The following is a 142,477-nucleotide window of genomic DNA, read 5'->3' as shown; positions in this document are numbered from 1 at the left end:
CTCTGCTTTTAACTTTACTTTTCTGCCCTGGCTGACTTCCAACTGCTGTTCTCTGGATTTTAGCTAGAATTATAGGCATAAACCACGGAGCCCAAATAACTTTTTCTTTAAATATTTTTTTTATTGTTATTATAAAGGTGATGTACAGAGGGGTTAGTTACAGTGACATGAGTAAAGAGTACATTTCTTTTTGGACAATGTCACCCTGAGTCCTGTCTTAGTAGGCATGTTGGGAGGGTTCGGGTTCCTGGAGTGCAAACCAGACCTGGAGGGTCTGGAAGGAAGAAGGCCCCATCAGGATGTGGAAGTTGTAGCTTTTAGAGGTTCTGGTTGACAGCAGGGTTGCTGTCGCTGGCCTCCCCACGATCACAGAATGGGGGTGGGGTGGGGACAGCTGGAGGGACGAGAGTGAGAACTGCAGCTGGGAGGGCGGCAACCGAGGGAGGGGAGAACGCGTCCTCATCTCCCGGATCCGCGCGCGCGCCTGCCCCCTTGCTGATTGGAACCCTCCAGGCCTTCGATGCCCGGCGGGGCATATAAAGCGTCTTCGGAGCTAAGCCTCCTCTGGAAAGGGGATCAGAGGGGGATCAGAGAATCATGACCGGACGGGATGCTCTTTGTGACGGGCGCATCAGGAGCAGGGCCCTGGTGCCGGGCAGTTCCTCCACGGGTTCGCGCCCTCGAGGATTTGCCATCACAGACCTGTTGGGCTTGGAGGCGGACCTGCCGGCTCCCGAGGGTCCCGGGCCGGGATCCAGCTGTGAGAACCCGGCGACCTCACCCGGCCCGGGGTCTGGGCTTGGTGGCTCGTGCTTGGCGCGTGGCGCTCTCCCGTTGGGCCTGGGCCTCCTCTGCGGCTTCAGCTCCCAGCCATCCTCCGTTACCCGGGCGCCCTGCCTGCTTCTAGCCGACGTGCCGTTTCTGCCACCCGGGGGACCCGAGCCCACTGCCCCGCAGGTCCCCGGCCGTCCGCCGCCTGCTCTTGGCCTCCAGAAGCGCAGCGAGAGCGTCTCGACGTCCGGTAATCAGGCCCGCGCTTCCGGCCCCTGTCCTTGGTCCTGGTGGTTTGGGACCCTGCAAAGGGGGCTCATGGCTCCCCCTGTACCCCAAGTCTCTAGGAAGTCGGGACCCCAGAGGGATGCCCAATTGAGAGAGGCGTATTTATTTGAGCGGCTCTGCCACCTGCCCCTGGCTGTACCCCAGATCCCTGCCTGTCCTTCGAGATCCCCTTTTCACAGTACTGCGGGGACTCCCATCACCAAGCTCGGGGTACGACCTGGTGCAGCGAGCTAGAGTGAAGTGAGGGAAGGATAGGTGCCCTAGGAGCCATCACCCCCACGATCTTTTCCTCCCCGCTCTTGGCGCGGGTCTGGACCTGGCGGGGAGCCGCTGGGAACCTGGCGGGTTCACCAACCAGCAGGGGGAGTCTGATGATGGGGTCAGGGAGCCGGGCGAAGGTTTGCTAAAGTGATGGAAAGGGGACCGGGTGCGCGCGGAGGATGGAGGATGGAGCAGTGAGTCCTGGAGCTACCAGCCTCTCTGCCTCTGAAAAGGGAGTCCCGGGTGCTGTTCTTCCCAACCCTAGCAGGCCGGAATGAAAAGATGATGGCCCATGTCGCTGGAGTTAGGCTCGCCTATTTTGTGGAGCCTGTTTCTTTCCTCAAAGATGTGGAGGTGTGGATTAAGCGCAAAGAGAAGAAGTCATTTAAATTCCAAGAAGCACCAGGGCAAATCGAGAGGCTGGGGATGTGGGGAAAGAAAAAGGAGAATTACACACACACACACACACACACACACACGCACGCACGCACGCACGCACGCACGCACACACGCAGATATAGTGAATCTATAGGGTAGAACCTAGACTAGAGCATCCAGGCAGCCAAGTCAGAACGAATATATTGTTTTAGTGATAGTATAAGGAAACAGATATACTTGCATGGGGCTCAAGTGGTACAGTGCTTGCCTAGCACTGTCCTAAACTAAGTGCTCAGGACTGCCACAAAATTAAAAGAAATCAATATAAAGTAAAATAAAGCATGGCAGATCATCAGGATAGATAAGCACTAAATAAATATAGTTAAAAATAAAAATAAAGTCCTAATGAGCCTCCCTGAAAGATAAACTAAGTTGTGTCACCAAAAATCCAAAGGCCACCTTCATAGAACGGGTTCTTTCTTCCCTGAGAATAGATAATCAAAGATGAAATGCAGTAAACCCTTTCCTGTGAGTGCATTTCACAAAGACCTAAAGCAGATTCCAACAGATATAGGATAAAGTAGTTGAGAGTTTGACGAAAGCTTTTGTCACTTTGAGAGGAAAAAGAATTGAGGCTCACACCTGTGATGCTAGCTCTGCAGGAGGCTGAGGCCTGAGAATCAGTTTGAAGCCACCCCAGGCATGATACCATCTCCATTTTGAACAAGAAAACAAAACACACAAAAAACCTGGACATAGAGTCATGGCTCAAGTGGTAGGCCAGTGTACTATTCATTTAAGCCTTAATTTTGGTGGTGTGGGGATGAAACCCAGAGCCTTGAGCATGCTAGGCAAAGTTCTCCTATTGAGCTACACTCTCAGTCTAAATACTATTTTTAAATCAATATTGCATCACATATTATTTCCATGTAATCAGTAAACTATTTTACTTTGAAGGGTATTAAACTTTTTAAATCCACTGAGCATTTTATATTTATGGAAGGTCTCAATTTGAATAGCCTCATTCTATGCATCTGATAACCTCATGTGTCTAATGGCTACTAGATTGGACAGCTGATCATAGAATGTTTATAACCCAGGCACACAGTTCTTTGGTGAACTAATTGATGTAGGAGAAAAACCATTATTACTTAAAAATTTTTGCTTGGATTTATTCTGTTTTAAATATTTTGAGGCAGTTGTGTTTTTGAACCATCATGAATCTGAACATAGTTTATTTTTCTAACCTTTCTTTTGATACATGGATATAAAAGGGCCGGGCACAGTAGAGTGATATTGTGTGTGTGTGTGTGTGTGTGTGTGTGTGTGTGTGTGTAGGTACTGGGACTTGAACAGTGCCTGAGCACTGTCTATTAGCTTTTGTTTACTCAAGGCTGATGATCTACCACTTGACTCATGCTTCTACATCTAGCTTTTGGCTGGTTAATTGGAGATAAGAATCTTAGTGGACTTTCCTGTGGAGGCTGGCTTTGAACTGCAATCTTCATAGCTCAGTCTCTTGAGTAGCTAGGATTATAGTCATAAGCAGCCAACATCTTAGTAGAGTGATTCTTAAATTTTCCAATATATCTACACATGGTCGGAACACACTTGGCAAAAATAAGTTTCCTGGGCCCACCTCTAGAGTATGGAATGGGACACCAGAGCAGGGGGAGTTTTGACAAAGATTAGGGTATCACAAGCCTCATCTCTCCCTTTGAGAAATGTTGATATGGAAGTTAAGATGAGGTGGAAGGCAAATGGAAGTAGGTAAATCTATTTGTGGGGTGTAGAAAAAGGGCAAAAAGTGGCCATGTAGCTTTGATTTCACACAATCTGGGATTTGAATCTCAACATCATTATTTACTCCCTGTGTGATTTTAGACAATTTATTTAATCTCTTTTCCTGAGGATGTCTTCTCACCTATAAAAGAAGGGTAATAATAACAATAGCAACTACCTTGGGGTTGTTCGCTGGTTTGTTTGTTTGCAGAATAATTGAGATATGGCATAACAATGTTAAGCATAGTACAGTGCCTAGAATCTGAGACAGCTAAAAATTCTAGCTCTTACAGCTAGATACATTCCTAACAGGCTGGTGGCTTCAACCCTCATGTTGAAATCCAGGAAATAAGGTTAAAAAAAGTGTGATCTTTATAGTTCTCTTTTCCTTGTGCTAACAGATGAGGACAGTCCTTCTGACGACAGGAGTGACCTGAAAGTTTCCCCCACCCTAGGCAAGAGGAAGAAGCGGAGGCACAGGTACTGCAGAAGGGGCTGTGCTGTGCTTTCTGATACTGTTCCTCACACACCATCCTCCTGTCTATGGAGCCAGCATCTGAGCACATATGGCCCTGGGTTATGGCAGGCCCAGTGACTTCCTGATTGGCGGTGAGAAGGCCACAGCAATCATTTGCCAGGAAAACATTGCAATTCCAAGGAGGCTGCAAACTACCTTTGGGTACCACTTTAATGACACAAATTTGTAGTTCTGTAAAATGGGTCTTGTTAGAATGAAGTTGATGGAATTCATTAAGAGCTAAAGGCTGGTGATGTAGCTGAGTATGGCACGAGGTCTTGAGTTCATTCCTCAGCACACATTCATGCACATGTGTGTATGCATACAAGAAAGAGTTAACACTGTCATCTTTGAACCAAACTTCTGAGCTTGACAGAGACTTTATATTTTCTTTTTCAGAGGGGGGGGGGCGTCCAGTGGTTAGGAGAGCTTTGGGGGTAATGATAGCAGTGGAGGGACTTAATGGCCCTTAGGCTTGGCAGCTTGGCTGTCCCTGTGAGCGCATGCCCACACTTGTATTTCTGGCTCCCTGCAGGACAGTTTTCACGGCTCACCAGCTGGAAGAGTTGGAGAAGGCATTCAGTGAGGCCCACTACCCTGATGTGTATGCCCGGGAAATGCTGGCTATGAAAACTGAGCTCCCTGAAGATCGAATACAGGTGTCTGGGATCCCCTTTCTCCTTCCCAAAGACTTTGAATCACATGCCATTCCTACACACATTGAGCCAACCAAAAAAGACTTCTAAATAGCCCAATATATCCCTTTAGCTTAAAAATGGAGGGTCATTTGGCTAAAGATACATAGAGTTCACTCTGCTCCTTATACTTTTAAATCTTTTATTTATTTGTTAATGTATTATTATTATTATTTGTGGGACTTGAACTCAAAGCCTGGCTACTGTCCTGTAGCTTTTTTTTTTTTTAATCTCAAGGCTGATATTCTACTACTTAACCACCTCTCCACTTCTGACTTTTTGGTGTTAAGTTGAAGATAAGGGTCTCAAAGTCTTTCCAGGATGGCTTCAAATTTCCATCCTTAGATCTCAGCCTCCTGAGTAGCTAGGATTACAGGTATGAGCCTGGTGAAAACTTTTATTTGTTATTAAATTATACAATATGTATGCTGCAACTAGAAATTTCAAGAAACTATGTCACTGTAAAACATTATTATATCTGCACTTAAAATCCTCAAAGAAATCATACAGCCTAACATAATCTTTCCACACTCCGGTTTTCTAAGTCCTATGTCTGCTAGCCCTGAAAATTCATATACATATTATATATGAGTATGCACATGTATGGTCACATACAGAGAGAATTTTGTACCTTTTCCCTCTTTGAGTTTGCCACTAACTTTCTCTTCTTATAATAGCTATGCCCATTCAATAATTTTCTTTTTCATATTTATTTAGGTGCTAGTCCTGGGATTTGAACTTAGGGCTGGAACACTGTCCCTAAACATTTTTTCCTCAAGGCTAGTACTTTACTACTTGATGCACAGCTCCAGTTCCAGCTTTGTGGTAGTTAATTGGAGATAAGAGTTTGAGGTACTTTCCTGCCATGGCTGGTTTTGAACCATGATCCTCAGATCTCAGCCTCCTGAGTAGTTAGGATTACAGGCGTGAGCCACCTGTGCCTTGCTCTCAATAGCATTCTTTTATTCATCTAATATTCTTATGGAAAATATCAGCAGTTCAACAACATAGGACTAGAAGAGGCCATTATCTCAGGGGACTCTTTCCACTCAATGGGAACTATCAGGAAATGGTATCTTAAGCCTCTTTACATAATGTGGTGAAAATAAGCTGCTCCTATTTTTTTCATTCCTGACTCATGGAGAAACTTCAGTGAGCTATCTCCTGACCCCATGCTGAATCCCTGTGGCTTTGCCTAGAGCTTGATCTCCCTTCTATGAAGTCCTGGGTGCACTGCCTTTCTGTGGGGTGGACAGTTAGCCCTTCCTAATAACATCCTGAGACTAATCATCTCCTCCAAGTATCCCTCTTCACTGAGTCTTTCCTTGTGTGCCCTTCTGTCTCCTTCCAGGTCTGGTTTCAAAACAGGAGGGCCAAGTGGCGCAAGCGAGAGAAGCGCTGGGGTGGCAGCAGTGTGATGGCTGAGTACGGGCTTTATGGGGCCATGGTGCGCCATTGCATCCCGCTGCCCGACTCAGTACTCAATTCTACCGAAGGCGGTCTGCGAGGCTCCTGTGCACCGTGGCTCCTAGGTAAACTGAGCACCCTGGGATTGAGGATGGGATGGGATGAGCCTTACTTGAGCAGTCGTTTGCAAATCAAATGTATGTATATATATACATATACATACATACATATATACATGTATATATACACACATACATACATACCTCTGTGTGTGTGTGTGTGAGAGAGAGAGAGAGAGAGTGTGTACTCAGATTCAGGCCCTGAATCCCATAACCTAAGTTCTTTTTAACTACAAGGTTCACTGTGTTCAGATGATTGATTTATTTTTCATTGAAAGTTTGGAATTGATGGCTAGAAAGACCCCTATTAGGATATTAATGTTAGTAAACATGTCTTGGAATTTTGGAGTACACTGATATCTTTGATTATATTTAATGTAATGTTTCCCAAATGTGGGATGCAATTAGAAAATTAGAAACCACACAATTTAGGACACAGATAATAAGAAACAAAACAATACTGAACCATGAAAACCTATCACTATCATCTACTTTTGAATCCTTGGTTCTGGTTTTGCCATTAACAACCTGCTCTGAAGTACTTTTCCCCCTCTATCTTTTTTCTTGAGGCTTGAACTCAGAGCCTGGGCACTGACCCTGAGCTCTTTTTGCTCAAGGCTAGCATTCTACCACTTTGAGCCATAGTGCCACTTCCAGTTTTCTGGTGGTTAATTAGAGATGAGTCTCACAGACTTTCCTCCAGGCTGGCTTTGAACCATGGCCCTCAGACCTTAGCCTCTTAAGTAACTGGGATTACAGGTATGAGCCATCGGTGCCCAGCCTCTAAAGTTTTCCTCTTCTTTAGATATTCCCTGCTAAAACAGTCTCTAACCTGTCCAACTTTGGAGCTGGGCATTCTCAGGAAGTCACTCTTCTTGCTCAGTTTGTTGTAGCAGAGACCAGCTGGTCAGGATCACATTTTGGAGGAATGAGTAGCCAGATAAGCAGCTGGAGTCCTTGGTTAGATGGATCCTGGTTGTATTTTTGGCCAGGAAGGAACTGGCTGCTTTGTTCAGCGAGTGATGTTCAAACACTTACTTTTCAGGTACTATGTTGAGAACCAGAGACACCAATAGTTAATACAGTCTTGATTTTGCCCTAAAGACTGAAGGGACTAGAGAGAATTTGGGTTAGGTAGCCAAGCTCAGGCATCTGAAATTATATAAGCATGTGGAGAGGGAAACTAGTTGGCATCCATAGAATGCCAAGAAAGCTAGCTCAATGTTCCACAAACAAAGGCCCAGCAAATCCAAACAAAAGGCACCACTTGGCAGACAGATTTTTCAACCCCTTATGGATAGGAGTCACCTATCTGATGTTCCTGTAGGCCCAAGAAACAGACCCCGATGAGGATAATTCCAGGGGGATTTAATGACCATCACAGGGGATTTAAATTTGAATTCATTTTTATTTTCCTTCTCTCTTTTTTTGTAAGGTATGCATAAAAAATCCACAGGAATGATAAAGAAACCAGGAAGTGGAGACAAGTTAGCAGGACTCTGGGGCTCTGACCATCTGAAAGAAGGTTCTGGTGAGAGCCAGGCTGGATCTCAGAGAGGCTCAGACCAAGGGAACCCTGAGAATGGCTTGGAAGAAGTGGCCATGGATCTCTCCAGTTCTGCTCGGCAGGAGACCAAGAAAGTACACCCAGGGGCTGGTGCTCAAGGATGTCCTCACTCCACTGGGCTGGAGGGGCATCAGTCTGAGAAGGTGGGAGCCTTATGAGATTGCTCCTCCTCCCCCCCACCAGGTCCCACCCACAAAGGTTGAAAATGTGCATGTTTCTCACTGGTATTTTTCAAAAGACAAGAGTGGTCCAAGATAAATATTTCTAGCTCTGTTTTCTTCTTACAGGATCAAGATAAAAGCACTGGTCTGCTTGCTTTAACAGGGTGAATGAATGACTTAGGGAAAATTCCATTTCCATCCCAGAATGGAAAGCATTCCTTAATGGCACTCAAATCATTCATGTGTAAAAATTATTTTTGTAAAACTTCAGCTGGAAGGATCTGAAGTTCAAAAAGCCGTTTTTACTTCTGGACACCATTTGAAATACACAGAGGACAGACCTGACATCCTCACTCTAGATCATAACATACAAACCAAGCACCTGTAATCTTAGCTACTCAGGAGACTGAGATTTGAGGACTGAGGTTTGAAGCCAGCTTGGGCAGAAAAGCCCATGAGGATTTTATCTTCACAATGAACCAGCAAAAAGCTGGAAGCAGAGGTGTGGTTGAAGTGGCTGAGTGCCAGTCTTGAGTAAAAAAGTCAAGTGAAGTTCTGTGTTCAAGCCCTAGTATTGAAACAAAAATACATACATACATACATACCTTATTGTTGTTGTTGCTTTTTATGAGATAGGATCTTACTATAGGGCCCAGGCTGACCTCAAACTCTTGATCTTCCTGCCTCAGCCTCCTAAGTACTGGGATTACAGATATGTGCTAGCATAACCAGCAGAAAATATATATTTCTTTTAATGTCCAGAAGAATCAGATATCTTTACAATGAAAACTCCATACAGACATATGAATGAATTCTATAGTACCTTTTCTTTGAACTTGGCCTTGGGCATTTCAATTTTGATATTAGGCAATGATTTGTGTTCTCAGTGTCTTTTGATAGACTATGCATATTGAAGCTGTCACAAACAGCAAAGAAAGCTATACTCAGTCCCCTTTTGAAGTAACTTTGAGTGCAGTTTATCTGGGACAATGTTTGAAGGGCAGGGCAAGCTTCTTGATCTGTTTGGAATTTATGTTTGAAAGCACTTTAGTGACTTGGATTTGATGAATGTTTCCTTTCCTGTATGTCCTTTGCCATTTATTTATTATTTAAAAATAAACATTGTGTGGTGATTTTGCTTTGCAAGGACCTCCTTCCTAATCTGTGTACATGGCTACACTGCCGCCCATCCCCCTTCACACCCATCTTAAGTCTTAAGGCTCAGTACTTAGCATGTGTTTGTCTATCTGGCTTTCTTTCTTCCTTCCTTCTTTCCTCCTTCCTTTTTTTTCTTTCCTTCTTCCTCCATCTTCTTTCTTTATTTTATGTATTTACTGGTACTGCAGCTCAAATTCATGGCCTCATATTCTTGCTTGCTTTTTTTTTTTTTTTGCTCAAGGCTGGTACACTAACACTTAAGGCATATTTTCAGTTCATTTTTTGCTGGTTAATTGGACCAAAGTCTCAAGATCCTAGATAATAAAGGGATGTTGAAAAAAATTCTATAAATTGAAGATCAATTTCACTTAAAATTACCTTAAGGAGGGAAAAACACTAAGAATTTCTTCACATGAATGATCTTATTTCAAAACAGCAACTTAATATTTTTTTAATTTTTAAAGGCGTGTACATACACATACACATGTGTGATAGATTTACAAGAACAGTCTTGACATGGCTTTACCACCTGTGCCACATCTCCAGCCCTTTGGCATTACTTTTTTTTTTTGTCGGTCGTGGGGCCTGACCTCTGGGCCTGGGGCTGTCCCTCAGCTCTTCAGCTCAAGGCTAGTGCTCACCACTTGAGCCACAGCTCCACTACTGGCTTTTTCTGCTTATGTGGTGTTGAGGAATCGAATCCAGGGCCTCATGCATGAAAGGCAAGCACTCTACCACTGAGCCACCTTCCCAGCCCCTTGGCATTACTTTTATAGAGATAGGATTTAACTTTACACCTCAAGTTGGCCTGGACTGTGATCCTCCTATTTCTGCTTCCCCAACTTGCTTGAATGGCAGCCTCTCCTACCATACCTAGTCTTGTGAACTCTTGTTTACTTTACCCTCGATGGCCTTGAACAGCAATTCTCTGATCTCTGCCTCCCAATAGCTAGGATTACAGACTTGAGTCACCTTGGTTGGCTCAGAACACTTTTTTTCTCTGAAGATCAAATGAGACAATGTAAGTAACAGGCTTGGCACAGTTGTTGGTATAAAACAGAAAGAACAAAATAAATATGAGTTATTGTTGCGGCTAGTATGACCTCTATTCATGCCAAGAATCCGATGAGAAAGCATGGAATTACTTTCTGAATAAATAACTTCAAGATGAGCTGTCGGAACAGAGCAAACTACCTTCTTAAGAGTAGGTCTAGGTGTGTCTAGTCCCTCTTCTCTTTGCTATGGGTGTACTAGGAGCTTCACTAGATACACTCAGCATAAGAAAGCCCTCCTCTGGCTAGTGTAACTTGAATTGAAACACAGAGACTTTGAGCAGCTCAGGAACAATATCTGGGACACAAGTGTTTTCTGTCTGTCTGCCATCCTTAGACCTATCACTGCCAGCTGTTCCTGTAAGGCCCAGTTATCAAAGCGGAGAAGGCTTATCACCACCAGCTCCATCACCGAGTAACCCCACCCCCAGAGGCCTTCTCAAACTCACTGGTCAGAACAACTGCTTGTCATGCTCAGGCCTAAACCAATCACCAGCAAAGTGGGCAGAATTTTTGGTCAAATTTCACCTGTTGGGCTGGGCTGTGACCTTGTTTTTGCTATGCTATTGTTCCCCCCAAAACCAAACATATTTGGGCTCCTTGTAACAAAGAAGCAAGAGGCAATGAATTACAACTAGCCAGCCTACAGCTCTGCTGCATGCAATACATAAAATACTGTGAATTATATGACTAAAGAAAAGAACTCAGTGCAGGTGGCTCATGCCTTGTAATCTTAGCTACTCAGGAGGCTGCAATATGAAGAGGGCCACTGGAAGACACCGTCTTCTTAGTTAATCACTAAAAAGCTAGGAAGTAAAGCTGTGGCTCAGGTGGGAGAGAACTAACCTTGAGCTAAAATGCTAACCTAGAGCACAGTGTCCTGAGTTCAAGCCCCAGTACTGGTGTGCACGTACACCCGTCCCCCCCCCCCCCACACACACACAAGAAAAAAGAAAAGGAAGGAAGAAGAAACGTGGGTACGTTAAAAAAGAAGCCAAGCAATAGGAGACTGAGGCAAGAGTTGAAGGCAAATCTCGAGCCTCAAAAAGAAAAACAAGCATAAAAAAAACCAAAAAAAATCAAAAAACAAGCTAAGTGCTGGTGGCTCATTCCTCTAATCCTAGTGACTCAGGAGGCTGAGATCTGAGGATCAAGGTTCAAAGACAGCTGGGGATAAAATGTCCCCATGAGACTCTTACCTCTAATGAACCATCAGAAAACTAGCTCCAAGTGGTAGAGCCCTAGTCTTGAGCAAAAAAGTTCAAGGACATCACCTAGGCCCTGAGTTCAAGCCCCATGACACAAAAAAAGCAAGAAAGAAAGAAAAAAGAAAAACAAACATAAAATCATTATACACTAGAAATAAATGAAAATCCTTTAAAATATGCATAGCACTGTCGTGCTATATATAAATGGGTATTTTAGGGATTTTAAAAATTAATTTGTTCTGATATTTGTAAAATTAGCAGGTAAAAATAGAAGAAAATAATTAACAGTAGCAATATTGAAATGCCACTTTCTTAATTGAGGATACTTTACATGGGACCAAAAGTAAATGATGACCGAGTATATTAGGGCCTACCTGTAATCATAGCTATCTAGAAGTTAGGACAGGAGGATTGTGAGTTTGAGGTCAGCCTAAACTACATAATGAGACCTTGCCTAAAAATAAAACAAATTAAACTATAAGTGTGCTGGAGCACAGGAAATAGCTTAGTAGTAAAACACATGCAAGGCCCTGGGTTCAATTCCCAGCAGTGAAAGAAAGTACGATGTGAAAAAGTTTTTATGTCAGGCGTTGGTGGCTCATTCTTGTAATCCTAGCTACTTAGGAGGCTGAGAGCTGAGGATTACAGTCAAAGTCAACCCAGGCATAAAAGTCCATGAAACTCTTATCCACCAGAAAACCAGAAGTAGTGCTGTGGCAGAGCACTAGCCTTGAGCAAAAGAGCTCAGGGACAACATACAGGCCCTGAGTTCAAGCTTCATGACCATAAAAAATGTTTTCACAGGAACAAGGCAAGGATGCCCATTCTCTCCATTCCTCTTCAATATAGTTCTGGAATCCTTAGCCTGAGCAATAAGGCAGGAAAAAGATATTACAGGGATCCGCATAGGGAAGGAAGAAGTTAAACTATTCCTTTTTGCAGATGATATGGTTTTATATCTTAACGATCCCAAAAGCTCCATCCACAAACTCTTAGAGCTTATAAACCACTTTGGCAAAGTAGCAAGATGCAAAATTAACCCACAAAAACCAGTTGCCTTTCTGTACACCAACAATGTACAAGCAGAAAGGGAAATCAAGGAAACAACCCCATTCACAATAACATAAAAAAAAAAACCCACCTGGAATTAACCTAACCAAAGATATAAAGGATCTATTTAATGAAAACTATAAAAGCCTAAAAAAAAAATCATGCAGGTCATCAGGAAATGGGAAGATCTCCCATGTTCTTGGATAGGCAGAATTAATATAGTGAAAATGGCCATATTGCCAAAATTGATATATAAATTCAACACAATTCCCATTAAAATCCCAATGATATACTTTTCTGAAATAGAGAAAACAGTCCAAAAATTCATATGGAACAACAAAAGATCTAGAATAGCCAAAGCAATTCTAGAAAAAAGAAAGAATGCGGGAGGGATCACAACACTGGATTTCAAGCTCTACTATAGAGCCATAATAACAAAGACAGCTTGGTATTGGCACAAAAAGAGACCCGAAGACCAATGGAACAGATTAGAAGACCCAGAAATAAAACTGCATACGTAAAGTTGGTATTTGACAAAGGAACCAAAGACATACAGTGGAAGAAGCATAGCCTCTTCAACTATTAGTGATGAGAAAACTGGGCAGCCACTTGCAAAAAACTAAAAGTGGACCCTAGCCTGTCACCATGCACTAACATCAACCCAAAATGGATTAAAAACCTTATCATCAAACCTGATACTCTGAAACTACTGCAGGACAGAGTAGGAGAGACACTTGAACTTATAGGCACAGCCAGGAACTTCCTCAACAGAGTCCCAGGGCCACAAATTGGAGAGAGAATTGATAAATGGGACCACCTTAAAATAAAAAAGTTTCTGCACAGCTCAAGAAATAGCAACCAAACTAGAAAGACAGCTAACTAATTGAGAAAAGATATTTGCCAGCAATATAGCAGGCAAGGGTCTAGGATCCATTTTATACAGGGAACTCAAGAAACTAACCCCTCCCAAATCTAACCAATCATGAATGGGCAAGGGAGCTAAACAGATACTTCTCAGAAGAAGAGATAAAAATGGCAAAGAAACACATGAGAAAATGTTCAACATCCCTGGCTGTAAAGGAAATGCAAATAAAAACAACATTGAGATACCACCTTACCCCAGTCAGAATGGCCCACATCCTAAATTCAGCCAACGACAATTGCTGGAGGGGATGCGGAAAAAAGAGGAACCCTACTGCATTGCTGATGGCAATGTACATTAATAAAACCACTTTGGAAAGCAGTCTGGAGGTACCTCAGAAAGCTAAATATAGCCGGGAGCTGGTGGCTCACGCCTGTAATCCTAGCTACTCTGGAGGCTGAGATCTGAGGATCATGGTTCAAAGCCAGCCCGGGCAGGAAAAGCCTTGAGACTCTGATCTCCAATAAACCACTCAAAAACCGGAAGTGACGCTGTGGCTCCAGTGGTAGAGCGCTCGCTTGCCTTGAGCTGAAAAGTGCAGGGACAGCACCCAGGCCCAGAGTTCAAGCTCCACGACCAACCAAAAGAAAAAAAAAAAAAAGAAAGCTAAATATAGACCTCCCCTATGACCCAGCCATGCTTCTCCTAGGCATCTATCCTGAACAACAGGAACAAGGATCCAAGGACACATGTACCTCCATGTTCATTGCAGCACTATTCACAATAGCCAAGCTGTAGAAACAACCCCACTACAGATGAGTGGATCTAAAATTGTGGTACCTATATATAATGGAATATTATGCACCCAGTAGAAAGGACAAAATAATGGCATTTGCAGGGAAATGGATGGAACTAGAGCAAATCATTTTGAGCAAGGTAAGCCATGAGCAAAAAGACAAATGGCACATGGTCTTTCTAATGTGTGGATGCTAAAACTAAAATACAAGGAGATATGACAAAGTAAACAGGACTCAAGAAACAAAAGACTACTCATTTTGTCGTATCATTGCTAAATGACTCCATGTTCTTGACCAATATATAGTATACATATGTGGGCATCTGAGGGAAGGTAAGAGGAGGACACAGAATTAGAGGGAAATGGGAAAACATACAACAGAGGGGCCCATCAGCTGCACTGAATGTAGATGAAAATGAGCTAAGCAACTCAAAGGCAGCGATGGGAGGGAGGGACTGAGAAGGAAAGAGGGTACAGCTCACACTAAGCAAAAGGAAAGAAATGTACATATCTCCTGAAATAGTTGTGTTGTCAAAGCTCACAGCATTCACAAACTTTATAGACCATGATAATGACAATTTGCCTTGTGAAGGTTAAAATGTGTTTGTGACTTTAAGTATCACTACTCTGCAATACTGTGAAATATGTGCAATTTATGTAATCACCTAATGTCATTAAAAAAAATGTTTTCAGACAAAGGTGTCTCTACATCTTCTGCTGTATTCTACCATTCCTTCCTGGTTCTCACAAGAACTCTTGGGTAAAGGAGCCCAGCAGAAATTTCACACACGGTCCTTCCAGGTCTTTACTCAAATTGTCACACTGGACTCTGGCCACAGGCTGATGGCAGGATTATCCTTTCCAGCATTCCAGATTGGTGTGCCAGCACAAATGTGATGCCAATGCCTGAAAAGAAGATTAAAAAAATTACAATTTCACTAAGGCCAATTTGGAAAACTTCCTAAAGAGAAGTAGGAGGCACTTTTGGCTTCTGGCAGCAACAGGAGGTAGCAAGCAGCCTGAGAGGAATATTCATTAATGAAGGGGATCTTTCTGGAAATATAAGAATAGGTATTGTAATCAATACTTTCTCCTTAGGGCTAGCAGTACACATACAATGAGCTAAAACTCCAGTTGTCCTCCAAGGTCTAAACATTATTTATGATCTATTGCAATTGCCTCAATGGGAGAGAAAAGTCTGTGAAACGCTTATCTCTAATTACCCACCCCCAAACTAGAAGTGGAGCTGTGGCTCAAGTGGGAAAGAAAAGTAGGTGCAGAGAAATGGAATTAACTGGCTAAGTTGATGGTAGAATGCAAAGTAGAGCTAAAATACCCTTGAAGAACAAGCTGGTGGTTCATACCTCTAATACTAGCTATTCAAGAGGCTGAGAGCTGAGGATCTCAGTTCAAAGCCATCTAGGACAGACAAATTCATGAGACTCTTTATTTTCAGTTATGTGGAAAAGTTAGGAAGTAGCGGTGGCTCAAGTGATAGGTTGCCAGCCTAAAATGAGCAAGCTAATCAAGTCCCAGTAATGACATACACATAAAAAGGTGGACAGCTTAGCTTGTTTCAGAGCAATACTTTAATAAAGCTGCAATAATTTAGTATTGACTTGGAGAAAACAAATAGACCAATACATTTAAATAAAGCATGGAGAAGCTCATGCCTGTAATCCTAGCTACTCAGGAGGCTGAGATCTGAGGATTAAGGTTGGAAACCAGCCTGGGCAGAGAAGGCCATGGGACTTTTCAATTTACCACCTAAAAACTGGAAGTGGAGCTGCGGGTCCAACTGATAGAACACTAGCCTTGAGCAAAAAAGCTGAGGGACAGCCCCTTAGGCCCTGAGTTCAGGCCCTACCCCCTCGTCCCCCTCACCCCCAATAAATGGGACATACACTTATTAATCAAGAGAGCTGCCTGCCCACTCCCTTTCATCATAAACGGTCTGTTGGCACCACCTTCTGGCAGGTGTGGTTAATATGCACTCATGTTGACATACTGTCATCTAAATTCACTGCTGACGTAAGAATTTCTGTGCTTTTCTACCCAGAGCCTTTATAACTCACCCTAAACCATTAGCTTTAGTCATCTTTCTCTCTCAGCTCTGATCTCAACCCAGGCTTTGAGATGACTTTGTTCACATGAATTTCCTGTTATCTCCGCTTCTAATCTTTACAAAATTAGTATTTTTTTTTAAAGACTTAGTCTTTTAAGACTCATTTTAAGTTTTTCACACTCTTCCGCCAAAGACCACCTACATTCCTTTTCTCTCTTTAAAATAACTAAAATTGGGGTTGGGAAGATGGCTCGGTGGTAAAGTGCTTGCCTTGCATGCATGAGGCCCTGGGATTTGATTCCTCAGCACCACATAAGCAGAAAAAGCAGGAAGTGGCGCTGTGGCTCAAGTGGTAGAGTGCTAGCCTTGAGCTGAAGAGCTGAGGGACAGCGCCCAGCCCCAGAGTTCAGGCTCTACGACCGGCAAAAACAAAAAACAAAATCCCTGAAACTAAAATTTTAGCTAAAGCTAGCAACTGGTGACTCATACTTAAAATCTTTTTTTGTTAGTTGTGGAGCTTAAACTTGAGGCCTGGGTGCTCTCCCTGAGCCTCTTTGTGCTCAAGGCCAGCACTCAACCACTTGAGCCACAGCACCACTACTGTTCTTGAGTGATTAATTGGAGATAAGAGTCTCACAGGGACCTTTCTGTGCGAGCTGGCTTTGAAGTATGATCCTCAGATCTCAGTCTCCTGAGTAAGATTACAGGTGTGAGCCACCGGCGCCAGCCTAGAATTTTATAATCCTTTAATCCTAGCTATTCAAAGATCTGAGGATCAAGTTTGAAGTCAACCTGGGAAGACAAATCCATGAGACCCTTAACTCCAATTAACTTAGTAAAAAGCAAGAAGTGGACATGTAGCTTAAGTGACTGAATGCTAGCTTTGAGCAAAAAAGGCCAAACGATAGCTGTCTAGCTACCTGACTTTGTTAAAAATCCATTCCTTGAGTTCAGAAGTTCACTGAAGAGATGAAGCTTTCCCAGGAAGTAACTCTGCTATTACGAAAACACTCCTAAAATGGGCGCCAATGGCTCACTCCTGTAATCCTAGCTATTCAGGAGGCTGAGATCTGAGGATTGCAGTTCAAAGCCAGCCTGGGCAGGAAAGTCTGTAAGACTCTTATCGTTAATTAACCACCAGTAAACTGGAAGCAGTACTGTGGCTCAGAGTGATAGAGTGCTAGCCTGGAGCAACTAGAGATCAGGGACAGCTCCCTGAGTTCAAACCCCATGATCGACAAAAAAAAAAAAAAAAAAGAAAGGAAGAAAGAAAGAAAGAAAAGAAAATGCTCCTGAACTTTGACTGGATCATGACCGTTGTATTCTACTAGTTAGCTTGTCCTGGAGAAGATTCTAAACATCAGAATTTCTTAGGCAGGGCAGAAAGTGGCTTGGATTTTAATGCTAGAACTCTACCATGAGGCAGTAATGCAGATCAATTTTACAGTATCTTAAAATCAGATCTCTAAGGAATTTGGATATTAGCTACTGGTCAATGCATCTACACCCCCTTGGGTCCACAGCTGGTATGGTTGTGTCACAAGCCAACTGGCTAGTTTCTTCTGTTCTACCTAGATAGAAGTCCTGAGTAGGTGAGTCCTGAGTTAATTCTGGGCCCTTGATGGGTTTTTGTAGCCAGCAGCAGTGACAGATGGTAGCAGTTGACAGTAGGTGATACTCCCAAAGGCAGTGACATGGATTTTCACCCTGGGGTCCATCAAGACCTTTGATCATTGGAGCTACTGTAGCCTGGTGAAGCTGGAGGCCAGGGCAATCAATAACTCGAGCAGAGGTGTGCACGGTTTGAGTTGAGTTGTGCCCAGAGGGTTTGGGACAGCCTGTGGCTAGACATGTGCTATAGCTCTTGTACCTCCACCGATGTCAGTTTCGGTTGCTGCTTTTGCTTTCACAGCCGTGCCCCTTATTGGTGGCTGAGGCCAGCCTTGTTCTTGTTGCCATGGGCAACTATGCTCAGCTGCTGGCGTTCCCACTGTGGAAGGCCACAGGGGCTTTTCATGGTGTTCTTGCCAAGGGTTCCGCTGCCGTGGGAATGGACTTTTCTTCCATGGCTTCTGCTCTTGATGCTTTGTTCAGGCCACGCCTTCTACTGCCTCCCATAGAGAGAAGTTTGGCCCTAATGTTGCAGCACCCAATGTAGGAGAAGGGCTTTCTCCACTGCATACAATGCGAGGCGAGTAGCCTGCATATATAGCCAGAAGGAACAGCTCGTTTAAGGGAAGGACTCTGTTTGTACATGGCATAGTCCTGTCACCAGTCTTCTGCTGGCCAAAGGAAATGCTCCCCTCTCTGGCCTGAATGGGAATGGTTACTGTGGTGACCAAAGTGTAGTGCTAGGACAATGCCTTCTGGAACAAGAGTTGTGCTTTGGATTTAAAGAGGCCAGGGCTGGCAGGAGGAGTAGTACAGCCGTCTGGCTGGCAAGCCTTTACTCTAGACAATTGGGGTCCTGGGCAAGGGTAGAGCAGCTGTTGATTAGGGAGTTATATTTCTCCAGCCTCCAATATGTCAGCATATTTAAAGGAAAAACATTAAGGTTCAGAAAGGTACTTGCAACAAAGGCTTATCAATAACTGTTTTAACACTGCTCCAACAATGCTTAGCTTCCTCCAGTGTCCCAGGGAAAGGGGATTCCCTAATTATCTGTTTCCCTGGGGCCAAGTTTAATCTCCTGCTGGATCCCACAGGGACTGGCCTCAGAGAATGCAAGATCTGGCTCAGGCAATTGGCACATGCTTGCTGACTAAGTCCTGCTTGTTTTCTGTCTTCAAGTTGTGCTTATAGTATTCTAGATCTTCATACTAGGCTGAGCACTGGCGGCTCACAGCTGTAATCCTAGCTACTCAGGAGGGCTGGGATCTGAGAATCATGGTTTGAAGCCAGCTCAAGTAGACAAATCCATGTGACTCTTTTTTCCAATTAACCAGCAAAAAGCAAGAAGTGGAGGTGTGGCTCAAGTGGTAGAGCTCCAGCCTTGAGCAAAAAAAGTCAAGTGAGAGTACAAGGTCTTGAGTTCAAGCCCCAGTACCAGCACATCAAAATATAAAATACATACATAGATATATACATAGATACGTCCATCCATCCATCCAGCTTCATACTTGAGTTTGAGCTGAGAGGCTGGGGAACCGAGAGAGAAGTTCCTAAGGCTGTAAGCAAAATCGCGATGGCAATTTCAACTGCCTTTGCTGCCTGGAAGACAGAGTGATGAGGCTGACAGCTCACATGTGCCCAAATGCCTTTCTTTGGCCTCCAACTCTTCCTCCCTTTCCTCTCCTCTTCTTCCCCTTCTCCTTCCCTGCCTCCCTTCTTTCTTGCCTTCCTCATATCACAGTATAGCCCAGAAACAAGAAGCCTCTATGGGTTAGAGGCATGGCTCAAGTGGTAGAGTACCAAGCAAGAAGTGAGGCTCTGAGCTTCATCTCCAGTACCACCAAAACAAACAAATAGCCCTTCTTTGATAGGCCAAACTGCACTGGGTTCCCACACCACTGAGGGACAGGTTCAAGTAAAGTAGGCTCAGCGAAAACGGACTGGTTGGACAAGGCACCCACAGGACAAAATCACAAGGGTCTTGAATGAGAGCAAACTGTGTTGCTATCACAGTAAGGAACTCACTAGGGGAGGGGGCTTAGTTATCCAGGAGGGGGCCAAGGGGTAGGTGTAGCTTAGTGGCAATGTGAATGTTAGCATGTTCAGTGCCCTGGGTTCCATCCCCAGTGCTGTCAAGGAAAAGATTTAGCATGATTTGGTGTGGATGGACTTCAAGTAGCTTGTTGCTAAGGCAACAAGGAGAGAGCTGAACAGAACTGGGAGTCTGGCTGCTCTGTACCCTCAGGCTCCCCAAAACATCACAGAACATCCTATGTCTGTGTCCCACAGATAAGGGAAGGATGCTTGGCTGTGGCTTGTATAGGTTCTGGCTTTTACTTCCTATCCCTTCCTGTTCTTGAGAGTGACTTCTCCTGTCCTATTTGTGGGTATGCATTGCTGGGCTAACCCAACAGAGTGGTAGGTGACTTATGTATGTCCACAGGGTTACACAGGGAGACCTGGGACTCCTGCAGCTGTGTAGGGATCATTGGGGGTCCACTGTGGAAGTGGATGTTTAAGCAGATGCTCCGCCCCTGTGGTTACCACTGAGCTCACTGGAAATGGGAAGGATGATGAACCCTCTGGTTACCTTGTGAATCTACAGCACTGCCTACCACCTCCAAGCTCTATTGCATCCTAGTTATATGAACTGGTGTCTGCTCTCCCCCCCCCCCAAGCCCATTTTTGTTGATCTGAAGACCCTCAGGTTTGGGTCACATGCACAGGAGGCCTCAGGGATAGTCCTGGGTGTCACTGGAAAGTTTGTGCCTGAATGAGAGAGGGGAAGGAATGAAGAGAACAGGAGGAAATGCAGGAAGGAGATGAAGGAAGGACGAGGAAGCAGGAACTTCGTTGGTTCTTTAGAGGCCAATGCCTTCACGATGAATGGATTTGGTAAATCCACACTAGGCCTTGCTGGGAGGTGGGGGGATTCTCTGCAAGGGATCTCTATCAACCAATGTTTCTTTTTTTTCTCTCTCTCTCTCCTTTCTTCCTTTCCTTCCTTCCTTCCCCTTCCTTCCTGCTTGCTTGTGTTAACTAATAGCCATTTTCCAATTGTTCTGTGTTCTATCCTTACCTTATAAGGACAGTTCTTGCTTTCTTTGGCCCTTCTCTGTAAAACTACTCCCCTCTGTTAGGCACACCAGAACACCCAGTCTATTTTATAAGATGGTTTGCCTGGTTTTAGATTGAACATGAAGATAATTGAGACCTTTAAATTGCAATTGTGGCTGAGTGCTGGTGGCTCATGCCTGTAATCCTAGCTACTCAGGAGGCAGAGATTGGAAGATCGCAGTTTGAAGCCAACCAGGGCAGGAAAATCTGTGAGATGCTTATCTCTAACTAGCCAGCCAAAAGCTGAAAATAGAGCTGCCGTTCAAGTGGTAGAGCTGTGGTCTTGAGTGAGAAACCTACGGGACAGCACCTAAGTTCTGAGTTCAAGCCCTAGAACTTATACACACACACGAACAAACAAATATATAAATAGTAGTTGAGTTCTTTGATACTTAGGAGCATGAGTATTCCAGCTCTCCAAGTAACAAGAATGGTAGGAACCAGGAAGGCAAAAGGCAAAGTGGAGTTTGTCGGTTACATTGCTAAGCTGCTTAATAAGCTCTGGAGACTGGTAGCTATGGTTCGGCTAGCTGCTTGGGCTGGGGAAGGTGTGTGTATCTTTCTTTGAATTTGTTTGTCCACTGCTAAAGTGAGGAGATGAAAATCCATCTCCCAATATTGTAAGGGTCTAGAATCACCCCTGATAGTAACACTGGTGCTGATATAGAAGAAGATATGGAAAGCTCCATAGCCTGTCCTCCTACAGCCTGGGCCTCATAGCTTCCAGACTGGGACCTCCTGAAGTCAAGGCTAGGGCTTCTTAGGAATAAAGGCAGCCAGCACTGTCCCGAAAGGATGGCAGCATTCTCAAAGCTGTGTGTCCCAGGGAAGCAGCAGTGAGGACACAGGGCCAGGCAGAGCTCACCCTTCCTCTAGTTCATGGATCATTGCTGCCAAGGAAAGGCAACAGGGCGACCTTAGCCTGGGGCTATGACACTTAGAAGGAAGGCCCCACATGGCCTCTTGGGTAAGCTGAGCAGCAGCAGGTGCAAGTCTGCAGTGTCTGGTTGGTTCTGTAATGTGTCATGTGCACATTTTCATTCTCTTTATCCAATCAGAGGAAAAAGGAAGTACGTAGTATTTCTATTTTTTTTATTGTGAAAGTACTGTACAGAGGGGTTACAATTACATGGGCAAGATAATGAGTACATTTCTTATGAAGCATTGTAGCCTCCTCCTTTGTTTCCCCTTCCCATCCTCCCCCCACCCCCATAGTATTTCTATTAAAATAGAGTTAGGGGCTAGAGGTTTGGCTTAGCAACAGACCATGTGCTTAAAATGCAAGAAAGTAAAAAGAGAGAGAGAGACAGAAAGAAGGAAGGAAGGAAAGAGAGGAAGGAAGGCAAAGCATTCACTCTGTTCTTTTAGCACCATAAAAGCATAGACATTTAGAAAACAAGAACAGCAGAAGGAGCAATCACTCAGAACAACTTCATTGTAGCAGAATTTTCTGCTATGTTTCTCTCTGTCTGTCTGTCTGTCTGTCTCTCAATATGAGTATAAGCTGGGTGCCAGTGACTCATGCTTGTAATCCTAGTTACTCGGGAGGCTGAGATCTGAGTATTGCTTGAAGCCAGCCAGGGCATGAGATGCTTATTTCTGATTAACCATAAAAAACTGGAAGTGGTACTGAGGCTCAAGTGGTAGAATGCTAGCTTGAGCACAAAGAGGCTCAGGGCACAAAGAGTGTTCAGGCCCTGAGTTTAAGCCCTATGACTGACAAAAAGGAAAGAAAAAAGAAAGAAAGAAAAAAAGAAAGGGAGAGAGAGAGAGAAAGAGAGAGAGAAAGGATGGAAGGATGGAAGGAAGGAAGGGAGTGAGGGAGGGAGGGGGGAGGGAGGGAGGGAAGAAAGAATGGAAAGAAGAAAGGAAGGAAAAGGAAAGAAGAAAATACATTTTCTATCCTCTGACCTGGATGATCACTGTTTGAAGAATTCCCAGGATATAGTGTGGTTGAGATGTTAATTATACATATGAATATGGGACTGAAATTTGAAGGAAAGATCCATTAGTGCCAACCTGAGAGCCAGAGAATAGAAAGTGGGCCGCAGTTTCCTGGGAGGAAGGAAAAGAAGATAGCTTGGGATGAAGTTGTGGGCCATCCCAAGAAGATTAAAAAAAAAAGATCAGGACAGGACAGCAGTTGAGACAGAGATGTGAGACAGGAGAACCATGCTTGTGTGTGTGTGTGTGTGTGTGTGTGTGTGTGTGTGTGTGTGTGTGTACACGTTGAGTATCTTGAACTCAGAACCTGGGTGCTGTCCCTGAACTTTTTTGTACTCAAGGCTAGTATGCTTCACCACTTAAGCCACAGCTCCACTTCTGGCTTAAAAACAAAATTTTTTTAAATGTAAAGGTACTGTATGGAGGGGTTACAATTACATGAGTAAGGTAATGAGTACATTTCCTATCAAGCATTGTTACCCTCTCCTTTGTTTTTCTCCTACTATTCCTTCCCTCCCCACTTCTGCCTTTTTTTCTATGTACATTTTTTATTGTGAAAATACCGTACAGAGGGGTTACAATTACATGAGCAAGGTAATGAGTACATTTCATCCCTTCCCATCCCACCCCCCTCCCCCCGCCCCTGCCAAAGTTGTAAAGTTCGTTTTTCGACATAACATCGTGTACATCTCATTGTTGCAATGGGTCCACCTGTATCCCTAGTTAAACGATTTGTTTTTTTCCTTCCCCTCCACAAATTATACCAACATCAAATACAGTGAGAGCAGGGGTTATACCGTGGGGGAGGGACATACAAAGCAACAAAGAAATCATCTTAAAATATGTTAGAAAAAATAGCAAGAAAGAAAAACAATTTGAGTCCTTATCTTGGGGTTCATTTCGCCTAACATCAACTTATCTGATCTTTTCTGCTTGACTCAGACATATTCTAGTTATTTCAAATAAGGGAAACCATGGGACCTATGTTTCTTTGGGCCTGGTTTACTTCACTTAATATAATTTTTTCCAAGTCTTTCCATTTCCTAACAAATGGGGCAATGTCATTCTTTCTGATGAAGGCATAGAATTCCATTGTGTATATATATACCACATTTCTTGATCCATTCACGTACTGAGGGACATCACTTCTGGCTTTTTGATGGTTAATTGGAGATAAAAGTCTCATGGACTTTCCTGCATAGGCTGGCTTTGAACAGCAATTCTCATATCTCAACCTCCAGAGGTATTAGTACTAGCTACAATTACAGGTGTGAGACACAGGTGCCCCACACCATGCATTAAAAAAACTTGTAGCTGTTTAATCTCTATGATTGAGAGATAAAACATTCCAACATGACTTAAGATCGGAATTTATAACTTCTCACAATTCTGTGGATTGATGGCGAAGTTCTTTCATACCAAGAGTGAAGGTCCTATGCTTGGGGCTAGAACATCCCAAATGGACTTGCTTGATTAGCAATGGGAATTTATTGATTTAGTTGCAGGTGCCTAGGGGCTAGCTTTCTCTTAGTAAATGTCCTCTTAGTAATTCCTTGTTAGGCTCATTTCTTAATTTGCTCCACTAGGGGGCTTAGGATTAAAAGTGTGATAGCAGGATATAGCTTTGTTTTACTGTTTTTGTTAAGGCTTATAGGTTCTGGCCCTGGCAAGCTTTTGTTTTGTTTTTTTTTTGGCTTTGTTCAAATGGGGCCTTGCTATGCTGTCTAAACTGGTTTCAACTGGGTTCCAGGGATCCTCTCATCTCAGCCTCCCCAGTAGTTATGACTACAAGTGTGCATGGTTTAGATAATTGGTGTGTGTATGTGTGTGTGTGTGTGCATGCACAAGTGCACGTGTGCGCCTATGTGTCTGAGTGTTTGCCGTGACTGGAGTGTGAACTCAAGGTCTTGTACTCTCACTTGACTTTTTCTGACCAAGATAGGTACTCTACCTACTTGAAATATACTTCCACCTCTGGCTCTCTGCTGGTTAATTAAAGATAAGAATTGTTCAAATTTGTCTACCAAGGCTGGTTTCGAACCTCCATCCTCAGATTTCAGTCTCTTGAGTACAAGCAGTTAAGATGACAGGCATGAGCCCCAAGTGCCCCTCTGCTTAGAACGTTTTTAAGCTATGTGGAAAATGCAGTTCAAGCGCTGAGCTGAGCACATGTGGTGCCAGCCGTTGTCACTGCTGTCCAGGCTCAGTCCTCTGGCAGGAAGCAGCGTTCTGCACGCGGGGACTGTGGCTGACCCCACAGCTGGGCCGCCTCTGAAGGGCAAGCTCCTTCCCCCCACCCTGGTGTCGCTGCTAACAGGAAGGAACCTTTGCCAGCTCCAAGAACCCAACAAACCAGTTTCCCAGAATCCTCCATCTTCTTGTGGTTATCTTCATTATTAAGTGTTTACTTCTTGAGTGTTGAAATAGTATGGGAAAAAGCACAGGATTTTGTTTTTCTTTACCTTTCATGGCTCCTCAACAATGCACAAGGTCTCATATATTCTTCACCCTAGCCTTATGTATGTGGGGGGGGGGGGGAGAGGGAGGGAGACAGGAGAGAGAGGGAGAGAGAGAGAGAGAGGAAAAAGAGGAACCAAGGAGTTTAAGGAACTTGCCTAAAGGTCCCTGGAAGTAGAAATGTCATATTTGAACCCAGGCCACAGACACTGGAGCAGTCCCCTATGACCTCAAATTAACCAAGGTCACAAGAACCTTTGCCCCTCTGGGTTAAACTTTTTCCCTAGGCAGGAGAGACCAAGGTAGGAGGGTGGGTGATAGGAACTGGAGCTTTCGCGCAGCCCTCCATAATTCCTGGGTTAAAGGCCTCCCCTGGCAGCTTCTTCTGCGGGTGGGGGACCCTTAGGTGTGCGGTGGGTAGAGCGCAGGCCAGCACCGTTAGGAGAGGAGTTCATTCTCCAGGGAGCAACTAGGAAGCCTCGCTTTGTGATGCTGAACGGACCGACAGACCTTTGGTCCTCCGACCCCCCTCCCCCCCCCTTCAGTGCGCTTCGATCGCTCCATCCACCAGCCACTGACATTCCTCCCCCCGCCTCCCCCCCAACTCCGGAGGGCTCTCCGCACCCCAGTCCTGGAGCCCGTGCGCCCCAATACACCTGCTTCTGCAAAAAGCGCGCGCAGAACCCAACACAGCCCGACGCCCCGAAGAGCGCCGAGCAGCCCGGGCGCTCCCCTGCACCCCTCCCCTGCCCCTCCCACCCCGGACGCTCCCCATTTCCTCTCGAGGTCCCTGATCCCGAGCTGGGGAGGACAAGGGGTGGGGACCCAGGCGGCCTGAAGGAAGCCCCGAGGAGTGGGTAGTGGCTGGAGGGCGGAGTCAGGGCGGGGCCCGCGGAGGCTCCTTGGGGCACCCCGAGCTCCGGGTACCCTCAGTGTGTGTAGGGGGGGCCGGGTGTCGGGCGAGATGGCGGCGCGCAGCCTGGGCCGCGGCGTGGGGCGGCTGGTGGGCGTCTTGCGCGGGCGCTCGGGGCAGGCGGGGCGGCCGCTGTGTGCGGGGAGCGCGCCGCGCGGGGCGGCCTTGGGGTTCTCGGGCCGCGCCCCCGCCGCCGCCGCCGCGACCCCCGGCTCGTACCCCACGCTGAGCGCGCAGGCGGCCCTGGAGCCGGCTGCCTTTTGGGGACCGCTGGCGCGCGACACGCTGGTGTGGGACACCCCCTACCACACCGTCTGGGACTGCGACTTCCACACGGGCAGGATCGGCTGGTTCCTAGGAGGCCAGTTAAATGTGTCTGGTGAGTGGGTTGGGGGGAGGGCGGGGGCGCCCGGGACACCCCGGACTCGCGCTTCTGAGGACACGGAAGGAACTCCTCTCCCCTCCAGCACCCCTCTCACCCCCGGCTCCCCAGCAGCTGTCACCGGGGCCCGGCGAGTGGAGCTGGCCCGAGTCTTCTTACAGGAGCCCCCCCCCCCTCCTCCAGCATTCTGCCCCCCCCATCTCCCCGACCCCGCGCCCTGTCACCCTCGTCCTGAATCCCACCCGATGGGGCCCAGGGTCTCCAGTTCCCGGGACAGACTAGATGCTCTAGAATCCGCTTTTTCCCTCCTGCTCCTCCCCGGCGCAGTTTCTCAGTGGATTTGTCTTCACAGTTCAGTTACGAGGGTTCACAGGCTGCAAGGCTCAAGTCTTGGGGTGTGGGGGGAGGCGCTGGGGAAAAGGGGGGGCAGAGGGCGACACTTGTGCTAGGCTGGGGAGGGGGGTGGTGGAAAGAGGTTGGTGCAGAGCAAAGTGTCCCTGGAGCCCGAACTTCTCTGTTCCTGTCCCCTGGCCAGCGGCATAAACGGAAAGCAGCAAGCATGTGGCCCTTGTTGTCACCGTCCGTTGCCTGGCGGTGACTCCCCTGGGAACAAGCCCTGCCGAGTAAACATAACTGTGGCCGAGGGGCTGGTTATCTCCTTGTTCTGGGGAGTGTGGGGGCGGGAGCCTCTGAGAACTGGGCAGCCAAAACATACTTCCTGTCTTAGACCTGGTGGTTGGGCCTGGGGAACCCCAAAACCCTCTCCAGCAGCGAGCCACCTGTTTTCTGCAGAGCCTGAATCCTGTTCTGCTACGATTTGGGCACAGGAAGACACACAGCACCCTCTCACTGTAATCATCGGAAGCACTGAGAAGGCAGCAAAGAAACCTTGGCCCTGGAACTGCAGGCCAAGGCCGATCCTTCTGGGTAGGCCTCCAGGAGGAGAGCCTGGCACCAGTGGAGTAGTCAGAGAGGCTGTGGTTGGTTCTATGGGCTGGGTGGGTCTGGAGAGGTGTAAGAAAAGAACTGCAGGTTTTTGTCCAAGATTGTACCTTGCTCAAGGGCCAGATGTGGAGATGGAATCTGGTGTCTTTCTAATTCTACTCTGTCTTCCAGTAACTCTCATCGTCTGAGACTTCGTCCTTGTTTGTAAAACGGGACAATAATGCTCACCTGTTAAGGCTGGCTGTAAGAGTGTGCTGGAATGCCAGGACTGGGCTCAGCCCCCCTTATTGGTGATCAACAAGCAATAGCAGTTTTTTTTTTTTTTAAATTGTGAAAATACTGTACAGAGGGGTTACAATTACATGGGCAAGATAGTGAGTACATTTCTTTCAAGCATTGTAGCCTCCTCCTTTGTTTACCCTTCCCATCCCTTCCCATCCTCCCTCCCCCCCACCCAATCCTCCCCCCCCCCCCAAGTTGTAAAGTTCGTTTTCGACATGACAACCAATAGCAGTTTTTTTGTTTTCTGTTGCCAGTATTAGTACTTGAACTGAGGGCCTTGTGTTCTCACTTGGCCTTTTCTCTCACTTGTAGCTTTTTGCTAATTAATTAGAGTTGAGACTTACGGACTTCTCTGCTAGGTGTGGGCTTTGAACCTTGATTTTCAGATCTCAGCCTCCTTTGTAGCTAGGATCACAGAGGTGAGCTATCAGAACCTGGCAAGAAGTAGCAATTTTGACAGCATGTGTAGTATATTTGGTTATCATATATTCATACATTGCCTCAATATTATAATGTCTACATTCCAAATACAGAACCTTAAAGGAACTTTGGACCAGCTCCCTCACCCCATATTGAATGTTAATTCATGGGTTTAATCAAAATGAGTCACCAGATAAGCGTTTTCTTTAATATTGAGTCAGCAAGTGTACTTGAACTAGTAGAGGTTTAAAAAAAAAAAGAATCCTGATGTGTGCAGAGTTGGTGGAATGTGTCCTTGAAGGGACCAAAGCAATTTTGTCAGTGTCTGCAAACCAGAGTAGTGAAATTCAAAGGACACAATTGCACTGGGAGACACCTAGAAAACAGTGGATGTGGTAGGATTTGTTTCAGCTCCATGTATCTGTTGCATGTGATAATGTCAGCATGAAGATGGCTCCTGTCCCTCCACCTCTCCCCCCTAAAAAAAAGAAGAAAAAGGAGAAAAAAAGAAAACTGTGGACCTTTTAAAGATAGCTTAACCAGTGCATCTCCAAAGTTGGTCTTGGGCCACAGCATTAACTGGAAACATTTTAGAAAGTCATATTCTGGGCCTATCCTAGACCTCTGGGTTTAGAAATGCAGAGTCTGGTAACTTGCCATCTGAGGTAAACTAGCTCTCTAGAAAGCAGGTGTACAGTCAGGTCTGAGAACCACTGATTGCATGCACCAAAAACAAAACTAAACAAAAAAACCAAACCAAACCAAAAAAAACCAAGAGCCTTCTAAAACAAACAGAATCAGGTTTATGTGGTGAAATTGGCTCCAACAAACAAACATGGGCAACATGGTTGTTGAGTAGTTTCTGCTATGTGTTTAAAGTCACCCCTATCTACTTATGAATTTCCCTTTCCTGTGTTATGCATAAATAAAAAAGAGTGTGGAAGCTGGGTGCTGGTGGCTCATGACTATAATCCTAGCTACTCAGGAGGTTGAGATCTAAGGATTGTAGTTTGAAGCCAGCCAGGGTAAAAAAAAAAAAAAAAAGTCTGTGAGACTTATCTCCAGTTATCCAGAAAAAGCCGGAAGTGGATCTGTGGCACAAGTGGTAGAGTGCCAGCCTTGAGCATGAAAGCTCAATACAGTATCCAGGCTCAGAGTTCAAGCCCCAAGAACAGAAAAAAAAAACAAAGCAAAGAAAAAAAAAGAGGTGTGTATCTGAATTCTGTACTAGTTGTCACTGTTGAACAACAAACTGCTGCTCCCTACCCCCTGCCTCCCTTCCTCTACCTTAGTGGCTCAAGCATTTGATTCTTTTCAAGTGCTGAGGGTCACAGGACACTGGACAGTATCTGATGGCGATGGCTTGTATCTTGCTACCAAGTCTAAAGCCTGGATTGGTGCTATGCTCAACATATAGTTTGTCCCTAAAACTTATGCAGGAGTTTAATTCCTATTGTGAGGCATTAAGAGAGTTGAGTATAAATTGACTACAGTGTTTAGAGATAGACTTTGGAAGTGGATTTGAATTGGGTAAAGCCCCCAAGATCGAATCCTTTATAAATTCTCTTAGAGCTTTATCAAAAAAGACACAGATACTCCCTGTCTCCTTCTGTATGATGTCCTGTGCCATCTCAGACTCTGTCATCAAGAAGGTGATTGCCAGAGATAGGTAGACTTTGAACCTCTAGAACTGCAAGGTAACTAAACCTCCTTTTCCCTCACATTATTTGTCATCGATATGAATTGTACAATGTGGGGAGTTCCATTATGATATTTTCATACATGCATGTAACATACATGAACATGCACTCATCTCCTTCTGTTTCTCTTCCTTCTTCCTGCTTTTGAAGAAATCTTTCTTGCAGTCTTTAAAAAAATGTTTTTCATTATGACCTTTTCATATGTTCCTAAAATATACTTTGATCTCTTCTCTCTCTCTCTCTCTCTCTCTCTCTTTGTCGATTGGGGGGCCTGAACTCTGAGCCTGGACACTGTACCTATGCTCTTCCACTGTAGACTAGCCCTCTACCACTTGAGCCTCAGCCCCACTTCCTGCTTTTTCTGCTTATGTAGTGCTGAGGAATCAAACCGAAGGCCTCATGCATGCAAGGAAAGCACTCCACCACTAAGCCACCTTCTCAGCCCCATAATCTCTTTTCTTTGTAAAGTTTCTCTCCCTCTAGTATTTCCTTATAGTAACAAAAAATGGACTAACACAGTTGAGTTAACTTGATAGAAGAAGGTTGGGCTCCACTGGAACTTGGCCCTAAAACCATGCAGGGAATGCCTACTATTTACAGGCCTATGATCAATGCAGAAACCATGAGATTTATGACAAGCCTGTGTGACTTGAATGTTATTAGTCTTGTCTGCTTATTTCTTTATCAGATATGGATATCAGTATACTCACTTTAGGGCTCTGGTTAGGATTAGATAAGACTCCCAAAGCACTCAAGGGTCTTCGAGTCCTGAATAGCCCCAATCACTGGCTGGTGTAAATTATTAATGAAGTCTTTGGGAAGGCTTGACCTTGAGTTTGGCCTGCAGCTGTGCTGCTGAACAAGCGGTCTACCTGAACTGTATCCCATAGGGTTTACTTTTGATCAAGCTGAGATGAGTAGAAAACAAGTCTTGGAAGATGTTCAGGTCCTAAATTGGTTCCCCAAATGCCCCAGTACTCTACCCACACAAACTCTGATAGCCATCTGGCATGCTGATGCCTCAGGCCCTGGATGGGGAGGTGATTCCTCTCCTTTCAGTGAGTTGCTTCTCTCATCTTTATGCAGAAAATTCTTGGGAAAGCCATGTTCTAAAAAGGAGTCTTTCCTGCCTTTGACTTTTGGCTCTGTTTTTTTTTTTTTTTTTTTGGTAGGCTCCATAGGTACTGCCCTGTGCCATATGAATATAGGATGCCAGAATTATGAATGTAGAGATCACTGAGGTGTGTGCTGTTTTCAACTCAACACACAACTAAGCCCTGTTTTCTAGGTCTTGAATTTGAGTCTGACTTTGTGTGTGTGTGTGTGTGCGCGCACGCGCGCACATCTGTACTGGGGCTTGAATTCAGGGGCTAGGTGCTATCCCTTAGCTTTGTCAATCAAGGCCAGCCCTCTACCACTTGATAGACACAGCTCCACTTCTTGTCTTTTGGTGGTTAATTGAAGATAGGAGTCTTATAGACTTTACTCACGAGGCTGGCTTCAAACCATGACCCTTAGATTTCAGCCTCCTGAATGGTTTGGATTCCAAGGGTGAGCCTCTGGGGCTTAGCTGTGTTTGACTTATTTTAAACATATGTATAGTTTTTACTCAAGAATGTAAGTAAACCTGTGTGTGTGTGTGTGTGTGTGTGTGTGTGTGTGTGTGTGTGTGTGTATGTGTGTATGTGCGTGCGCACAGGCACCAGTTCTGGGGCTTGAACTCAGGAACTTGTACTCTCACTTGAGTTTTTCTGCTCGAGGTTGGCTCTCCACCACTGGAGCCACCTCTATTTCTGACTTTTTTTTTTCTTCTGGTTAATTAGATCAGTGTCTTTCAGATTTGTCTGGCTGGCTGGCTTTGACCTGTGATCATTTGAACCCTGGGTAGCTAGGATTACAGGCAAGAGCCACTAGTGCCTGGCAAAATAAACTATTTTTAACCAACCATTGAATACTGAGAGATTTCTTGGGTAATCCCTTCTACCTGGTGCTGGACATGGAATCCAAGGCCTCACACACACCAAGAAACTGTTCTCTCACTAAGCCACACTGTAGCATTTTGAGGCTTTTTGAAAGATTAACTGCATGCATACCAAGTGTGTTAGTAGCATTCTCTTCTGTTCCATGTCCTAACAATTCAGAAGCAGGAACAGTGATAATCAAAGGCAGATACTACACAGCCTGCATGCCATTTTTCTCTCAGTGATTACACACACACACACACACACACACACACACACACACACACACACACACGTCTAGCTGGGTGCTGGAGGCTAGTTCTCTAATCCTAGCTACTCAGGAGGCTGAGATCTGAGGATCATGGTTCAAAGCCAGCCCAGGCAGAAAAGTCTATGAGGCTCTTATCTCTAATTAACCATGAAAAATCCTGAAGTGGAGCTGCGGCTCAAGTGGTAGAGCCCCAGCTTAGAGAAAAAAAAAAATTAAGGAACAGCACCCAGGCCCTGAGTTTAAGTCCCAGTACCATTACCAAAAAGAAGAAAGCCTATCTAGGTTTCTAAGGAACTCTAAATGGAAATGTAACCTATCCTCTGAATTCTCAGTTATGAGAGGCATGGCTTACTTTAAATAGCACATGCTTCTGGAAAGTTGGCAAATACAGTTTTTGTGACTGATGCAATATCTCAAAATGTGCTGGGAAGATGTGCTATTTAAAGATAACCATTGTGAATCCTTTCGTGGGATATTAACTTCCTAGTTTGTTTTGATTCACATTGAAGTTTTGTGAGTTGGGTTCATTTAAAGTGTATGTGTATGACAGGGATTTATTTAAACAACCAACCAAGTGCTTGTGGGCTGGGGATGGAGTGTACTGGTAGCAGGTTTGCTTAGCATATGGATGCCTTGAGGTCTATCCCCAGCATTGCAAAGATAAAGAACATTTAAAAAATGGTTATATTATTGTGTGACATCTATAACAACATTCTTAATTTTCTCCCTTTCTCACCCCAAGCCTGTACTAGGGATTAAACCCAGGCCCTTTCACCTGTGAGGCAAGTGCTCTACCACTTGAACCACACCCCCTCCTTCCCCCTTCTGCTTTTTTTTTTAACTTTTAACTTTGCCTTGGTTAGCCTGAACCTCAGGGATCTGGTGATGCTCCTGCCTCTGCCTGCTTCCTGAGGAGTTGAGATTGGCTGAGGATTACAAGTATGTGCTACCATGCACTATTTGTTAATTAAATAGAAAATCCCATGGCTCTACTGCTTGAGCCACACACCTTCAGCTCTTTTTGCTTTGGTTACTTTTGAGACGGAGTTTCACTTTTTATACTCCCCACTGTAGCTGGGATGATAGATGGGTGCCACTGCGCCATCTCAACTGAGATGGGAGCTGTGAAACCTTTATGCTGTCCTCTAACTACGGTCCTCCCAATCTTAACCTCCCAACCAGGTAGAGCTGGTTCATTTGAAGTGGACGTGTATGCCAGGGATTTATTTAATAACCAACCAAGCACTTGTGGGCTGTTTAATAATCTCAGTTGCTTCCTTGCTCTTCTTTTCTAGAGTTGAACAACATCGAATTCCACAAAATGGGTCTTGGTGTAGATTTTACAGAGGAGGGATGTAAAAAAGCAGAAGCCCAAACTACAACAAAACCCAGATCGGTCATGCCAAAGTTATTTTCCTCATGAGGCAGGAGTGGGGAGACAGAAAAACAGGGTAATAACTGATGGCTGATATCAGACTTCTTCACATTATTTTTTCCTGTGAAAAGATCAAGGTGACTGGTTCATCAAGTGGTGGTTCATGCCTGTAATTCTGGCATTCCAGAGGCTGAGGTAGGAGGCTTGTGAGCTTGAGGCTAGCCTGGGCTAGCAGAAAGAACTTCATCTCCAGGCTCATTAACACTGGACTGTTTGGACGGCTGCTCTCTCTCTAATCCTGATTCCTCTAAAGGGCAGATAAACAACCAAGTTTCAGTTTGGGGATGGGAACTTTATCATGAGTGACTCCATTTTGACTTTAAAACTGTCTGAGCAAGAGCTTAGACCAAAGCAATTTCCTGTGATTTTTAACTTTACCTACTACATAAACAAACTCATCCTGGGGCAACTCCCTCAAGGTTTTCACATCTGCTAGGAGAATTAAAATGTAACTCTCCGCCCCCAGTTCCCATGATAGAGTAAAGGAGAATCTTCCAGGTCCTTGTGATCCAGACCCTTTGTATCCCAGAATGGAGACAAGAGACAACTAGGCAGAAGAAGACAGTGCTAAATGGTCCTGGGCCAACTGGGAGGTGGTAGGACAGTTGTGGGAGGACTTAGAAGGCTTGAAATAGGAGGTAGGGTTTGAGCTACGCCTTCAACTGTGCTGGGCACTGGCCCAACTCTTCTTGGAAATGTAATTTTCTTGTCCCACCGCCCAGTTCCTTAGATTGAGATGCGTCTGTGTTTTGTATTTGTTATTGCCATTTTAAATATAGAGACAGAAGAATTTATTCTCTCTCCCTCCCTTCCTTTTTTCCTTCTTTCCTACCCTGCATTTTTTCCTTTTCTCCCTACCTCCCCTCTTCCCTTCTTCTTTTCCTTCTTGGAGTCAGGAACCATAAATGTATGCTAAGAAGAACCAATCAATTTGACATTTTAAAAGCCACCACTCCCTCCCCACTACCCCAGCCCTGCATACTCCTATGGTGCACTGGTGGCTGCTAGCAAAGAAAGAATTATTCCGTGTGTGTGTGAGTGTGTGTGTGTGTGTGTGTGTGTGTGTGTTTCCCTTGGGAACACTGTGACACCCTCTGACCCCATCTTAGAAAACACTCAAAGAGCACCTGATTCTTAGGCAAGCCCAGAGTTAGGGATCCTTATGTTGCTCCCAGGATTAGGAAGTTGGGACTTCAAGGACATTGTCTGTGGGTAGTGGGTGGCTGGCCAGAGGCCAGACTTAACAAGATTTCAGCAGCAGTTCCAGGCGGCCAGCCAGGGAAGCTTGGCCAGGTTTCACACAGAGCTGGCAAGTGTGTTTTAGTTGCTCTCTTCCCAAAAGGAAAAAAAAAAAAGAGAGAGAAAAAAAAAGAAAAAAGGAAACACAGAATTTTGGATTCATATATAAAGTATATCTGTCTACAGAATATGTCTAGTACCTTGTGGCCTGGGATCAGCCAAGGCTTCATGTTAGGATCATCTAGTCAGGATGGGGCTGGGGTGGTCTCTGTGGGATCCAGGCATCCATGTGCTAACGAGCCCTCAGGGATTTGGACATCACTCAAGGGTAAAAAGCACTGATTTTGTTCAATCAAAGAGACCTTCTAATTTGAAGGATAAAGTCACAAAGTGGGTATCTGCTTCTTCCCCTGAGCCTGAGGACAACCTGGTGACCCTTAGACCCCAATGTACTCTTCTAGCTGAAGGATTTGAATTCTCTGTCTGTCTTTCCATCATGAAGAGCTTTGCTACATGTTTGGCTCTGTGATCCGCATATAAACATGAATAGGAGGCTGGGTGCTGGTGGCTTATGCCTGTAATTCTAGCTACTCAGGAGGCTGAGATCTGAGGATTGTTGTTCAAAGCCAGCCTGAGCAGAACAGTCTGTGAGACTCTTATTTCCAATAGACCACTCACAAAACTGGAAGTGCTGTTGTGGCTCAAGTGGTAGAGCACTTGCCTTGAGCTGAAGAGCTGAGGGACAGCGCCCAGGCCCAGAGTTCAAGTCCCACAACTGACCAACCCCCCCACCCCCCACCCACCGCAAACAAAACAAAACAACACAAACATGAACAGGATACTTGGCCTCTGCCCAAATCTGTGTAGCAGGCAGCAAACATTTCAGGCAGAGGAAAGCACAGACTTCAAGAACAGGAAGAGAGAGAGAGAGAGAGAGAGAGAGAGAGAGAGAGAGAGAGAGAGAGAGAGAGAGAAAGGGAGAGAGAGAGAGAGAGAGAGAGAGAGAGAGAGAGAGAGAGAGAGAGAGAGAGAATACTGAGCCCTGCAACATAAGTTGGGGGTGAGGAGGTCAGATAGGAAGAAGCTAATGCAAAGTCCTTGGGAGTAGGGGGTTTCCTGGACTGTGTATGGACAGCAAGAAGAGGTATGTCTCTTGGGGCCTTGGCATCCATTGATTGATACCCTCTTAGTATGTAGAAAGCTCCTAAGGAACAAATATATTTGGGCTCTGCCCTGATTTGCCTAGATGTATGCCATCTGGAAGAGAAGGACACATGGCTAATGTTGCTGTTTGCACCCTGGTCTTTTCCAACCATAGCAGGCCTTTCTCCAATCCACCTTCCTCAGCCCTGCCTTCTCAGTTGGCACAAAATAAAGGGAGGCTTTTGGTGGGCTCTGAGGTCTCAGCTTCAAGTCAGGCAATCACTCTGGGGAGGAAGAATGTCCTGGCACCCTGGCTGTGCTGGGAGCAAGTGATGTGGTGAGATGAAGCTAGGCAGTGTCACCTGTGGTCTTAGCCCATCCCACAGCTTCCTGGCCAGTGGACCACAGGGAGCACCCTCTGGCTGTTCCTATCTGCAGCTTGTCAGGCCACCCTTTAGGGTGACCCAGGGTCAGTGTGTGTCAGAGCAGCGCTTCCCTGACAGTGTGGGTGCACATCTCCTGCGGGGTTTCTCAGCAGGTCTGTATTTGTTCCCAGCTCCCAGATGCTACCTGGAGCAGCCCAAGGCTGACAGTGACCAAAGTCCAATACGAGCAGTCTCCTTACCTGCTGAGCTTTCTTCTAAGTACACAGCCTCACCCAGTCTCTTAATTCTCCTCTAGGATTCTGCAGGGTCAATCCTCAGCTGAGCCTGCCCAGCTTGTCAGGACCTGACTGAAGTCACCTCCAAGCAGGGGACAGGGTCTTGTGACAAGGTTATCTCTGTATGAATTGCTCAGAAGTCATGATTTTATGGTATTAGAGTGAAAACACTTGATTTTGGACACACACACACACACACACACACACACACACACACACACACAACCCTGGTCAGAGAAACAGCACATTTATGCCCATGGGCAAGGTTGGCTAATATTTGCCAAACTAGTTGCGAATTTTCTCCCCACCGTTTATTTTTTCATACTCTTCAGGATTTGCATATCCACCTGCCTAGATTACTTTCTTTTCAACTAAAGTCTCACCTGTCTGTAAGCTCCTATCCTTTCCACAGTGCCTTTTCCTTTCACTGGAAGGCCCAGTCCTCCTGACACCTGTTGCACAGAACAGTTCTCAGTTGGATCATTACAGGGTGACAATGGAGGGAGGGATAGCCAGGCTAATCTGCTATGCTGTGACCTTGGTAATCTGAGAAATACTAGTAGTTTCTCCTCCTGACCTCTGGGGGGGGGTGCTGTTTATGGGGAAACCCTTAATATTTTGGTTTCAGTCCTTGTTATTAGTTTCTATGGGATTGCCTTGTCTGGATAAATTAAGCTCTATTTCTGTGTGGACAATACCTGCTATAACCCACCTTGTGTTTTTGGTAAGCTTCACATGATTCTCAGGGCTGTTTCTGTTATCTGCATCTATGGTTGGGCTGAATATCTATCTTTTTTCCTTTGGAATTGAGCATGATACCTTTGGTAGAATTGGTGCCCTGGAGGCTGGTTGAATTAAACCAGACCCTCCTCTCAAGCTTGTAAAAGACTCTTGTCAAGAAAAACATTTTGGGAAAGTTTTCCAAGGGGTGGAACTTTTTTGTTTAGTTGTTTTTTTGTGTTGATCCTGGGGTTTGAACTCATGCCCTTGCTCAGCCATTGTTGCTTATAGCTGGAGTTCTACCACTTGAGCCACTCTGCCAGTCCAACACTTTTCTGGTTAATTGGAGAGAAAATCTTGCCGATTTTTCTGCCCAGACTGGCTACAAACCACACTCTTCAGATCTCAGCCTTCTGAGCAGCTAGGGTTACAGATATGACTCACTGACACTTGGTGAATTCTAGTGCTTTTAAAGTCCTGAACTATTTTGTGCTGAAAGAGAGATACTCTTTACTTGCTAGACATTAGCTAGAGTCTCACTGACTGGATACCACCCTGCCCCAGTCCCCAACTCCTGGGTAGTGGCTGAAATAATACCAGAAACCCTCAATATGGTGAATAGAACTTCACATGAGATTAGTGATGTTCTTGCAGTACCATTCTGTTCAAAGAATAGCATGAATTCACTTTGAACATACAACGCATATGCACCCAAATAAGTACACATGGGCACAAGTATCAATTGTGCAGCTCCAAGTGTGCCCCTGTCCTTCCCAATTCACTTTCTTCCTGTTCCTCTTTTCTATTTTGTAGGCATTTGATTCCTGTTCTGTTTTCTAGCACTTCAACAAAATCTCCCGTGTTTGTTCATATTGGTACTATTTTCCATGGATCTATGTTTATTAAGCTTTTTGAAGTATAACTTACATATGGAACTTTGAGGTGACCTTGGGAGATCAGGCGGTTGGGTAGTCCAGACTGTTCAAAGACCTTGTTTCCTCCAGGTAACTGAGGGGCCAGTGGCAGAAGAAAATAACAAGGACCTGGCTTTGAGGCCTGCTGGGAAGGATCTCTGTGTTGACAGTCTGAGTTCAATTCACCTTTGCAATCAAAAGATTAGTGAACAGGATGTTAACAAATGAACAAACCTGAGGAGTCTACTAATCCTCAGGTTTCCTGAGGATTAACCAGGGCCCTGACCTTTTGGTTTTACAGGCAAGTCATGTAATCTGGGCTTGTATTATAGAGATGGAGGGCAGGCAGAGTTTTCTGGAAAACTAGGATGGTATTTCCTTCACTCTCTAGTCAGTTTTTGAAGCAGCGGTTGGTTTAAAACAGGGGCTTTGTTGGGCACCTGGTATTGAATTTAGATCTTCTTCCTGGCTGTCATTTGCCCTTTGTGGAGCCAGAAGGTATAAGAGGGCTCTCAGCATGACTATGGTGGTAACAGAATGTCCTGCTTATGATAAGAATTCTTTCCTGCCAGGGAGTGAGGAGCGGGGCGTAGCTTAAGTGATTAGGTGCTTGGCTAGAAAGTATGAGACCTTGATTTCAAACACTCTGTTCCCCCCACAAAAAGAAAAGAAAAGAAAAAGGATTCTTTTCTACGGTTCAGGCTGTGGTGCTAGTCAAGGCTACACATGGAGCTATCTAGGGAGTGTAGCTCAGGGCTCATTGTCCAGGAGTGGTAAGGCAATGGTCCCAGGGTTGGGACCATTGGTGTGACTTGGCTGCCTCCTGGGAGGTCACCTTGTACTCTAGAGAGCATGCTTGAGTGCTGATCATACTTGCTTTTGCAGGTAATGATCACCTCTTCTTGCAGGCTGTTAGAATATCAGCATGGGTGACAGGGTCCTTCTTGGCAGGAGTTTATCAACCACAGCCAATTAGAACTCCTCCCTACACCTGGCCCATTCTCACTTTGAAGACATCAAGGTTTATGTCTGCAAAACTTGTTTTTGTACAGTTAACTGCTTGGATCAGCATGTCCAGAAGTGCCCGGACAGTGTTGCTTTGATCTGGGAGCGTGATGAGCCTGGAACTGAAGTGAGGATCACCTACAGGTACTGTGTGCTCGCTGGTGGGGTCTCAGCACCCAACAGGGTAACCTGGAATCTGGAGAGTGGTGCTTCAATAAACAAGCTCATTCTACTTCTGAGTTAAGGGCCTCTCTTGAGCCATACCTCTAGTCCTTTTACCTTCGTTTGTCTCTCACTTTTAATTCAATCCAGACTTGAACTATAATTCTCCTGCCTTTATCTCTCAAGTATCTGGGATTATAGTCATGTGCCACCACACACGGCTCCGTTTGTATTCTTCTAAAAAGAAACTTGAGGAATCTGCCTTGGGAGGTATCCTTTGGTCAAAGATGAAAACCACATGTGGTGGGTGGACAGAAGCATGAACCGGACACCTGCAGACCCAGCCTTGAGGGGGTCCAGCCCTGCATTCCCTGGAGGACAGATCTCTCTCTGTCATTGTCTCATGAGTGGGAGACATAGCAATCGTTGACAATCTGGGCCCACTAACATGTGGTTAAATGTAAACCATGTGGGAATGTTCCGGACTGCAGCCAGCGAGTGTGTTAGTGCTATGAGAAACTTCAGTTTCACCATCAAGAAGCAGTCCCCCGAGGCCAGAGACATATTTATGAGTACAGGCTAAGTATTTATTATTTTATCCCTCTAAAACCAAGCAGACAGAGTCAAGAGGGGTTTTCAGACATTTGACAGGCTTAGTTTCCTGCTTATTTACATTCTCTGTTAGAGTGAAAAGTGTATGTACAGTAATCTGTTTCTCTAGTGAGTATTTGAAGGGCTCAGCCATTTTCCTGGCCATTTTAGGTGTTAGACATGAGCTTTTTCTTCTCCTGTGTTTTTATTTTTATTTTTATTTTTTTTTGTTGGTTGTGCCTGAACTCTGGACCTGGGCACTGTCCCTCAGCTCTTTAGCTGAAGGCTAGCACTCTACCACTTGAGCCACAGCACCACTTCTGGATTTTTCTGCTTATGTGATGCTGAGGAATTGAACCAAGGGCCTCATGCATGCTAGGCAAGCGCTCTACTACTAAGGCACCTTCCCAGCCCCACTTCAGAATTTTTAATTAATTAAATTAATTAATTTATAGTGCCTGGGATGGAATCTAGGGCCTTGTTGCCTTGTTGATGCCAGGCAAGTGTTCTACTATTGAGCTACACTATACCTTTAGCCTATTTGCCCTTTAAAGAAACCCTATGGGGCTGGGCATGCCTGTAATCTCAGCGCTGAACTTCAAGGGCAACCTGTAAGATCCCCATCTCAAATAGAAACTAAAACAAAAGCAAAACAAAAGCTGGGAGTGTAGCTTAGAGGTTCAGGCCTACCTAGCATTTATCAGGCCCTAAACTGCATCCCCAGCTCCACAAACAAAACAAAACACAAAAACTAGCCAGACAAGAAACCTTAAAGGACTAAAGGTCTCACAGGCTGGGATGCTGGAAGTGTAGTTTCCTGGAACCAGGACACTTGCAGGTAGCTTAGAAATCTGCAGTCTAATAGCCCCCCCCCCCCCCCCCCCCCGGAAAGTTCAAGGTAACCTATAGAAATTGTCTTCACCCTCAGCTGTGATCTCAGGCACAAAAGTTTAGCACCTGCAGAGTCACCTTAGGGCAGGGTTAGTGGCCTTTGCCCTGGGGGAATTTTTATTTCTATTAGTATACATTAATTGTGCAAAAGGGTTTCACTATATTTCCATAGAGGCAGACAGTGACCTGGGATCAAACTTGACCCTTCTATTACGTATTAACCCCATTCCTCTTCCCTTTCTTTTTTAAAAATATAACTTTATTGTTATTATTAAGGTACTGTATGGAGGGGTTACCATTTCATAAGTCAGGTAGCAAGTCCATTTCTTATTTTTGGATAGTGTCACCCATTCCTTCACTTTTCCTCAGATTTTTCCTCCTATCCCTGTTCACAGATGCCTTCCCTTCCCTTTTCTTCCTTCCTTTCTTTCTTCCTTCCTTCCTTCCTTTCGTCCGTCCTTCCTTCCTTCCTTCCTTCCTTCCTTCCTTCCTTCCTTCCTTCCTTCCTTTCTTTCTTTCTTTCTTCCTTTGTTGGTTATGGGGCTTGAACTCTGGGCCTGGGTGCTGTCCCTCAGCTCTTCAGCTCAAGGCTAGCACTCTGCCACTTGAGCCACAGTGCCACTTCTGGTTTTGTGAGTGGTTTATTGGCAATAAGAATCTCATGGACTTTTCCTGCCTGGGCTGGCTTTGAACCTTGATCCTCAGATCTCAGCCTCCTGAGTAGCTAGGATTACAGGTGTGAGCCACCAGTGCCTGGCTCTTTCCTTCTTTTTTTTTTCTGACAGTCTTTAATGGGTTTCATTTTGTGTCTTTACATAGATCATGTGCCTCAGCACCTTCTCCTCTCTTAGTACTTTCTGCTTTCTTCCTCTCCCTTCTTGCTGATTCCTACTTCCATCAGATAATGCCTCCTTTATGCTCATGTCCCTTATTTTGTATCATTGTTATTTACTATTATTATTATTATTAACTATTTTAATAACAATTATTAATTAGGTCTATATTCTGCATGTGAGACATGAGATATGATTTTTAGCTTGGCTTATTTCATTCACTCTGATGATCCCCAGTTCCATCCATTTTCCTTCCAACAATATGATTTCGTTCATTTTTATGACTAAAAATTAGAGGAATTTGGAGCCTGTTTTTTCCTCCAGACCTGGGAGGCTGGGAACAGGAAAAATAGGAACATGCTGTGTGTTTATTTCTGTATGCTATATCCCAAGGCATGACTTCCTCATCCGAAAAATGGGGTATATAGTTATACCTGAATTGACTCGGAAATACTGGACACAAGTAGATAAGTGAATTTGTTGAAGTGTAAATATCATCAAGTAACAATAGTGAAGATTCAGACAGTAGTAACTACCCATTGAGTATTTGCCACTCAGTGCTTCCTACTCACTGAATACTTGCTATACACTGAGTACTAACTACCCACTAGGTAATTCCTATCCACCTAGTACTTATTCAGGTCCAGTATGTTGTAAGCATTATGACTGAAATATTTTATTGAAGCATCATAATATTAGACAAGAATAATGCTGCTGCTTCCTCCTCCTCCTCCTCCTCCTCCTTCTTCATCTTCCTCCTCCTCCTCCTTCTCTTCCTCCTCCTCCTCCTCTTCTTCCTCCTCCTCCTCCTCCTCCTCCTCCTTCTTCTTCTTCCTCTTTCCAACATCTTATTGTGAAAATTTGAAATACTACATGTACCATGTACCCACTTCCTACATTTTACACTGTTGGTTGCGGTGTGATGCTGAGATCCATTCCTTCAGCTTTCCATCCTTCTTATTTTTATTACTTTTTGGTGCATTTTAAAGTAAGTCACAAATACTATTTCACTTTTTCTAAGCACTCTGGCATTCATGTACTTAAGGACAGAGTGTGCTTTCCTCCCCTATTTATGTGAAATTTATCCGTAATGCTGTGCACATATTTGCATTTGCTAGGTTTTGACCAATGCAGACATCTGTGTGAAACACACTAGAATTTTATGATGTAGAACAGTCATTGCTTTAGAAAGTTCTTGTGGTTTTTCTTAATTAGTTACTGCTCCCCACAAGCAACTCCTACCCTAATATTTTTTTCTGAGTAGTTGTTCTTTACTTTTTTTTTTTTTAAAAGTACAATCTCATTGATAAGGAGACAGACTCAGAAGGAATAGTTTGTTTAAAAATAAGTACCTGCTGCAGGGGGGGGGCCCTGGCTGGATCCCATGTCAGCAAGTTCATAGCCGTGAGCCCACATCACGTGCTAGAGAATCATCACATGCTTACAGACCACATCAGATGTTGCTGAGGCCTGCAGGATCCTGGGACGAAGCCCTTCAAAAATGGGCCATGTCAGCATCCTTAGACCTGAGCTTGGCTAGTCAGGGATAGCCACCAATGTGTCTCTCAGTCCTGAGTCTACCAAACTCTGTCTTTGTCTCTGTCTCTGTCTCTGCCTCTGTCTCTGTCTCTGTCTCTCTCTTCTCTTGCTCTCTCCTGTTAGTGCTGGCTGCTGGGTGCTGGGGCTTGAACTCGGGTTCTCATGCTCTCACTTTCTACTACTTGGGCCACACCTCCACTTCCAGCTTTTTTTGCTGGTTAATTGGAGATAAGAGTCTCATGGACTTTTCTGCCTGGATTGGCAGAGAACTTCAATCCTTAGAACTCAGCCTATTGAGTAGCTAGGATTACAGGCAAGAACCACCAGTGCTGGGCCATCCTGGGACTTACACACAGGAGGGAATTATACACAGCTGGAAAGCGCTGTCCAAAGGAGCAGAGGGGGTGGCAGGCTTCTGACTCTGCCTGCCTCAGAGGGCATTGGAGCTTTCACCCCAGTATGTAGAGGGCCACAGGGAAGCACAAGACAGGGCCTCGCCTATGGGGAAGAAGAGCCACTGGGTGGAGGCAGAGGGGTGGGAGTGGGGTGGAGGACCTGCAGCCTGGAGTCACCTCCCTAAGAGCTTTGTTTCTGTTGTGGACGTCAGGTGTCTCCTGATGGGATCACTTATAGAGCTCACGCAAGGAACCCCTTCCTCTGGGTTCTAGTGGTAGGAAGCAGGAAGTCACACTTTAGACAGTATCTAGTTGGGGAAGGTTTTGATGACTCTTGAGTTTTGCAAGGCAGAGGAGGGAAGCATAAGAAGGAAGGCTGGAGGGGCTAGGACAGACAGCATCAGAAGCAGACTTCAGAGAAGCTCTATGCCTATGCCTACTCTCTTTCCTGGCTGTGTATGACCTTACCTCTCTGATGCTTACTTTTCTTATCTGTCAAATGGAATCACAGTTCTCCTCTACTGACTGCTGAGTGTTGAGTGTCATGTGGCATGAAGACTTGCACTGGTGTCTGGGACAGGTAGGTCACTGGAGGCCAGGTCAATTGAGGGCAGGTCAGTGAAGAGTCCAGATTCTGTGAACAGTAAGAGTAGGATGGCCTTGGGGATGAGAAGGTGTGGGGTGGTGTTTAAAGTTATGAAGACACATACATGGATTACTTTTTGCCTAGCAAAGTACTCCATGAAGACCTGGGGCAGGTGAAGAAGGCTCACTAGCTGACCGAAGGAAGGTTGCAGGAGTGGGTGACCCAGCCCTGCTGATCAAGAAGTAATAAGAGGGCAGGTTGACCTCCAAAGCTGGCATGTTCAGGGAACTCCGGAATGGAATGAGAGGTCACACCTCCTGTACTGAACACGAAGTCCAGGCCCAGCTTCCCCACCTAAGGGAGGTGGAGCCCTGCAGACCTCTTGAGTAACTGATTGAGAAACTTGATCTGAAGCCCATATGCGACCACTGGAATCTAATAGAAATCAAGGCATTTGTAACACATTGGTTTCTAAGACTTCGGATCTAAAAAATTTTTTAAAAAAATCTTCTTTTGTGTGACCCCTGTTGTGTTCTCCTTTTGAGCAAGTCAAAGTCTTTGGAATTTCATATTTTAAAGTGGACAGACTTTGGGACTACAGCAGAAAGGAGTGAGAGTTGATTTTTCTATTGTAGGAAGCCTCTAAGAAAGCCTTATGGAGACTTCTCTGGGTCAGAGAATAGAACCTTTGGCTGAGGTTCTATTTGAGAAGCACACATTAAGTAAATGCCTTCCTTAGAGCTGGAGTCCTGCTTCTTTGAACCTCCTTTTTGTCAAGTAGGGGCCGATGGGGTGGTCAAGTAGAAAGAAGGTGGGAGGAAGGACCATGAAGAAAGGGGCAGGGCTAATACTTCCTAGAGGAGTGACCGACCTTTGACAACTGCACTATAAACTAGGCAGCAGGTCAGGGCTTTGATTTTTCTTCCTGCTTCTTCAGGCTCTTGCTGTAGAGTGTGCTAGGAATCTAGCTGTGTCCTCCTCTTCCCCCAAACAGGACAGTGGGACCAGCATGCAGGTTCCAGTACTTTGAACCTTTTCAGCTGCCTAGAAATGTGCCTCTCCCTGGTGCAGGGCCCGGTTTCCTCCCTAGGGGCTGCATTTTTAATTCCATTACCCACTCTAATCCTCTCACTAGTGTGATACAGCTCACCAAGGCAGCAGAGTGCCCAGTGTAAGCGGGAGGGTGAGTATGGTCCATGGAGACCCTGTCCACCCAGACTTTTGACCTGCTGAAGTCATTTGGCATCTCCTGTGTGTCCAGTCTCTGGCCTTTGTCACCTTTATCCTGTATCCTTCCAACCCTTTCACCTACATCGCTGCTTCTGGGCAGGAGCTGATGTGGATGATCTTAATTCATGGCTGAGACTCCTAGAGAGCTCTAGGAACTGAGGTGTTAACAGGAAAGGCCGGAAATAGGGTTGGAGTTCAGCTGTGGCTCTGGCAGCTGCATGGAGAAATTGGAGCCTCAGGTCTCATGGAGGGAGGTGAAGCTGTAAATGTGGTCCCTGCAGTTCAGACATCAGGAAACATCAGTACAGTGGCTTGTGGAGATGGTGTGTCCTCACTGAAAGGCGGTCTTCAGGTCTTTGGGGGATTGGGGCCTTGGAAGACAAGCAGCACACAGGAGGCCTCGATAGATCGGTGCCAGGGACTCGTGTGAAGGGACAGATGGCTGGCTGTAGAAGGTGGGCAAAGGCTGTGGAGTTCTGGGAGAGCACATCACGGGGGTTCTTACTGGCATAGTGCCAGAGCAGAGCTCAGAACTTCCTTCTCAGAACTGGCCCCACTGTTTGGCAGCGCCTCCACGCCCCCCCCCCTTACCCTTTTCCTTTCTCTTATTCTTTGTGGCTGTCTGCATGTTATCTGCACATGGTAACAATTAAGAATAGGGATGGGGATGAGCCTGAGAAAGCCAGTCAAGCTTATCCCCAGAAGCCTGGAGAGAAGGTTCTCAGCTGTTGGCACATGTTTCCTTGGCAGAAGATTCATTTGCTTTTTGTTTGGACCAACACAGCCTATTGTCCCTTCTGCTTCTGCCGCAGAGGGTTCTGCTAGGAACCCAGCTGTGTTTCCCTCTTCCCCCAATTAGGATAGTGGGACTAGCATGCTGGCTCCAGGGCACTGAACCTTTTTTTTTTTTTTTTGTATCTTTATTTGTCCGGTCATGGGGCCTGAACTCTGGGCCTGGGCGCTGTCCCTCAGCTTTTCAGCTCAAGGCTAGCGCTCTACCCCTTGAGCCACAACGCCACTTCCAGGTTTTTTCTCTTTGCTTATGTGGTGCTGAGGAATCGAACCCAGGTCCTCATGCATGCAAGGCAAGCGCTCTACTACTGAGCCACCTTTCCAGGCCGGCACTGAACCTTTTTAACTGCCTAGAAATGTGCCTCTTCCTGGCTCAGGGCCTTGTCTCCTCCCTAGGGTCTGCATTTTTAATTCCATTACCCACCTCTAATCCTTTCATTAGGGGGACAAAGCTTCTAGGGTGGCTTTGGGGGATAAAAAACACTGACCAAGATAGAAGGCAATGTAGATTTGGAATTTAGCCATGTGTCTCTCTGCTAGGGATCTTGGGCTGGGGTAGCTCTCAGTGGTAAAGAATTTGCCTAGCATGCCTTGGAGGCCCTGAAATGGGTCACAAGAAAACAATACATTGGCAAATCCCAGCCCCCTAAAAATACAAAGCAGTGATTTCCAGACATAGGAGGACTCCCAGAGCCCCAATCAATCCCCTTATTTTTATCATTCCCCCCCCGCCCCGCCCCAGTACTATACTTATATTCAAGAGCTTGTTTTTTTTTTTAAATCAAGGCTGGTAACTCCACCACTTGAGTTACACCTCCAGCTTGGCTTTTTAGAAATAGAATCTTGAGACTTTTCTGCCCAGGCTGAGATCCTTGGGAATCTGCCAAGTAGTGCTGCCGTGTAATCCTGTGTGCTTTGGGAGCTGTAGCTGCAAAAAGAAGAGTCACTGTGGCTCTTTAAAGCAGAGAAACAGTTTTCACAGGGAGCTGTGGGAAGTGGAGCAGCAGCCCTTACCTCTGGCACAATCAAAAGGAACTCAGGAGACCCCATAGGTGCTGCTGTATTTACTTCCATTTCAGCTGTCTCTTGGCACCCTCAGAGCCCTGGAGATGGTGCAAGAAAAACGTAACAAAATAATAGCATCCCTCAAAGCCCCTCCTGGGAGCAGTTACCTGATGCAAAGCTTCTCAAGTGGAATAGGCACCCTGGGAGGCCAGAATTGATGCTGTGAGAGAGCGTGCAGTGGTGGTCACATGTAGGTCCTCTAGCAGGTGTGTGAGGGTGGGAGGCACCTTCTGGTCCAGTTGATGCCCAGGCAATTGACTGGTAACAGGGTGAACATGGAAACTGGGGTTTCCATGCTGGGAATGGGACAGGCCTACTGATCACTTCACCTCCAGCTGGGGAGTGGAATCTCATTCCTGTGGATAGAGACCTTCCGAGGTCCACAGCTGTTCAAGGCTGGCAGCAGCCTGTAGGTTGCAATCTTTACCCTGGGATTATTGAATTCTACTGATGGTAGGCGCAGGCTAGCCATGCCATGCTGTCCTAAAGAACATTGGACTTGAGACTAAGTTATCTGATGATTTTCTGATCTTTGGTTTTATGTGGGGGTTGTTCAGTGTGTGTGTGTATGTGTGAGTGCACGTGTATGTGCGTGCACACTCCCACCACTAGTGGGGCTTGAACTCATGACCAGAATACTGTCCTTTAGCTTTTTCACTCAAGGCTCTATCCTCTACCATTTAAGACACAGCTCCACTTCCATTTTTTTTCATTGCAGTTAAGAGTCTCATGGGACTTTCTTGGCCAGGCTGGCCTTGAACTGTGATCTTTAGATCTTAGCCTGTTGACTGACATGAGCTACCAGCGCCTGGCTTTTGGACATGTGAGCCATGTGAAGTTTTGGGCAGGTTTTTATGAGTGCAAATGGGGATGCTTTTGTGGATTTGCAAGGGGAGGTGGGGCAATGATCTGGTGTGAATTCCGTGTTCTTGGGTGAGTGCTTGCGGCAGGGATTAGCTGAAGGATCCTATGCTCCCTCATAGGACTACCTGAGCAGAGTATCAGCACATGCTTAGGCCAGAGCTGACCTTGAATTTGTGATCCTCCTGCCTCTCTAGGTTTCAAGTAGCTGGTGTTACAGGACTAAAATCATTATGCCCTGCTACAATGTTTGTTTTTATGAATTAAAAAAAAAAAAGAACGGTAAGGACATTTTCAGCAGGAACTGATAGAGGCAAGTGGCAGTTTTAGGGAATGTGGCTGCTAGGAGAAGGAGGAGGAAGCTGCCCCAGGGGCAGGGCAAGTTTTCTTAATGCTTCCCAAGGCTTGTGGGATTGGTGGCCTGGAGTGGGCTCTCAGAAACTGCAAACACTTATCATCCCAGCTCCTCCTTTAGTGAAAGTTGTAGTTTTTGGGTTTTTTTTGCTGTTTTATGTTTTTTTTTTTTTTTGGGTCAGTCATGAGCTTGAACTCTGAGCACTGTCCCTCTTCAGCTCTTCAGCTCAAGGTGAGTGCTCTACCTTTTAAGCCACAGAGCCTCGTCCAGTTTTCTGGTGGTTAATTGGAGATAAGAGTCTCACAGACTTTCCTGCTTTGAATTGTGATCATCAGATCTCAGCCTCCTGAGTAGCTAGGATTATAGGCATGAGCCACCTGCACCCGGCTTCTGCTCTTTCTTTATTACCCTCATTAGTGTATTCGAGGCTGCAAGTTTTTTGGGGACATGTATCTGCTCGCAGTCACTAGTTTTGTAATAAAGAATCCCAATTCAAAGGGCTGGGAAGGTGGCTCAGTGGTAGAGTGCTTGTCTTGCATGCACGAGGCCCTGGGTTCAATTCCTCAGCACCACATAAGCAGAAAAAGCCAGGAGTGACACTGTGGCTCAAGTGGTAGAGCTCTGGCCTTGAGCTGAAGAGCTGAGGGACAGCGCCTAGGCCCAGAGTTAAGGCCCCACAACTGACCAAAAAAAAAAAAAGAAGAATCCCAATTCAATCTCTCAAAATGGCCTCTTTGTATCTCACAATTGAATTCCTATATAACACCTCCATTTTTCTCCAAGTGCTAGTTTGGATTATTGTATGGATTCCCTGTAAAGCTTAGACATTGAATGACTTCCATCTTGTGTCTTGTTGAGAACTGTCTTTGTGATCTCAGCCTTCCCACGTTTGGTCCTTACTGTTGCAGTTGAATAGACATACACAGAGCCATATCAAGAGGCCCAACAGGTGGCACAGGGGACATGGAACCCTGTAGTAGGACCTGTAAGACATGACTTTTTGCTCTTATTTTTGTTTTTAACCAAAATTTTAAAATGACATCCATTTCCTAATTCCTCCAGGGAAAGGATTTTCTTGTGTAGCTTTTGGGAGGTATAAAGAAGTCTCTCTAGCCAGGGAGAGAATGTTCTGCCAGAGCCCAGCTGTTTTTAGGGCTGGCTTCCAAGCTGGGGATCCACCAGCCTGCAGGAGCCCTTGGAACCCTTACTGTGTTAGCACCTGACTCTTGTAGGGATAGGAGCTGTGCTTTGTGACTGCAAATGGCAGAACTTCTTTTCCCAGAGGCCAGACTCAGTCCAAGGTCCAGTGCTGATGTCTAAGAGGAAATCAGGCATCATTAAACAGCAGCTCCATAGCATGCTGGGCTCACGTTTGGGAAGAGGAAGAAAATCTTAGGGTAAGATTTGATATGGACTTATCTGGGGAGACACCCTGGAGCAGGGGTCCTGAATGCGGGACTCCAGTTCCACTCTTACTCTTTGCTCTGGCCTCTATTTTTATGACAAGAAGAGAGATTCAACTTAACTTGCACAAGTGAGCTGGAATTTTAGCATTTTCATTGCTAATTTCCCTGTTGGACAAGAGTCAATCTCAGCTCTAGTCTCCTGGCTTTCCTTGCCCAATAGTAGCTTTTCACATTTTTTTTTTGTTTTGCTTTGTTTTTTTTTTTTTTGTCAGTTGTGGGGCTTGAACTCTATGCCTGGGTGCTGTCTCTGAGCTAGCGCTCTACCACTTGAGCCACAGCGCTACTTCTAGTTTTTTCTGTTTGTGTGGTACTGAGGAATCGAACCCAGAGCCTTTTGCATGCGAGGGAAGCCACGGAGCCTCCTTCCTTATCCCCCTTAAAAATCTTCTTTTTTGCTAGTCCTGGAGCTTGAAGGCAGGACCTGACCAAAGTCCCTGAGCTTCTTTTGCTCAAGGCTACCACTTTACCACTTAAGCCACAGCACCACTTCTGGCTTTTTCTGTGTATGTGGTCCTGAGGAATGGAACCCAGGGCTTCATGCATGCTAGACAAGCACTCTACCGCTAAGCCACATTCCCAGACCCGCTTTTCATGTTTAAGCATGGCTTCTGCTCTTAATGTTCACAGCAGCTTCTTTTTGCTTAGAGTCATGGTCACAAAATCAAATAAGGATGTGTGGGAAGTCTTTATGCTTGGTGTATGAGGACGTTCAGTTGACTTACTGTTTGTCTTCTTCCAGAAGTGGTAAATAGTAGAGAGAGCAAGATTCATCACCGTTGAATCAGGTTCAGTGAGGTGTGGTGGTGGCTCACACTTGCTACTCACGAGATTGAGATTAGGAGGATCACCTTTTAAGGCCAAACTGAGCAGAAAAGTTTAGGAGATACTTATATCAACCAATAAAAAACTTGAGTGCAGGGGCAGGTGTCTGACATCCCAGCTACATGGGAAGCAAAAAAGGAGGCTGTCTGTCTAGGCTAGGCTGAGCAGAAAGCAAGACCTTATTAAAATGAAAGCAAGTGTCAGTGGCTCACAGTGGCTCAAGTCTATAATCCTAGATAGCTACTTAGGAGACTGAAATCTGAGGATTAACGTTTGGAGCCAGGCTGGGCAGAAAAATCAGAGAGACCCTTATCTCCATTTAACTAGCAAAAAGATGTAGCCCTAGTTGTAGTGCCAGCCATGATTTTTTAAAAAGCCAAGTAAAAGTGCAAGGTCCAGAATTAAGGCCCCAGTACTGGCACGCATATGCATATACCATATATATATATGGTAGCAAAAAGGGCTAGAAGTGTGGTTCAAGTGGTAGAGCACCTGCCAAGCACATGCGAAGCCCTGAGTTCAAACCCCAGGACTGACAAGAAAAATCAAGTTTAGTGGTTCCATAATATCATGGGAGAGGAGTCTGCTGGGAGGGAAGGTATTTGCTCTCTGACTCTGGGAGATACAAGAGCTCAAGTGCCTTTCCCTGAAAGCCCGTTCTTCTCTCATTGCCTCTATCTTTCAGAAACTGCACATGGTAGACAGTCTAGGAGACTCGTTTCAAATTCTGTACCTAAGCCTTGAGTTGGCTTCTTGCAGGCTTGGAGGACAGAAGGAACTATACTCATAAAGTGCTTCCCGTCTGTCACAGGTGCAGGAGAATGCAAGTGTCCTACGTTCCAGTGCCCTGGGCCAGCTGGGCTTTCATTTCAAGCTCTCCTACCAGGCTCATTTGTTGAACAAATATTTATTGAGCATCTTTTATGATCTAGGATTAGTTCTAGACACTGGAAAGAGTACAATGAAGGAAATTCATATCTCTATACAAGTACATCTTGCACTTTACTGGGTCAGATGGACAATAAAAATGGTTGTTTATTTCATGAGCCAGAGTAGTTATAGGTAACGAACAAATCATGTATTCTTTAAAACATTTTAATTTGTTATTATAAACACCTCTGTATGAAGGGTTGCCGTTACATAAGTCAAGTAATGAATACATTTCTCTTTGGACAATGTCATCCCTTCCCTCTCTCTCCCATCTTTTTCCTCCTGTCTCCACCCACAAGTTATATAGTTCATTTTCAACACAGTGTTTAGTACGTACCACTGCTGCATTTGTTTAACCATTGTCCCTCCATTTCTGTGCTTCCCTTTACTGTCCCAAAGACATATAAACTAACAAACAAGACACAAAGAAAAGAAAATGAAGACAAAAACAAGATAAAAATCTCTTTTCATTTCCTGGAGTTCATTTCTTATATGATCAGATGCACATAGGCATCCAACACAAAGGCTTCCCTCCTAATAGTATACTCCTTTGGTTTCAATGTGTGTGAATGCCTAGAGACCTGTAAACTTTGTTATATCCCATTGTTGTTTTTGGTGTGGGGCTTGAACTTGGAGCTCTTTATGCTCAAGGCTAGTGCACTACCATTTTGAACCACAGCCTCACTTTTGGAGCTTAATTGGAGATAACGGTCTCTTGGACTTTTCTGCCTGGGCTGGCTTTGAACTGTGATCCTCAGATCTCAGTTTCCTGAGTAGTTAGGATTACAGGTTTGAGCTATCAGCACCGGGATCCCATTACATTTTTAAATCTAGCTTCCACCTATGAGGGGAAACATGCTCTGTTTGCCTCTCTGAGGTTGGCTTTCCTCACTTAACATGATTTGTTCTAGGTCCACTTATTTCCTGGCAAATGACACAATATTATTCTTTCTAATGGCTGTGTCAAATTCCATTGTGTATAGGTGCCACATTGTTCCTAACCACAACCAGGGACAGCATAACAACTGTATACTGGGGCTGAAGAACTGAGAAAGGAGAAAGGATAGAAAAGGGGGCACCAGGGGATCCAGTGCTTACTGGCATCTGAACCCCAAGTTCCCATTAACAAGCTAATTTATTTAGTTCATTACAGGGGAGGTGACTACAGGTATGTTCAAAGACTGGCGTATCAATCTATCTTTGTGGTTACAATCATTAGCATGAGGCATAGCTTGTATACATAGTCATAATTGACTCCCTTATCATTAGGAAGCAGAGGGAAGCAATAAACATTCTAACTGTAACACAGACTTTTCATCTTATCTTCTAGGTCTTAAAATTTTGGTGCCCAAACAGCTCTATCTTAAACACAATTAGGGTAGTAACTTAATCCTCTGACTTGCCTTGACTGTTTGATCTTTCCAGAGTCCAGTTCTCAGCCTTCTGAGTGTTGTTGAAAGAGGCTTCCAATCTCTTAACCCTTTCTAGGTCTCACAGCTGGGCTCCAGAGTTCCCTGCACCATATTATTTTTGGATCCACTTATCTATTATAGGGCATCTGGGCTGTTTCCACAACTTAGCTATTGTGAGTAGTGCAGCAGTGAACATGGATGTGTGTGCAAGTGTCTTTATGTAAATCATGCATTATTAATTTATTTTTCTACTATAATACACAGACATCTTACTTCTTTGGACTGGCATTAGGAAATGGCTAGAAGGGAAAGATGCTTTCAATATCAACCATGAAAAATACAATAACAAACCTGTCCAGTTTTGATTGGAAGATAGATGAATAAATATGTAACAGGCTATTTCTTCTCTTTCCTCTGAGTTGTTTCTAGCTATTTCCTGTTTGGAGCTTATCTTCCATCCAGAGGCTAGAGGCAGGAGGTGCCTTTATACTGGGTGACTTCAGGCAGGTGTCAGCTGGATTATGTGTTTAAACAAATCATTTCCAGTTGGTGTTATGAGTTGTACGTAGAACTCTTTTTTCCTTTCCCCAAGGCAAGTCAGCAAAATGTTGTTTGTGTTAGAACTCAAGGTCAATGTACGTATTTGTATAACATCCTTTGCCTGTGGGCTGGAATGTTGTAGCAGATTCTGGAACCCCAAAGAGGCTGCACCATCTGACCTTCAAAGGTCCCTTTGACCTCAACACTTACAGTCTTGGCAGAATGAACAGAAGGAGACTTACCTGAACACAGTGCAATTTTTGTTACTGTTGTTGTTGTTCTAAGGAATACATGGAGGCCTTTGTGGAAGGCCTGCCCCAGAACCTGTTCCAATTTCTGTGTGCATGTTGAGGTATTCATTCTCTAGGGAACAGATAGCCTTAGCCTAGACTTTGGACCTCCTTTGAGCTGCAATTCAGTTGTCTAGCTCCTGTGGCTGAACAAAATTTGTATCTATAGGGAAAACCCACTCATTTTATTCTGGCTCATTCCTCCTCCCTACAGACAACCAATCTTGAAATCCTTCTTTGCCTTCAGACTGTAATGTAAGCCCAGAGGCTGAATGCCCTTCACACTTCCTAATGTGCCATTGCTTCCCTATTTAGCCTCCTGGGGGGGACACTGTCCCTCTTGTTTCCTTTGTTGTGCCAACATCTTCACCCACCACCAGGGAGCATTTTTAACACCTTAGGAATTCACCCAGCTGATTTTAGTCACTGTAGAAAATGATTTCAAGCTGGGCAGTGGTGACTCACAAACTATAATCCTAGCTACTCAGGAGGCTGAGATCTGAAGACTTAGGTTTGAAGTCAGCCCAGGCAGGAAAGACCTCAAGACTCTTATCTTCAATTAATCACAAAGAAGATGGAAGTAGAGCTATGGCTCTACTAATACTGGCAAATGTACGTATGCACGCGCACACACGCGCACACACACACACACACACACACACAATTTTGTGAGTTTCTATCTGTTGGAAAAGAGAATACTTCCTGAACATTCAGCTCCTGGGTGGGTCCTACTTGGAATATTTATACAATGCAGATAACAATTACTCTTTCTTGGACAATCACATGACTACACAGTTGTTGTAGGACACTAGCCCAGGTGTTTCTATGTAGACAGTCCACAGCACTTCCTTGATTTTACGTTGCCACCTTAGGGCTGCAGAATGAAGGCTGAAATTTAACATTGCTGAATGGTGAGCACTCATATCTCCTTCTCCCCCAACAATGCCCAGAGGCTTAAGCCCTTCCCATCTATGATAAAGGAGCAGATGGAAAGGATCCTGATTTTCTTGTTTGTGTTAGTATAGCTGTTTCCTTAGCATTGTAGGATGTCATCAACAGCCTCCTTCCCAGAGCAGTAGCAATATTTTTGGGACTCAAATTTTGTGGATTTTGCTCTTGAGGGCCACTGTAACTTAGGCAAGGTGTGGGCGAAGCACCACTGAATGGCTTCTTTGTCCTTTTGAAGCTGTAAGGAAGAGAGACAAAAATCCCTAAAAAGGCACTGGAGCCAGCATGGGCAGGAGTTGCCAGTAGTGGGGTGAATGGTAGGCTGGACTTGGGATTTGTTTTCAACGGGTCTCCTTTGCAATATGGCTTTGGGGGGGAACAAAGGGCTTGTTGAGCTCCCTGCATGAGAAGGGACTGTTCATTTCCATTACCCTGTGGTTTCCCAGCTTAGTTGAACTTCACCTTTCTTGGAAGCCCTTTTGGTAACATTGCTTAGAGCAGAGGGGAGATGTGCTTGTTAGGGGACCCCAGGAGCTCAAAGGACTGTCTCCCTTCCAGCCTATATGCAGAGGCCTGTCTTGACTGACACAGGGTTTCTTGTTGCAATGCAGGGAACAGGAATGTGGTCAGTGGTGGCCTTCTCGACCCAGGGGTAAGAGGCCTTGGCTTCCCCTCTTAGCCTGTCTTTCTCTGTTAGTCTCCTTTACTGCAAACAATTAATTAAAATCAAGTGATATACAGTAAAAATGGGGAGATGATGGATGATTGTAACGGTCAAGTCCAAGTTCAGTGAGATCTGAGGATGATGAACTGGACTCCGCTCTCGCCTTTGCTTTTCTCCCTTTCTGACTCCACATGGGACACTGGGGCAGCTCTGGAGCATACTGGGTTTTCTAGGGGTGGAGTTTCATAAACTCTGGTTGGACTGGCCTGGATCAATTCCAAGCCAATCCCATTTGCCTGAGGATGTGTTGTGTTCTGATTGGCTGCCCCAAACCTGCAGGAAGCCTAGGAGGGATGGGGCATTCTGCCACTTCTATAAAGGTGAAGGAAGCTGGGAGCATAGCACGTCTTTGTCTCTGGTGTCTGTTTAGCGCCTCATCAAGTCACCACCTACCTATTCTGCCTCTGGGCTCTAGGCAGGGTGGGCATCTGCATGCCACTTGCTTTAGAGCTGGGGTCAGTTGACCAGGGCCTTGGCTCATTGACTGGTGAGAAGATATCTTGGTGTTCCTGGCCTCAAAAGTGGATCCACCCTTTCCCCTGCAATTTCATTTCCTTAGATATTTTTTTTCTCAGAAATTTCTAGTATACTATCTACTTTCTAGACTTGTGTGGTCTCTGAGAAACTGCTTGAAATGTACACAATGTCCATGAAAATACAAATGTTGAAAACAGTTGTTTCTGGAAACGAACTTGCTCTGTAACAAGTACCTAAATGCCTGCTATTTATCCAGCACTGGGCTGAGTATACAACATTTACCATTTGTGAATTGCATCACTACAAACGATCCCAGTGCTTTTTTTTTTTATTTTTTTTAATTTTATTTTATTTTATTTGAGAACATACTGTACAGAGGGGTTACAATTACATGGGCAGGAAAATGCATACATTTCTTACCAAGCATTGCAGCCTCCTCCTTTGTTTACCCTTCACCTCCCTTCCCAGCCTCCCCCCTCCCCCCCACCCAATCATACCCCCCCTATCCCCCCCCCCCACCGACATTGTAAAGCTGGTTTTGACATGACATTTTGTACTTCTCATTGTTGCAACAGGTCCACCTGAATCCTTAAACGACTTGTTTGTCCCTGTCTCCTCCACATGTTATACTGACATCAAATATAGTGAAAGCGGGGGTTACACTGTGGGGGAGGGACATACAAAGCAACAAAGAAATAATATTATAAATGCGTTAGAAACACATGCATGAAAGAAACAAAAACATTAAAATACATATTTGAGGGTTCGTTTTCCTAACATCACATTCTCTGACTTTTTCCGCTTGACTCATACCTATACTAGATATTGCAAATAAGGGAAACCATGGGACCTATGTTTCTTTGGGCCTGGCTTACTTCACTTAATATAATTTTTTCCAAGCCTTTCCATTTCCTAACAAATGGGGCAATGTCATTCTTTCTGATGGAGGCATAGAATTCCATTGTGTACATATACCACATCTTCTTGATCCATTCATCTACTGAGGGGCATCTGGGTTGGTTCCATATCTTAGCTATGGTAAATAATGCTGCAATAAACATAGTTGTGCTGGTAGCTTTAGTGTGGCCTTGTTTGTGATCATTTGGGTAAATGCCCAAAAGTGGGATTGCTGGGTCATTGGGGAACTCTATGTGGAGTCTTTTGAGGAACCTCCATACTGCTTTCCAAAGTGGTTGAACAAGTTTACATTCCCACCAACAATGAAGTAAGGTTCCTTTCTGTCCACATCCCCTCCAGCATCTGTTGTTGTTAGAGTTTTTGATTTTTGCTGTTCTAACTGGAGTGAGGTGGTATCTCAATGTTGTTTTGATTTGCATTTCTTTTATGGCTAGGGATGTTGAACATTTCTTCATGTGTCTATTGGGCATCCTTCTTTCTTCTTCAGAGAAGCTTCTCTTTAAGTCTTTCGCCCACTTACTTGATCCCAGTGCTTTGGCCCTTCTCCATCTTTTCTTTCTTGTGTTGTAGGGAACTGCTGGAGACTACATGCCGCCTGGCCAACACGCTGAAGAGACATGGAGTCAACCGTGGGGACCGTGTGGCCATCTACATGCCTGTCTCCCCTCTGGCTGTGGCAGCGATGCTGGCCTGTGCCAGGATCGGAGCTGTTCACACCGTCGTCTTTGCTGGGTTCAGTGCTGAGTCCTTGGCTGGGCGGATCAATGATGGTAATCACTAGGAAGTCCCCTGGTTCTGGTTCCTGAAGGCCAGGACATCAGGATGGAGACTATTAGAAGGGAGCTAGATATAAATAAAAGGTCTCACAGACAGATGGTACATACTACTAGGAATGAATGGGGACATGGGTGAATGAGTATCTGTTTGGGAAGCTAAGATCTGAGTGTGTTAGTTTTGGCAAGCTAGAGAAAGGAGAAGGGAGGTTCACGAACAGTAGAGAAAAGAGCAGAGGCCCAGGTCACGTGGTTGGAGGATCACAGCCTGTGTGGAGGCCGGGTGGGGCTGGCAGGGCTGCAGGGCAGGGGAGAAGAGCACCAAGGCTGCTTGACAGTGGAGATGTAGGGGAAGCTGTCTCAGGTGGAAGGAACAAAGGGAGAACTGTCCAGAGGTGTGGAGACAGGTGACGGGGCATGTACAATCACTTGAAAGTTTTCTGACAGCAGGCGGGTCAGGTTTCTGAAAAGAGCCACACAATAGTGTCTCCTTGCTGCTGCTGGCTGTGTAGATGGTAGTCCAGTGTCTATGCAATGTGATCCCTGCTCTTTCCAACTCAGTTAGATTACTTGCCTTCCCAAGGAAGATGCTAGGTGCCGGGAGCGGTGGAGAGTTCTTGTGCCTTGTGTTTTCTTAATTTCTTTTGCAGATAGTTCATTGCTAGTGCATAGAAATACAGATAAATTGTGTGTGTGTGTGTGTGTGTGTGTGTGTGTGTGTGTGTGTCTTAGGAACACAGGACCTTGTGCATGCTAGGCAACTACTACTACCACTGAGCTGCATCCAGCTCTGGGTTGCCCCTCTCCTCTTCTCCCCTTCCCTTCTCTCCCCTCCTTTTCTCTTAACTTCCCTCTCTTGTTCTTTTGGAAGAATTTGAGAAGGATTGGTGTTAATTCTTCCATAGTCATTCTTTACTCACCAGTGAAGCTATTTGGTTCTGGTCTTTTCTACGTTTGGAGGTGACTCCTCTCTCTCTCTCTCTCTCTCTCTCTCTCTCTCTCTCTTTCTCATGTGCTCAAGCCATCCTTCTATTTACAGCTTTTGTTGGTAGTCAGCGATAATAGTATCACAGACTTTCCTGCCCAGATTGGCTTTGAACTGTGATCCTCAGAAGATCTCAGACTCCTGAGTAGCTAGGATTACAGACATGAGCCACCGGTACCTGGCTTGACTATTCTCTTTTTAATGAGGAAACAAGCACAAAGAAGTGACTTACCCTGAGTCATTCAGCTGCGAAGTAGACGAGCTAAGATTTTTGTCCACCAGCAATTGTGCTTTTAGGATTACACCAGGCTACCCCCCCCCTTTTTTTTTTTTTTTTTTTTTTGCTGCTATAGCCGTGATAACCAAGTGTATTTACTAAGGTTCTTTGAGATGAGCAATAATAGTTGATTCTAGGTGACGACAACATGTGGAGATTTAGTAGCTGGGTTCTGGGGCAGCTCTTAGAACCTCACAACTCCTGAACCACCAGGCCAACTCTGTGGCCTCAGCAGGGGGCTTTTCTCTGGGATTTTGCCTCTAAGAACCTTCTCCTTCAGCTCATCTGGGCTGTGGCTCTAGGAAGAAGTATACACAAGAAATCCCAGTTCTTCTGCCCTTAGCTCTGGGAGAGGCCTTGGCACAGAGTGATTTAAAAGTTTCAGGGATACAGGGAGGCCTTCCAGGTAGTACTACTGCTGGATATTTGCTCCAGACTTTTCCATAGGGGTTGACTGTAGAGCCCAGCACAGCTACATCATCTCTGGATTATTTCACATCAAGGTAAAAAGCCAGGTGAACATTCCCTTTAAGGTAAGGGTGAAGAGGCCTCTCCTGGGCACCTACCAGATGATGCCCTGTTCCCTCAATAGAGAAGATTCTTGGCCTGTGTAACTCACCCTGGACTGGGCCTGGCAACCTAAAATCTCCTGGGACTTGGTCTGTGGGTATTGCTTTGCCATTGTAGTTGCTGTGGACACTGTATAAGCCCATCAGCAGGCAAGGCTCCTGAGCAAGTGAGAGAGAGGAAAGGAAGTCTGGTTGTAAACTTTATGATGAGACGGAAGAGTTGAACTTGAAGGCACTTTGTTTCTGGCTCCTTTCTGCTCATCCTTGAGTCAGGTTGGGGGGCTCATACTCTGTATGGCACACTGAGGTTTCAGTGTAGGCAGATCCTCAGTTTTTTAGTTGATTTTTTTTTTCTTACTCAAGATCGGACTTTGTCTTTCATATACTTAGAATGTGTGGCTGCAAGAAGGCTCTGAGGGCTGAAAGGGGAGGGAGTTGATCAGGCATGTTGCTGTTGTCTCTCTATTAGCTAAGTGCAAGGTGGTGATCACCTTCAACCAAGGACTCCGGGGAGGGCGTGTGGTGGAGCTCAAGAAAATAGTGGATGAAGCAGTGAAAATTTGCCCAACCATCCAGCATGTCCTGGTGGCTCACAGGACAGACAACAAGGTCCACATGGGAGACCTGGACATCCCCCTTGAGCAGGTGGGTTTACTTCATTTTCTGTGGATGGAAGGGTATTATTAAGATATTGGGTCTGGGGCTTGTCCAGGTATGGTTCCCAATCTGGACTCCTTAGGGGGTGCCCAGGGTTCCTTGGTGATAGTCCTTCCTTCCCCTCTTCATCATTGTTGTCATCCTTCCTCTTCCTCCTCCTTTTCCTCTTCCTCCTCTCATCCTTTCTCTTTTTTTTTTTCTCCTTAGGATTTAACCCTTAGCCAAGCATACTCTACCATAGAGCTATATACCTTCCATCTTTTTATTTTGTGTGTTCTCTGCATTCAAAATTGAACCAGGGCAGTTGAGAAAGTGGAGAACTCAGAATGTGATCTGCTGAGTCCCATGGCGGCTGGGCCATGGTGACCCAGGGAAGCTGAGGGCAGGGGGGAGAGGCTAAATGCCCTAGACTGGTTGTGTGATTCTTCTCCCTTCTAGGAGATGGCCAAGGAGGCCCCTGTGTGCAGTCCAGAGAGCATGAGCAGTGAGGACATGCTCTTTCTGCTATACACCTCAGGAAGTACTGGAATGCCTAAGGGGCTGGTCCACACCCAGGCAGGCTACCTGTTGTATGCTGCCCTGACCCACAAGGTAGGGAGGGGCCAGTGCCAGGAAGTGGGCTGAAATTGCATGGGGCTCTGAGCAGGTTGAGGAGGGGCTGAAGTTGGACCTGAACACTTCCTGTGAGCAAAATGCCAATTGAGGTGCTGTGCTGGTGTTTAGTTGTAGCGTGTTTATAAGCAGGGTGGCTGTGAGTTGTCCTGTGACAGCAAATTGTGTGTATGCAGGAGAAAATATGAGTTCTCCATCTAAGCCTTGCTGTAGTCCTGTAGCCCCTCTGCTCTGCCCCATCTTCTGTGGCCTGAGGGATGATGGGCCCTTGATGGTTCTGACTTTCCATGGTAATGGGTAGTGCTATTCAGCAGGCTCTGACCTTTCATTCTGATAGCTGGTGTTACTCTCTGATGCTCTCAGTCACTTCTGCCTTCATGCATTGCTTACTCCTTAAAAAATGTAAGAAATTGGGCTGGGAAGGTGGCTCAGTGGTAGAGTGCTTGCCTTGCATGCCTGAGGCCCTGGGTTTGATTCCTCACAAAAAAGAAAAAAGCTAGAAGTGGCGCTGTGGCTCAAGTGGTAAAGCACTAGACTTGAGCTGAAGAGCTGAGGGACAGTGCCCAGGCCCAGAGTTCAGGCCCCACGACTGGACCAAAAAAAATGTATTAAATTGTATCTTATAATACCTTTGTATTGTACAAAGAAAAAATTTACACAACCCAGGATGAGGGTTGAGTTCAGTGGCAGGATGCATACTTAGCATGTACAAGTCCAAATTCTGACCCTAGCATCACAAATATATCACCACCACAACCACCACCACTACCACTACCATCATCATCTAAAACTGCATTAGTATTAAGATAAATATATTTCCTATTATATATGTTATATATATACATATATATATGTATATATATAACATATATATATTTCCCCCTCCACTTAAATGTTTATCTTTTGCTGGGAGCTGGTGGCTTACACCTGTAATCCTACTTACTCAGGAGGCTATCTAAGGAACTCAGTTCAACGCCAGCTGGAACAGAAATATCTGAGAGATTCTTATCTCCACTTAACCAGCCAAAAGCCAGAAAGGAAGGTGAGGTATGCCTCAAGTGGTAGAGTGCCAACCTTGAGCAAAAAAACTAAGAGTGTGAGGCCCTGAGTTCAAGCCTCTGTATCAGCACACACAGTCACACACAAAAGCTCCTCTATTTATTATCTTAAAGCAATTTTGTGAGTCCCTAAAATGTGGTATCATAAAATTAAAAAATTACTGTAATAAAAAACTGGACTTTAGTATGTGGAAATTGCATTGCAGTAGATCACCCTTTAAGGATATTAAGCAAATGATTAAGGAAGGTATTATTCAAAAAATGCCTAGATCGGGGCTGGGAAGGTGGCTCAGTGGTAGAGCGCTTGCCTTGCATGCATGAAGCCCTGGGTTCGATTCTTCAGCACCACATAAGCAGAAAAAAAAAGCCAGAAGTGGTGCTATGGCTCAAGTGGTAGTGTGCTAGCCTTGAGTGTCCAGGCCCAGAGTTCAGGCCCCACGACTGGACCCCCCCCCAAAAAAAATGCATAGATCATTATTTATTTAGAGATGGGTAGGTGAGGGATATTGGTTTAATGTCCCATCTCTGATTACCTTGAGGAATAGCTGACATTTTGCAGGCTGGTTAGAGTTTCTAGGTGTTTCCAGTGGACTGGATTCTCTGTTGTAAAAGGTTGATATGGCTGCTGCTAGCATCAGCAAAGGGAACTGTGTGGTTCTGTTGATCTGGAAACCCAGGTGAGCAGGCTCATTCTCTTATCTGGCATCTCCTTTCCCTGACTTGGTTCCCTGTACCATTAGGCCAGGCTTCCTCAGATGGGCTGCTCTAGGAGTCAGAGCTTTAACAGTGCCTGCAAGATCTTCACTGAGTTGAGTTCCATGGCCTAAATTTTGACTTTGTCATGGTGTAGGGGGTTGGATGGAAAATGCTGACTGGCCAGGATGACCACATAAGTGTTCAGCCCCTGACTATAATGGTGGAGCTAGGTGGTTGCCCTGTGTTGGACAGCTTTCCATCACTGTGACAAAATACTTAAGAAAATCAACTTTAAGGAGGAAAGATTTATATTGACTCAGTTTCAGATCATGGTCACTTGGCTCAGTTGTTTCTGAGTCCGTGGTGAAGTGGCACACTGGCACTATGGAAAAGCAAAGCCACTCACCTCATGGTGGCCAGAGAGAGAAAGGGAGACAAGGGCCAGGGACAAGGTATTGCCCCTAAAGGTTGGTCCCCAGTGACCCACTTCTTCCAACTAGGTCCTGCCTTCTACAATGTCTACTCTACTAGTCTACCCAGTTATGAACTCATTGATGGGTGGATTCCATCAATGAGGTCAGAGCCCTCAATGATATTTATTTCTTATTTTTTAACTGGCAGCCAGACATTTAGCACATGGCCTTTGGATGACATTGTAGATCCAAACTATAAGATCCCCAAGAGGGCATTCCAGGGGGAAGGAGAGGCAGGGACAGGGGAAGAACCACATGTATCTGTACATGTGCATTGCCATCGTGCCCAGCACTAAGCCTGTTGACAGTAAGACAGAAAGACAGACTGGGCAGACTTATGTCCTTATTGATGTTCTTGCCTCTGGCTGCTGGCTGACCTTCCTTTAGTGATGGAACCTTTCTTGACCTCAGTATTTTCTCATCTGAAAAGCCTCATCTCTCCTGAGGTGATGTTGCAAAGATTGACAGACTATTAGTAAAAGAATTTGGAAAATGTAATTTCTGAGACCAAATGACAAGAAAGTTCCAGGCTGGATCTGTTTCCTTTAATTTATGTAAAATTACAAGGAAGCTGTCATTTGTGTTTAAAGTATTACCAGGATACTAAAACAAAAGAGAGTAGGGTGATCAGAATTGGAGCAATTTTTGCATTTCTGTTCAGTATTTGATTTTCTTTTCCTTTTTTTAAAAAAAATTTTGTAATGCCAGTACTGGAGCTTGAATAGTGGGCCTCATGCTCTTCTTAGCTTTACCACTCAAGGCTAATGCTCTATCATTTGAGACACGCATTGAGATTTAGGTGGTTAATTGGAGATAAGAGTCTCATGGACTTTTCTGCCTGTGCTTTGAACATGATCCTTAGATCTTAGCCTATTGAGTAGCTAGGATTATAGGCAGGAGCCACTGGAGCCCAGATGATTTTCTTTTTTTGATCATCAGGCACAGGAACTTTGAGGCATTTGTCTTGAATAAAACTAAACAGAAGTAGGAATGAGAAGGGAGATGTGTGTCTTCTTATTTACTTGGTGTTGAAGACCTGATCCATAGCAAGTCAGCAGTGTTCAGAACTTGGAGTACAGGGCCTGGAATGTCCAGGGGAACACAGGCAATGAACTAACTGCTGCGCTCAATGGAAGCAGCAAAGGATAAAGGCCTGCGTGGATAAAAGTGTGGCTCCCATCCAGGTGTATTCTCCAGCTCTGTTCCTGGAACGGCCGCTTTAGTTAGTTTTTTGTAGCTCCTAAAACTGCCTGAGTCTCTGTTTCTTCAGTGTTAAGATGGCTTTGTGTCCCCACACTGAGGGCTGCCCTGCTGCTCAGGTGACAATGTGTATCAAGTCTTTGGCACTAAGGTTGTTGATGCTTTTGTCAATGTTGCTGTGATGGTTGTGATCTCAGGTATAAGTGTGTGTTATGTGTATGTGAATGTTCGTGCATGCACATGTGTAGGCACATGTGTGAAGGGGCATGGATGTGTTTGCTTGTATGTCGATGTGTATGGGTACATGCGCATGTGCATATGTTTGCTGTCATATGTGCATGTATATTTGTATGTGCACATGCAAATGGTCTTGAGCTGTTAGGGAAGAAGGAGGTAGATCCTGAAGGGTAGTTGTGAGTGATTGGGGGCCGTGCAGTATGGTCAGGGTACATCCTGGCTGCTGGGTCTTTTGGAGAATGGCCAGCCCCAGGCATCTGGTTTCTCTCCAAGAACTGTGGTAAGAGAAGTCTCCAGCCCTGTGAAAGGGACCAAGCTGTATTCAGCTAGTTGCCTTTCAACTAGTGAGTGCTGATGGACTTTGGGTGATGGTGTATTGATTATTAGATCAGTGAAAGTGCTTTCTTCCTGGAGGATCTTTCCTTGGCTGGAGACATAGCTCCCTTCCCCAGGAGACTTTTGACTTAGCCTGTTGAGTAGCTAGTATTACAGGTGTGAGCCACTGATTTAAAAAGTTGAATGCCAGGGGCTGGGAAGTTGGCTCAGTGGTAGAGTGCTTGCCTTGCATGCCTGAGGCCCTGGGTTCAATTCCTCAGCACCATATAAGCAAAAAGAAAAAAAAGCCGGAAGTGGCGCTATGGCTCAAGTGGTAGAGCGCTAGCCTTGAGCTGAAGAGCTGAGGGACAGCGCCCAGGCCCAGAGTTCAGGCCCCACAACCGGACCCAAAAAAAAAAAAAAAAAAAAAAGTTGAATGCCAGGTGCTGGTGGCTCATGCCTCTAATCCTAGCTACCCAGGAAGCTAAGGTCTGAGGATCATGGTTCAAAAGCCATCATGAGTAAGAAAGTCAGTGAGACTCATCTCCAATTAGCCACCAGAAAAGCAGAAGTGGAGTTATGGTTCAAAGTGGTAGAGTACTAATCTTGAACAGAAGAACTCAGGGAGAGCAAACAGGCCCTGAGTTCAATTCCCACCACCACTGACAAAAAAAGTTGAGCATAAGATCATGCAGAAAGGCATGTACAAGATACTATGTTGATTTTTTTTTTGTCAGTTGTGGGGCTTGAACTCTGGGCTTGGGTGCTGTCCCTGTGCTCTTCAACTCAAGGTGAGCGCTCTACTGCTTGAGCCACAGCACCACTTCCAAGACACTATGTTGAAAACAAACTTTACAACTTTGCAGCAGAGAGGAAAGGGATGGTAGGGGAAAAACAAAGGAGGGGGTAACAATACTCAATAGAAAATGGACTCATTACCTTGCTCATGTAACTGTAACCCCTCTGTACAGTATCTTTACATTAAAAATGTATATTAAGAAAAATAAATAAATACTCTGTATATTAACAAAAAATAAATTAAAAAGATTATGCAGAAATGTACCATATATTCTTCCTTCCTTTCTTCTTCTTTTTGGGGCTCATGCATGCTTAGCAGGTGCTATACCACTGAGCCATATCACAAGTCCAGGCACTCACATCTTAAACACATAACCAAATGAAATTTTACTTTCGGATGCATACCCCTTTCAGAACATGGGGCATCTCCCACTCTGAAAGACTCCCATGTGCCATCCCAGGTGGTCTCCAGGGCAACCTTCATTGTCTAGATTGGTATTTGTCTGACTTTGAGCTTCTTCCTGCAACACATACTTGAATTATATGTAGCTTCTTTTCCCCACGGTTATACTCAAGGGTCACTCTGCAGTTACCTGCCTCAGTAATCCTCTCTTCTGCTGTGTGCTGTGGGAAGCATCTTCAATGTCCTCTCTTAGCCTGCTGCTTGTGTCTGTGGGTGGCTGGAGCTCACTGTGCATGTGTGACATAGTGATGTCTTGGTGATAGTTTGGGAAATGTGGCAGGGTAGAGAGAACAAACTCCTGATTGTCCCCTCCTTGTCCGCAGCTTGTGTTTGACTACCAACCAGGCGATGTCTTCGGCTGTGTCGCTGACATTGGGTGGATCACAGGCCACAGCTATGTGGTGTATGGTCCCCTCTGTAATGGAGCCACAAGTGTCCTTTTTGAGAGTACCCCAGTTTACCCTGATGCTGGTGAGGACTGAGGACCCTGTTTGGGGCCTGCACTGGGTTGTATGGGAGGGAGTTGGGGGCTGGAGAAAAGGTTTACAGAAGGTCGGAGACTGGCTTTGGTTTAGGTATGGTTCTTGTGATCTTGTTGGCAAGAGGCCAAATGAACATTGTAGTTTCTGTGCTTTGAGACCTACCCAGGGGACTGGAGCCCAGAACTGCACCCAGGAAGATCACATGAACCATAGGAAGGAGTCTGACTAGAAGTCAGCCAAAATCTTATCTCCAAATCACTCACTCCAGCATTCTTCACCCTCTAACCTAAGCTACCTGCCTTAGGCCATCACTTTAGCTTGTTCCTCTCACCTCTATGGCCACCTTACCTGATCAGACCTGGCCTTTCCTTGAAGTCCAGGCCAGCTGCCTACTTCCTCTAATCTCCCTAATCCTGCCACCATAACCCCTCAGTTCCTGGGCCCTCATCCATCAAACTGAGATCATTTTGAGAATGTGATCATGTCTGGCACACTTTTGCTTTTCTCACATAACACAGTGTTCCAAATATTTGTGGGCATCTTCATGTAATGGAGTTTTAGTGACTCTGCCTGCAAGCTCATGCCTGGGCATTCCAGCAGGGCTGGATGCAGTCAAGGGAGAGAGTGTGGGGACAATTCTAGGGACATAGGGTTATATGCAGGTGTGATCTTACTTGTGTCATTTCAGGTAATGGTGTGAGTTGAGGAGTTTTACAGGGGGGTGTATGTGCTAGGCATATGGTCTTGTGTCCTGCACATGCTGGGCAGTGGCTGCATTGTCACCAAGGGAAGGCCAGAAATCCTTTAGGGGACATTTAATTAGGACAGAGTCAAAGGTCTATGTCATATTTTGAAATCCACAGTAATAACACTTAGAACAAATTCCTGGATAGCTCCTGCGGGATAACCTGTGTGGATGTGGATTGTCTTTGATGGGCTCTCTTCTCCTGACTGTGGACTTGGATCTTGCTGTAGGTCGGTACTGGGAAACAGTGCAGAGGTTACAGATCAGTCAGTTCTATGGTGCCCCCACGGCCATCCGACTGCTGCTGAGATACGGCGATTCCTGGGTAAAGAAGTATGATCGCTCCTCCCTGCGCACTTTGGGGTCAGGTGAGCACTGCCCTGTAGCAGGAGAGAGTGTGTCTGTACCCACTGACCTGGGGCTCTTCCACATGGGGGTTGGACAGGAGTCCTGAGTGAGTAAGCTGTAAGGAAAGTGTTTCACTGTTTAAGCCACAGTGAGTCTAAATCTAGTGAGTGTTGCTGCACTACAGCCCTGCAGAATCTAAAGACAGAGCAAGTATTTTATTTTAGTTAGTTTTTTAACTGATGCTGAGATAGTAAAATCACAGATATCAAGTACTTAGCTTGAAAGATTGAAGGATGTGCTTTTTTTTTTTTGGTCAGTCATGGGCTTGGGTGCTGTCCATGAGCTTTTTCACTCAAGGCTAGTGCTCTGTCACTTGGAGCCACAGCGCCTCTTTTGTATTTTGGGTGGTTAATTGGAGATAAAAGTCTCACAGACTTTTCTGCCCAGGGCTGGCTTTGAGCCACGATTCTTAGATCTCAGACCCTTGAGTAGTTAAGATTAAAATCCTGTAGCTACTCAGGCCTGTAATCCTAGCTACTCAAGAGGCTGAGATCCGAGGATTGTGGTTCGAAGTCAGCCCTTGCAGAAAGAAAATATGGGACTCTTTTCTTCAATTAACTACCCCTGAGGAAACAAGTTAAGGGACAGCACCCAGGCCTGGAGTTCAAACCCTAGTCCTGATCACTATTGGATCCTTTCTCACTAGGCATTAATTTTTGTGTTTTGTATAATGAGATCACATTGTATGTGTGGTAACTGTGGTATGCTTATTTTCATAGTTATGTAGTTCCATTGCCTGGATAGAATGTATCTTAATGTAGCCACTCAACTCTTGAGAAATTTATAGTTCCGCTGTTAGGAACAGAGCTGCTTGGGACTATTATTGTATATGGCAATTTTTGTGGCCATCTACATTATTCTATGAAGGGTATGTCAGGAGTTAATTGTTTTGGGTATTAGAGTAAATATCTTTAGCTTTAATAAATCTTGTTTCAGTAATTTGTCTAAAGTAGTTGTAGATGGTGTTTATACCATTTTTTGGGAGCCAAGGCTGGCAATAATTTACCACTTGAGCCACGGCCCCCACATCCAGCTTTTTTGTTTTTGTTTTTTTTTGAGATAAAAGTCTTACAGATTTTCCTGCCTGGATAGGGCTGTAAGATTACAGGTGTGAGACATCCAGCTGGGGTGTTTATACTTTCAAATACTAAGAGAAATGTTCCAATGGCTTCTCAAAATATACTCCTCAAGAGTATGGGGCATCCAGTTTCTTTCTTCCTTCCTCCTAATTGTTTTTTTTTTTTTTTTTTGCTTTTCGACCACTTGATGATGAAAGTACCTTATTGCAAGTTGTATTTCTCTTATGACCATAAACATGATGAACTCACAGCTTTGACAGGTCTCCATGTATGTCCTTTAGAAAACAAATTATGGAGCAAAATTCCTCTTGGCTTCAGGTTTATTTGAGTTCCTTTAATTTGTGGTTTCAGTGGGAGAGCCTATCAACCAGGAGGCCTGGGACTGGCTCCACAGGGTGGTAGGGGACAGCAGATGCACACTGGTGGACACCTGGTGGCAGACAGGTGAGCATATCTCCATCTCTGAGGAGGAATCAGAACATGGCTTAGAACTGGTGTCCAGCCCCATACTGAGACTGGGGGTTGTGTGTGTGTGAGGGGTGAGCTTGTGTGAGCTGAGGGCAAAGTTGGTGCTCCCAGCTGTGAGTGTGATAATGAATGCTCTGCTGAGTCCCTTTCGTATTTGGGTGCTGTGTGAGAAAGCTAAGACAGCCTGGCTGCCCCTTCCCAGCTGTATGACTATGTAGGATGATTTCATGGTTTGTAAAGTGAGGGTGTTTGCCATGGCTTTTGGCTGAGGATGAAATAAGGTGACCTGATTAAAGTCTAAGGTCTAAAGCTAAATTCTGAGGAGTCGTCTTACTCTGTTGGGGTCCTTCATTTCCTCCCCACCTTTTTCTTCAATCTTCTTTTCCTTGGTTCATTTTTCTTTTTCCCTCCCTCCTTCCCTCCTTCCCTCCCTCTTTTTTTTCTTTCTTTGTCTTTCTGTCTTTCTTTCCTTTCTTTCTTTCTCTTGCTTGCTTGCTTTTCTTTCTCTTTTCTTTTTCCCTTTCTTTCTTTCTTTCTCTTGCTTGCTTGCTTTTCTTTCTCTTTTCTTTTTTACCCTTCCTTCCTTCTTTTCTTTCTTTCTTTCTTTCTTTTTTTCTTCTCTCTTCCTTTCTCTTATTTATTTCTCTATCATTATTATTATTATTATTTTATGATTATTATTGTTTTTACAGGGCTGGCAGTTAAACCCTGGGCTTCCTGCCTGCTAATCCAGTGCTCTTATCACTGAGCCACACCCTTAGTCTCAAGGGACTCCTTTCTGCGTACAACTACATATAATGATCCAATTTAAATATCAGTGTGAAAAGGGAAAAGGAAGCTTTTCTGTGGCATTTTATTTTGATCTGTGCATTCCCTTCTTGAGTATATCGGCCTTATTGGATGGCCATGTAGGCTGACAGAGGCAACTGCCAGAGAATTGACGAGGGACAGGCCTGATGGCCATCTCTTTTCACTGTTCGGTCTGTATTAAATGTGCAATGGTCTAGAGAAATTGTTTTCTGCTGCAAGTGGGTGGATTGTGGCTTTTCTAGAGAAATTGTTTTCTGCTGCAAGTGGGTGGATTGTGGCTTTTTCTGTTTCAAACGAGGGTCTGACCAGTGAGCCTATAGTCAGCAGAGGGAGATGCTTGTACTCACTCAGCTGCTGATGCAGAGCTTCTGGGCCTGAACCCTTTTCCTCCCACACCTGAAACAGAGGGGACTGGAACCCTGAGACAAAGGTCTTATGCCATTGGCTCTATGTCTCTGCTCACCTTTTTTCTCTGACAGATGCAGGGAATTGGTTATGTATCCTTTCAGGGCACAGTCTAGACATGCCTGTCATTGGCTCCCAGGCCAATCTGCTTTCTTCTCCTCCTCCCCACAGAAACAGGTGGCATCTGCATTGCACCTCGGCCCTCAGAAGAAGGGGCGGAGATTGTCCCAGGCATGGCGATGAGGCCCTTTTTTGGCATTATCCCTGTTCTCATGGATGAGAAGGTGTGTGGGGGCCCTGCAGAGGCTGTCCATGCTTACCTGGCAAGGCTCCCTCTCCCCTGCTTCCCACCCCTTCCCTCTCCCCACCCCTCACTGTGCACCTGCAGGGCCTGATCTCTGAGGAAAGGCCAGGTCCTCCCGTATTCACTGTACTCTCCTCTCAGAAGGACACAACTAATGACATTACTGTGTGGTCTAAGCCCAGGCTCTCCTCAAATGACCTTGGGGGGAAAGCTCTGGACAGTTCCATTTGGACCCCATTTGCCATTTTTTTCTGTCTCAGGACAAGCGGTTAGGAGGATGATGGTTCTTGTCAGCAATTCGCTTGTCGCCTAGAACCCACCTGCTCTCATGTGTGTCTCCCTGGGTCTGCAGGGCAACGTTGTGGAGGGAGGTGATGTTTCTGGAGCCTTGTGCATCTCCCAGGCCTGGCCAGGCATGGCCAGGACCATCTATGGAGACCACCAGAGGTTCATAGATGCCTACTTCAAGGCATACCCAGGTGAGTGGCTGAACAGGGCTCTCATGCCTTTTCTATAAGTTACTAGAAAGTGATTCCCATAGACTAGGGGAACATGTTAAGGTAATGGTGACTGACTACAATCCAACATGGTGGTCAAGAAGAAGTGTGTTGGAGGCTTGGGTTTGATTCCAGCCTCCTCTCTGTTCCCCACTTACTTCCTATCCCTACACACAAGAGCCAGTTCCAACGCAGAGGCCTCTGTGCAGCTGGGTGAATGTGAGTGTACAGCCATTAGCAAGCGTCTGTCCCGTGGTGGCCATCTTGTTCATTGGAAAGTGGGAGTGCAGAAGAAACCATTTGGAAAGCTGTGTTGAAAGCCAGGAGCTTTCTTACAATTTTTTCATTTTTTTTTTTTTTTTTGGGTCCGGTCGTGGGGCCTGAGCTCTGGGCCTGGGTGCTGTCCCTCAGCTCTTCAGCTCAAGGCTAGCGCTCTACCACTTGAGCCACAACGCCACTTCCGGTTTTTTTCTTTTTGCTTATGTGGTGCTGAGGAATTGAACCCAGGGCCTCAGGCATGCAAGGCAAGCGCTCTACCACTGAGCCACCTTCCCAGTCCTTTTTCATTCATTTTTGTCCTGGTTTACTATTGTGTCATGTGAGTGGAAAATTTTGTATAAATGCTATCATCTCTGACTTATTGGAACCAGTAATTTTCAGTCTCAAGTTTGCACCTGAGACTCAGTTTGGGAAGGCTTTAAAAAAGGTTTGTTTTTTTTTTTTTTATGCTGGTCATGGTGTTTAAACCAGGGCCTGCGCACTGTCCCTAAGATTCTTTTTCTCAAGGCTACACTCTACCACTTGAGCCACAGCTCCACCTCTGGCCTTTTCTGAATATTGAGATGAGAGTTTCATGGACTTTACTTCCCCAGGCTGACTTTGATCCATGATCCTGAGATCTCAGCCTCCTAAGCAGCTAGGATTACAAGCACAAGCCACTAGTGCCTGTCTTGGGAAGGCTTTTTGCATGAATGACCTGTCTGTATTCAGATTCCTGAACTCTCCTGACATCTTCAATGTTCTGCTGATTCAGCGCCACTTGCAGAGTTACCAGAATGTAGCCCAGGGCACCCTTTGGAGAAATGCCTGCATAAGGAGCTGCTGCGAGAACCAGCAGGCCATGAACATAGCCAGGCTGCCTTCAGAGTTAGTCTGTAGCGTAAAGCCGGGACAGAGCACTTGCTTCATTCCCCATGGAAGATTGGGAGTCCCCCCTGTTTGCTACTGGGGCTGAATCATTCCTGCTGTGGTACAGGCTATTATTTCACTGGAGATGGGGCTCACCGAACTGAGAGTGGCTATTATCAGATCACTGGGCGCATGGATGACGTCATCAACATCAGTGGCCATCGCCTGGGGACTGCAGAGATAGAGGATGCGATGGTGAGCTCAGTGTGGGCTTCTCCTTTGTCTTATACCTCCATGGTGTCTCTGTTGACCTTAGCATTGGTGTGGGAATGTCCAGGTCCGAGGGCTGCCACATCTTGCCTTTTTGTTCCCTGCTGCACACAGGCTGACCATCCTGCAGTCCCAGAAACCGCTGTCATTGGCTATCCCCATGCCATCAAGGGAGAAGGTGAGCATCCACAGGGCCCTGTCTGCCTCCTGGCCTCACACCCAGCAAGGGGCCCCATAGAGGGAATGGTCTGGGGGGGAGGCCTCTGGGCCAAGATACTGCTTTTGTTCTCCCTAAAGTGGAGATTTGGGGTGAAGAAGCTGGGCCACAGGCTAGAGTCATTGCTGAAATGATTAGCCTTTGGTGACCGTAGGACACTCATGGAGAAGCAGCCATGACCTGGTTGAGCCATGAGCTCTGTCCTTGCCGTACTTGGCTGGGGCACTGTCCAAGCCCCATTACTGAAAATTATTTTAAAAACAACATGGCTGAACAAGTTTACACTCCCACCAACAATGCAGTAGGGCTCCCTTCTGGCCACATCCCCTCCAGCATCTGTTGCTATTAGAGTTCTTGATTGTAGCCCTTCTAACTGAGGTGAGGTGGAATCTCAATGTTGTTTTGATTCGCATTTCTTTTCTGGCTAGGGAGGTTGAGCATTTCTTCATGTGTCTATTGGCCATCCTTCTTTCTTCTTCAGAGAAGTTTCTCTTTAAGTCTTTCGCCCACTTATTTATTGGGCAATTGTTTCTTTGAAGATTAGTTGTTGGGGGATTTAAGTTTTTGAGTTCCAGGTATATTTTAGATATGAGACCCTTGTCCGATGTGTGGCTAGTGATCTTGGGATTGGGAAATCCATGGGCTTTCTATTGATCTTGCTAGCTATGTCCTTTGCTATGCAGAAGCTCTGCAATTTCAAGCAATCCCATTTGTCCAACCTTTCTTTGATTTGTTGTGTTTCCAGGTCTCTATTAAGAAAATTGCGGCCTGTGCCAAGGAGACCTATGGTTGGTTTCTCCTATTCCTTTCTGTAATGTTTTCAGAATATCTGTTTTGACTTTGAGGTCTTTGATCCATTTGGAGTTGATTCTGGTGCAGGGTGATATATAAGGATCTAGCTTTAGTTTTCTACAAGTAGTTAACCAATTTTGCCAGCACCATTTATTGAAGAGGCTGTCTTTCTTCCATTCTTTTTAGCACCCTTATCGAAGATTAGATGGCTATAGGTCTGTAGGTTCATTTCTGGGTTTTCAATTCTATTCCATTGGTCCTGAGGTCTGTTCTTGTGCCAGTACCAAGCTGTTTTGATTACTATGGCTTTGTAGTAGAGTTTAAAATTTGGTGTTGATATTCCTCCAGCATTATTCTTTCTGTTAAGGATTGTTTTGCTATTAGGTCTTTTATTGTTCCATATGAACCAGTATGGAGTCAAAGACTCCACATAGAGCTCCCCTATGATCCAGCAATCCATTTTGGGCATTTATCCAAATGATCACAAACAAGAACATACTAAAGCTAGCAGCACAACTGTGTTTATTGCAGCATTATTTACCATAGTGAAGATATGGGACCAACCCAGATGCCCCTCAGTAGATGAATGGATCAAGAAAATGTGATACACACACACACACACACACACACACACATACACACAATGAAATTCTATGCTTCCATCAGAAAGAATGACATTGCCTCATTTGTTAGGAAATGGAAAGACTTGAAATAAAATTATATTAAGTGAAGTAAGCCAGGCCCAAAGAAACATAGGTCCCATGATTTCCCTTATTTGCAATAACTAGTATATGTCAAAGTCAAAAGCTATGTACATATGACCATGTAAAATGATGCGAAGTGAAAAGAATCCCAAGATAAGGACACAAGTGGTTTTTTTCTTTCTTGCTGTTGTTTCTAATGTATTTATAATGTGACTTTTTTGTTTCTTTGTATGTTCCTCCTCCACGGTATAACCCGTTTTCACTGTATTTGATTCCCGTGCCCTGCATCTTGTATATACACTTTTCTAATTTGAGGAGGGGAAGGGAAAAACAAAATGCTTAAACAGGGATGCAGTTTGACCCATCGTAACAGTGGATGCACATGCACTATGTTGAAAAACGAACTTTACAATTTAGGTGGGAGGGTTGGGGGTGAGTGTAGTTGTGGAGGTTGGAGGGGAGGGAGGGGATGGTAGGGGAAAAACAAAGGAGGGGGCAACAATGCTTGATAAGAAATGTACTCATTACCTTGCTCATGTAACTGTAACCCCTCTGTACAGTATTTTTACAATAAAAATGTATAAAAAAGAATAAAATAAATCAAATTACAAAACAGCAACAACAACAAAACCCCAGCCCTGTTCACTGGCTTGGTCATGGCATTGTGCCAGCTCTGCAGCTGCCATGTTTGAATGTTGGGGTATGCTTTGGAGAATGCTATTTGCTAAACTGGGACTCCAGAGAAATCTGACTTGTGAGTCCCACTGCACAGTAACATGCTGGGCAGAAGGGGTACAAGTGATCAAAATAGTCTTCTTTACTGAGGACACACTTCATCCCAAAGCCAGCCAATTCTCAGGTGTCTGTGTCTGGGAAGGTCAGGAACACCCAAGTGTCATAATGCCCGGTTCACAGTGGTCATGCTAGCCTGGCCTGGTGTGGCCTAGACATACCCTGACCCTGTGTGAGGACACTGATGCTCAGACTGACCTGTGTTGCCTTGTCCTGTGGCTTGGATTGAGTGCTCTTCTTTCTTTTAGGGAAACTCAGTGTAACAAGTTGTCCCAAATATCACCCCCTCTCTTGCCATACTCATGTGACACCATTTCACTCTTTGTACACTTCATTTTATTATTATTAATTATCTTGATTGTGGGGATTAGACTCAAGACATTGTGCATGTGAAACATGTATTCTACCACTGAGCTACATCCTCTCTAGCCCCTCAAATAATCCCTTTAAGTTGAAGCGCTGTGAAATTTAAAATTCATGTTATTATTTTATTTTATTTTATTTTTTTTTAATTTTTGCTTATGTGGTGCTGAGGAATCGAACCCAGGGCCTCTGGCATGCAAGGCAAGCGCTCTACCACTGAGCCAACTTCCCAGCCCCCATGTTATTATTTTAAACAGTATTTTCAGTTTCTGTCAAATAGATGCCACCAAGAGGCTGCTATGACCTTGTGCCTGGGAGACTGGGATGTGACAGCTTTGAGGAGCAGAGCCAGCAGAGGTGTTGTCTGGATATAATTAGTATGGGAAGGAGCGAGATGTGAACAGTTATTCCCAGATGACTCAAGGTAACCTTGAATCCAATTGGAAGCCACTTCACATGGCAGGAGTCTGGACTCCACTTTTGTGGAAACCTATACAATTTATATGTCCACAGTCATCAGACCATGGTCCTCAGCAGGCTGTGTTCCCAGTGTGGAAGTTCCATGGCTGAGTCAGTGTTCCAGCTCTTAGCCTAGATCCTTGATAGAGCAAAGAATTGCTTAAAGGGGGCCTGTGCCACCAGGTATCTTTCATCTTGTCCTAGAAGCTTAGAAGGCCTTGAATAACCCCTTACAAAATAAGAGCAAGATCAAATAAGGCCCATTGCATAGTGAACTTTAAGAGAGGGAATCAGTACCTTTCACAGGGCAATGTAGGTCCAGAAGCTAAGTACTGGGGCTGTACTGTGCAGGGAACAGTGCTGTCTAGGTTGTTCTACCTGTACATGAGCTTCTCCAGGTTATCCTTTCTGGCTTCCAGCGTCCTGACTCATCAGATACTTCTTGACTCATCATCAGCTCTCAACAGCTTTCTTTATCTCTTTCAAGGCCTGCCACGCTCCTGGGAGAGAATTTACATATCACAGATAAGATGCCAGGCATATTCCTGGTTTCTAACAAATTTGGGCATTTGTTTATTGGGCATCTAAACACTGGAAAACAAGTCATCAGAACATGGTTATGTTTATATGCCTTATGTTTTGTACTTGATCTGAGTGAAAGGAGTCCCTATATCTAACTTTTTTGGAGGGGGGGGGAAGGATTTAATTGACCCATGGTTTTAGAAATTTTAGTCAGTAACCCTTGGATCTGTTAATTCTGGGCCTATATTGAGGTTGAAAACCATGGTGGCAGAGCATGCAGAAAAGGAGGATGTTGATCTCAGAAACAGGACGCAGAGAAAAAACACAGGAAGGGGCCAGGCAAGACATAGCCTTCAAGGTCATATCCCTCTACCCTACTGTGACCACCTTCCTCTAAGTAGGTCCACTTCCCAGTTTCCAGAAGTTCTTCAAGTTCCATCATAACTGGGAGCCAAATATACAACACAGGAGCCTGTGGGAGACATTTCATACTCAATCCATAACATTCCATCCCGGTCTCCGGAGGTTCATGGCCATCTCATAATAAAAAATGCGTTTCATCCACCTCTAAGTGTTTCAAAATTTTATCCATTCCAGCACTGTTAAAAAAAACTCAACAAGTTAAAATTCTTCCTTGAAACGCATGGCAAACTCTTATCTGTGAGCAACCTGTAAAATCAGGAAGTTGAACACTTCTAAAATATAAAGGGACAGAGTAAATCCATTCCAAAAGGGAGGAATGAAGCACAGAAAGGAGAGATGAGACTAAAGCAAGAACAAATCCAACAAGGCAGATATTCAATCCTGAAGCTTCCATCCATGTTCAATATCTGGTACATGTGGTATCATGATGTGAATACTAATGTGTTTGAGCAACCTCTGCCTGTATGGCTTGCCAGGTGCAGATCACATGGTCTTTTTCCTGGGGTTAGTTGCATTCAATATATGATATTCTTTGGCAGATATTTCACATTCCTAGCATCTCCAATTTCTTCTGGTCTCCACTGTAGCTTAGGCATCACCCAGAAAGCTTCATGTGTTGCCCTCTTGGGGGATGCTTGAAGAGATCCACATGTTGCCTGTCCTCCCAAGACCTTCCTTTGAAATCTGGGTGAAAGCCTACATGACTCTTGGACTCTTGCTTCTTGCATGCCTGCAAAACAAGCCTTGATTTGTCAAGCTGCCAAATCAAGCAGTAGCTGAGTTCTCTTGAATCATATTCGCATTGGCCTCTGAAGACTTGGGTGGCTGATCATAGTGAAATAAATCCTGGAGAAACCATGTCCGAGGATCAGTGGGCACAGTGTGTTCCGGTGGTGCTTTCTTCTTTAAGAAGAGCCTTTCAAACGGCTTTTATTCTTTCATACTCTGGAGTCTGCAGTGGATATGATCTGGCTAATTTCTGAGATTTTCCCCTCAAGGCATCATTTCTATTTTCTCCATTCAAGTCCTCAGCTTCTTTTTAATGATGGCCACCTCTTCAGAAACCCGGATTTTCTTAGGTCCAATTTTACAGAATTAAAAAAAAACCAAACTGCAAGTTTTATGGGTCTTTATTCTCTGCCTTTCTCCTTTTTGGTTCTTAGTGTAAAGTTGTTTCAAAGCAGCCAGCAGTATTCTTCAGCCTAGATACTGAACTACCTTAAAATTTCCTCTACCAGATTAATTAGTCCATGGGATTTTAACTTAGCTGTCCTCAGAGTTTCAGAACAAGAACAAAAATGTAGCCAAGTTCTTTGCTAAAATGTAAGAGAAATGGCATCTAGCCCAATTCCCAAAAGAATCCTTATTCCCCTCTGAGATCTTGTGAACAGTCTTTATTGTCTGGCTTTATTGGCATTTTGGTCTTTTGCACCACTACCAGAATTTTCATTAAACTCTGGCTACAGAATTCCTAAGCTTCTCTAATCCATATCACTAAATGTTTTCAAATTCCTCTTGCAAAGCCAGTTCTAAAGACTTAGGAACCACGGCTTTAGTCACAACAATGCTTCCTCCTCTGTGGTACCAATAGTGTGTATTAGATACTTTTCTTATTACTATCACAAAATGCCTTTTAGAAACAACATACAGAAGAAAAGATTTTATTTGTTTATTTATTTACGTATTGGCTCTCGGTTTCAGGGATCTTAGTCCACAGTCCTTAGCTCAGTTGATTCTGAGCCTGTAGAGCATCATAGTAGCAAGATCATGGAAAGGAGGAAGCTGCTTATCTCATGGTGGACAGGAAGCAAAGGAAAAAAAAAGGTCTGAAAAACTGGACCCCACAAGGATCCATCCAAACAGGCTTTCAGTTCCCCCCGTTTCTGACATCCTGGATCAGGTGCACCTTTGCCTGGCTCTTAATCTGTTCTTCTATGTGTTTTCCTTTATCTGTCTCAGAAGTCAGTAGTTGCAAACTACTTCCAATGCTACCTCAACTACCAAGATACAAAAGTTGTTCCCCCCCCCCCCCAAAGATGTGACAAACTGGTGGTGTAGATGGAGGGATGGACCTCACAAAGACCAGGTGCCATAATTACATTCACAGAGTCAGAAAGCACTGACTGCATAGGGTGTAATGTAGCTGAACTGGGTTTTGAGGGGGAGAATACTAGCTTTCCAGATGGAGATGGGGGTGCCTTTTCAGCAAAAGTGGCAAGTCACTAAGATCATAGCTTGTTTAAGAGATATTCAGTCATTTTGTGTGTGTGTGGGGGGGGGGGGGGCGGATCCTAGAGCTTGAACTCTGGGCCTGAGCATTGTCTCTGAGCTATTTTGCTCAAGGCTAGCAAACTGCCATTTGAGCCACAACTCCACTTCTGGCCTTTTGATAGTAAATTGGAGATAAGATTCTCATGACTTTCCTACCTGGGCTGGCTTTGAACAAATATCTTCAAATCTCTTGAGTAGCTAGGATTATAGGTATAAGCCACTGGTACTGAACTTATAGATACATTTATCTATAAGTTGATCACTTATTATATTCCAGGCATAGTTTTAGATGGTAGAGTCACAGAGGTGAATGTGAAAGACAAAAATACTTGCCCTAGTAAAGCCACCAAGTTGGGAGAGGGGAGATAAACACTGAACAGTAACATAGTCAATAAGGAAATTGCAGTGTGTCAGGTGAGATGTTCCAGGGGAGATGAAACTAGATGAGAGAAGTTGGTTCATGACTAACCAGGCACATGAACAAGGAGAGTTGTATCTAGTGTATGAAGGTCAGTGAGAAGGCACGAGCTGCTAGATAATGGTGCAAGGTCAAGTGACTGCTTATAGGTCAAACGGTAAGATTAGACCTGTGCATGCCAGTGGAGCCGCTGCATGCTGTTCTGAAATTAGCCAGGATTTGACACATGTAATCTAGTTACAATATGGGTTGTCCAGGGCTGCTGCCCTGCATTGATGGAGTCATTTCCTTTCTACTCCTGTCTACAGTTGGCTGGAGATGTGGCTTATGTAGTGGAGGACTGCACATTTTACTTTAACTTGAACAGTCATTATGGCCAGTGTCCACCATGTGTTTTGGCCATGTAGCTATGAGGCTAGTGCCCACCAGTTGTGTCTGTATATAATCCTGTCAGCTCTGGTCACAGGTTCTTTTATAGCTGAAGAAACAGAGTGTAAGTTACAGGTCCCAGATCACACAGAGCTGTCGGTGCTGGAGCTCTGGTGCCCAGCTCTCAGCTTTAGGACACCCACCCTGGGATTCTTGCAGAGCTGTGGCATGCAGTAGACATGCATCTTTAGCGCTGCTAATGAGAGAAACCAGTTGCCACCCTGTCACCCATATAAGATTTAAAACTGTTTTGGATTTGTGGCAGGTTGTGGACAACACTACTGTGGGAGGTGACTTGTGAACCCATACTCCTAAATCTTTCCTTTCCTTCCAGCTGCATTTGCCTTCATTGTATTGAAAGATGATACAGGTGATGTAGATGTAGTGGTAAATGAACTCAAGTCAGCAGTGGCCACCAAGATTGCCAAATATGCTGTGCCTGACCAGATTTTGGTGAGTGGATTCTCTTCATCCAAGTTGGTATAGCACTTCCCTTTCATATTTTTGTACCAGTGCTGGAGTTTGAATTTAAGCTCCCAGGCTCTGACTCAGCTTTGTTGCTCAAGGCTGGTACTGTACTGCTTGAGGCTCAGCTCTTCTTCTGGCTTTTTGCTGGTTCATTGGAGATAAGAGCCTCTCCAATGTGGCTGACTGAGCTGGCTTTGAACTATGGTCCTCAGATCTCAGCCTCTTGAATAGCTAGGATTACATGCATGAACCCTAGCATCGTAACACTGCTCCCTTTTAAGTCTACTTCTGTGCTTTCAACAATTATTGAGCAATGATGATGTTTTATAAGCATGTTGTTCCTTTCTGATAAACATCAAACCTGACATTAGTTGTTTGTTTTTTCTTGGATAGGTGGGTGAGGATGTGAGATGAGGGGCAATAGCACCCAAAATTTGCTGCACTCACCTGTTCTGGGCAAGATTACATGCTCTTGTTCTTTGTTGTATGGAGCCTGACTACAGTCACAGGACTGGGTTGTGAAGATAATTCAGAATTTAAATTCTAATTTTCTTTTTGTGTTAGTCAGCTTTCTGTTCCTATAACAAAGCACCTAAAATAATCAGATTAAAAAGAGGAAATGTTAGCTGGGCACTAGGGGCTCATGCCTGTAATTTTAACTATTCAAGGAGGCTAAGATCTGAGGATTGAGGTTCTAAGCCTGCTTAGAACCTGCTGAGACCTAAATTGTACCAGTACTGAACCAGAGCCATGTACCTAGTGCTAGGCAAATGCTCTACAACTAAGCCCAACCCCAGCCAATGTGAAAAATTTAAATAGACATGTAGGAAGCACCCAAGTTCTCCAGTCTTATGTGGTTTCTGAACACATTTCTGGTTGCCCATCAAGGAGAATCATCCATCTGAGGAAGTCATTTTCTTGGGGGAGAGTTGAGCCTCCTCTTCAGTCCCTTTGGGTGTTTCTTCATTGACATTTCCCTGACAGAGAATCCTAGGTATTAAATGCTTGGTATTATTAGATTATTATTTAAACTACTGCCCTAGTTTGCAAGTTGGAGTGAACTGTTTCCAGAGACAGAGTTACCATTAATGATCACATACAACTGAAGCCCAGGGTTCAGTACCCAGCACCAGAAAACAATAGCAAAAACAACAAACAACCCAATCACAAGTCATAATGTATTGTCATTTGCATTGATGGCTGTGGCAGGGTTTTGTTTGACTAGTTTTTAACTTCCTAAGACAAAAACAAGTAAGTACTAGTTAGGGGGTGGAGATGATGTGCCAGATGAAGTGCTTGGCTCCACTACTTCTTAGAAGCCCTCTTGTGGGTAAATAAATGACAGGACAAAAAGGTTAGACAATCATGGCACAGCAGTGTCTGCCCAGTAGGGCTTCAGCAAAGCCCTGCCCCACAGTGGATCTTTCCCCGCCCCAATTTGGGTTGATTTTCCTCAGCTTACAGGGCAGAAAAAGCCAGGAATCATGGACCCCCTTCTCTGGGATAGGCCCCATATGAGAGTTGGGCACAGCTGAGTCCCCTGTGAGGGTCTCAACCCAAGTAGAGAGCCCTTATCTCAGTGTAGTCAGAGGCCAGCCTGGGTGCTGGGTGCTGCCTCTGACCCTAATGCTATACCCTCCTCGCCAGGTGGTGAAACGTCTCCCAAAAACCCGGTCTGGAAAAGTCATGCGGCGGCTACTGAGGAAGATCATCACCAGCAAAGTCCAGGATCTGGGGGATACCACCACCCTGGAGGATCCCAGTGTCATCACAGAAATTCTGACCACCTTCCAGAAGTTCAAAGACAAGCAGGCTGCTGCCAAGTGAGGAGGTGGAGACCGCCTTGGTGTTCTGACCAAGACTTAAGACCCCAGGCCCCTTAACTGTCCTCTCAGAATGTAGCCCCAAAGGTGGCATATGCCTGTCCCGTTACATCCGTACCAATGTGAAGTTGGGCTGACGCCCTTCCTTCCTTCTGGGTACCCTAGAAGTGTAACCTGTAGGGAGGTAGTTAGACAGGGTAGGGTTGTTGTTCTTTGTACTGGATTTAATTTCCAGGAATGAAGCCCTCTGAAGCCCTGTGTCATCTTGAGAACAGTACCAGGAGACCCAAAGCTGGTAGAGCTCACACAATTTAGGACTAGAAGCCATTCAGGTTTTCTCAAGGTCTTTCTAGATACAAATGGCAGATATTTTATTTTTTATACTTTTCTATTTGGAGAGAAGAATGTACATGTACTTAAGTATAATGTGATGGATTTACCTACCTACACTCTCCATAAAACTCAGAGCTGTGGCAATCTCTTTCTGCCTCCACTGGCTGGGAAGTGTGTTGATCAGGGGGTACACTTTTCATTATTGTTCAATATATTTAGAAATGTGAATCCAAAATGCTTGTGCTTCCAGGTGAACATAGCTGCCCTAAGAACTTGCCAAACCTGCCATGTGCTTCACTTCCTGTCTCCATTCCCCCTGCACTTGGCCTGTGTTGTAGTGGAAGTACCACTAACTGCTAAGCCACAGGTGATATGGCCATCTTTAGTTCTAAAGCTACTCCAGTTGCATTTCTCCAAGCTGTGATCTGGAAAGACATTCTTTTCCCTGAGATGCCTCTTGGTAGGAAGTTAATGTATTCCAATATGTGGGATTACCTTTGGAAGTTAGGAAAAACTCAGGTGACTTGTCAGAGCTCATTTGACCTTAACTGGGTTCATGGAGACTCTGCCTGCCTGTTCTTTTGTGATTGAACCACTGTGCTCTAATGATGAGACTTGGAGCTCTCTCCCACTCAAGTCTCTTGCCCTCTTCCTCAGTGTGCCTTAAGTCATCTGAACGTTAGTAAGATGACATATGAATCATGAGGTCACTAAGTGCTTATTTCATAGCTAAGCGCAGCAAAGCACGTGAAGGCTGAGCAGGTGGTGACAGGTGAAAGTTTCCCAGTGAGCAGGGCCTTCAGGTTCCCCCCAGTGCCTTGTAGCTTTGTAGGTGTTTGCCTGGGGTGTCCAGGGCACTGCACTCCTGTTGGTCTCAGCTGTTCTGACTTCTTGGGGGAATCAGGTGAGTATGCTGTGGCCCAAGGAGGTGGCGGTGGTGTAGCAGACAAATATACTGACTAATTTCCTACCATTCACAATAGAGACACAAGCACTGGATTTGGGGGCTACAGTGATGATGTCATTTATGAAATAGCTTAGATTTCCACATTGCTGATATAAACCTTCAGAAGATCTATAGGGGTGTTTAAATAAAGCTTTATTTTATTCACTTGGTTTATGAAAATGTTTTGGTTGATGCTATTCTTCTTCTTCTTCCCCGCCCCCCCCCCCCCCCCCCCATTGCTGGCTATGGAACTTGGAGCCTCAGGCATGCTAGGTACAAGTTCTATTACTAAACCACACCCTAGCTGTTCTTTTCTGCTGACTGTAATCCTAAAGGACAACACTGAAAGAGGCCTTTCACTTCAGAGATAACACAAGAAACCCTGTGCTTTAACATGGAGGAATTAAATATTAACTGCTCACTAATTTGTCCTTTGACACATTTACCGATCTCTGGATTCCTGCACTGTCCAATTTGGTCACATGTGGCTATTTAGCAAGAAATTAAATGAAATAATAAAAATTAAATCCTTCACTTACTGCTCCAAATATTCAGGAGCCACATGTGGCCAGGGGCTACATGATCAAGCAACATGGTCTATTACACCAGGGGATTGTGGGCAGAGCTGGTACAGATCCTGGGCAGAGTAGTTGGAAACAAGGAAGCAAACAGCAGCAAGGGTGGCCTGCAGCGGGCGCATGCTGCAAAGGTAAGCAGCATAGCATACACCAAGGATGGTCCTGCTCTAGATGTGGATGCAAGAGTCTTTCTGCCTCCTCCACTGAACACAGCAGCAGGGTTGATGCCACAGGAGGTGGCATCGCAGAGTTCCAGCCACATATGTGGCTCCTTTGTAGGGGAGCTTTAGTGTGATGATAGCCTGTAGCTGTGTATGTTCTTTCTATCTTATTGTTGAGCTTTGGGAAGCTCTAGGATTGGTTATTTTAGATGGAAAGATGCCTAAATCTAGTCAAGATGTCTTCCCAAAGATAATGAATCCCTCATTCTCTTTTTTCCCCTCTCTCCCTTCCTTCCTTCCTTCTTGTTATGGGAAGCTTGCTGTTGAGTTTTAGTGACCTCGAATATGAATTATATGAATTTCCTCTCATTTTGCATAGGAATTTTCTGCACAACAGGATTAAATATATCATCTATGAGTCCATGAACTTTTTGTTGTTGGTGGTGGTGGTCATGGAGCTTGAACTTGGGGCCTGGGTGCTGTCCCTGAGCTTTTTCACTCCAGGCTAGGTCTCTATTACTTTGAGCCACAGCACCACTTCCAGTTTTCTGGTGGTTAATTGAAGATAAGCATGTCATGGACTTTCCTGCCCAGGCTGGCTTTGAAACTTTGATCCTCAGATCCCTGCCTGAGTAGCTGGTATTATAGGTGTGACCGATGCCCAGCTTTTTTCCTTTTGATGATGAAGACTGAACCAAGTCCTCATATATATTAAGCACCTGTTGTGCCACTGAGCTGCACCTCAGCCCCTACCAGTTGGTTTTTAAATATGGTATCAAATACGCAGAAACAATTTCTGCAATGTAACAAATACTCATCCCTCATCTTATCAAAATACACTGAAACCCTAGCTCTCAATATGAGGGCATCAGGAGGCTGATGGGGCCTTTGGAGGTGATGAGGGTATGAGGGTGGAACCTTCATGAATGGGATTAGGGAGTATTCTTATAAAAAGTCAGAGGGCCTGCTTCCTCCACTCTGTACCTTGTCCTGGGAGTGCACAACAGAAATATGGACATCTGCAAACCCAGAGTTAATTCCTTACCTGACACCTAATCCGATAATGCCCTGGCTTTAGTTTTAGTTTCCTTAACTCTGAGAAACAATGGTTGCTGTGGAAGCCACCCAGTATATGGCATTTTATTACAGCAGGGCAAACTAAGGCAACTTTCACACTGATGGAACCTCTGGATTAAACACTGCTAAGAGAACTCTAGGGACAGTGTGGTTCCCTCTAAAAGTTAAGGCACTGTGAAAAACAATCAGGTTATCTACTTGCCCACATTGACATTTATATTCTGTGGGACTTGCAACAACATTCCTTTGGTTACTATAGAAATAATTAACAAATAGAGTGGCTCTGGGGTTTCTGGGCAAAGCTCCATCTTTCTTGTTTCCAGGATTCCTTGTCTGTATTTATTTGGTGTTGATGCAATACCCCTTTTCCTTTCCACAAAGAAATTACTTCAGTCCAAATGACTGGCCATTCAGTTCCCTCTCTCCATTCTCTGCCCCAGTAGACAGTAACAGGGAGCAGGGATGGGTTAGCAGAGGTACACAGGCTTTTCTGAAGTGTATTCTGGGTTTTTCTACCAACTTTCTTTATCTCACTGGTTGTTTAGGAAGATATACAATTCCAAATGCATAATTATTTTCCAGATTTTTTGGAGACAAGGTCTTGATTATATAAAAATGTATATTATAGAGATAGATATAGATATAATCAGGCTGCCTTGAACTTGAGACTTTTTTAACTTTTTTATTTTTTATTATAAAGATGATGGAGAGAGGAGTTAGTTACAGAAGTCAACTAATAACTACATTTCTCTTTGAACCATGTTACCCTTTCCCTCATTCTCCTCCAGTTTTTCCTTCCTGTCCCCACCCACAAGTTGTATGGCTCATTTTCCAGTGTCTAGTGAGTACCACTGCTGCATTTGTTCACCCTTTCTGTGCTTTCCATTACACTCCCAAAGACAAATAAGCTAGCAAAGTAGACAAAAGGAAAAGACAACAGAAAGAGCAGCAACAACAAAAATCTCATGTTTCCATTAAAAAATACTATATGAGCATATGCATATGGCTATTGGGCCTCTGTGCTCTGTTCCTGTGAATATCCTCATCTGGTCTCACTGTGTGAATGTCTAGAGACATGTATAATTTATCTTGTTCCAGGTGTGTGTGTGTGTGTGTGTGTGTATTTTTTAAATTTTTTTTTATCAGTTGTGGGGCCTGAACTCTGGGCCTGGGTGCTGTCCCTCACCTCTTCAGCTCAAGGCTAGCACTCTACCACTTGAGCCACAGCACCATTTCTGGCTTTTTTTCTGCTTATAAGGTGCTGAGGAATCGAACCCAGGGCCTCATGCATGCGAGGCAAGCACTCTATCACTGAGCCACCTTCCCAGCCCCATGTGTGTGTATTTTAACCATCCAGTGTGTTAACTTGTAGATTTATAGGCACATTCTAGTTACTACAAATGAGGGAAACCATGCAACCTATGTTTCTTTGAGTCTGGCTTACTTCACTTAATATTTTTTTCCCGGCTTTCTATTTCCTTATAAATAGTATAATATCATTCTTTCTGATGGAAGAGTAGATTCCATTATGTATATATACCACATTTTCTTGATTCATTCATCTACTGAGGAGCATCTGGGTTGATTCCCTATCTTGGCTATGGTAAACAATGCTGTAATAAACATCGTGTGCTGGTAGCTTTAGTGTGGCTTTGTGTTCTATTGGATAAATGCCTAGGGAACTTGAAACTTTTGTCTCAGCTTTCCAAGAGGCTGGGACTCTAGGAACACACCATGCTTTATAATGATGCTATTTGGGATGGAAAAGAAGTACATTCTACAGTCACTACATAGAACACTCTACACACATCTACTAGCTGATGTTTGTTGATCATGCTGTTCAAGTCTGTGTCTTTTCTTACTTCTACCAGCGGTTTCTGAATGAAATGTTAAAATCTCCCATGCTGGATGGGTAAGGGTTTGTCTATGTCTCCTTCCAGTAATCTAATGTTTTTTTCACAGAAACGATTTGTATTTATTGTATGTTTATCTAACATAACTATTTACATATTTGTCTGATATAGTTGTTGTATGTTATATGTCATTTAAAATTATTATTAAACTATCTGGGGGAACTATCTCCCTGTTGCCAGGCTACATCCCAGAATTTTGGAGATGGGATAGGCTTTCCAGATGACTAATGGACAATGAAAGTTGGTCACCAGTCTCAAAGTTCAGCTGCAGTTCAGTTACCAGCTGAATTTTTGCCACTGCTGCCTGGCACATGAATTTTCTTTTCCCTTCTCATAGGGAAGGCCAAGGCCACACAGCCTTTGTTGCACATTCTAACCACAGTGCTGGCCCTGGACTCTGGAGGAAACAAACTGGAAAAGCCTAAGTGGAGCGTAACAAATGGAAGAAGGCAGTCCTTGTCCGCTTAGTGTTATCCTTTCTGGCTGTGAATGTTAGAGAGCTGGACAGGAAACTGTGACCTTGAAAAAAATGCAGCTACTTTAAAATCAGTCAATGGGTTCAGCAGGCCTTCCGTTCTACAAGTTTATAAACACTTTTGCCCCACACTTGCTTACTTATGAGGACTTAAAAAGCCAGCAGCACCTCCAGGCATTGTGAGGCTGTTGAGTTTGCTTTTTGTGCTTGTAGCTCATACTGATAAGCACTGCAAACATCACCAGCCAATAACCCTATTGCAAATTACCTTGTTGCTTCCTCACTCACAATCCTTCCTCATACTCAGGCTACAGCAACTTGTTAACAACTTACCCCAGAGGGAGAAAAGGAAAAACAGCTGGATGTTAGCTACCCTACCGCATTATTAACAAACTTGTAAGGACGGAAGGAGTTTAGAGAACTTGAAATAATCAGCATTGGCAGCTCCTCTTGCCATGGACTAGAATTTTCTCGGTAAGCGTCACCAGTTCGGTAACCTTGGGTTTTCTTTCTCTGTCCCTGTAGATTATGTTCTGTAATACAGTTTTCTGAGTAAACTCATATTGGGTAATTTCTTTCCTAAAGAAAGATAATCAGACTCCACATAGAGCTCCCCTATGACCCAGCAATCCCACTTTTGGGCATTTACCCAAATGTTTATAAACAAGACCACACTAAAGCTACCAGCACAACTATGTTTATTGCAGCATTCTTTACCATAGGTAAGATATGGAACCAACCCAGGTGCCCCTCAGTAGATGAATGGATCAAGAAAATGTGGTATATATACACAATGGAATTCTATGCCTCCATTAGAAAAAATGACATTGCCCCATTTATTAGGAAATGGAAAGACTTGGAAAAAATTATATTAAGTGAAGTAAGCCATGCCCAAAGAAACAGGTCCCATGGTTTCCCTTATCTGCAATAGCAGTATATGTCTGAGACAAGCAGAAAAGGTCAGATAAGTTGATGTTAGGGAATGTTAGGGGATTGAACCCTAAGATAAGTATTCAAATGTTTTTTTTTTTCTTTCATGCAATTGTTTCTAAGATATTTATAAGATGATTTCTTTGTTGATTTGTATGTCCCTCCTCCATGATATAACCCCTGCTTTCACTGTATCTGATGTTGGTATAATTTGTGGAGGAGAAGGGCAAAAATAAATTGTTTAACTAGGGATACAGGTGGACCCATTGCAACAATGAGATGTACAAGTCGTTATGTTGAAAAACCAACTTTACAACTTTGGTGGGGGGGGGGGGGAGGATCGGGTGGGAGAAGGTGGGGGGAATATGAGAAGGGATGGGAAGGGGAAACAAAGAGGAGGCAACAATGCTTGATAAGAAATGTCCTCGTTACCTTGCCCATGTAATTGTAACTCCTCTGTACGGTATTCTCACAATTAAAAAAAAAAAGAATGTAAAAAAGAAAAAAGAAAAAAAGAAACTATGTTGGCCTTCCTTCCACTTGAACAATGTTGTGGAAAACAGATGCATCTCTGGACTTCTTTGGTTCTTTCCAGAACCTATTTTTTCCAGATTGTTTTTCCATTGATACAGAAAAGTTCCAAACTGTGGTTACTATTATTTATTGTATTGATAGTTTTAAGCATGGGAAAATGGATAAAAGGGATTTCAAACTTCATTTGTGTGAAAAATGTTCATTCATTATCTAAATTCAAAAAACCTAAATTACTATAGGCACTGTTTCTTTGGTAAAAAGAAGAGCATGAGGGTCAGAGATAGTCTTCCATGTAGGAGTCTTGGAGGATCTGACTATATAGTGGACTGACTTTGAGTAGTAGGTTGCCATGATGGGTCTTTTCAACACTTCTTGTTTGGCAGTAGAAGTCTGGTGAAACAAACACATTTGTCTCTGACTCTTTCAGGAAGTCCAAGGCTGATATTGATTGTGTAAGATAATACTTGTCCTCCTACCATTTCCTTCTAAGTAATTTTACTTATATTTGGGATTTTGGAACTAGTAGCAGCTTATATGTAACAGTCTCCTGTGGAGCGATTTAAGAGCGAAACTTCAGTATCTGTATTACAATATAGTGGTGTCATAACAGTTCTTTATATTTTACAATATAAGATAAATAACAATGGTTTTCTTAGCAAATCTAGCTAAATTATGTATCATTAGCATTATGATAATAGTGTGTCAAAGTTTACAGATCACTTTATTTTCAAAAGAAAATCAATCAGAATATTGATATTTTTGAAATGTCTATTATAAGGCATGTCTATTTCCAGAAGCAATGTTACCTGCATTTCCAGTTTCCTATTTTTGTCATGTAGCTTATTAATTTTGCATTTTGTTCAAATTATAGCTTACTATATATTACTTGTGCTACAAGAAATGGAGTACAGGGCTGGGAAGGTGGCTCAGTGGTAGAGCGCTTGCCTGCATGCATGAGGCCCTGGGTTCGATTCTTCAGCACCACATAAGCAGAAAAGAAAAAAGCTGGAATTGGCGCTGTGGCTTAAGTGGTAGAGTGCTAGCCTTGAGGTGAAGAGCTGAGGGACAGCGCCCAGGCCCAGAGTTCAAGCCCCACGACCGGACCTCCCCCCCAACCCCCCAAAGGACCTTCCCCCACCCCCCCAAAAAAGGAAAAAGAAATGGAGTACAAATTTTTTTTTTAAAAGAAAGATAATCACCCAAACCCATACATCTCTTCATTAATGAGGATCAAGAAAACACAGAACTCTTCCAAGTATGAGAGAATTTTTCCTTTGGGGAAAAAAGGCAGGACAATAATAATCAAAACAGAAGTGATATGCTGCTTTCAAGAAATAGTTTTCAGAGCCAGGTGCTGGTGGCTCATGCCTGTAATCCTAGTTACTCAGGAGGCTGAGATCTGAGGATTGTGGTTCAAAGCCAGCCCCAGGCAGGAAAGTCTGACACTTTTTTTTGGGAGGGGGTCTGGTCGTGGGGCCTGAACTCTGGGCCTGGGCGCTGTCCCTCAGCTCTTCACCTCAAGGCTAGCGCTCTACCACTGAGCCACCTTCCCAGCCCTTGTGACACTCTTATCTCCAACTAACCACCAGAAAACTGGAAGTGGTGCAGTGGCTCAAGTGGTAGAGTGCTCGCCTTGAGCTAAGAGTGAAGGGACAGTGCCCAAGCCCAGAGTTCAAGCCCCATGACCCAACAAAAAAAAAAAGAAAAAAGAAAAAGAAAAAAAAGAAATAGTTTTCAGGTATATTAATAAGTGATCTCTGCCAGCCACAAAATGTCAACATTAAGAGAACAATGGGGTTGGTGAATTTAGCTTTCAACCAGGTAACCAATATGAATAGCCTGTGCTAACAGTGACTGATGAAATTCTTTTCTAGTAAGCATGTTTTCCTTACAAGACTGAGTTGACTTTTTTTCTTAAAAATCTCCCCTGAATAGGAAATAAAAGCAATGTTCCTAGTTTCCTAGGTTTTAAACCCTCACATTTCCCACTATCTGCTTCTCAGTGGAGCAGACATGCAATTGCTACACTTGACCTGTCCAGCCCCTATCTGCAACACATTGTTTGCCATGATCCTGTCTGCAGCATGGGCCATGGACTACAGGATCGTGTCTTCTATCACAGAACGTCACCTCTGGTTTGACTACCTCCTTGTCAATGGACATCCCAGGAGTCTGGACAGAGGCTGTGGTTACTTGGTGTAGAATATCTGAAATGGGTAGCTATGGCCATATCGAGGAAGAAGGTGCAGGATGCCAGACAAGACACACTCAGGAGCAGCCTGAACTGCTATACAAATAACAGTTCTATGGGACTGCTAGGGATTATTTACCTCAGTTAAAAAGTACCTGGAGGGAGGTGGTTGTGGCGACAGGTCAGCAGTCTATGGACTTTTTCTGTTCTCAGCCTGTTCACTCAAGGTATGTGTTCCAAGCATACTACAGGCATAGAAAAGGCAGGATCCGTCCCATTTGTCTATCAGAAAAGCAAAAATCTTCCTAGAGAACAACAGAATTCCTAGATCTGTTCTATTTTATGCCAAGAATCCTGCCTGTGGCCATCTTAGCTTCACAAGCTGGAAAAGTGACGCTTTCTCTTTTAGGGCTCCACAGTGGAATGGGGAGAGCCAAACAGCAGGATTTGTCAAGGAAGTGGGATGCAGACACAAGGCAACTCAAAGCACAGGAGTGTATATGGTGGAGAGTGACCTGGCTCCTGTTTTTCTAGGTCCTCTTTCAGTCCCATGTACTGAAAGGGCCCAAGTGTTGTGCTGTCTGTGCCTAAGTTCTATAGCAACAAAATCCCTTTATTCCATACTAATAAAGATCATTTCCAAAAAATACTTCCTTCAACTTTCCAAGATGATTTTTTTTCTAAGACATGGTCTGGCTATATTGTCCAGGCTGGCTTGAACTCCCAGGTTTGTGACCACAGACCTTACTTAGACCCTGCAGTATCTGGGATTATTGGTGCATGCCACCATCACTGGCCCTCCATCTTAAGCTGGTTTTGTGGATGTTGTTGTCTGGTAAGTAAATATCTAAGATGCTTTGAGGTAAGCAGCTCTTTATGTTCTCTATCTTCACTTTCTGTTGTTCATTTGAATTGAAACTGAAGCTTCCCACCATGAAACAATTTACCTCTTCTAAATAGATTCCTCTTCCTATTTTCCTTGGCTTGTGGGCAGGGAGGAGAATTCAGCATACTACTTGCATTTCTTTGACCCTTTTAGACAATTCTTCCTTGGTCATTCAGTAACCTGCAAGTCTATTTGTGGTCATACCTGGGTTGTTTATTAGTTCCAGGGCACCCTACTCGTCTCTTCTTGCTTGCCTCTTGTTCTTCCTATTCCCCAATCTACCTCCTAATCTTATGCAAGGCTTGATGCACAGATTACTTTCCCCAAGTCTCTGGTCACTCCTACCTGTTGGCACTTGCTCTTCCTCAAGAAAACACAGGACATGTTGTTGACAAGTTTTCCTGTGTCAGCCTTTATAATGGCTATAATGAATGCATCTTATCTCCACTCCCAGATCATAATGCTCACCTTAATCCTCCCCACCCTTTTTAAAAATAGTATTTGCCTTTCAGGAAATATTTGTGCAAAGGATTTGAGGGCCAGGCATGATATCACATATCTGAACCCCAACTAAGAGGAAGGTAGAGACAGAAGAAGAGTGGTTCAAGACTAGTCCAGGGCAAAAAGTGAGACCCTAGAAGAAAAAATAACTACTGCAAAAAAAGGGCTGGGTGTGTGGGTTAAATGGTAGAATATTTGCCTAGCAAGTTTAAGGATCCTGAGTTAAAACATCACACACTCACACACACACACACACACACACACACACACACACACACACACACACACGCGCGCGCACTGGACTAGAAGTCCAGGTTGTTTCTAGATTTAGTTTTGAAGCACATTGTTGGCTGCCCACCCAACATCATGTGCTGTTTCCATGCTGGCAGAACTCTGGTTTTGTTGAGATAAACACTCTCCATATAGGCCAGTGTTTTAGTGGAAGTGAGCTCCACTCTTAGTTCCAACTCAGTGTTTTTCAGCTAAGGGCTATTGTTCCTTAGGGGACATCTGAAAATTTCTGGGAACATTTATGATTAGCAAAATGTGTAAGTTTTTCATCATTATAACAAATTGAGGTATTCGACTTATAAAGAGAAATGGTTTGATTTGGATCTAAGTTTTAGAGGCCTCAGTCTATTGTGGTGGGAATGTATAGTGGAGCAAACTGCTCAATTCATGGCAGGAAAGTGAGAAAGCAGAAGAGGAAGGGGCTTTAGTCTCACAATCCCCTTTAAGGGTATATTCCCAATGACCTAAAGACCTCCCACTAGGCCACCTTTTAAAGGTTCAAGAATCTCCCAACAGAACTACATGCTGGGGATCAAGCCTTTGCCCCAAAAGCCTTTGAGGTTCTAGATTCAAAGTATAGGACACAACTAGGTGGGATGCTACTGGCATCTAGTAAGTAGAAATCAAGGATGCTGCTAACATCCTGTAATGCATATGACAGGTTTCCTTCCACTAGTCTAAAAGGCTAACAGTAATTGTAAAAGGCTAACAGTAAATGTAATTAGTCACAGTGGTCCAATTTATATGAAATTACCTGGCACAATGACAGAATGAAGATGATGTGATTGGTAGCTAGGCTGAAGAGTGGCACAGTGGGACTGAGAACTGAAAACACAATAAACTAAAAACACAATAAAAAGGACTTCACCATGACTCAGAAACAGAAAAATTGCGTTGTATAACATAAGCGATCTGTGTTCAAACTATTTTAATACCAGTTCATTCAGATTCATGTGCTCTAAGATAAGACAGAGTTCTGCTTCCAGTAACTCCACTTGGAAGCATGTGTTTTAGAGATAAAATAATGTCTCAGTTTATGGATTCTGACTAATCCTTCCCAAGACCATCCCCAAACCTCATGAAGAGCCAGGCTTCTATAACTCTTCTTGTGGAGATTCTTACAGATTCTCTGATGAATTCTTTTGCTGCAGTAAATTCAATGAACCCATTATTTTTTGAATGGTTATGTTCCTATCTATTTTTGGTAGATAAATTTTCACACTGAGTATGGATAACTTCAATGCATGAGCTTATGAATACTCTTTGGAAATGTTTAAAGTGCCTTAGAAACAAGAGAGTCTGTTTGGGAATTTGGGAAGAAATTTTCAGCAATGATACTGGAAGTAGGTCCTGAATGACAAAAGCAGATCTAGCCATTGGTGAAGGAAATGTATTAGAAGAAAAAAGAACTAAATGGACAAAGGCAGGGAGGCATACATTCAGAAATGGCAAGCAATTATGTTTCTGAAATGGAATTTAGGGCACGAAGGACAATCCTGAAAGGCAGGAGAGGCCGGAACACACAGCACTTCATTAAAATTATCCCTGATACAAAATCTGTCCCAGCTGTATTCAATGATTTGAAAACAAATGTTTCTAAGGCCTGAATCACATCCTAGGGATCTCTATAGAACTGGATTTGCATAGTAATTCTCCATCTCAAGCTAGTTCTTTAACACCAATGAATAGAGAACACTCACATGGAATTAGTGCCACCTAGCTCTGAAAAAGGTAATGACATGTTTAGATCTGAAAACCCTTTATGTGCAATATGGAAATTCTTAAATGTGTTTTGAACATGCTTTCCCCAGTTCATTATGTAACATGTAACAGGACTTTGTGTCCACTGTCTAGGATTCCCCTTCCTTGTCTTTTCCTCTTAATCCCATTTATCCTTCTATCTGTGTCAAGTACTTTCACAAGATCAAATTTTCCTCCGTAAAGCAATTGTAACATTAAAACACAAACAGCCTGATAAAACGTGTCTATTATTCCATTAGATTAACTTCTCGTTTCCTCTCCCTCCCTTCCCCCCCTTCTTTCTCTGAGCTCCTTTTACTCTAGTACTCTACCACTTGAGCCACAGCACCACTTGCAGCTTTTGCGGGGGGAGGGGGGGGGGGTCCGGTCATGGGGCCTGAACTCTGGGCCTGGGCGCTGTCCTTCTTCAGCTCAAGGTTAGCACTCTACAACTTAAGCCACAGCGCCACTTCCGGCTTTTTTCTTTTTGCTTATGGGGTGCTGAGGAATAGAACCCAGGGCCTCATGCATGCAAGGCAAGCACTCTTACCACTGAGCCACCTTCCCAGCCCCTCTGTAATTAATTGGAGAGGAGTGTCATGGACTTTCCTGCCTGGGCTGGTTTTGAACTGCGATCATCAAATCTCAGCCTCCTAGAGCTAGGATTACAGGTGTAAGCCATCAGCGCCTGGTTAGTTTAATTTCTGTAAGAAAGGGATCTTGTCTGTGACTTGCTCACCACCTATAAATACTCTTGGCTCACGATGCTGTGGATAAACCAAGGGACACTTGGTTCTTGTTTCTTTAAACTTTATTATTAAGGGTAAATTCTATTTGCATCTACCCCTACTGAGAGGGTAACCTTCTTAGAAACGTTACCAAGTGTCCATTGTAACCTTCGCTTAAAGATCTAGTAAGCAATCTGATCGTGTAAAGGGAAAACTTTTCTAGACTGCTTTCCTCTTAACCACAAGCCTTTCAGAAAAGACTTAATTTTCAGTTTTTGGGGTTTTTTTTGGCGCTCCAAGAGCATGAAAGCACTACTCCTCCTCTACCACTACAACTACTATTGTCATTTAATAAACAGTGCCACCCTTTCTCCGGACAAAATCGCGCCCCAGGACCGCCCATGTACAGTGACTGGTGATTGCTGTGGCCTCACCTCGGAAATAAAGAGAAATGGAGCCGTAACGCATTGAGGTTGGCCAAGGTTCAGCCACTAGCATTCTGGACCCCAGAGACAGGGTTCCCTCGCGCTCGCTGTGCTCGTGGGGACGCTGCTCAGACACCTCAGAGCCCGCAGGGGCACCGCCGCCGGTTCAAACGCGCCCGCAGGAGTCCCGGCACCCCGGAGTAGGCCGGCCGGGGCAGTGGCCGGAAGAGGCGGGGCCGGACCCACGGATTGGCCGGTGGATTCACGTCATTTTCGCGCGCCGCGGACGGGGCGGGGCAGTCCCGGAGTCTGAGCCCGCGCAGTTGAGTGCGGCCAGTGTGGTGGGTGCTGGGGCCGCACTATGAGCGAGGCAGACGGGCTGAGGCATCGCCGGCCGCTGCGGCCGCAGGTGGTCACGGACGATGGCCAGGCTCCAGAGGTCAAGGACGGCAGGTAGGCGGGCCCAGCAGCCCCCGGCGCTGGGGTCGGGGCCGCGGAGGCGGGGGCGACTCTCCGTAGGAAAAGCAACTGCAGTGACAGCATCGCGACGCCCGAGGTTGTTGCAGAGCTGGCTTTAAAAAAATATTTTAAATCATCTTTTAAATAGTTTCACAAAGGCATTGGCATTTTACAAAGCGGCAGATGAGAACACGCAGTGCACCTTGATCAATGTCACCCCTGTCAAGATTCTCACCGTCCCTCCCAGTCCGCCCCGCTCCAAGAATTGAATGTACATCCTACAAAATTAAGAAAACGGAGGGAAAGGGCCGGTGTGTTTGTTTTTCTTCCCTATGCGACACTGGCTTTACAGAGAAAAAAAACAAACCAGGCCTTACCCAGCAGAGGCACCTGTCAGGTGCTTCAGACTACAGGTACACCCTGCAGGACTCCCAGTCCGCGGTGTTTCCACCAATTCTGGTGGGGGAGGAGAAGTGGGGAAGAGGGGGCTCCTTTTCTGCCTCTCATTCCCACTCTAGCTCCCAGAGCTGTTGCGTCTTTGCCTTTTCTTGGCTCCCTTCACCCCTCTGCTCTGTCCTTGTTGGCTTACCCGATACTCTATCCGGAATATTGCGTCTTTCATGTCCCTGTTCATACTCTCCTGAAGGGAGGTCCACAAAGATGCTAGAGGTTCCTTCTTAAGCTACAAAGAAGAGCTGCCTGTCACACTTGCTCGTCGGCACCTGCCACGTTCCCACGGCGTGCCGTCCTCACCCAGAAGCTACACTGGAGGTTATTTATTCATTATTTGTTATTAATTATGGCAAATACTGGTCAAGCGCCCAACAAGTGAGCTCTATCCCCAGCCCTTTATGGGGACTGCGTCTCACTGTGGACTTGTGAGTAATCGAACTTTGAGACTCTCCAGTACTGGGATCACAAGCGTCCACTGCTACTCGGTCTTGTAGGTAGTTTTTATGAAAGTTCAGCTTTACAGGTTTTCTTATAAGGTCGGAGAAGCAAATGCCGGATAGTTGATGCCGGATAAATCTCAAGCTTCTGGCCATTGCCGCCTTTCTCAGTCCTCATAAGTTAAATATGCTGTGTTTTTGTTAGCCAAATACTGAAGCCTTGATCTAGAATTAGAGTTTAAGCTACTTAAAAATTAAGGTACTTTCTGGTTTCATCTCTTGAGTTTTAATAGTTTTCAATTTCTAAGGTCCCATAGAGCAACCCCCAGATTAGGAATTGATTAATATATAAATTGATAGAAATATTAGAAATACATATCGGTCACTGACAGTATGCCAAAGGGTATGGTGCATACTATATGGAAAGCATTTTTTGCTCACTATGTTCACTGATGACAGCACATTTGAATGAGAAGCCATAGCAGAAAGGAATGTTTGAGTTCTAGAAAGGCAATTTGGAGAGATTTTTCTGTATAATTATGTCTTTGATCCTGTGGAAAAATCCGGAAGATGCAGCCATATATCCTGACTGGGTGACCAGCCATCTTGGGATACTTTAGGTTTACATTTCCAAACACTTTTCTTGGGTAAGCTGGGACAAATTAGTAACCCTGATTACTATGGATATTATGACTTAATTATTTGCTGATGCTTGATGCCTGTATTAGAACCAACATGAAAGGTCTGGCCATGCTTTACTACAGAAACTGTGAAGACAAGGCATTTTCATATGAAGAATGAGAGCGTGGCTGAGGTGTGCTCAGGTGCTAAATGGGGTACCTGGGGAAGACAGAACCTGAGGGCACTTGTTAGATGGGTCTCAGCACTCTGACAGTGGCTGTGACACTCCTGGCCTCTGGGAAGAAGGGAGAACTTAATTAAATTGTTTTTATTTTTCAAGTTATCTGTGAAGATTTTTAATGACAAGATAAAGTGGTTATCCCAAACTCATCTTTGCCACCTGATTTTTTTCTGGAATGCCCTTTCCATTTGTGTTTATTTACCTACATATTGTCTTGAATTTCTCACGCAAGAGCATTTATTTTATATATATATATATATATATATATATATATATATATATATATATATATATAATCTTTCCCTATTGCTACCTCATCTGTGTTTCTGTAATGGCTCCTTTCAAAGTGAATTCTTATTACCACTTATCTTTTAGAACAGTGTAGATGCTTTTCCTATTTTTTTTTGTCAGTCATGGGGCTTGAACTCTGGGCCTGAATGCTTTCCCTCAGCTCTTCAGCTCAAGGCTAGCACTCTACCACTTGAGCCACTGTGCCACTTCTGGTTTTCTGAGTGGGGTTTATTGTAGATAAGAGTATCTTGGACTTTCCTGCCTGGGCTGGCTTTGAACCACGATCCTCAGATCTCAGCTTCCTGAGTAGCTAGGAATATAAGCATGAGCCACCGGTACCTGGCGCTTTTCCTATATTTTGTAAGCAATTCTTCTGTATTTTTTGAATTTTAATGCCTTTTGTGGTATTCCTAGTTGTTTGTAGAATTATCTTGATTACCTTCAGAAGGTCTGCAAAAGCCAGGAAAGTCTTGGATATGGTGGGTGAAGTAATAGAGAAGGAAGTAGAAACCTAATATTGTTAGAATACATTTTAGATGTACTAATGGAATAAAGGAAGCCTGGGAATATAAAATTATCAAGATAGGAGAAGGAAAATGGATTTTAGTAGTGGAAAGGACATATGATAGATCTGCTTGACTCAGTACAAAAGGCAGCATTTTCTCTGTTTCAATGACGAAGTCATTAAGGCCTATGTGACTAGGTGCTTTATATAAAGTTAGAGGTATAGAGTTAAAAGAAAAATGGCAAGGAAATGAATAAGGATAGAACTGGCATATGGACAGTGGTTGAGAAACATTTTAAGAACTAGCTTTGGAAATAAGATTTTTCTGCCAAACATCTTAAATTTCTGTATTTGAGCTATAATGGACATTTTGATTGTTAAATCCTTTTATTCAGCATGGGACATAGATCAGTAAGCACTCTTAACATACCAGTGCAAGCTTATTATTACTATTTGACATCAACTTTTTTATTAATAAGTTTTTTTATTGTGAAAATACCATACAGAGAGGTTACAATTACAAGAGCAAGGTAATGAGAACATTTCTTATCAAGCATTGTTGCCTCCTCCTTTGTTTCCTCTTACCATCCCTGCCCTCCCATCCACCTCCCCCTTCCTCCGCCAAATGCCTCCATCAGAAAGAATGATATTGCCCCATTTGTTAGGAAATGGAAAGACTTGGAAAAAATTATATTGAGTGAAGTAAGCCAGGCCCAAAGAAACTTAGGTCCCAAGGCTTCCCTTATTTGCAATAACTAGTAGATGACATCAACTTTTTTTAAAGTGCTTTTTCTTTAGTGAAAGAATAATGGTACATTGGGAAACAATTTCTTCTCTTTTGGAACACAGTTCTATGTAGGAAGAAACTAGTTAATAGCTAAAGATAACTGTTGAGGAGTGAAGAGTTCATGAATTAAGAATTTATCAGCTGCTTTTTCATGATTGTGAAGTTTAGGTTGAGTTTTTGTTAGGATGATTTCCCTTTTTCTATTTTATGACAGAAGAGTAAAGGAGGCACTATGGAAATGACAGGCATGAGCAATAGACACATGAAGAAATGTTCAACATCCCTAGCCATAAAAGAAATGCAAATCAAAACAACATTGAGATATCACCTCACTCCAGTTAGAATGGCAAAAATCAAGAACTCTAACAACAACAGATGCTGGAGGGGATGTGGACAGAAAGGAACCTTACTTCATTGTTGGTGGGAATGTAAACTTGTTCAACCACTTTGGAAAGCAGTATGGAGGTTCCTCAAAAGACTCCACATAGAGCTCCCGTATGACCCAGCAGTCCCACTTTTGGGCATTTACCCTAATGTTTACAAACAAGACCACACTAAAGCTACCAGCACAACTATGTTTATTGCAGCATTATTTACCATAGCTAAGATATGGAACCAACCCAGATGCCCCTCAGTAGATGAATGGATCAAGAAAATGTGGTATATATACACAATGGAATTCTATGCCTCCATCAGAAAGAATGACATTGCCCCATTTGTTAGGAAATGGAAAAACTTGGAAAAAATTATATTAAGTGAAGTAAGCCAGGCCCAAAGAAACGTAGGTCCCATGGTTTCCCTTATTTGTAATAACTAGTATATGTATGAGTCAAGCAGAAAAGGTCAGATAATGTGATGTCAGGAAAATGAACCCTTAGATGTGTATTTTAATGTTTTTTTCTTTCATGCATGTGTTTCTAACACATTTATAAGATTATCTCTTTGTTGCTTTGTATGTCCCTCCCCCACAGTATAACCCCTGCTTTCACTATATTTGATGTCAGTATAACTTGTGGAGGAGATGGGGAAAAACCAGTTGTTCAAGGATACAGGTGGACCTGTTGCAACAATGAGAAGTACAAGTTGTCATGTCCAAAACGAGCTTTACAACGTTGGCGTGGAGGGGGGGGGCGGGGGGGGGGGAAGAAGAAGGATTGGGATTAGGGGGGGAGGGGGGAGGCTGGGAAGGGATGTGAAGGGTAAACAAAGGAGGAGGCTGCAATGCTTGGTAAGAAATGTACGCATTATCCTGCCCATGTAACTGTAACTCCTCTGTACAGTATGTTCACAAATAAAATTAAATTAAATTTAAAAAAAAAAAAAAAAAAAAAGAAATGACAGGCATGAGAAGTCAGGATTCTGGAGCTTTTAACTTAGTTCTGCCTAAGTGTGTATATCTTCAAATACCCCTTTAAACTTATTTCTCTGGTTTAATTAAAAAGTGAACTCATGTTTTTTCAAGGGAAAAATGATGATTTCAGGAGGTCTAGTTTAAAGGACATGTAAAGAATGAACAAACTCAAGTTTCAGTCACTTAAAAAGATGGGACTTGATGTTGTTTGACTTTCTTCTGTTCCAGGGATCACATTGATACCCAAGGTTGCTGGAGTATCAAACCCTGTGGTTTGGGGCTAACAGAGTTTCTACAAAAATCAGTTGATTTTTGAACTTTTGGAGTCTATTCAGGAAAACTTCAATTTATGATTCAAAACCCAAGGGCCCTTAAAGGCCTTGAATTAGAGATTTGGCTGGTGCAATCACAGAGGATTTTGAGAACTGTGGCTGTCAAAACATATTGCACCACCATGATTGTGTTTTTTCCCTCAGAGATTAGGAAATTTGAGGCTGCACATATCCTCAAGGGGAGACCAGAGATCTGGGCAAACAAGTTGATATTTCAAACTGCACCTGGAAAGGAAGTTGCCAGCACTGGTCAGGAATATGTGGTGCTTTGTTAATGCAAATGGGTAAGGATAAAGATAGTTTCCTTTATTTAAGCTAAATAATGTGGCTGTGCAGTTAGAGATAGACATGGAGAATCAGAGGATTTATAGTTGACTGAGTTTTTAGAACCCAGCTGTGAAGAGAGCCACCCAAAAATTCAGTGAACCTTGGATAAAAATAAATGCTATGTCCAGGGCTAGGGTACAAGGGCTTGTCTTTTTTTTTTTTTTTTTTGTCGGTCGTGGGGCTTGAACTCTGGGCCTGGGTACTGTCCCTGTGCTCTTCAGCTCAAGGTGAGCGCTCTACCACTTGAGCCATAGCACCACTTCCAGTTTTCTGAGTGGTTTATTGGAGATAGGAGTCTCACGGACTTTCCTGCCTGGGCTGGCTTTGAACCATGATCCTCAGATCTCAGCCTCCTGAGTAGCTAGGATTACAGGCGTGAGCCACTGGCGCCCGGCTAGAGGGGCTTGTCTTATTCATGTAACAAGCTTGCTGTGTTTCAAGTGCTCAGTAACCACACAGGTCTAGCATCTGCTCTGTTTTCATTGTCTACGAAGTTCTGAATTGAATAATGCTGCTCAAGGAATTTTGTTTTAAGATACTATTTGAACCTTCCAGTAGACGCTGGGTGCTGCTCAAGAGGGTAAGTGTTGATGGACACACCCCGAGGAGGGAGTTGAATAAAATTAGTGTCAGCCAACTGCACATCAAGGACAAATGATGGAAAAAGAAACTCTTAGGCCTACACTGAACTTTCCAATCCAAAAAATCCAGGTCTTGCTTAAAAGCTGCCAACGGGCTAGGCAGCCTCTGAATCCTTCTCTAGCTTGTTGTCTGATGTAACTATAACAGGTGTAACTGCTAGACCCCAACAAGGATTGGTGATGTGTAGGACACAGGTTGTTCCTGGGCTTTGGCCACTTTTTTGTCTATAAGCACTGCTACTATCAGTCCTGCATGAACCTTTTCCTTTGGACCTAATTTAACCCTTTCCTTATATGTGAAGGGCAATCATTACTCATCTGTTGCTCAAGTTTCATAAGCTCTGAATCAGATTATCCAATTAAGACTTTTTATTTTTGTTTTGCTGGTATTGGAATTTGAACTCAGGACTGTGTGTTCTTGCTTACCTTTTTTGCTCAAGACTGGTCCTTTATCAGTTGAAGTCTCATGGACTTTCTTGTCCTGGCTTGCTTTGAACTGCAACTCTCAGCTTCCTGACTAACTAGGATTATAGGTATGAGCCACTGGCACCTGGCCAAAGTAAGATTTTTCGGATGTGGAATGCAGTAGTTGGTAATGTAGTTTAGTGGTAAAACATGCATTGCATGGATAAGGCCGAGTTCTATCCCCAGCACATCCTTGCTCCAAAAAAAATGCAATATGCTGTGTGGTAAAGGAGATTTCATATGAGTATGAGGCAAGAATTATGTTTTGTTAGGCATTTTACCTGGCCTGGGCCAGGAGACTGATTCTGAAGCCTATATGAGCAAAGAGAAGGAAGTTAGGGACAGAATTTGGAAGATTATTGGAAGGAAAATGACACACATTAGCAAAGGAGAAACATTAAAGGGAAAAAGTAGTTCCTCTATGTCTGTCCTGCTCTGGAGGGGTTAGCAGCTAGAGCCCAGGTCACACCTTCAACACTTTACTTAGGAACCTCTTCACCTAAGTGTCCAGTTTCATAATGGTTTCATAATTGAAAGTTTGGCTTTCAAGCAGGTCATGACTCAGCCTCATTTTCTGCCACTATATAATAATGATCTGCTTCCTACATTTCTTCTGCTTTTTTCCTTTTCTTCTCTATGTTGCCAATAACATGTTACTTGACATCTTTGTAAATCCTTACCAGAGCACCTTTTACATCTAAATATCTTTCTGTGAACCGTTGGTTATGATGAGTTAAGCATGTTTTAAAATGACGTTTTTTTTTTTTTGTGGTACTGGGGACTGAATGAAGACCTTATGCTTTCTAGACAATATGTGTCTCTTCTACCTTGCTCCTCATTTCTTCCTGAGACTTCTGTAGCAGAATTTAACATTTGTATTTCTATTAGCAATCTTTTCAAGGGAACAGATTTTTTTTCCTCTCCTGTTCCTCAAAATTCTCCCATCCTTCACTGGTAGCCTGATTCCAAAGCTACTTCCACATTTTAGAGTATTTCTTGCAGGGACATTTTACTAGCAGGTCCCAGAAATTAGTTTATTCAAAATCTATATTCATAGTGGCTTAGGTTTATAATCTCAGCTTTGAGAGCTGAGGCAGGGAGGTACACAAGTTTGAGGCTAGCCTGGGCTACACAGCAAGACCCTATCGAAAAAAGAAAAGAAAACTATATGATACAACAAATTCTCACATACTTTGTAGCATGAACAGTACAAATTTATTATCTTTCAGTTGCGTAGGTCACAAGTCCTGGACAGGGCTGGCTGTGCTTAAGTCAAGATGTCAGCAGGGCTTGGCTCCTTCCTGGGAGCTCCAGGGAAGAATCCATTTCCTGACCACTCAGGGTACTGGCTGAACACCAAGGCTCTTCAGTTGCGCCATCCGAAGTGTCTACAAAGGGGCATTGTATGAAAGCCACTCCTAGCTCACTTCCTTTGTTTTTATTCTCCTTGTCATTCCTTTCTACCTACTGTAGTAGGGATGGCAGAGTCACTTCCATTTTCTGCTTTACTCATGTATTAAAGTCACATATGTTTAAAACTGGGCAGGACGTTGAGGCTTCTCTCCACCTACCCCTTTTTACAATAGGAACCTGTGGGAGCATTTGGAGTGAAGAAATTGGCCTGAAGTTGCTTGGCTGGTTGTTGGGAAAATCAGGAGTGGTACATTTCTCTACATTTCTATACTATACCTGAAGCAGACTTAAATAGATGAAGACTGACTTGTAAGGAATCAAAACACCACCCTTAATTAATGTCTATTTCATTTAAGGGTAAATCTTGATTTTTTAAAAAAAAGTCAATATTTTAATTTTTTTTGATAACAAAACTAGTTCTAGCTAGGTGTGGTGGCTCACCTTTGTAATCCCAGCAGTCAGGAGGCTGAGCAGGAGAATTGAGAGTTCAAGGTAAGCATGGGCTCTATAGCAAGACCCTGTCTCAAAAAAACCCCGGAAAAATAAAAGTCAAGAAGAAAAGCAAAATATACATAAGAAGCTTGTGATTTTATTTTCTTTAAATATTTATTTACTCTTAATGACAAGTGTTTAATAAATTAAAATATAATTTATGTAAATAGATGATCCTATGAGGTTTATACAGTAGCAGAGGCTCAATGTTCTCATTTGTTTGCCAGATGAGAAATAATATATGCAAAGATTGATGAAGACACATTATAGTCACTACAAGTCATTTGTTTGAAAACTTTACCCAAGATTCCTGACAGCTTTCAGGTCTTCTCAAGGCTTTCAGAATTATGATTTGGAGTTTTAATTTTGTAGAATCTATATGACGGCCTATGAGTATCTGTCAGATACTCAGAGATGGGAGTTTGTTTTAATTCCTAGAAGTGACACCTGTAAAGTGATTCATGAATTGGAGGCTCAGGGAATTGTTGTTTGGTTTTCTTTTGCTTCATGAAAAATATTTTCCTTTATGCCTGTCTCTCCCCCTACCTCCCCTTGTCCCCCACCCCGCCTCTTCCTCTCTCTTGAGGTGCTAAAGGATGGAATCTAGGACCTCTCTCATACTAGGAAAGCATTAAATCACGGAGCACTGCTCCCTCCCCCCCCCCCCCGCCCCCCACTCCTCTTTTATCCATGAAAATCTTAGGACACATAGCACTGAGTGTCATTGCTTTGAATCCATGCAGCAAGGACTCAGGATCTTCTCTGTATGTGAGTGTGCATCCCTACCATCCTTAGAACTCTTTTCTCCTGTTCCATTTTGGGTTTATGAGTTTGTTGAATTTGTCTTCTAAAACTATGCCAGATGATTCAAGATCTGGAAAAATATCTGATAAGAGTATCTCATGCCACTGTACGTTTTAAAAACCAAAATAGAAAACAAACGAATCAAAGTCATGTTTGTCAATCTTGGCAAACAATGCTGAAGCAAAGCCACAAGGGTTGAGTGTCCCTGCTTTAGGGAAAGGTCTTTTAGGCCAGCTGCTCCTGTTGCTATGAATCTCTACTGATTGCCTTTGTGTATTTTATTTCTGGCAGCTCCTTTAGTGGCAGAGTTTTCCGAATGACCTTCTTGATGCTGGCTGTATCTCTCACTGTTCCCCTCCTTGGAGCCATGATGCTTCTAGAATCTCCCATAGATCCCCAGCCTCTCAGGTAAGCTGCCTCTCAGTCTCCTTGGGAGGGATTGCTTGATGAAATATATTAATTAGGCTGATATCATTTTTAGGAAAGAAAACCTGGGGAAAAGGTAAGTTATGAAAATAGAGATATGTTATTTCTTGAATAAAAATTCATGCTGACTTAGATATTACTTAGAGTATATGCATGGAATTATTCCTGTCATTCTTTCAAAACTGTACAAATCAAGTACAAAAATCAAGAGAGAGTTGAAACGGTAAAAGCACACACAAATGAAGTTAAAGCTACTTTGTCTAAGTTTGGTAAGAAACTAATTTTTAAGAAAACTCATTATTATTGTTCTGGTTTGGCCAAGTTACCTTTTACTGGTGGAGATCTATGAGGAATGTAGTCCATTGTAACTTGTAGATATGTGTCATGTTTGTGATTGTGGTAGTACAGAACAAAGCTGTTATTGGTGTGATGATGTGGAGGTTGTGTTGCTTGCAAGGGGTTGTATAGTTTGGTTCAGAAAGTTCCCAGTTCCCTTTGAAAATGTTGATGGGATGAGGTTGTCTGAAGTTCATCTTAAATGAATTTGTCCATGTAAGACTTTAAAAACTTCAGACTAATACCATGTCTAATCATAAAGAAAATCTGTGGCTGGTGTTGCCTTCAAGGCTACAGAGCAGCCCAAAGCCTGTCCCACAAAGCTGCCTTCCTTTTCTGTTGTGGAAGATGAGAGGAATGTCCTAGACCTGGTCTGTGACATCTGGTTGAGATGTTAGCAGGATGTCAGGGCTGTTGGTAGCTGTGGTTGGCATGCATATAACAAAGCTGACATTACTGCAGAGATACGCACCTGTGGAGAAGTGAGGCAGCATGAGATCACAATCTGGGTTGTGCAAAGCTTTCTCTGAGCACTCCCCAGACCTGGCTTTCTGGGGTTCCAGGCCACTCTTCCTACTACAGGAGGTGATGGTGTAAAGTACGCTGCTTTTCCTCTTCTCTTGCAATGCTCCTGTGGGTCCTGCTTGGATTTAATTTTTATGTGCTTCTAGTAACTCTTTTTAAAAAGTTAACTAATTAAGTTTTTGAGACAAGGTCTTGGTATGTAGTCCAAGCTGGCCTTGAACTCTTGATTCTCCCGCCTCAGCCTTCTGAGTTTGGAATAATATGCATGTGCCTCCATGCCCATATTCTGTTAGCTCTTGACATCCCTGATTATCCCTAAAGGTTGTCCTCTATTCTTTAGTGAATTGGGTTTTGAGTTTTAATTTCACCCAAGTAGCAAGAGCTCTCAACTACTACTATAAATACTCTTCCTGTTGGACTTTAAAATCGTAGCAGGTCCCAGATGCTCTCAGGGAGTAGGTAACTGCTGAAGTCTTGGTATTAGCTATATTTATACGGTATATTCATATTTATTTTGTGTGGTGGCCTTCTCTGATACTTTTGTGCTGCTTTTTTTTCCTTTTATATTTCTGGCAACTACTGGAATGTGCTGTTTATCAAACAATGGGGAGTTATGCAGTTACTAGGCCCTCAATAAACCTTTTCACTTACATTTTTATATACAAATTCCTATAATTGCATTATTTTACAGCTTCAAAGAGCCCCCTTTTTTGCTTGGTGCTCTGCAACCAAATACGAAGTTGCGACAGGCGGAAAGGCTATTTGAAAATCAACTCATTGGGCCAGAGTCTATAGCAAATATTGGGGGTAAGTAACCCCCAATTATGGAATGTGACTTAGGTGCTTTCCAGACCCAGATCACTCATGGGATGCATTCTGTGGGAGCAGCTTCAGTGGCAGGCTGCTGCCAAGTGGGGGAGCCCTGGACATGCTTCTCAGCTGCAGACATCCAAGGGGAATAAGTGGCTCCTTCTGCCTGTCTCACAGTCCAGGTTGTGTGCCATTTCCATGTGGGGAAATTTTTAGTTTTTCCTTTTTTAATACTAGGGCTTGAGTCCAGGGCCCCATCTGCGTCCCCAATCCTTTTGTTTTTAAGGCAGTTTCATGACTACTTTGCCTTGGCTGGCTTCAAATTTGTGATCTGCTATCTTCACCTCCTGAGTAGCTGGGAATACAGGTATATGCTACCATGCCTGGCTTGGAGTTCATTTCCACAGAACGATATTTTTGTGCTCAAACTGTTTTAAAGAGTCTAAAGACACAATGCAAACATTGATGTTTAATTCATACATAATAGACTAATGTTTCTTTGCTCAGTTTAGGTTTCATTCTGAAGTGAAGATGAGTGGGTCTCAGTATTATGCCCATGCTTGAGAACTAAAATTAGGTCTGACTCCAATGCTATCATGTCTGGCAGCCTGGAAGTAGGCATTTTCTGTCTGTTAAGATGAGAATTAAACTTAGTATTGAAAAGACACAGTTAAAAGATGAGAAAACCTTAGTTGGAATAAGGATTTCTGAGCAGCTTTTATGACATGCCTCTCTAGTCACTCTGAAGTCCAGTGTGGTACCTGGGCAGTGACTGGGGACATATGTGTCTAACGTACTTCTATTTCTCAGCTGATCAGCTGTGTTTGAGCAAGTTCTCTTGCCCAGCTCTTGCTGTATTTTGACCCCATACCCAAAGACAGGTTTATTTCTGCAGTTATTGCTTTGTAGATGATGAAGTCAATTTGTTTCAAGAATCGTTAAGTGTGATAGAACTTTGTATTCATTTTTATAGACACTGACATTTGTTAATTTCATAAATTCTGATGAAAAGTCAAATATTGCAATTTAAAATTAGGACTTACAGAAGTTCAAGTGCAAGCCAGGTGGTCTTCCTTACCTCTCAAGGACAGGGCTTATCTTACCTTTCCCCTTTCTCCATGTGAGACACTGGCTATCTACCAGGTGAGGGTTGGTTAGGCCCAGTAAGGACTTCTCTAGTTATATCTCTGTGGATGTAAACTGCAGAGAGGCCTCCAGGGACTGGCTGCTGCAATCTCATTTGGAAGTTGTCCTGGGGACAGCTGGCAAGTGTTGACAGCCTTGGGAGAATGCTGGAGGAGTGGACCCACCAATTAGCATACTTTTTTTTTAAATCAGTTGTGGGGCTTGAGCTCTGGGCGTGGGTGCTGTCCCTGAGCTCTTCAGCGTAAGGCAAGTGTTACACCACTTGAGCCATAGCGCCATTTCCAGTTTTCTGGTGATTAATTGGAGATGAGTGTCATGGACTTTCCTGCTGGGGCTGGCCTTGAGTCAAGATCTTCAGATAGCCTCCTGAGTAGCTAGGATTATAGGCATGAGCCACCGGTGCCCGGCTTTTGTTTTGTTTTTAAGTAGAGCATTTTTTTTTGGGGGGGGTCCAGTTGTGGGGCCTGAACTCTGGGCCTGGGCGCTGTCCCTCAGCTCTTCAGCTCAAGGCTAGCACTCTACCACTTGAGCCACAACGCCGCTTCCGGCTTTTTTTCTTTTTGCTTATGTGGTGCTGAGGAATCGAACCCAAGGCCTCATGCATGCAAGGCAAGCGTTCCACCACTGAGCCACCTTCCCAGCCCAAAGTAGAGAATTTTTAAGAGCAGTTTTAGGTTCCCACAAAAATTGGGCAGATATACAGAGATTTCCCAAAAATAATTAAAAAAATTTTTTTATCATGAGCTGGGATGTATTTTGGGTTTTGTCACATGCCTTTTCTGCACATATACCCTTCTCAATGGTTATCATCTCCCATGAGGGATACCTTATTTTCCCCAGTTGCTGAACCTATTTGAACACATTTTAACCTATTTTACACATTAAACTATTTTAACACCTGAAGTCTGTGGATTACATTAGGGCTTGCTCTCGATGGTGTATAACTACTCTTGGCAGTGTTTATTCTGTGGATTTAGATAAATGTGAAATATCAGTATTCACCATTGTAGTATCGTACAGGATATTTTTACCTCCCTTAAAATCCTCTGTTCTCCTTCCTCCTTTAACCCTTAGCAACAACTGATCTTTTTATTGTGGCCATAATTTTGTCCTTTCCACAATGTTATCTTTTCATGTTGATTTCTTTCACTTAGTAATATGCATTAAAGATTACTTCTTGTCTTTCTGTGGTTTTTATAGCTCATTTCTTTTGTTAACACTGAATGCTACCATATTGACTGCATATTCCATAATTTATTCATCTGTTTACCTACTGAGAAACATTTACTTGTTATAAGTTTGGCAGTTATGAATAGGATTTGCTATAACTGTTGGTACATAGATTTTTATGTGAATATATGCTAGCTCACTGTGTAAATGCCATGGAGAATGAAGGATGATTGTAAGGTAAGAAGAGTTTAGCTTTACAAAGAAGGAGGAGGGGGAGGAGAAGACCATGATGAAGAAGAAGAAAGTTTCAGACTATCTTTCAAAGTAACTGTATTATTTGGCAATCATGTTAGCTATGAATGAGAATTCCTCACAGTCTTGTCTCTTGTCACCATTTGTTCTTGTCAGTATTTTAGGTTTTGGATCTCCTCATAGGTATATAATATCTTATAGTTGTTTTAGTTTCTCTCCTGACATGATGATTAGCACCTTTCATACATTTATTTGCCATTTTTGATCTTTAGTGAGATGTCTGTCTATGTTCTTGGCCCATTTTGGTAATTGAACTGTTCACTTTCTAATTGTAGACTTTTAAGTGTTCTTTATATATTTGTTTGACAGTCATTTAGACATGTCTTTTGCAAATATTTTTTCTCATGCTCATGGTAGTGTTTTTCACAAAGCTGAAGTTTTAATGAAGTCCAGCTGGTTAATTATTTCTTCATGGTTCATGCCTTTGGTGTTGTATCTACAAAGTCATCATCTTACCCAAGGCTACCTAGATTTTCTCCTGTTACCTTCTAGTTTTGCATTTTATATTTAGATTCTTGATCAATGTGGAGTTAATTTTTGTCAAAGGTATAAAATATATGTCTTTACTTTTTGTATGTACCATTTGTGAGAAACTTTGCATTTTCTCCACTGTGTTGCTTTACTCTTGGGTCAAGGACTAGTTGGCCATTTATATGGGTCTGTTTCTGAGCTCTTTGTTGTGTTCTTTTGACCTTTCTGTGTGTCTGTCCTTTAGCTAGGAAGACATTTTCTGGATTACTGTAGCTTTATATTGAGTCATGAAGTTGGGAGTTGTAAGTCCTCTGAATTCATTCTTTTTTTGTTTTTGTGCTGGTCCTGAGGCCTGAATTTAGGGTCTGGGCTGTGTCCCTGAGCTTTTTTGCTCAAGGCTAGCACTGTACTACTTGAGCCATAGTTCCACTTCTGGTGTTTTGGTGATTAATTGGAGATAAGAGTCTCATGGACTTTCTTACCTGGGCTGGCTTGGAACCACAATCTTCTGACCTCAGCCTCCTGTGTTGCTAGGATTACTGATGTAAGCCACAAGCACTTGGCTTGAATTTATTCTTTTGCGTCATTTTCTTCCCCATGTAAACTTTAGGATAACTTTGTTGGTATATACACAATGACTTGCTTGAATATTGATTGAAATTGCATTGAATTTATAGACTAATTTGGGAAGGAGTGCCATCTTGGCAATATGTAGCCTTCCTGTCCAAAAACATGGAGTTTCTTCCTAAGGATTTAGTTCTTTGATTTCTTTAATCAGAGCTTTGTAGTTTTCCTCATAAAGAACTTGCGCTTATTTTGTTTTATTTATGACTAAGTATATCATTTTTTTGGAGTGCTAATATAAACAGTATTATGTTTTTGCTTCAGGTGTCCTTGTTCATTGCTGGTATATTGGAATGTAATTAACTTCTGTCTATTAACCTTGTTTTCTGTAATATTGCTATAATTGTATATTAATTTCAGGAGTATATTTTGTTGATTTATTGGATTTTCTACATCAACATGTTATCTATGAGCAAAAACAGTTATTTTTCTTCCTTCCAATGTCTGTGCCTTTTACTTCCTTTTTTTTTTTGGTCTTGCATTAGCTGGAATTTCCAGGAGAATGTTAAAAGGAACTATTGAGAGGGATAGCCTTACCTTGTTCCTAATCTTAGCAGGGAAGCTTTGCCTTTCTCAAAGATAATGCTAGCTCTGAGGTTTCTGAAGATGTTCTCCGTCAGGTTGAAAGTTCTCAATTATTCCTAGCTTGCTGAGAGGTTTAGCATGCTGGATGTAGCATTTTGTTAGATACCTTTCTGTATCTATTGATAGGCTCATGTAGTTTTTCATTTTTAGTCTATTACTGTGATAGATTACATTAATTGACTTGTGAACGTTGAACCAACCTGCATACCCAAGATAAATCCTACTGGTTGTGATGTATAGTTCTGTTTGTACTTGTTGGATTTGATTTACTAATATTTTGTTGAGGGTTTTTGCATTTTCATGAGAGATCCTGGTTTGTAGTTTTCTTATTATGTGTTTGTTTAGTTTTATTATTAAGATAATGATATATTGAGTTAGGAAATATTCTTTCTGCTTCTGTCTTTTAAGAGGAATTTTAAAGAATTGGATATAATTTCTTAAGTGTTTGCTAGAATCAACCCGTGAACCCACCTGAGCCTGCTTTTGTCTTGCAGAATTTGATTCAATTTCTTCAGTACGTACAGGGGTATTCAGGGGTATTCATCTTTTTCTCATTGTATAGTTTTGGCAGATTGTGGCTTTCAAGGAATCATTACGTCTAATCTACTTTGTAGACATAGCACTGCAAAATAGTTCTTTTATTCCTTTTGTATTTTGGGATGTTTAATGATAGTACTTCTTCTGTTTCTGATGTTAATAATTTGTATTCCCGCTTCCCCCACCCCTGCATTTTTCTTAGCTTGCCTAAACATTTGTTAGTTTTGTTCGTATTTTCAAGAACAGGTTTGGGTTTCATTAATTTCTTAATCTTTCTTGATATGCTGTTTTTAATTTCATTGGTATCTTTTTTCCTGTGCTAGGCAAACACTACCATTGAGCCACAGTTCTAGCTCCAAAATATATCATTTTATGATTTCATTTATTCAGTTATATTTCTTCTTTTATTTTTTTGCCGTGATTGCCCTAAAGTTTGCAATGCACATTTAAAAACTGATGGAAATTTGGATATTGTCCTTGCTTCTAGGCTATGCTAATCTTAATATGTCTCAGTTTAATTTTAGTAAATGTGCTGCTAAAGTGAACACTTAATCCAAAGTGAACACTTTAACTTTATCCTGGAGGATTCTTATCACTTTTTCCCTTTAGTAGGAGATAATGGGAGTCAGCAGTGAGGTGAATGGAAACTCGTGTCTTAGCATTGTCAGCCTGAGCATCCGAGGACTGGAGAACAGCCCTAAGATTTTTATTGATGGCTTGTTTCTGCTGCACCCTTGTGCCCAAGTCAGGTTTGATCCACATGCTAGTTCCCTGGGCCCCACACTTTTGTCACTTCTAAGTTTCAAGGATTTAAAAAAATTCCTAGATATCACTTTTCCTTCATCCTCAGAACTGCTATTTTCTCTCTGGAGATGAAAAATAACCAGGCTACCTGCTTTGTAGAAGAAGGTGATATGTGTGGTCACAGCTCTTTCAGCTAACCTCTTACTAATCTTTTTCCTTTTGCTTTTTAAACAGATGTGATGTTTACTGGTACAGCAGATGGCCGGGTTGTGAAACTTGAAAATGGGGAAATTGAGGTCATCGCCCGCTTTGGTTCAGGACCATGCAGTAAGTTGGCAACAAACCAATTTGAAGGTGCTTTGTTCTGGAACTGCTTTACCCTTGAAGTCAGTTTCACTCTTAGAGATGAAGAATCCCTTACAGCAGACAGAGTATGTTGTGGTGTTTCCCCAAGCTCTACCTTTGTTAGGTGGCCACCGGACCTCACAATAACTTGCCCTTCTGCAATCCTAGTTTCCCATCTGGGCAGCAACCATGGCATCTGCTTGGCATAATACCCCTTCAGCATTCCACTTGGGTTCTCAGTTACTTGTTGGGTAACTTCAGGGGTTAATAGGTGTTCTTAGAGTGCTGCTGTAAGAAAGCAGGTGGTTTAACAAAATGTTATTCCTACATCAGGAATTTCATTGTCATTCAGAGTTCAAATACCTGTCAGGTGTGATTGTACACTCTTGTATTCCTAGCACTTGGGAGACGATTGCAAGTTCAAGGCCAGCATGGACTACCTTATGAGACTCTGTCTCAAAAAAACACTGAACCCCACCCCCACAACAAAATAAAACCCCAAAGCCCAAAAGAGCAACAACAAAATTCAAATATCCTTAAATTATTCGGATTTCAGAAACCATAGAGTAGAAGAATCTCACTATTTAAAAATTTGTACTCCTAGCCAGAGACCAGTGATTCATGCCTGGGAATCCTAGTTACTTAGGAGCCTGAGATCTGAGGATCACATTTCATAGCCAGCCCAGGCAGAAAAGTTTGTGAGACTCTTATCTCTAATTCACTACCAAAAAGCTGAAAGTGGAGTAGTGGCTCAAGTGGTAGCGTACTAGCTTTGATCAGATAAGCTCAGGGTCAGTGCCAGTCTCTTGAGTTCAAGCCCCAGAACTGGCACACCCCTCCCCCCATAAAAAATACTCTACAGATGTCTTATTTGTTGTGATATGTATTTTTAAGTTAATTTTTTTTGTACTGCTAGGCATTGAATCTAAGGCCCTGTGCATGCCAGGCAACCACTGTATTATAGAGCCACATTCCAAGTCTTAATTATGTTTTTTTTGTTTGTTTGTTTTGATTTTGGCGCCAACACTGGGTTTTGAGCTCAGGACTTGGGCACTGTCCCTGAGCTTTTTTATTCAAAGCTAACACTCTACCACTTGAGTCACAGCTCTACTTGTCTTTTTGGTGCTTAATTGGAGGTGAGAATCTCATGGACTTTTCCTGCTCCAACTGGCTTCGAAACACAATCCTCAGATCTTAATCTCCTGAGTAACTAGGATTTCTAGCCATAAACCACTGGCACCCACTTGAATTATCATTATTAATAGCTGGAATATTTTTATAAAAATTATGCATTTTCATTGTGAAATGGAAGCAACACAAACATACAAAAAGCTAAGTATAATCACCTTGGAGAGTTGTTAGATATAATTGACATCTTAGTGAAAAACTTCAGCATTTTCTGTTTATGGAAATCCACACAGTTTTATGTGACGGAATCATATTTTTTATTTGGCCCTTTAACCTGCCCTTTTCCCACAACAGCATCCTACAGAAAGCTCCTGAAACAGGCCCCATAATGAGCACCTTTCATTCATGGACACCTACAATACTACTTAGCAGGGTTATTGTGAATGGGCACTCAGCTGTTTTCGTGAGTGCCTCATTGAGCACCCTCAGTGAGTACTCTGTAATAGCAACTGCAATCAGAACCATTCAGTCCCCTACACTGGGAACTTTGCAGTGAGCCCTTAGAGAGGCAGACTCAGTTCTAATGTCATGGTCTTTTTCGCTCTGTATGGCGATGGATGAAAATCTTGGGCACTGAGGAAGGCACAGATGGAATCTTGGAGCCACCTCTAATTCCTGTTGTTTGTCTTCCTAGAAACCCGAGATGATGAACCTGCTTGTGGGAGACCCTTGGGCATCCGGGCAGGGCCCAATGGAACTCTTTTTGTGGCTGATGCATATAAGGGACTTTTTGAAGTAAATCCCAGGAAACGTATGTGACAATAACTTGCTTTATCTGATGATTTCAGACCTTCTATGTTTAAAGGACCTGCTGTATGTACATATATGCATAAGTAGATTTAATAGCATTTATTAAATACAGTTTTCTAGATGGTAATTTTTTTAGTTACGGAATAGTACTGAAAGCAATGCCTACAAATACCAGTATTAGCCACCAGAGAGCTCCCTACCTGTGAATGCATTTGGCCCTCACTTCCTTTGCATTTGTATTTTACCAATTAAGTCTTGATAGGGCTTGTTTCAAGGATGTTAAACCTCCTCTTTTATGTCTTTCTACATCTTTCTGTTTGTTTTTTCTTTGTCTCTTTGTTTTGCCATCCTCTTTGCCTTTGTTTTCTCTTTCTTCATCTTCTCCTCCCTTTTTCTCCTTTAACTAGTCATGATGTCACCTTGACCCGTGTTAAAGTATTTGCTGTCTACTTTTTTTTTGTTTGTTTTTTGTTTTTTTGGGTCCGGTCGTGGGGCTTGAACTCTGGGCCTGGGCACTGTCCCTCAGCTCTTCAGCTCACGTCGAGCGCTCTACCACTTGAGCCACAGCGCCACTTCCGGCTTTTTTCTTTTTTCTTATGTGGTGCTGAGGAATCGAACCCAGGGCCTCATGCATGCAAGGCAAGCGCTCTACCACTGAGCCACCTTCCCAGCCCTCCACTTTTTTTTTGTGACCAAGACTGTGACTTGAACTCAGTACCTGATGCTTTCACTCATTGGCTCTACCAACTGAGCCATACCTCCAACCCCACACTTGATTCATGCCCTGGAGGAGTTTATCTATTGGGGCCTGACTGTAGCGTTGCAGACTTGACTTTACTGTCTGCAGAGTGTTTTTAGGCCTCTCTGTGTCTAGTTCCTTCATGGGTAAGATTTGGATAGTAGTAGGACCTGCCTCATGGAGTTGCTGTGAAGATCTCAATGAGGTTATGTGTAGAGAGAGCTTAGCACTCAGTAAATGTTCTTTCTACTGCTTTATTTTGTGTTGCCCCAGTGAAGCCAAGTGTTCCTTGTCTTTACAGATGGGATTCTACCTTTGATAAAGTTAGTTTTTAAAAATGTTTTGAAATTATTGAGAGAGACCTTTCTAGTATGAAAACATATCTTTTTCTGTTTTCTAACTTCAGGTGAAGTAAAGCTGCTGCTGTCCTCTGAGACACCCATTGAGGGAAAGAAAATGTCCTTTGTGAATGATCTTACCATCACCCGCGATGGGAAGAAGATTTATTTCACAGATTCTAGCAGCAAGTGGCAAAGACGGGATTACCTGCTTTTGATTATGGAGGGCAGCGATGATGGGCGGCAAGTGTTCATTACAGGTCTTCCTCTCTGTTAGTTGGCAGCCCAGCAGGTGACTGCAATAGAGCTTGTTGCTTTGAGGAGCTCTGTGAGTGTTTCTTCAGCTTCTAGGATAGGATTTTAGTTGTTTCTGGAGTTGGGAGATAGAACAGAATGTTCTCGCTTCCTATTTGAGGAAATAACACAGAGCAGCCCATCCACAAGGGTAGGAGAGCCTCGTAGGGCAGGTCTGGGCTACAGGTAGTTTCACCTGAAGATTGGTGTGTCTGCTATCCTTGGTGCTGACCTCATTCCCATATTGGTGACAAAACTGCGCAGAGGGTTTTCTTTTTTTTTTTTTTTTGCCAGTTGTGGGGCCTGAACTCTGGGCCTGGGGACTGTCCCTCAGCTCTTCAGCTCAAGGTTAGCACTCTACCACTTGAGCTACAATGCCACTTCTGGCTTTTTTTTCCTGCTTATGTGGTGCTGAGGAATCGAACCCAGGGCCTCATGCATGCAAGGCAAGCGCTCTACCACTGAGCCACCTTCCCAGCCCCAGCAGAGGGTTTCTAGAAGAGGAATGTGACTGGAGAGAGAATCCCACTGGCCGTTTTGAGACAAGTGAAAACAGAGGCTCCCTAGGCCTAGTCATCTACCCATACCTGGATGTATGGAAATGGGGAGAAAGCTTCAAGTTCACAGATAGGCCACGGACTCTTCCCTGTGTGACCCTCTATTCTGGTCTTCCATAGCCTGCTGGAGTATGATACAGAGACCAAGGAAGTGAAAGTTTTGTTGGACGAGTTGCGGTTCCCTAATGGGGTCCAGCTTTCTCCTGAGGAAGACTTTGTCCTGGTGGCAGAGTTGACCATGGCCAGAATACGAAGGTATGTGTGGTATTAGCTGAGCCATCAGTTGTTTGCCAGAACTTGCCATGGGCTGAGATGGGACAGAAACATGCTGAGAGAAGTATGAGATGCAACAAAATGCCTTTCCTGTGTGCAATAATGACAGAGAAGTTTAAGGATGTGTTTTCTACCTGAGTTCTCAGTCCTCTTGAGATCTGCAGTCTGGGAGAGCATGCTGATTTAATGCTAGCTAGACAACCTGGGTTCTGTGTCCCTGCCAGTTGGGTCCTGGAAGCACACAGCTGCTTTTCTTTTCTCTGGTCAAGCTGAGCCCAGGACCCTCAAACGTGTCTTCTCAACAGCTGTGCTTGTGTTCACAATAGACATACTTACAGTAGTAGTTGTTTTTATATATATATATATATATTATACACACACTAATTTTGTATTTGGATAAAAATTTCCCCTTAAATGCAGGGGCTGCTGCTTACTGCCTGCTTGGGTAAATTTTTCAGAGTCTATGTGTCTGGCCTGATGAAGGGAGGGGCTGATATGTTCGTGGAGAACTTGCCTGGATTTCCTGACAACATCAGACCCAGCAGCTCTGGAGGGTACTGGGTTGCCATGTCTGCCATTCGTGCAAACCCTGGCTTTTCCATGTTGGATTTCTTATCTGAGAAACCTGGCATTAAAAGAATGATTTTTAAGGTAACTACAAAAACATCTTAACTGCCCTAAAAGTTCAAATTCTACTTACATTATTTGGTACTACTTATATTTGGTATGTATCTTGACTACTTCTAAACATTGTGAAACTTAAATACTTAGTCTTAAACCTAATATCTATGAAATATATATCTATATGTTACATATACTATAATTAAGGTATTGTGACATATATTATCTATATTATTGTAATATGTATCTATATTACATATAGATATATAACATATATTTGTTTTTTTAATTTCCTTTTTGTTCTGGTTTTCCTGTTTAAGGTATTTTTTGTTACCTTATCCTTGTGACTTCTGGAGCCTACTTCTTGCCTATCAGCCTAATTCCTCCCATGGCTTACTCTGTCATGAATGTTTAGACCTCAAATAGGCTCTGCCCTCCTTTCTAACTGAGACTTTGCACTTCATCCAGTCCCCTTCATAGGGAAAATAGTCATCAAATGCATTTTCTTCTCTTTCCTGTGACCAAGTGGATAAATGCTTCTACCTTTACCTTCCTCTTTCCCTGCCTCCTTCCTTCCTTCCTTCCTTCCCTTCTCTTTTTCTTCTGCTTCCTGTGACCACATGGAAAAATCTTCCATCCCTCCCCCTTCTCTTCCTCTCATTCTTCTTTGTTTTCTTACAGGATTTCATTATGTAGCCCAGGCTGGCATCAAAATATCAATCCTCCTACTTCGACCAGTGGAGTGCTGGGTTACAGGCCACCAAAACTAGGCTTGTATTTTTTATCTATTTAATCAATTCCATCAAGTTTAATCAGTCTATAGCCATAGTCCCCTTGTCACATGGCTCTTGTTAGGCTCTAGGAGTCCATGCTCAGCCCACCCTTCTTTCTTAACCATGTGTTGATAGCCTGCCTTTTCCCTTAGGAGCACTGATAGCCTATACTAACCTGTCCCCAGGGAACACCTCACCCAGTGTAGCTCTTAACAGCCTGTGCCTGGCCACCCCACCCCATTGTAAGCACATTTCTTTATTTCCTGGTTTGGGGCACTATGATCCTCCTGTCCTTGGCATACACCTGTCCTGCTCAGACACACCAGCAGCTTCCTGACTCTTTTGTTCAGGTTGCAGCACAGAGATAACTGCAGCTGCTGCATAGAGAGCAGCATGTAGCGTAGCTCCACTGGGTGTGGGAATCTAGTATAGAGCCATTCCAATGGCCAGGGAGAGGTGGCTGCAGAGCCCAGGGTTAAAGAAACATACCCATGGCAGATTACAAGGCTTTAAGGGGCAAGGGCTTGTAGGGAGTGGAGGGCCAAGTGACCAAGAATGAGGGATGGGTTCCTGGCCTTAGCAGCTCAATTGAAGGCACTGTCTCCTGAGCTGGGGAGTCTGTCCAAGCAAAGGTTCTTCTATGAGATATGGATAGAGGTAGGTCCCAGCCAGGGAGGGAAGCACACTGATGGTTAGAAACAGAGGTTGAGAAGCATCTGAAAAAGAGAGGTGAGATCTTTTAGAAGTTTATAGAAGAGAGGAGAGAAAAAGACATATGACAGAGAAATGGACGGCGGAGTCTCATGGGTAGCTGGAAGTTTTGCAGATTCTTTGAGCTGTAATGCAACTTTAATACCATTGCTTTCAAACCTTCCAGAGCTCAGTCAACTTGTATGTGTCTGTGAACATTTTCAGTGACTAGAAACATTACTCATTTGACATTTGGAGTCAAATACCTATATTAATTTATAATCTGCCTATTAATTTCCACTCATTGGTCTTATGTGGTAGAGCATTTTGTCTAAATTACCTATCTGGTGTCCTTCCATACTGCCAATAATCATATATCTTTTCACCTGGTTACTCTGTTGACAGTTTTCTACCAGCTTCACAATTCCAAGTATAAGCCTCTCTATATAACTGTGTCCAAGGGTCCAGAAGTCCCTGCCAAGGTTTCCGTGCAGGATGGGCGCCAGGATCACCTGGCTGAGCTCTGAGAAAAGTGGCAGAATTGGCTTATTTTAGAGGCCATGTCATGTGGCCTTGTCTGTGGACTTGCTGACTTAACCCTCCCAGAGACTTTATTTTGAGCTTGAATAGGTCTTAAAACTCACATCATTTGCATCTTGCAGATCTGAAATACTTTAAGCCTAATTAGAGGACTTGTTCATTCTTGTTAGGCTAGGTTGGTTTTGACCGTAGTGATCTGATGGCTTAAGACTATCCTTAGCCTTGGCTTCAGAGAGGTGACCTCCTGGGATATGATTTGCATTTCTCTTGGTTCAGCTCTGTCTTCAGAGGTGTGCTCTTGTGGCTGTCCTCTTTCTGGCTTGACCTCCTTGATCTGCATTGGGCTGGGGGGAAGGGCATGGCTTTAACCAGACCATTCCAAAGGGAGAAGGTTGTTTGATCTATCTGCTGCCAGCATTCTTCTGGTCAGAAGGTAAGCTCTTCTTCATTGTGCTTCCCTTCTAGCTGTTCAGTCAGGAGACGGTGGTGAAGGCTGTGCCACGGTATAGCCTCGTCCTAGAACTCAGTGACAGTGGTGCCTTCCGGAGAAGCCTTCATGATCCCGACGGGCTGGTAGCCCCCTACATCAGTGAGGTGCATGAGCACAATGGGTACCTGTACCTGGGGTCCTTCAGGTCCCCCTTCATCTGCAGACTCAGCCTCCAGTCAGTTTAGCCAGCCCGGCAGCTCTCCTTGCCACATGTGCTAGATGTTGCTGCCTTTGGCCACCATACCTGGTCTAGGAAGAACTGTAGATCCAGCTCTGTTCTATGTATCTGTTGGCCCTAAGGGTTGTGGTAGAAATAGCTGCAACCCCCAAGATGTGCAGGCCCAGAGTGGCACCCCTCATCTGGGTTTGATTTTACCTTTTGAGGGAACATATTCTGTCACGGGGAGGACAAATTTATGTAAAGCCACTTTCTCTTAAAAATGAAGCTCTCTAAGTACAGTAATCTGTAGGACTTGTGAAACTTTATGCACTTTTAGCAGGGCTCAGGGTTTGATGGATAGAGCAGGAGGTGAGCTGCCCAGGGATCTTATTCTTGCTACTGACTCTGTTCTGCTGCTGGCCTAGGTGTCTTTATTCTTAAATAAGATTATTATTTTTTTAGGGGGGTTGGCATGGAAGGATGGGGAGCCTAGCATAAGATGGTAACTATTCAAGCTGAGACAGACTTGTGTTCTCAGGGTTGTGTGGCATGCTGGCCTTTGGTTCCTGGGTGTTCTGCCACACTGGAGGGACAGCCCTGTACCCTCCACAGGTGCCCACATGCTGTGGCCCAGCCTTCCTTCATGCCAAAGGTTCCCAAGGCTCCTGAATAAATGTCTAGCAAAAGAGCAAAAATTTCAATGGAGGGTTCTTTCTGTGAATACTGTCCCCATTATACAGGAGTGTGTTTAGGATGTCATTTCTATACCTTTGTTCTTCATCTGTAGCCCCATGGATGTGAGTAGTGCACGTGTTGATGTTGTGTTTGTGCTAGTGTTAATAAAGCCCTGCCAAGTTGCTGAATTATTTTTGATGAGTATGTCTACACACTGATCTTAATTTTGATAATAGGTAATATTAAACTCATTTTTCTGCTGATTAACCTTTTTGGTGGTGTGGCCTGTTTTATTTAGCATTGTCAATATGAGGATTATCTTGATGAATGAAGGTGGTGTTTTAGGGCTACGCATCTCATCTGGTTTGCTAAGAATGAAAGCTACTGGGCCTCTTAGTTCCCAGTTGTCCTCAGCCATCTGCAGATGTCACTGATTTGTCTTGGATGAAGTTGTTAGCAGATGTCTCACCTGTTCGCCAGCCTACCCCATGGGCTGGCACTTTCTGGGCTTTTAAGAACACATACAAAATTTTATCTCTTGGACTGCGTGAAATAACTTATTAGAGACAATATTGTAAATAGTGAATGATCCAGATATTGGAAGAGAACGCAGAACTATGGTAAGTGGGAGCCATGTGTGTTGTTATCCTGGCCCCTCCCCCAGTACTGCTCAGGCCTTATTAGAGAAGTGCAGGGGTCATAGGCCAGTCTTGCCTTGTGTCACCTTTTAGGACTGGCTTTGTGTGGAATAGAGCAGCAGTAGAGAGAGAACAACTGTCCATAATATTTATATAACTTTTTAGAAAAGAAAACCAAGTAGTCATTATTAAATACTTCCTAAGAGCTCATGATATGTCTCCTATTATCAGGTAGATAAGGATAATAAAAGGATACCTAATCATTCTGTAATAAAAGCAATTTAAATGTACTAGGTCTGTAAATTGACATCTCTATTCTTTGAGAACAGAGAGCTTTGCATTTAATGCTAAATTCTCACTGGTGAAAAGAAGCTGGTAAATTGTTTTTCACAGTTTTCAGCAAAGGAATCTTGATTTTGACTCAGATGTTGTTTTTATGTCTCCAAGTGTCATTTCCTGGGTTTTATCTGGTAATTTGGCATGATGAGGTGTGAAAGATAGTCTTACTAGGTTTAAATATGTGACATGCTTTTGCTGTAAGCATAAAAGGGTCTAATGTGAATTACTAACATGCTTTTAACATTAATTTGGTGATTCATAATGCTCTTCCATTTACTATAAAAACTGCATCAGAATTCAGTTATTGCCTATTATAGGAAAACTTTTGAGATTTTTTATTATTAGCATATACTTGCAGAGTGGTATATACCTTTGAAAGGTTTTCATGTACACTGATATTTATTTCTTTTTGAGACAGTGTCTCACTGTATTGCTCAGGCTGGCCTTCATCTCCTAGGATAAAGTGATCCTCTTGCCTCAGCTTTCTGAGTAGCTGAGACTATGGGTACATACACCATGGCTAGCTTCTACACACTAACTCTTAGTGACACAAGGAAGTATGACTTCATTGTACAGGTAGAAATTGAGGCTCCAAGAGTTAGTGTCTGCCAGGACTTGTAGCCAGCACATGACTGAGCTGGGGCTCCTGATGATGTAAGTGAAGAATGAATTGGCTGCCACTGCAGCCTTTGGGCCATTGCTAGGTTCTGGATATGACTTTGACAGCACAGCAGAGTCCTCTAAGGTGCTCAGGGATGGAGTAGCCTGAGTATCAGTGTGATTTGCAGCTTTGCAAGTGGTTCACGTGGGTAGTAATAGGTTTAGTTTATTTTTTATTTTTTTGGTACAGGTTCTGGGGCTTGAACTCAGGTGTTGTTCCTGAGCTTCTTTTGCTGAAAGCTAGGACTCTACCACTTTGAGCCACAGCTGTACTTCTGGCTTTTTGATGGTTCAATTTGTGATAAGATTCTCACAGACTTTCCTGCCCTGGCTGCATTCCAACCAAGATCCTCAGATCTCAGCCTCCTGAGTAACTAGAATTACAGGACTGAGCCACCAGTGCCTGGTGGGTAGTAGTTGGTTTGTGGGACAGTTTTATGGACTATGAATTACAGCCCGGGCCCTTATGCCACCTACAGGGTTTGCTAAACTGAGCAGATGTTTGAAGCACATGACCGTGGAGCTGGCACGGGAAGAGCCTGTGTACATCTGGTGAGGAATATGTGGCCATGGTACACTGGTGAAAACTCTAGAACTCTCAGAGCAGGACTCAGTCAGGATTATGCTGATTTTGTTCTGCTTGAGACCTTTTTTGGTCATAATTCTGCTGTGTCTTTGAAGTGTAGGTACTGAACCTTGCATTTACTCAATGTCAATAGCATTAGATGACATCACAATTTCCCTCTGGTGTCAGGCTAATTCTGACAATGTCAGGGGAAAGACAATAAACTTAGAACAGGTGAAACGTTTGGCAGTATAGGGTTTTCATCTATCTCTGATTGACACTGTCTCTACATGAGTATATTCTCTCAGTTGTCATTGTGATTTATGATTGTGTCCTAAGGGATCTTCAGAGTGTGACTTCCAAGAGTCTCTCTGGGCAGTTAGGAAAGTGAGTAAAGCAGCTGTAGGTGGCAGTGGGAACAGAATGTCCTCAGGGACTGGACTGGCATATGTACCTCTGATGAGGCAGAGGCACACTTGGCTTCTGGAAAGCAATGTGGCAATGCACTGGTCAGCCTCGTTCCTTCTCTTGTCATGGTGGCTGGTTTAAGAAATGGTATTTTCTCCTGGACTATTGGAGTATATACAACAGATCAGGAAGACTGAAATAGTGATGTATTCTAAGTAAAGCCATTTGGAGTTCAGGGCCTTAGAGTTGCTTTGTAGAGAGCCTTCTGTAGTGGTTGGTTTGCCTTGCTATAAGAGCTGGGATAAATCTCTCCCTAGATGGTGGGAAAGTTTTGGGTGTAGGTAAGTTATTAAGATCTGGAAGGTTGGATTAGACTTTGATACTTTCTATTCTTCCTGGGCTAAAACAGCTAGAGGGCTGGCTGACCCCTGACTGAGGTAGGCTTGGTTAGGGCTAGGAGCTCACCAGCCACTCTCAGCAGGAGTAGTGTCCCTGTCCACACCTGGGCATGTGCATACCCACTTCAGACCTGTGAGGAAGGAGGTGGGGAGGCAGGCCTTGATGTACTCTGGTAGGATGGATTGGGAGGTGTGAATGTGGGACCTCCCCCACATCTGCTTCTTCATCATTTGGAAGGCTCACAGGGCTCTGTTCAGCACTGTTCCAATGTCCATCTAGCTCTGCAGCTCTGTGATTCCTTTGCCTGGCTGGCTGTAGGTCTTTATGAAAGAGCTGTGTTCAGGGGCCTCAGAAGTGGCAGAATAGCTAATGGTGTTGCTGCCATCGTGGTCCCTGAATTAAATGGCTAGGAGCTGAGTCAGGGTAGCAGAAAGAAATGAGAATTTGGAATTATGGGAAGTTCCATGGGTACAGGAAGCCAGAGGGTATCTGCTCCTTGGTTACTTCCTCGGTGAAATTTATAACAAGGAACTATGGTGCCACGCATACTTGGTTCAGATTTCTTTTCCTACTAGTTATCAAGTCTGCAGTGCTTCAAGGTGCTAAGATGCTGTGTGCTTTGCAGAGGGCACAGGGAGTCCCGTGAACAGCACCGGTACCTGCAGCTGAGGCTTCTTTTTTTTTTTTTTTTTTGGGTCCGGTCGTGGGGCCTGAACTCTGGGCCTGGGCGCTGTCCCTCAGCTCTTCAGCTCAAGGCTAGTGCTCTACCACTTGAGCCACAGCGCCACTTCCGGCTTTTTTCTTTTTGCTTATGTGGTGCTGAGGAATCGAACCCAGGGCCTCATGCATGCAAGGCAAGCACTCTACCACTGAGCCACCTTCCCAGCCCTTGCAGCTGAGGCTTCTTAGGACCAACCTCTTCTCAGAATAAAGCTCAGAGGCCCTGGCCACCAGCCAGTTGCTGAGCTTCCCTTCTGTGATCCAAGCCCGTATTCCCTGCAGCTCAACTTCAGTACCTATCTTTGCTTAGGGCCTGGCATTCAGTTCCCTCAGTTCCCACAGTTGCCTGTCTTTTCTCCCTGGCCCATGCATATCTTGTCTATCCCCAGGCCATCTTCAAGCAAATGTCTCTGTGGGGATGGTCCCTATCATCTGCCATAGCCCACCTGTCCAGGTATAGCTTCTCATGTACTGAGGGCTTCCAAACCCTCCTGCCTTAAAGGCAGTGGAAAACTAGAACTAAGGCACTGATACTGAAGTAACATGCCTGGAAAGCGGGCTCTTCCAGTTTGGGGATCAACGTCCTGCCTGTTCTTGACAAGGACAAGCCTGCCTAGTTCTGGCTACTTAGACCTAGTGGTTAATGACCAACAAGCATCAGAGGGGCTTTAAGGAAGGAAACAAAACTCACCAGACCACTCTGAGATTGGGAACTCTAGAAATGCTACCTTCAGCTTCCTGACTCCTGTGAAAGGTGACCAGCTCTTTGTTCAGAACTTTAATCAACTACTGAAGGTCAAGAGATTGTGGCATATCTGGTCCCCCACAGTGTTGTGCTACTACTCAGACCAGGAGAATGATGTGGGGCTCTCATGGAGTCAAGGCAGTGAGGAAGCCCGCTGACTCTCAGGTTGGCCACCATCTGCTCTACCCTGTCCCCTACTCTAGCAATGCCCTGTAAGCACAGACCCACAGCATCAGAACAATTAATTTTAGAAGAAAATGAGATATATTTAATCTAGGCAAGAGGCGCTATCATTCTCTCATCTCAGCCACTGTGTATGACCCACTGGCACCTCCATCTGCCCATGTGGGAAAAAGACAGAGAGGGTCTCTGACAGCTTGGCACTGGGCTGCAGCCGAAGGTGAGGATGAGCTCACACATATGTCTGTTGAAGCCGAAGTCTGCTGAGGAGGCAGAAGGAAGTCAGTGACAGTAGAGAACAGGCACCTCGAAGCTCTGCAGCCAGGGAACATCCCAGACTTCAGAGTAGCAGTTCAGAACCTGCAACAGAGAAGGCTCCTCTGAATACCCCATCTGCTACAGAGGCCCTGGCTATCTAAGCCAGCTCTCCTGACCGCTCTGTGATTGAGCCTGGATAGCTAGGAGCTGTGTGTGTGTGTGTGTGTGTGTGTGTGTGTGTGTGTGTGTGTGTGTGTGTGTGTGTGTGTGTGTGTGTGTGTGTGTGTGTGTGTGTGTGTGTGTTCCTTGCTGAGGAAATACTTCCAGATTGCTGCTGTTGTTGTTGTTGGTAGTGGTGGTGGTGGTGGTGGTGGTGTGTGTGTGTGTGTGTGTGTGTGTGTGTGTGTGTGTGTGTTGGTCATGGGGCTTGAATTCATGGCCTAGGCACTATCCCTGAGCTCTTTTGCTAAACACTAATGCTCTACCACTTTGAGCTACAGCTCCACATCTTGCTCCCAGTTTTTATTTAAAAAGTCTAAATCTATAGAAGATTTGAAAGAACTATTTAAAAACATACACATTCACCTCTATAAATTGTTAACTAAGATGGCAAAAAAAGATTCAATACATATGCTAAACATTAAGAAAAGTGAGGGAAAGGGTGGGGGTTGGGAGGGGTGGGTGAGAATGTTGAATGTGGTGACATTGGTCAAGATGTACTGTATTCATAAACTGCTTTGTTGAATGACAACTCTTTTGTACAACTACTTAAAGATAATAAAAATATTAAAAAATTATTAACTATTGCCACATTGCTTTCTTATGGAGATTCATATATGTATAAAACATTATATGTCATGCCATACATGATATATATATATATATATATATATAATATCATGTTGTTTGATCTGTCATATTTCATGGATAATATATGTCATGATATATGTATAAATATATATAATTTTATAATTTTTGAGTCATTTGAAAGCTTGTCTTTTTCTAATCTCTCCACCCCAAATCCATAGCATTTCTCTCTTGAGATATACCACTTAGAGAGTACAGAGGTTGCACAGGTAATATGTTTCTGAGAAAGTCCTTCTTCAGTGCTCCCATGTCCCCGTGTGGTATGGGAATACTGGAGATCTGACCTCAGGAGGGAGGTCTGAAAGCCTCCCCATAGAAAGGTGACCACTGCCTGGAGGAGTGTGGCTGAAGAGCCTGGGACAGAGAAGGCAGCCTCAGCCCATCTACCTTACCCACTTCAGGGTGGGGCTGGTTTGGAAGTTACAGCTGTCCAGAGAAGGAGAACTGGTTTTCTTGCACGTAGTTCTACTGACTTCCAACATCAGCATGTATTTCAGGCCTTTTGAGATCTAAAGAGAAGCAAAGGACTAGGCTTCTTGGTTACTTAGCACAGGGTGAAAGTGGTTTCTATCTTGTGGTAAGTAAGGAGGGTGCTGGGGAGTGAGGAAAGTTTAAGATTGCTACAACTGGGAAGGGAGTGGGCCTGGACTGCAACCCCTCCCTCTTTACTGCTGTTGACAAGGGCTTTCTACCCAAGAAAGGATGGATTATTTGCTCAGAATTCTGCATTCGGGAGAGATGCTGTTCTCCCCCCCACCCCCTGCAACCAAAGGTAGAGCCTTGCCCCTCCCTCCATCTGCCAGCTGCACCTACCCCACAGCCCTCACAGTGATGTTTAAAGGAATGGGACAAATCCTGGTTTCCAAGGTTCCCACACCAAGCACAGCATTTGCTGGTTTCCACCTCCCTGTGCCTGGGAACTGTGTGTTTTATTTGGAGTTCTAGAATAGGCCTTCTCCACTTGGATATGGCAGCAACCTAGTTCTCCTTCCTCCTTCCCTCCCTCCCTCCCTCCCTCCCTTTCTTCCTTTCTTTCTCTCTCTACAGTCCTGGAGCTTGAATTCAGGGCAGGGGTACTGTCCTTTTGTGCTCAAAGCTAGCACTTTGTTGGTGGTTAATTGGAGTTAAGTAGTCTCACAGACTTTTCTGCCCAGGCTGGCTTCCAACCACAATCCTCAGATTTCAGCCTTCTGAGTAGCTAGGATTACAGGCATGGGCCACTGGCACCCTGCTCTTCTCATGTCTGGTTTCTGCATAGTTGTGGGAAAGTTCCTCAATTTTTAGTCTCTCCCACCCTATGCCACCTGAATAAAGTCCCCAACATTACCAAGACAAAGAGGGGCAATGTCACATCCTCAGAGGATCTTGGACACTCGGGTCCAGAGCGTTGCACTGGCCTCTGGAGAAGGCAGCACCTCACTCAGGCAAGATCCAGCCCCTCTAGCAGGGTTACCACAAGTTCTGTGATGCCATTAGTCTTAGATGAAGGCCACTCCCACATCCATCCTCTCCCCTTGTCATTCATCTGAAGCCAGCTTTCCATGCTTGCAGATAGCTGCTCAGTGTTCACAGAGATCATCAGGGAGCCACCTCCTGGTTCCCTATCATCACTTTTAGATTCCCATCATCCACATGGACATTTTGAGGACACAGTTGAGCAAGGCTGGTTATTTTCTGTAGGGCCCCCTCTGGCTAGGAGAGTAGTGAGGGGGTGTGAGAGGTCATTGTGAAGAATAATAGCACTGTAGGGTGTGACATGAAGCAGGCTCGAGGCAGAGGGTTTGTAAGGGAAGGGAATGGCTTGACACATGTGGTGGGGGAATATAACATGGGGCTATAAGGAGTGAGGCTGGAACGGGGGTCTGGGGACCCCGGCAAGAGCATCTCTGATCTGCAAAGCAGTGACTCTGCAGGGCTGCCCACTTCTATGAGCTCTATTACAGCCCCCACCTCCTTGCTTCCACTGATGAGGTCTGGCCCGGAAGCCTTAATTAAACCTGCTGGTTTAAGTTGTGCTCAGCTCCAGGTGACACTGGTTTTGGTGTTGCCTTTAGCTTATAGATGTGCTCTAGGTGGTTGGGTGCTACAGCTCTGCTCCTCAGGGATGTCCCTGAGAAGCTAATGACCAGACCCCCACCCTGCATCTGTACCAGAGCTCTGCTGACTCGGAACTCTTTGAACAAGAAGAGGTCATTCGTGCAGTTGTTGAACTTCTGTGCGCTGTGTCTGGCTGCTTTGAGGACTCCTGCGTCATTGGTCCTTATTAATTTGGGAAATTCTGGCTTCAAATCTGAGTTAAGGACCTGGGAACAGAAATCTGGAAGAAACAAAAGAACCAGAGAAGATTGATGATGGTCGGACATTTAATCCAAGTGTCCTGCCTTGTGCCAGGTGGCATCCAGACTCTGCTCATGTGGATCCCGGCCCCTCCTTCACCCACAGTGTACCCATCACCTGTCTACCCCCACACCAGGCATGAGCTGGGCTTCCCCATAGTGGCTCCATATTGGAAGCTGAGGATAGAGGCCATGGATGGGATAAGGATAGGATTGCTGCTTTCCAGTCTCAGTCGTCAGAAGCCAGTTATTTTCAGCATGTGGTTTCCAGGCAGCTAGACCTCTGGACAGGATGTGGTCTTTAGGGGTTAGGAGAAATCAGACTAGCCTGGTCCTCAAGGCTGCTGTTCAGTGTCTGGCTTCTTCTTCTCATTTGTCCCAGCCAAGGAGGCCATGTTTGTGTTTGGCCCTGCAACCCCACTGGTAGGGAGGCTAAGCTGTTTTCCCCTTAGCAGCTCTGCCACTCTAGCAAGGGTCGATCCACCCACTCGTGGGTTTCAGCTCAGTTGGGCACAAAGGCCTCCAGCATCCTGAGGCATGATGGTCCCAATGTACTGTCGATTGAGGTTCTCTGGGTGCAATTCTTTACTGTCCTATGAGTAAATGCCATCCCATGAGCTTTGGCTGTGGATCCTGGCATGTGAGGGAGGGAGGGTGGGCAGGCTGAGTTTCTTCCTCATTTCCCTGCTCTTTCTGTGCGGGTGGGGGTGGGGGGAAGCCCATATTTACACAAAAGATGAGGAAAAAAGTGTGAAGGGCTTCTGCTTCCAGATGGGTTCCCCAGGGTCTTATGAGAGAGCCAAGTAGGGACACCCCTGCCATTCCTCCTTGGCTGCTCATGGCTGGCTGCTTTTGGTAAAGTGTGGATGGTAGACTCTGAGAGGACTCCCCAAGGTTCCTGTTCAAATCTGGCTCCTGGAGAACCTGCTGTTTATTCCTTTGCTCAACTCATCCATGGACACTTGTAGAACCTGCCAATCTCCTTCCTGGGAAGAATAATGTCCTACAGATGAAGATCAACACAAGCATCAAGTGAAGAGACTTAGGGGAGTGGGAAGAAGGGAACTCAGGTGTTTCAGATTTAAATGCAGATGGTCCCTGCTGTGGTGCCTTTGGAAGGCAGGGAGAGAGAAAGAGACAGAGACAGAGAGACAGAGAGATGGATTGATTCGAGCTCTGTCTCTCCATCTCCTCCTAGAGCTTAAAGTTTTGAATTGGGGCCTGAGGACTGGGGCTGTGGACAGTGAATGTCCAGCTTTGTCCCTAGAGGTATGCTGTACACCCCTCTGCTTGGTTACCTGGTCTCTATTGGAATTAGTCAAGGCCCTACCCCACTGGGCTATGCTCACTTTTGTAATCCTAGCTCTGCCTCCATTGGCTGTGCAGCCTTGGGGAGGCTGCTTTAATCTCTCTGAGCCTCCATGTCTCCATCTGTCCATGGGGATCACAACAGCACCAATCTCTCAGGGTGGTGATGAGAATATCAAACACAAAACACTGGAAGCAACCAGGTAATTGTTATCCAATGTCATTACAGTGTGGCTATAGCAAGGGTCTCTCTGAGTGTGCAAGAAAGAACCCAGAGGGTATGGAAGGTGGGTGAGTAGACTTCTCCAGGTCCAGACCCAGGCAGTGGTAGTTCCCAGGGCTCCCCAAGGAGGCCCTCTTGTCCCCAGAGTGTCTCTGGCCTGATACAATGCCTCAGCCCTTGCTGCAGGTGGCTCCTGGCCACAGGTCTCAGGCAGATGGGCTGCTGCCAGCCTAACTGGAAAGGGGGAGGGGGCAGAGTGACATGGTGGCCAGGGCTCTTCCTGGAAGAGGGCAGGTTGGGAAAGAAGAGTGTTACTTTTTAAACTAATGGTAAGGAGACCAATGTGCCAATTTCCTTCATTTTCAAGAGCTCAGCATGACTAGGGCCCAACATCTGTGTAGTTTAGTTGGGAAGCCACATGCCCCCAAACATACTTCCTGTGTCTCTGCTGTCCCCTTGCCCCTCAACAGGTTCTAGAATCTGTTGTGAGGAAGTGAGGGAATGGCTATAAAGGATCATGGGGTGAATAGGGAGGGGACCAAATTCTTGGCTCTCTTTGACTCTCAGAGGGGCCTCTGTACCTCACTATACAAATGAAAACCTAAGGCCCTAGCTGGACATCTCAGCAGTGATTCAGCCTCGGGGGAAGTGGTGGTGGTGGTGGTGATCATGAGGGCTGACGGCACAGGCTTAGGAGCAAGGGGTAGGTGTTACTGAAAGCACCCTCGGTCCACCATACCACTCACGGGATCACCTTAGAGCCATTCAACTACACTCCCCAGAGCAGGCTGGGGTGCCATTATTGCCCATTTTATGGGTGGTAGGACTCAGTCTTCGGGAGCGTCCATAGCTAGTAGGCAGGGGTCTGTGATACCTTCAGGTTCTGCATGTGTGGGGGTGGACTCTGGGTGCTTGTCAGGTTCAATGGCAGAGAGGAGGCTTGAGGGCAGAGCAGCCCAGGTCAGCCCAGAAGGGCTCTTGCCACCATGATGGGGCCTTGGGTGGTCTGACACAGGGGCAGGCCTTTGCCCAGCTTCACATACCAGCGAAGAGGAAGGTCATACCAACAGCCAGGTAGCTAGCATCTCGGGTCTCAAGGACTCCATGAAATCATTACCACTGCATCCTTACTCTGTGAGGTGAGGCTATGGGGGGGGGGGGGAGGGGAGGAAAGGCAGAACTCATGCAGATCATGAACAGTGAGTATGAATAATGCAAAGCTGGGACAGCTGAGAGAATAGCCTTTACATTCCCCTTAGGAGAACCTCATCGGGTTGAGGAGGGCTCATTCTCTGATATGAATGTTCACTTCTGCCCCAGGCTTCCTCCCTATCCTGGTGGAGGGGAATGAAGGCAGCCTGGGTAAGGATGGGGCTGGGAGGAGAGACAGAGAAGGGGCAGTGTGTGTGTGTGTGTGTGTGTGTGTGTGTGTGTGTGTGTGTGTCCTCATCATGTGAGCTAAGAAGAAGGCAGGGAATAGGCAGGAGGCAGCAGGCAGGATCTGTAGCAGGGTGCTAATCACCTGTTTGCTGAGCACCTTCCTTTCCAGCTGCTGTGGCTTGTTGCTGGCTCTGAGCATGGAAACTGCCATCTCCCTGCTCCAGTTCTGTCTGCCTGGTTTCCTAAGTCACAACGTCCATGCCACATCAGGTCTAGGAGCCTGAGGCCGTGACCCTTCCCTGAACCTGGCTTCTTTGCCTCCACATTGGACTTAAGGGCTCTGGGACATTCCCTATCACTGGTCCTCCCTGAACATCCTCTGACTGGTCACCTGTAGCTGAGCTCCAGCCAGGTGTTATGCCACCTGCTGGGCTGTGTCCAGTGGCCAGCTTCCTTGTTAGTTAAATGAGTAAGAGCCTCTAAGTCTTCATCCACTTACGGGCTAGAGAGGGCATCACCCAGCCAGCTCCCTCAAGTAGACGCTCATGGCTATGTCATCTAGGCGAGTCACCTACACTAGCTATGCTCCAGTTTCCCAGAACCTGGACAGTGCCTTCCTCTGCCTCAATTTCTAGAGAATAGGCAGTGTTCTCCTCTTCCTCTTAACTCCTTCCCCTCTGGGCATCAGATATCTGGTCTCTAGAGTCCCTGGAACCAAGTCATAGGACAGTGGCCTGTAGGCGGACAGGAAGGATAAGCCATCAGATGGAAGTGACCTGATCACAGTCCAGTTCCCATTCTCTCCCCCTGTCTCAGAGCCAAGAAGCAGAGAAGAGCAAATGATGCAGAGGTGAAGCAACACAAGACTCTTCCTCTATCCCAGCAGGGGCAGCCTCCACACTCTTCCTTCCTGAAGCTTGTTCCTCCCAACAGCAGCTGCTGCCAGGACCCAGAGCCTCTGTGGATCCTCTGGGGCAAACTAGAGCTGGGGAGGAATCCCAGGTTATACCTTAAAGCTGCCACCAGCAGCCTTAGCCACAGCATCCCAGAGAGCATCCAGGAAACATTCCTCTTACCTGGGGTTAAGTTCCCACAGGTGCTGGAAGCAAGGCAGAAGAAGGCGAGTAGCACTTTGGCCAGCCACATGGTTGTCCTGGAGGATGGCAGTGTAGTAGAGTAGTTTGAGCACAGCCTGGGCCAGGGCAGGGTGGGGACTGCCTCTTTGGGGCTGGGGAGGGGCATGATTTCTTGCTGAATCATTTGGACTAGAAGCTCTTCGTCTCCAGATCTATTGGCCACAAAGGCAACTGCTTCCTTTATAAAAGTTTCCAAGCAGCTGTCATTTGCTGGGGAGGGGAGGAGGGAGGAAGAGAAATAGACCTGTGAAAAAAAAATCCTAGTGTAGTATTCTACCCCAATCCATAGGGGAAAGATGCTGCAGTGAAACAAATGGGGGAAATGCTGCTTTCAGAAGCAGACTCACTTGATTTCCCTTGCCCAAATGCTGTTTCTCCTGCATGAGTGTGATTGGTCATATTTCCTCTGGCAGGGAATCTGGTTGCAAAGTATGATCACTGTCTTCACCCTTGGTTGAAGAGCTATTCCTACTCTCTGTCTGAGGGCATTCACCTTGCCTTCCTAGGGAAGCTCTGACAGCTTCGTATGAGGAGTCATCATGCAGGACAGAGCTGTCTCTCCTCAAGTCTTCTTTACCATCTCCTTTTGCTTTGAGGCTTATAATCAGATGCAAATCCCAGCGAGCCCCTAAAAGAGGGGTCCACAAGGAATTGCATTTCAAAGTTAAAGAAATACTTGACTTTGCTAATTTGTACAGACAAAAACCCAGGTAAGATTCATGGGAATGGATTGGAAGGGATTTGGATAATGGCAGGAAGAACATAAAGTTGGATCAGGTTAAACATACTGAGACAGGCTCAGTAAGCAGAGATCCTGTACTTAATGCTTCATCTCAGGAGGTTAGGAAGAGTTTGGTTGGTAAATTTTGTTGACACATGGACCAAAAGGTGGAAATGCTGGACTTGATTTGGTTTAATGTAGGAAACCATGACTTTCATCTGGCAAAGCCTGGAGTTGTACCGTGACTCCTTCCTCAGGGCCTATCAGCTCTGCAGCCCTGCATCTGACTTAGTTTGGGGGAATCTTGGCCACTTTCCTTTCCTTAGGACCTTACAATGGTCCATTACATTAAGGGGCCATTAATGGCATTGTGCTAATTGGATCTAGTCAGCAAGAAGTAACTCTGGATTTATTGATGAGACATTTATTTATCACAGGGTAGAAAGTAAATCCAACCAGAATTTAGGCAGATTGAAATGTTAGAGTGAATTTGTTATTTAAGAGTTACTCAAGGGAGGGAAAGTAGGAGAAAAATGAGGGAAGGGATAACAAATTTGACAAGAAATGTACTTATTACCTTACTTACATAACTGTAACCCCTCTGTACCTCACCTTGACAATAAAAAAAGACTTACTCAACCCACCGTGGGAGTGTCTACGAAGATAGACCTTTTACCACTGTGGTAAATAATTTGTAAGGGGAGCCTTAGCATCATTGAGAGCTCTGTAATTGTTCTTCTGTACTATGGGAATGGCAGCCATTCAGTTGGGTAGCTTAGCAAGTGTTCACACTTGCTTTCCTACATCTACCTCATGGGGCTTTCCAACCATGAGGTGACAGAGGAAGAGACAAAAGTGGTCTATAGATAGAGGTTCTGTATGACAGGCAGACACCACTCAAGAGTGGGTAGTTGCAACATCATATACTCTTTCAGGGATAGCCACTTTCTGGAATAGTCTCTTCCTGGGATAGGAGTCAAGAGCTATCATCTCCAGGCAGTGTACCTGGTAGTACACTTGAAAGGAAAATGGCCATAGACATACTTATACACCAATGAATGGGCTGTGGCCAGTGGTTTGGCTGGATCATATAGGACGTGGAAGTAAGATAAATAGAAAATTATCGACAAGGAAATTTACTGAAGAGATGCTGTGGAAACGTCTCTGAAAAGGGAAGGGGAACAAAGAGATTTGTGTCCCAACTCACCACAGTATAACCTCTCTTCCTAGAGAGGATTTTAAAAACAGAGTGGATTGGGAGGTCTGCTTTGTGAATACCAGCCAACCCAGTGATACTGGTGGGGTTGCAAAGTGGCCACGGTGGCAGCAGTAGAGGCCACATAGGCTCAGCAACAGGGACTTTCAGCAAGGTCTTTTGAAGTCTCCTGTACACTGGCTCTTCCCTGAACCACAGAAGATCTCAAACAGAAAAACGGATTATCAGGTGACCAGTGGAGTTTTAGCTTGAATCTGTCTCACAAATGGGTACCAGAACCATCCAGTGAAATTTCTGGTTTCTGAGCCAGAGTGAAGGCCATTAGTATTTTGGAGAAAGGTCTTGTCATCTTTCTCAGATGACCACTCTTGTTTTGAGATCAGCCAGTGGCCTGGGTATTAGCAGAGATCGAGTGCTTAAATACCAGGCACTCAGTGATTAAGAATCACCTAGCTGAGCACCCTAGCTTTGAAGAACCTCTACCAATATATATGGATATGGACATTTGTCTCTGGGTTTACAAGTGTATATTGCTGTGTCTTTGCATTTGAGTATTTATATAGTTCTCTCTGTGTGTCTGAGCATTTTGGGAATGTTAAGTGCACATTTGTGGTTGTACATGTGTTTGTGGTTCTATACATGTTTATGTGTGTTAGGTGCATATTTCTGTGTATACTGTAGGAGTAGTGGGCTCTGTACTGAGTCTCAAGCATTAATTCATTAGTGAACCCATTCACTCATTTAACCTACTCTCTCTTTTAACCTCTTGCATCTGAAAGTGTAGTCCTTGGGCCAGCAAAATTAGTTTTCCTGGAGCTTAATGGAAACACATTTTTTGGCCCAGCTCAAACTCTGTGGCTAGGACATAGGACCCTTCTCACACCTTGGTTCAGGAAGCTCATTGGCTTTTCAGATTTGGGGGACACTTATGTAACCTATTCTGTTATTCCTTCCTCTTTTCTCATGGATACCAGCGCTGGTCTGACCTCTGTGATCAATCTACCTGGTGATGACGTTGGTCATTGTTTGGCCATGTATGACATGTGGCTTTGTGTACTCACTGGTCATGAAGCAGAGATCCTGCAGAAGAAACCTGGTCCGCAGGATGTGAGTGGATGTGGGAGGGATGAGGGGCAGGCCAGGAACTCCTGGGGTGGTCAAGCCAAGGCACACTCTTTCTCCTCAGGGTATGTGGCCTCACCTTAGTGGGCTATGAAGCTGCCCAGTGTGATTTTTCCAGATCCTGAAGATCTGGGACTTCCAAGGCTCAGCCCAAGTAGCTGGAATCCTCACTCCCACTCAGGTTGGCAGGAAACACTCTCCAAGGTGAAGGGTTCTGGAATCCCAGAGCTTGGCAGTGATAGGATGCTTGGGGTTCTTTTTCCCCTCTGGGTGGGTCTCTAGGGAGATCTGTGCTGCCTTGTCACAGGATGAAAACCAAGGAGGTTCAGCTGAGGTAGTCAGATCTCAAACTCCTCCATTAAATCTTCTGTAGCTCGTGCCGTGGGTCTAGACAGCAGTATTGTCTGTATATCTCTGGGCAGACCCTGCCTTCTGTGTTAGTTGGCCTGTTGCCATTCTACCCCCATTACTTTTGGAACCTGAAAAGAAATTCCACGGATGTGTGTTGTTTTCTGTCTGTTTTCTATTGCTCCTTAGCCTGAAGAACCATATATTTAGCAGCTGAAACTACAGGCACCTTTTATCTCAGAGGGACTGGGGACCAGGCATCTGAGCCTGACTGGGCCATGTCTGCTGCTCAGGGCCTCATCAGTCTGCATCTTTCACAGGCTCACAAGGAAACCTCCACTTCCAAGTTCTTTGCTGGTAAATGGTAGTCCCCTGAGGACTGTCAAACCAAGTGTCCAGTTCCTTACTGGCTGGTGGCTGGAGGCTACTTCAGTTCTTAGCCTCATGGGACTTTGCAATGTGGCTGCTTGCTTCTTTAAAGCCAGCTGGGGAAATAGAATTCTAGGAAAATGGGTTACAATCTTAGAGGATGATATTGCAGAAGGGGCCTCTTGTCACCTTCACTTTATGTTGTCAGTTGGAAGCAAGTTACAGGGCCCAGCTTCCATCCAGGGGAGAAAAGATCTGGGGCCGGAGGTATGGGAGCCACAGTATAGAGTGCTGCCAGATTTACCAAAGTAGGGAAAATATTCCTTGACCCTCTCCACTGAAGAGGCCACAGAAAAAAGGTCACTTAGGTGACAATGCACTAAGTAAGGAGGCGAGGCTATTCAAGACATGACTAATTCCAGGCCAGCACAGCAAATGCACGACATGAGCCAGGGACCTCTCCTCTCCCCAGAGAACACAGTGACCATCAGAAGAGGTAAGGGATCATTTCATCCCATCAAGAACAACAACTAGAGGGAGTGAAGCATATCAGATGTCTCTAACCAATGAGTTTATAAGTGACACTAATAATGATCACAAGAATGATCATAATGATATGCATGCTCCCTTGGCATCCTCTAGGGACTGTGAGCCTTTCCTGCCAGGCTTCTCCAGGTCCCTCCCCATATGACCAGAAGCAATCAACATCCTTCAGTTTCAGGAAGTACCAGGAAACTGGGAAGGAGTCTGTCCACACCTTTCCTTGCAGCTCCTATTCTGCAGCCCTTTGAGTTCCAGAAGCCACAGAGGATGAGTTTGCTGCTATGGACTGTGAAGTGTGGGAAGGCCATTTGATTTGACTTCTTGCAACTACAGATCTTTTGTTTCAGAAAACTAAAGAAAAGCCATGTGCCAGTGGCTCACCCCTATAATCTTAGCTACTCTGGAGACTGAGATCTGAGAATCAAAGTTCAAAACCAGCCTAGGTAGGAAAGTCTATGAGACTCTTATCTCCAACTAATCACCAAAAAGCTGGAAGTGGAGTTGTGGCTCAAGTGGTAGCGTAGCAGCCTTGAGTGAAAAAGCTAAGGGATGGTGCCCAGGCACCTGTACTTGTGCAAAATAAATAAATAAATAAATACATACATACATAAATAGAAGGTAAAAAAAGGTAGAAAAGGAAAATAAACTAAAAGGAAAAGGGGAAATAAAGTCCATGTTTACCTCTTAAATTCTCACTTAGGCAGATGGATGGCTCATAGAGGGAAACAATGACACGGAGTGGTTTTGTTGTCATTTTTTATAATTGGATTGGCATTGCCCAAAGGGTGTGCAGTTTAAGATGTGTGCACCTGAAAGTTCCCTTCTACAACATGGACAAGAATGCAGAGGTAAAGGAAACAAAGCAGTGTTTTGATGCAGGATTTCTCAGAAGGCAGGTGAAGTGTGCAGGCACCCATGTCTACTTACAATGACGAATGCAGACACTTCTCTCCTGAGCACCTCTGTCTGGAGCTTGGGTTTAAGGTCCCTTGTGTAGAACAAGTGGGGAGTCACAGAGATGGGGGAAGGGCTGGGGCTCAGAACTGGTAAGGGATGTAGGCCTGGGGTTCTGAGAACACATGGAGAGATAGGCCCTGAATTCAGGGTCTGGGCACTGTCCCTTAGGTTTTTTGCTCAGAGATGGTACTCTACTACTTGAGTGACAGCTCCACTTTAGGCAGTTTGCTGGTTAATTGGACATAAGTCTCACAGACTTTCCTGCCCAGGCTGGCTTTGAACCTTGATACTGAGACCTTGGCTTCCTAAATAGCTGGAATTACAGCTGTGATACAGATGTGACCATAGATTTCTTTTTTTTTTTTTTTTGAGTCCGGTTGTGAGGCCTGAACTCTGGGCCTGGGAGCTGCCCCTCAGCCCTTCAGCTCAAGGCTAGTGCTCTACCACTTGAGCCACAGTGCCACTTCCGCTTTTTTCTTATGTGGTGCTGAGGAATCGAACCCAGGGCCTCAAGCATGCAAGGCAAGCGCTCTACCACTGAGCCACCTTCCCAGCCCCTGAACCATAGATTTCTGTAGCTCAGGCTGGCCTCATATTCACTAGTCTCCTATCTCTACCTCCAAAGTGTTGTGATCTAAGTCGTATTCTACAAGTATTTCTCACCCCTCCCCCTTTAAAGTGTACTTTAATTGAAAAATAAAGGCGGTATGTATTTATGGTGTGCATCATGCTTTTTTTTTGACAGTTGTACTTTGTAACATGGCTAATTTGAACAAGTTTGCAAAGGTATCCCTCTCATTTCTTATTTGGGGTGAGACCACTTACGATGTACTCCTACCAAGTTTTTTTTTTTTTTTTTTTTGTCAATCATGGGACTTGAACTCTGCTTGAGTGCCGTCCCTGCGCTCTTCAGCTCAAGATGAGCACTCTACCGCTTGAGCCATAGCACCACTTCCAGTTTTCTAGTGGTTTATTGGAGATAAAAGTCTCACAAACTTTCCTGCCCGGGCTGGCTTTGAACTGTGATCCTCAGAGCTCAGCCTCCTGAGTAGCTAGGATTACAGGCATGAGCCACTGGCACCTGGCTCCCACCAAGTTTTGAATGTGTAGCATGCTGTTATTAACTGGGCAGGCAGTGCTGATCAAAACCTCAGGGGAAGGTACCAGATTGGCATCAGTGGTGTGTTGAGGTAGCTTTCAGTTCCCTTGAACTCAGGGCCTGGGCACTGTCCCTGAGATTTTTTTTTTCTCAAGGCTAGCACTCTGCCACTTGAACCACAGCTCCACTTTTTTTTTTCTTTTTTTTCTTTTTTCTTCTTTTTTCTTTTGTAGAGATAAGAGGCACAAACTTTCCTGCCTACGCTTGCTTTGAATCTTGATCCTCAGATTTCAGCCTCTTGAGTAGCAAAGATTATAGGCGAAGGTACCAGTGTCCAGCTTGTACTTTACTTTTGAAAGTTAAAAGTGGTTATCTGATTAGTAGGGGTTTGTCTATTTCCCTAAAGGTATCAATCAAGATACATTATGCTTATACACTGATTTGTTGAATGGTAAACAATTTATACAACTACTTAAAGATAATAAAAATGTTTTTTAATATAATGCAGCACCACCACCACCACCACCACCACCAACAACAACAACCCCATGCAATTCCAATACTTCACCAGAGCTTTGGAGCCCATAAGGACACTTTTATCCACAAGGTGGCGATGTGGCCTAAGAAATGGCCTCTTCTTTCTCCATCTCTTTTTCCTCCTGTTCCTCTCTTTTTCTTTGGGGGTCTGTGTGGGGTGTCAGTTTCTTACCATGTTGCACAGGCTGTCCTTGAACTCCTAGGCTAATTCTTCTGTCTCAAGCTTCTGAGTAATTGGCACTATAGGTGTGCACCACAGTACTTGGCTACATTTTCCTACTTTTTTGCTTATGTCCTAAATGATGCGTGGGATATACTTACACTAAAAATTATTCACTTTCTGACATTCATTTTGGCTGGGCTCCCCATAATTTTGACTGCTAAATCTAGCAGGTCACCAGAAAGAGTTTCCAGCTCTTGATGACTCTGCCACGCAGGTCAGAGAACTCCCTGCTTGGAACCCTCGAAGGCTCCTGACCATACAGAATGGCTCCTTGCTTAACTTGGTCAACAGAGCAAAAACCAATACCTTCTATCCACAGATCAGGACCCATTTCCTGGCTCACCCTTTTCTTCATGCTTTGTAGTCCCAACTGCTCCCACCCCCCTGCAGGAAGCATAATGTTCTCCTACATGGAGACTCAGTTCTGGATTGCTAGAACTGAGGGATGGGTTCACTTGACATTCTTTCAAGCTGGCTGTCCTAGCTTCCTGCCTTGTCCTCCCACACAATGATTCATATCCTTATTGTTGCTTAGGGAACTTTCCAGGGATCCAGCAGCCTTGCATTAGTCTCTGGACACCACCTCCCCTGCAGCCAGACACCTCCCCTGCAGCCAGCAGCTCAATCATCAGGCTAAGACCACAGCTGTGGGCTTCCCTCACTTTTGTTTAATTGAGTGCCCACAGAATTGGCCTGTTGTAACCAGCTGGTCCTTGCTTATTTCATAACAGAACGCCCTGGTGGAGGAGTGAGAGAGTGAGAGAGGCAGGGCTGGCAGCCTAAGCAGGATGGTCCAGGAGCATGTTTGGCCACGGGCAGCTGGACTCAGCCACTCAGAGACCTTACAGGGTGGCTAGGAAGGTGCTGAGAGCTCTGGATGACTCCTTCTTTCAGTGATGCTTTACCAGTGAGTTCTGGAACCATGGGAGGTGAGCAGGACCCCAAGAGCTCTGGCTTGGGGCCTAGATGGCTCTCCTGGTGGGCCTTTTGGTTCTCACAGTGACTGTGCATCAGAATGGCTCTGCAGACACCATAAGATTCAGGTTCTCATTTCCTCTGAGACCCCCATGCGCTCTGGCTGTGGGACCTGGGAACAAGCATTTAAAAGCTCCCTGGGAGATCACAGTACCCTGTACACTGCCCACATAGCACATATGTCCTGGGGCTCTCTTCTACCTTCTCTCCATGGTCCCTTCCTGGATTGTCACAGAATGATGGCTGATTTACATGTGCAAAGATGGCATTTTTTTTTTTTTTTT

The 142,477-nt window shown here is 44.4% G+C and overlaps 4 protein-coding genes across 5 annotated transcripts; 3 read left to right on the top strand and 1 right to left on the bottom strand.

The window, feature by feature from the left end:
* The first annotated feature begins 597 nt into the window (after positions 1 to 597).
* Vsx1 (visual system homeobox 1) lies at positions 598 to 7,943 on the top strand. The gene is made up of 5 exons (XM_042666557.1): positions 598 to 1,021; positions 3,882 to 3,960; positions 4,533 to 4,656; positions 6,044 to 6,224; positions 7,654 to 7,943. Exons 1-5 carry the CDS (start codon positions 598 to 600, stop codon positions 7,941 to 7,943), a joined length of 1,098 nt encoding a protein of 365 aa, XP_042522491.1.
* Positions 7,944 to 26,215: 18,272 nt separating this feature from the next.
* On the top strand, positions 26,216 to 83,918 carry Acss1 (acyl-CoA synthetase short chain family member 1). Its single transcript, XM_042666399.1, has 14 exons — positions 26,216 to 26,558; positions 39,305 to 39,401; positions 57,655 to 57,854; positions 60,158 to 60,333; positions 60,784 to 60,936; positions 66,521 to 66,668; positions 67,655 to 67,792; positions 69,263 to 69,355; positions 70,766 to 70,878; positions 71,251 to 71,377; positions 72,651 to 72,778; positions 72,908 to 72,971; positions 80,518 to 80,636; positions 82,299 to 83,918. Exons 1-14 carry the CDS (start codon positions 26,231 to 26,233, stop codon positions 82,476 to 82,478), a joined length of 2,064 nt encoding a protein of 687 aa, XP_042522333.1. The 5' UTR covers positions 26,216 to 26,230; the 3' UTR covers positions 82,479 to 83,918.
* A 12,564-nt stretch (positions 83,919 to 96,482) lies between these two features.
* Positions 96,483 to 122,188, top strand: LOC122096075 (adipocyte plasma membrane associated protein). 2 transcript variants are annotated; one of them, XM_042666480.1, is made up of 9 exons: positions 96,483 to 96,636; positions 106,094 to 106,210; positions 107,781 to 107,896; positions 113,723 to 113,815; positions 115,656 to 115,772; positions 116,917 to 117,091; positions 117,820 to 117,954; positions 118,431 to 118,623; positions 121,062 to 122,188. In XM_042666480.1, exons 1-9 carry the CDS (start codon positions 96,545 to 96,547, stop codon positions 121,269 to 121,271), a joined length of 1,248 nt encoding a protein of 415 aa, XP_042522414.1. In that variant the 5' UTR covers positions 96,483 to 96,544; the 3' UTR covers positions 121,272 to 122,188. The 2 variants fall into 2 exon arrangements, with proteins under 2 accessions (XP_042522414.1, XP_042522415.1); XM_042666481.1 differs by lacking the exon at positions 96,483 to 96,636 and adding an exon at positions 101,849 to 101,944.
* Positions 122,189 to 126,843: 4,655 nt separating this feature from the next.
* Positions 126,844 to 134,132, bottom strand: Cst7 (cystatin F). The gene is made up of 4 exons (XM_042666499.1): positions 134,024 to 134,132; positions 129,838 to 130,017; positions 128,093 to 128,199; positions 126,844 to 126,935 (listed from the first exon to the last, which is right to left on the bottom strand). Exons 1-4 carry the CDS (start codon positions 134,091 to 134,093, stop codon positions 126,858 to 126,860), a joined length of 435 nt encoding a protein of 144 aa, XP_042522433.1. The 5' UTR covers positions 134,094 to 134,132; the 3' UTR covers positions 126,844 to 126,857.
* Between the last annotated feature and the right edge of the window lie 8,345 nt (positions 134,133 to 142,477).

This window comes from Dipodomys spectabilis, unplaced genomic scaffold, assembly GCF_019054845.1.
Source record: "Dipodomys spectabilis isolate Male_0828 unplaced genomic scaffold, ASM1905484v1 ptg000365l, whole genome shotgun sequence".
NCBI classification, from domain to species: domain Eukaryota; kingdom Metazoa; phylum Chordata; class Mammalia; order Rodentia; family Heteromyidae; genus Dipodomys; species Dipodomys spectabilis.
The sequence above is the reverse complement of the archived record's forward strand: the minus strand, read 5'-3'. Positions and strand labels throughout refer to the sequence as shown.

Bases quoted from the DNA above. Each gene is read 5' to 3' on its own strand.
- Vsx1 (XM_042666557.1), top strand. From the start codon at position 598: ATGACCGGACGGGATGCTCTTTGTGACGGGCGCATCAGGAGCAGGGCC. The intron at 1,022-3,881 runs GTAATCAGGCCC...TTGTGCTAACAG, and splicing joins CGAGAGCGTCTCGACGTCCG to ATGAGGACAGTCCTTCTGAC. The intron at 6,225-7,653 runs GTAAACTGAGCA...TTTTTTTGTAAG, and splicing joins CTGTGCACCGTGGCTCCTAG to GTATGCATAAAAAATCCACA.
- Acss1 (XM_042666399.1), top strand. From the start codon at position 26,231: ATGGCGGCGCGCAGCCTGGGCCGCGGCGTGGGGCGGCTGGTGGGCGTC. The intron at 71,378-72,650 runs GTGAGTGGCTGA...GCTGTGGTACAG, and splicing joins CTACTTCAAGGCATACCCAG to GCTATTATTTCACTGGAGAT. The intron at 80,637-82,298 runs GTGAGTGGATTC...CCTCCTCGCCAG, and splicing joins CTGTGCCTGACCAGATTTTG to GTGGTGAAACGTCTCCCAAA.
- LOC122096075 (XM_042666480.1), top strand. From the start codon at position 96,545: ATGAGCGAGGCAGACGGGCTGAGGCATCGCCGGCCGCTGCGGCCGCAG. The intron at 107,897-113,722 runs GTAAGTAACCCC...CTTTTTAAACAG, and splicing joins GTCTATAGCAAATATTGGGG to ATGTGATGTTTACTGGTACA. The intron at 118,624-121,061 runs GTAACTACAAAA...CTTCCCTTCTAG, and splicing joins TTAAAAGAATGATTTTTAAG to CTGTTCAGTCAGGAGACGGT.
- Cst7 (XM_042666499.1), bottom strand. From the start codon at position 134,093: ATGTGGCTGGCCAAAGTGCTACTCGCCTTCTTCTGCCTTGCTTCCAGC. The intron at 130,018-134,023 runs GTAAGAGGAATG...TGTTTCTTCCAG, and splicing joins CTGTGGGAACTTAACCCCAG to ATTTCTGTTCCCAGGTCCTT. The intron at 128,200-129,837 runs GTGGGGGTCTGG...AGATCTCAAAAG, and splicing joins AGCTCTGGTACAGATGCAGG to GCCTGAAATACATGCTGATG.